The sequence below is a fragment of the Oncorhynchus kisutch genome, linkage group LG10, assembly GCF_002021735.2.
Source record: "Oncorhynchus kisutch isolate 150728-3 linkage group LG10, Okis_V2, whole genome shotgun sequence".
Lineage (NCBI taxonomy): Eukaryota > Metazoa > Chordata > Actinopteri > Salmoniformes > Salmonidae > Oncorhynchus > Oncorhynchus kisutch.
In genome coordinates, this window is record NC_034183.2 from 60708503 (window position 1) to 60832334 (window position 123832).

Below are 123832 nucleotides of genomic sequence, written 5' to 3' on the forward strand. Positions count from 1 at the left end.
AAGAAAGTTGAAAAGCATCTGGTCTATCTCCTTGCTTATTTTACAGTCAAGATATAAAGATAGAGCACCATATGTTAGTCTAGAGATACCTTCAGCCTTGGTTATTAGGACTCTACCTTTTAAAGATAAGTCCCTCTGTAGCCATTGATTTAGTTTCTTCTGGGTTTTTTTTAATAAGAGGGTTAAAATTTAGTAAGCCTCTAGACTTCTGATCCTTTGTAATGGTTATGCCTAAATATGTAAGTTCTTCTTTTACTGGAATACCATAATATGAAGGTGTCACACAATCTTTGACAGCTATGAGTTCACATTTCTTAATGTTAAGATATAGACCAGACACTTTGGAAAAGGATTGTATCACATTGATCGATATGGGAATTTGGTTAGCGTCTTTCAGAAAAAGTGTAGTATCGTCAGCCAGCTGGCTTATAATAATTTCTTTACCAGCTATGGAAATTCCTTGTACGGGACTATTATTTAAAGAATTTGCAAGAAGTTGGGTGATTAATAAAAACAGGTACGGAGAGATAGGACAACCTTGCCTAATTCCTCTCTTTAACTCAAATCTAGGTGAGGTGCCATATTTCAATTTGATAGAGCTGTTACCATTTGCATAGAGAGTCTTAATAGCCTTACAGAAAAAATCCCCAAAGCCAAGTCTCTCAAGGGAGTGGAAGAGAAACTGATGCTCTACTGTGTCAAATGCTTTATAAAAATCTAAAAATAATATGAAGCTATCCTCAGTTATTAGGTCTGAGTAGTCAAGTACGTCTAATACTAGTCTGACATTGTTAGAAATATGTCTGTTCCTCATGAAGCCAGACTGTGTTTCATCAATGATTGCATCCAGGACTTCTTTAATTATTTTTGCAAGTAGTGAGGCTAATATCTTATAGTCATTATTAAGAAGACAAATTGGACGCCAGTTATCGATGAGCAGCACTTCTTTTTTAGGTTTAGGTATCAGTGTTATTAACCCCTGACTCATTGTAGGAGGGAGAACATTGTTTTTAATACTCTCTAAAAAGACTTCAAATAGGAAGGGAGCTACTTGTTCAGAAAATAATTTGTAAAATTCTGATGTAATTCCATCAACACCTGGTGATTTTTTGTTCTTTAGATGTTTGATAGACTCTATAATCTCTTCAACTTTGATGGGTTCATCACACTGTTTAGAATCTATATCACTGATAGAGTGGACATTATTCAGTGAGTTAAAAAACATATCTGTGGATTCCTGACAGTATGTAGAGCTATACAATTTTCTGTAGAAATTGCTACAGTATTTAGCGATTAATGTTTGGTCATCTGTAATAACACCATCAATGTTTAACTTATGGATAGTGTTATTTTTAGAGTGAAATTTCTCAAGTCTAAAGAAATAGGACGAATTCATGTCATGGCGACCTTGCGAGCTAAACTCATGCATAGAAAACGTCATCGGCTCTAACGGTCGTCTCGCACCGAAATGCGCATGTGCAGGCCGTCAAAATCAAATGCACTCCTTAGTTTTTTGACGAAAATGAAAACGTGTCAGTTTGTCACTTTCACGAGGTTGGAGTAATAACATGTTCAACTACTTAACACATTGCCTCGAATCTACGTTGTGCCTTTATATTTCATTTATCTCATTAACTTTTTAAACCACAAACCCCGGCCTGGTCGGTTGACTGTTTCGCAAGCGTTCCCGGAAGTCTCGCAGTTGATGCGCCTCTGGGTTTAGTAACTCTGTTCTGTGGTGAATCTCCGTTTTGCATCCTTTCTGAAGACACTAAAGACAGAATTTCCAACAGCAGATAGACACCACACAGATTGAACTATTTTAGAGAGAACTTGGACTAGAAAAGATGTGTGCCTTTGATAACAAAACGTGAGTTAAACGTATTTTAAAAACATTGCCATTATACAATAGTTACAATGCAATAAATCAGTTAAACTTATTTTCAGAGCCTTGCAAGTTGCAACCTTTTTAGTCATTCTCCAGAGCATGTAGCATCTGTAGAAAATCAATTAATAAAATTATAAAAAGTGGCACATATATATTTCCTGACAGTGAATTGATATTGTTATTTTAATAAAAACCTTGATGATACTGTGCAGAGTGGACTGGACATAGGACGCAATGTATTGCTGCAATCTAAATGTAAGACTGCATCATTTTCAGGTGAACTATGTATACAATACAATAAAAGATTTCAATACAAATAGACATTTCCCATATCCAATAATCTCGTACAGGATTTAATTTAAACGGGCTCAGTGGTGGGGCGCCAAAGTTTCCTTAGATTTCTCTTCAGCCTTGGTGATTACAGAGATTCTTATGCATCCATCCCTGTAGTTGTCCTAAGGAGGGTCCAGAGATGCCATCCAGGCAGGTGTTTCTATGGCCCTCCCTCCTCCATTGGTTTTCAGTCACTCTTTGAGCCTATTATGCAGTACAAAGTCATGGAGACAACCATCGCCAATATCTAGGAAAACAGGAACAGTAAATAAATGCTAAACTTTTAAACAAAGCCCACCGTATGAAACTGAACACAACATCACATTATTTTTGTTGAATTTGCATCAAAGCATCTACATTTACATTTGTGGTATTTGAAAAAAAAGAGAATGTGACCTTGAAATAGACAGAGCGAGGGAAGGAGTCAACAGTACCTCAAGGGCAGCGATCCCCAATGCCACTGCCACAATGACAATAGTGTTTTTATCAATCAGTTGCATAAGCTTTGGGAAGCAGCCGATGATTGTCTGGGGGGACACACAAATGTAATACAGTTATTTAGACAGGTGAGGCCACTGGGTGTCCAACTGTAAAGTGTGTTACATTCTCAAACGGGCCTTCCGTTGATGAGTTTGAGTATGGATGGAGTGTGATTAACGTGTTGAGGTGATGAGTTTAGAGCTCATACCAAGTTTGGACTCGCACTGACTACAGTGTTAACTCAAAATGATACAACGACTAGGTTCCAGTTTAACAAGGTTTACTTCACCGTATATCGTCACCATTACACTCAGGCCAGTTCCATCAACAGTTATACTACTGTGCAGGCGTACTAAACAGTGATATCACCGTTAACAGAAATATAGGGATACTTAAAACATGAACTTAACATACAGCACTTGTATCATCACAAGAGCTGAAATCAGCACTGTGGCAGCACTGTTGAGGATAGAGATGGGTGTATTTTTCAAATGGAGAGTCAGTGAAGTCTGTATAGTTGTAGAATCCACAGCACTTTAGCTAGAGTGGACACAGAGACAGATCTCATTAGAACAGTTCTGTTGAACAACTAAATAAGATGTCTAATACACAAGCAAATATAAATTACGTAATGTTATTTGAGACATTATTTGCAGGCCTAACATCTTATTTCCAAGGTATGAAAACAGGCCGGCAGGATATTGTAAAGTACCGTATCCATAGTAGCATTCCAGAGAGCGGTGACGTCTGAATTTTCTCCATAGTCCTTCCTAATGTTCTGAACCACTTTGGTTCCCAGTTTCTCAATCAACTGACCTGCCTGAAAGACATAACACAAATCACACACTCTTAGAAAAAAGGGTTCCAAAAGATTCTACAACCCAAAAGGGTTCTATGTTGAACCCTCTGTGGAAAAGGTTTTCATGAAACCCAAGAGTTCTAACTCGAACCAAAAGGGGTTCTTCAAAGGGTTCTCCTACAGGGACAGCCAAAGAACCCTTTTAGATTCTAGATAGCACCTTCTTTTCTAAGAGTGTAGTCTTTTCATCAAATTCTCCACAGACAGTCTGTAACCCCCTTTAGCAATATGAGGAGAGCGAATGAACCCAATGTACGCTTACCAAGGGTTTAAACACCAGGATAACCACTGCTCCAGCCACCTCTGCAATGAACACCACCAACACAATCACAAAGAACTAGAAAAAGAGGAAAAGGAGACAATAAGAAAGAGAGATTGAGAAAGAGAGATTGAGTGGTTGAACTGAGAAAACGGATTACAGTGCATTTACACACATTTCATTTATACTGAACAAAAATATAAAACACAACATGTAAAGTTCTCGGGCCGACTCTTTTCTCTGTGTATATCAATGATGTTGCTCTTGCTGCGGGCGATTCCCTGATCCACCTCTACGCAGACGACACCATTCTATATACCTTCGGCCCGTCTTTGGACACTGTGCTATCTAACCTCCAAACAAGCTTCAATGCCATACAACACTCCTTCCGTGGCCTCCAACTGCTCTTAAACGCTAGTAAAACCAAATGCATGCTTTTCAACCGGTCGCTGCCTGCACCCGCATGCCCGACTAGCATCACCACCCTGGATGGTTCCGACCTAGAATATGTGGACGTCTATAAGTACCTAGGTGTCTGGCTAGACTGCAAACTCTCCTTCCAGACTCATATCAAACATCTCCAATCGAAAATCAAATCAAGAGTCGGCTTTCTATTCCGCAACAAAGCCTCCTTCACTCACGCCGCCAAGCTTACCCTAGTAAAACTGACTATCCTACCGATCCTCGACTTCGGCGATGTCATCTACAAAATGGCTTCCAACACTCTACTCAGCAAACTGGATGCAGTCTATCACAGTGCCATCCGTTTCATCACTAAAGCACCTTATACCACCCACCACTGCGACTTGTATGCTCTAGTCGGCTGGCCCTCGCTACATATTCGTCGCCAGACCCACTGGCTCCAGGTCATCTACAAGTCCATGCTAGGTAAAGCTCCGCCTTATCTCAGCTCACTGGTCACGATGGCAACACCCATCCGTAGCACGCGCTCCAGCAGGTGTATCTCACTGATCATCCCTAAAGCCAACACCTCATTTGGCCGCCTTTCGTTCCAGTACTCTGCTGCCTGTGACGGTAACGAATATGCAAAAATCGCTGAAGTTGGAGACTTTTATCTCCCTCACCAACTTCAAACATCAGCTATCTGAGCAGCTAACCGATCGCTGCAGCTGTACATAGTCTATTGGTAAATAGCCCACCCTTTTTCACCTACCTCATCCCCATACTGTTTTTATTTATTTACTTTTCTGCTCTTTTGCACACCAATATCTCTACCTGTACATGACCATCTGATCATTCATCACTCCAGTGTTAATCTGCAAAATTGTAATTATTTGCCTACCTCCTCATGCCTTTTGCACACATTGTATATAGACTCCCCCTTTGGTTTCTACTGTGTTATTGACTTGTTAATTGTTTACTCCATGTGTAACTCTTTGTTGTCTGCTCACACTGCTATGCTTTATCTTGGCCAGGTCGCAGTTGCAAATGAGAACTTGTTCTCAACTAGCCTACCTGGTTAAATAAAGGTGAAAAAAATAAATAAATAAATAAATAAATAAATATGAAAAAAAAAAGATCCCAGAAATGTTCCATATGTACAAAAGCTTATTTCTCTCAAATTTTGTGCAGAAATTTGTTTACATCCCTGTTAGTAAGCATTTCTCCTTTGCCAAGATAATCTATCCACCTGACAGGTGTGGCATATCAAGAATCTGATTAAACAGCATGGTCATTACACAGGTGCACCTTGTGCTGTGGACAATAAAAAGCCACTCTAAAATGTGCAGTTGTCACACAACACAATGCCACAGATGTCTCAAGTTGAGGGAACATGCAATTGGCATGTTGACTGCAGGAATGTCCACCAGAGCTGTTGCCAGAGAATGTAATGTTCATTTCTCTACCATAAGCCGCCTCCAACGTTGTTTTACAGGATTTGGGAGTAGGTCCAAATGGCCTCACAACCGCAGACCACGTGTAACCACACCAGCCCAGGACCTCCACATCTGGCTTCTTCACCTGCGGGATTGTCTAAGATCAGCCACCCAGACAGCTGATGAAACTGTGGGTTTGCACAACCGAATTTCTGCACAAACTGTCAGAAACTGTCTCAGGGAAGCTCGTCTGCATGCTCGTCGTCCTCACCAGGGTCTTGACCCAACTGCAGTTTGGCATCATAACCAACTTCAGTGGGCAAATGCTCCTCTTTAATGCCCACTGGCATGCTGGAGAAGTATGCTCTTCATGGTTGAATCCCGGTTTCAACTGTACCGGGCAGATTGCGTCATGTGGGCAAGCGGTTTGCTGATGTCAACGTTGTGAACAGAGTGCCCCATGGTGGCGGTGGGGTTATGGTATGGGCCGGCATAGCTACGCACAACAAACACAATTGCGTTTTATCGATGGAAATTTGAATGCACAGAGATACGAGATCCTGAGGCCCATTGTTGTGCTATTCATCTGCCGCCATCACCTAATGTTTTAGCATGATAATGCACAGCCCCATGTCGCAAGGATCTATACAAAATTCCTGGAAGCTGAAAATGTCCCAGTTCTTCCATGGTCTGCATACTCACCAGACATGTCAACCATTAAGCACGTTTGGGATGCTCTGGATAGGCATGTACGACAGCTTGATCCAGTTCTCACCACTATCCAGCAACTTTGCACAGCCATTTAAGAGGAGTGGGACATCATTCCACAGCCTGATCAACTCTATGCGAAGGAAGGGCCTCCCGAGTGGCGCAGCAGTCTAAGGCACTGCATCGCAGTGCTAGAGGCTTCACTACAGATCTGGGTTCGTGTCCCGGGCTGTGTTCATGGGAGACCCATGAAGCGGTGCATAATTGGCCCAGCATCGCCCGGGTTAGGGGAGGGTTTGGCCGGCTAGGATGTCCTTGTCCCATCGTGCTCTAGCAACTCCTTGTGGTGGCCGGGTGCATGCACACTGACTTCAGTCGCCAGCTGTACGGTGTTTCCTCTGACACATTGATGCGGCTGGCCTCAGGGTTAAGCGAGCCGGGTCGTGTTTTGGAGGACACGTGGCTCTCGACCTTTGTCTCTCCCGAAACCGTACACTAATTGCATATCACAGGAATTGGATTTGGATATCACAAAATTGGGGAGAAAAAAATTATATGCGAAGTAGTTGTCGCCCTGCATAAGGCAAATGGTGGACATACCAGATACTGCCTGGTTTTATGATCCACACCTTTTTTTTTAGGTATCCAACAGATGCATATCTGTATTCCCAGTCATGTGAAATCCATAGATTAGGGCCTAACGAATTGATTTCAATTGACTGATTGCCTTATATGAAATTGTTGCATTTACCAGTGTAGCTACCTACTCTACTGTAGAAAGTTCTGAAAGGAGAAATGAGTAGCTTGATAATCAAGCTTGTTGACTGAGTCATTGTCAATCACATTGGTGATAACATAGCACATATAACAAATAGCTCATGTTTTAGGTAACCTACCATGAGCAGCATACACCTGCTCTCCTTCATGGCGCCACAGCAGCCCAGGAAACCTACGATCAGCAGCACGGCCCCCACAGCAATCAACAGGTAGCCCACATTTAGGATCTGGTTAATCTCAGCCGGAGCGTCTTTTATACCCTTGAGGAACCCCAGGATCGAGCCGCTGTCCACCTTCACCCAGATCCCCACGCCCAGGATGGCAGCGCCCGCCAACTGGGGGAAGAGAGCATAGCATTGTTGGGTGGTTTCCATTAATTCAATGAACACCACATCAATTTCTGCCCTTTGTGTCTTACCTAACATGCACATATAGTGCCTTCTGAAAGTATTCATGCCCCTTGATTTATTCCACATTTGGTTTTGTTACAGCCGGAATTCTAAATGGATTAAATTGATTTTTTCCCCTCACCCATCTACATAGAGAAATCCCATTTACTGTACGTAAGTATTCACACACTTGAGTCAATGCTTTGGCTGGGCCACTTTAGGACTTTCATATATTCTATTCTTCAATATTCAACGCAGCGTTGCTTTGGGTGTATGCTTGGGGTCATGGTCCTGTTGGAACGTAAATCATCACCCCAGTCTAAGGTCGTTTGCACATCTGAAGCAGGTTCTCATTAAGGATTTGCCTGTATTAGGCTCCATTCATTGTTCCATCTATCCTTACCAGTCTCCCAGTCCCTGCCGCTGAAAATCATCCTCATAGCATAATGCTTCCACTACCATGCTTCACGGTAGAGATGGTGTTAGATGGGTGATGAGCTGTGCCTGGCTTTCTCCAGACATAGCGCTTTGCATTCAGGCCAAATAAATGCATTATTGTCTCATCAGACCACAGAATCTTTTAATGATCTCAGAGTTTTTCACTCCAGGTGTGCTGTCATGTGCCTTTTTCTCAGGAGTGGCTTTTGTACGGCCACTCTCCCATAAAGCCCAGATTGGTGAAGTGCTGTAGAGACTTATCCCTCTGGCAGGTTGTCAGCCAAGGAACACTGTAGTTCTGTCAGAGTGGTCATTGGGTTCTTGGTCACCTCCCTGACCAAGGTCCTTGCCCGGTTGTTCATTTTGGTTGGACGGCCAGCTCTAGGCAGAGTCTGAGTAGTCCCATACTGTGCACTTGGAAACTTTCACCAGTCTTGAAATTGTTTTATACCCTTCCCCAGATAGACTTGTGATGATGCATCTATCTCGGAGAGTTCCTTGGACTTCATTGTAAGGTTTATGCTCTGACATATACTGTTAACTGTGGGACCTTACATAGACAACTGTGTTTCTTCCTACAGTCATGGCCAAAAGTTTCGAGAATGACACAGATATTAAGTTTCACAAAGTTTGCTGCTTCAGTGTCTTAAGATATTTTTTGTCAGATGTTACTATGGAATACTGAAGTATAATTACAAGCATTTCATAAGTGTCAAAGTCTTTTATTGACAATTACATTAAGTTAATGCAAAGAGTCAGTATTTGCAGTGTTGACCCTTCTTTTTCAAGACCTCTGAAATCCGCCCTGGCATGCTGTCAATTAACTTCTGGGCCACATCCTGACTGATGGCAGCCCATTCTTGCATAATCAATGCTTGGAGTTTGTCAGAATTTGTGGGTTTTTGTTTGTCCACCCGCCTCTTGAGGATTGACCACAAGTTCTCAATGGGATTAAGGTCTGGGGAGTTTCCTGGCCATGGACCCAAAATATTGATGTTTTGTTCCCCGAGCCACTTAGTTATCACTTTTGCCTTATGTCAAGGTGCTCCATCATGCTGGAAAAGGCGTTGTTCGTCACCAAACTGTTCCCTGGATGGTTGGGAGAAGTTGCTCTCGGAGGATGTGTTGGTACCATTCTTTATTCATGGCTGTGTTCTTAGGCAAAATTGTAAGTGAGCCCACTCCCTTGGCTGAGAAGCAACCCCACACATGAATGGTCTCAGGATGCTTTACTGTTGGCATGACACAGGACTGATGGTAGCACTCACCTTGTCTTCTCCGGGCAAGCTTTTTTTCCCGATGCCCCAAACAATCGGAAAGGGGATTCATCAGAGAAAATGACTTTACTCCAGTTTCCAGCAGTCCAATCCCTGTACCTTTTGCAGAATATCAGTCTGTCCCTGATGTTTTTCCTGGAGAGAAGTGGCTTCTTTGCTGCCCTTCTTGACACCAGGCCATCCTCCAAAAGTCTTCGCCTCACTGTGCGTTCAAATGCACTCACACCTGCCTGCTGCCATTCCTGAGCAAGCTCTATACTGGTGGTGCCCCGATCCCGCAGCTGAATCAACTTTAGGAGATGGTCCTGGCGCTTGCTGGACTTTCTTGGGCGCCCTGAAGCCTTCTTCACAACAATTTAACCACTCTCCTTGAAGTTCTTGATGATCCGATAAATGGTTGATTTAGGTGCAATCTTACTGACAGCAATATCCTTGCCTGTGAAGCCCTTTTTGTGCAAAGCAATGATGACGGCACGTGTTTCCTTGCAGGTAACCATGATTGACAGAGGAAGAACAATGATTCCAAGCACCACCCTCCTTTTGAAGCTTGCAGTCTGTTATTCAAACTCAATCAGCATGCCAGAGTGATCTCCAGCCTTGTCCTCGTCAACACTCACACCTGTGTTAACGAGAGAATCACTGACATGATGTCACATTGTGTTAGCTAATCCAAGTTTATCATTTTAAAAGGCTAATTGATCATTAGAAAACCCTTTGGCAATTATGTTAGCACAGCTGAAAACTGTTGTTCTGATTAAAGGAGCAATACAACTGGCCTTCTTTAGACTATCCGGAGCATCAGCATTTGTGGGTTCAAAAAAATGGCCAGCAACAAAGCACTTTCTTCTGTAAAGGGAGTAGTACACATCTTTGTACAAGTTTCTTGGCAATATCTCGCACGGAATAGCCTTCATTTCTCAGAACAAGAATAAACTGACAACTTTCAGAAGAAAGTGCTTTGTTTCTGGCCATTTTGAGCCTGTAATCAAACCCACAAATGCTGAGGCTCCAGATACTCAACTAGTCTAAAGAAAGCCACTTGATTGCTTCTTTAAATCAGAACAGTTTTCAGCTGTGCAAAAGGGTTTTCTAATGATCAATTAGCCTTTTAAAATGATAAACTTGGATTAGCTAACACAACGTGCCATTGGAACACAGGAAGGATGGTTGCTGATAATGGGCCTCTGTACGCCTATGTAGATATTCCATTAAAAATCTGCCACTTCCAGCTACAATAGTCATTTACAACGTCTACACTGTATTTCTGATCAATTTGATGTTATTTTAATGGACAAAGGTGTTTTTTTGTCAATAACAAGGACATTTCTAAGTGATCCCAAACTTGTGAATGGTAGTGTACGTGAATTAGATATTTCTGTATTTAATTTTCACTAAATTGTCAAATTTCTAAAAGCATGTTTTCAGTTTGTTATTATGGGGTATTGTGTGTCGACGGGTGAGATTTTTTATTTGATTTAATCCATTTGGAATTCGGGCTGTAACAACAAAATGTGGAAAAAGTCAAGAGGTATGAATACGTTCTACATTTCTCTTTTCATCATTTTTTATGTCTACATAGGTATTTTCCAGTAAAATGAAATATTTTTTCATTTATTTAATAGCTCCGTCACATTCTCTGACATTCATGCTGCATTTACCTTGCAGCACATCACACTATTCTACTCTGTGCCTAATCTTATTTATCTGGTCCAAAATGACATGTCTATGTCGTAAAAAGTAGTAAAACCAAAACAAATGTCTGTCCTTTTGTTCCATGTTCTCATAACTTTTTCACATTGCAAATTAGATTACATTTTTCTGGGACACAGAATAAGGATAAGGAGTGGTAAGTGATAAGGATCGATAAGGAGTGTTCTGATTGCCTTCAGATTCATTATTGTGAAGCATAACTGAACTCTGTTGCTATTATCATCAATAATTTACTCAAAAAGATGAAAACATCTCCAACTTACAAAGATGATGCCATTAAAGACAAACATCATGACTTTCAGAAATCCGAAGCAACCCATTCTTGATGAATTATTCTGCCTGGAAGAAAAGAAGAGTAAAAGGGTGAGAAAGGGAACATTGTTATGAATAATCTTATCTATGGTAATGATTATAATGTTTAGTTATTCTATGAGACTTCTGAATCATTAAGATGAGATCAGAGGTCAAAAGTCTGAACTAAATCTACTGCCTATGTCTTTAGCCTACTGTCTAGAGGAGGAAGCATAATGACCAAAGGTTCTCTTTAATTCATTTGGGAAGTACTATCTTAACATAACAGCTAAATGATGGACTTCTTATGTTATTTATCAATGCCAATTTGGAAATTGTATGTTGAGGGTTTTGGTCAATCTTATTTTGCAAACTTGCACCAGGAACCTCCTGAAAAAACATTTGCGTCATATTGAATGATATTGGAAGGTGACAGTTATGGTTTTGTGGACACAATCAGTCACTAAGGAAGCAAATATATATTCTGTCAAACAACAGAGACAAAGCATTTCTCTACTACTTTAGCAGAGTTGTTCCGAGTCATTTGCAATGAGTTGTTATGTCTGGCTAATTAGGTGACAGATGATCAGTTCTACACAATCCCTGATGCTGTTTGCTGTCTCTTGACTTGTTAGCAGGAAACCAGCCCTTTGTCATCTACAGTAAGAGTGGGGGGAAACACCAGCCACTTAACTTATCCTCCCTTTCACCATTTCGTCCTTGAACAGTCAAGAGCGCCCTTGCTTTTTATTTTATTTTACTAATGTCATATGACATTTACTGTACAGTCCACTTTCCCAACACCAACAAGAGTTAAGTGAGCCTTTGCTTTAGAATTAAGGAAAGTCCAAAGGCAATGACTAGGCAGCATGTCCCACTGTATTTTCATTTAAATGGGCCCCTAAACAAATTAATTGGCCCCTAAACGGAATATTTTTTTTACAAGAGGCAGGCCAATCCCAAAGCCTAATTGTCAGAAAGAGTATACACAGTAATTCACTTGATGTCTGAAAACCCTCTTCCATCTGGGACCACTAAATGTTCAATGCAAAAGACATCTAATTACAAGAAAACTATCCAAATGTTCAACACGGTCTGCTATTCAGATGAGAACAGTGTCCATCACCTGTCCAGGCTGTACAAGGAAATTGTAAGGAACTTTATCTTCCTCGCCCTCAGTGTCAATCAGCGGCTTATTAAAACACAGGAGCCCATTACACACACACACACACACACACCTACACAGCAGGTTAATGTCCTGTCCCGTTTTGCTAGTTAAACCATCTGTGGATCATCTCATCCTGCTCTGTTTTATGACCCCATGTGGTGCCCTTTATCACTATGTGTGTTTAGGACTGTCTGTCCCTAGTGTGTCTGACTGCATATGACCCCATACGATGGGAACAGTGATTGAGTGACTAGACGACAGCTAGTTTGTACTGTACTCTTAATAACAGCAATAACAGAACAGTAGCACCAGTAGTGTGACAGTGAACTATGTCAAGGAGTTTCTGATTGACATGTATGTCATTTTCTTTCTGATTTTCTGATTAAAGTATCCATAATAGTGTGTTTATCTTATACGGTCCCAGATAGAGTACTTAGAAAGTGAAATGGCATCGGCATACAGTACAAGTACTGAGAGACGGATGCTAAACGTCAGGATGTTTATCACTGTGTCAATGTTTAGCCATGAGCATCGGGTTAGTCATATGAAGGGGCCATAGTAACATATCCTGAATTGGTTTTCCCTCTTTCATTCATGGCGTTTTCCTGCAAGTGGCCACTCATCTTCTGCCTTCACAAAGCCATAGGCAACAGCCATAGTTAGCCTAGTGATGTAAAACAACCAGTCACATGCAAATGACTAACAAAACATCCCAGCCAGGAGCCATCAACACACAGTACAAAGACACCACCAGAAATGTTGAGGACTGCCATTTTGAGCTAGACAGTGAATTACAACCACAGGGCACTGTATTGTAATGAGTCGACACATAATATTGGTCCTTTCATGTTTTGAAAAATAAATTGACACTGTTATTTACCCTTATTTAAAGGCAAATGCAACACGAATGTGAGTATAATATACAGTAGCTATGGACCTTAAGACTTTACATGCTTTGAAAATGAAAATGCAATAAACACAAAGCAGCTAAATAACCCACAATCCCAATGTAAAGAACATCATTTAGACAAGAGTAACCTAAAAACGAAATCAATAGATACAATGATCAGGTGAATTTCAGGAAAGTATTCTTTAATCTGCTGAATAATATGACACAGTGAGTGGCATAGCTTTGTTGATTTAATGTTCGGAGTAATGTGGTATTCAGTCATGAAGACTGGATAATGAATTCATCCACCAGGAAGTCAGTGACGTGGTGACAAACATTTCCCGGAATGATGATCAAGATAGCAAATCTCTGTTGACGAACATGCCAATTAACGACTAGAGGAATGAAAGGAAAGACATCATATTCATCAAAGCTTTATCTCAGTCAGCTGTCATCCCGTGTAACAGTTGACCTAATATGGTTCAATGACAATTCCTAACATGTAGTCTACTCCAAAATGGGAAAGTTTGAAATGTATGAAGGATTACATTGTTGAAGGTGGGTTTCCTCATGAGCCCTAGGGTAGTGCTTTGAGTTATGGGGTTTTGGATTAATGGTAATACATGAAAATATTCCATTCCACAAGGACAAATCTAAATAATTGTCAGAAAGAATATACACAGTAATTCACTCACAGAGACAACCCTTTGTCAGACTCTCTGTCTGAGCTGAGCGTGCTAAAACTCTAAACACTGGACAAATCTAAAAGGATGTCATGAGCTATATTCCCATCCAATTGGCGACAGATTTTCATTCAAATATTCTCAAATGTGTTTAAAAACTATGCACATTTTCCCAGCAGAGATGTGAATCCATCAAATTGGCTTGCTGCAGATAAAAGGCTATGGGTGCAACGTAGTGCACATACATATACGTTGCAGTTAAATCGGTTTCCATCCCATTTTCAACTCTACTGGTGGTTGTCTCACAAAAAAGTGCCTTGGGCTACATAAAGTACCACAGCATGAAACAAGTGTTTCTAAAAATCCCCTATGGGGAAAAATGAATGGTGGAAAAGTGATTGGAACCATTTTCCTGTTTGACCGCTAGCTTTTATGGGTATTATGACGCCTCCATTGTGGAGCTCTATAGTAAATGTGTCCACTCTGGTATTGGCACGTGCTAAAGCGTACGCATGAGATTATTATGGACAAAAGAGCGAGATTTAAAATGTAAAAAAATGTAACGATAGCAAAGCATCGATTATCATGTCACCATAATAAGACCCTCGATATTTGTTGGGAAGGCGCATCAAACTCAACACCTTTCACTATCACCACCCTGTTAAATTCATAATTTATTTAATCTGTAACCTAATACAGTTCATGCTTTCCCGACAAATCGTAGTGGGGGACTACAAATCATCGCGTGACTCCCAAATTTCCTTCGATATGATGGTTATTATATCAATATTTGTGCATAAAAGCATTTCCACCTACATTAATCGCATAATTTATTTTACCGACACAAAAAGGTCTCATCTTGTCTAGTGTATTTTGTTTTGTCGACATTTTGAATGTTTACCGAAAAATGTTATGTTTTTATCCGACATTTACTTTACTCTCCTAAAACGGTTGGATGGAAACCTGGTTATAGAGAGGAATAATTACAGTCTTGGTCTCCGGAGAGGAACAAATAATTAATTTTTGTCAGTGCACCTGACTACAGGAGAATATAAAACGCAACATCAAAGCATTTTCAACAACCAGATGAGTCAACCCTTGTTATTCTCATTTACAATAGTATACCCAACAGTGGAGTGGTACAACAGGTTTCGTTGAGACTGGGCCTTACCTTCACTGGGGTGATGGAGAGCGAATGTGGCAAATTTACCTGTGTCCTCGGAGAGTGACCTGTACTGCGTTTTTCTCTCTTCTACACACAAACTCTCTCGTTCTCTTCCCGTGCTTCTCGGTGGCTGCAGGTTGGTTATAAACAGTGAGTTGAGGGGGCGTGCTGAGGCAAACAGGTGGGAGTGAGGCAGGTTTCAGAGGCAAGGAGCTCACTTCCCTGTGGAGTAGAAGGCCCACCTGAGGGAGTGGATAAACGTATAATAACAAGATTAACTTTGATTTTTCAATTCACCGCCTTCGATGATAATCCTACCAGTTGAAACAATGCCTGTTGAATTAAATCGAACATTTATTAGCAAGTGCATCGGTGATGTCGTACCCACAGCGTCTATTAAAAATTTCCCAAACCAGAAATTGTGGATTGATGGCAGCATTCGCGCGAAACTGAAAGCGCGAACCACTGCTTTTAATCAGGGCAAGGTGACCGGAAACATGACCAAATACAAACAGTGTAGCTATTCCCTCCGCAAGGCAAACAAACAAGCTAAGCATCAGTATATAGACAAAGTAGAGTCGCAATTCAACGGCTCAGACGCAGGAGGTATGTGGCAGGGTGTAACGCACTTCTATGAGTAGTGGGTGCGGAGTCAGGCGCAGGGAACAGAGGGTAAAGGACAATTGTTTTTTATTCCAGTGCAGGAAAACGGTCACGCCAAAACACCAGGCGCATAACAAAGACCAGCCCAAAAACAGGACCAAACCAGTCTGGAGAAAAACAAGAAAATCGCACAACCACAAACACGAACAGAGGAAATAAGCCCGCACAAAAGCAGGCGGGCATCACCGGCTGCAGCACCTCTCCTCCGGACCGTACCCCTCCCAGTCCTGCAGGCCCTGGGAGGGCGGGTGGAGTCCTGCAGGACCTGGGAGGGCGGGTGGGGTAATGCAGGCCCCTCACCCGGCGTCTAGAGTCCAGAACAGCACGTACTGTGTACGCCGGGGACCCCTCGATGTCCAGAGGGGGCGGAGGGACCTCCGGCACCTCACCTTCCTGCAGGGGACCAGCTACCACCGGCCTGAGGAGAGACACATGAAACAAGGGGTTAATACGATAGTAAGAAGGGAGTTGTAATCTATAACACACCTCGTTTATCCTCCTCAGGACTTTAAATGGCCCCACACACTGCGGCCCCAGCTTCCGGCAGGGCAGGCAGAGGGGCAGGTTTTGGGTCGAGAGCCAGACCCCTTCCCCCGGTGCAAACAAGGGGGCCTCACTGCTGTGGCGGTCAGCTCGCCTCTTCTGCTGTCCACCAGCTTGCTTAAGGGATTCCTGGACGGCCCTCCAGGTCTCCTTAGAGCGCTGCACCCACTCCTCCACCGCAGGAGCCTCGATCTGAGTCTGATGCCACGGTGCCAGGACCGGCTGGTAGCCCAACATGCATTGAAACGGTGACATGTTCGTGGAGGAGTGGCTGAGCGAGTTCTGAGCCACCTCTGCCCATAGGACGTACCTCGCCCATTCTCCTGGACGGTCCTGGCAATACGACTGCAGAAACCTACCCACCTCCTGGTTCACTCTCTCCACCTGCCCATTACTCTCTGGGTGATAACCCGAGGTCAGGCTGATAGAGACCCCCAGACGCTCCATAAACGCCCTCCAAACTCGGGACGTGAACTGGGGACCCCGATCAGAAACGATGTCCTCATGCACCCCGTAGTGCCGGAAGACGTGGGTAAATAGGGCCTCCGCAGTCTGTAGGGCCGTAGGGAGACCGGGCAATGGGAGGAGACGGCAGGACTTAGAAAACCGATCCACAACGACCAGGATCGTGGTGTTCCCCTGAGCCGGGGGAAGATGGGTAAGAAAGTCCACCGACAGATGAGACCACGGCCGTTGTGGAACGGGGAGGGGCTGTAGCTTCCCTCTAGGCAGGTGCCTAGGAGCCTTACTCTGAGCGCACACCGAACAGGAAGAGACATAGAACCTCATGTCCTTAACTAAGGTGGGCCACCAGTACTTCCCCCTAAGACCCCGCACGGTCCTCGCCACACCAGGATGACCCGAAGAGGGTAGTATGTGAGCTCACCAAATCAATTGATCACGGACACCAAGCGGCACGTACTTAAGACCTGTAGGACATTGTGGAGGCGCAGGTTCCAACCGTAATGCCCGCTCGATGTCCGCGTCCACCTACCATACCACCGGTGCCACCAGCCTTGAAGCTGGAAGGATGGTAGTAGGATCGATGGGCCGATCCTCGGTGTCATAGAGACGGGACAGTGCGTCGGCCTTCGTGTTGAGGGAACCTGGTCTATACGAGATAGTGAACCTAAATCTGGTGAAAAACATGGCCCACCTTGCCTGACGAGGATTCAGTCTCCTCGCTGCCCGGATATACTCCAGATTACGGTGGTCAGTCCAGATGAGGAAAAGGTGCTTGGCCCCCTCAAGCCAGTGTCTCCACACCTTCAGGGCCTTTACCACAGCCAACAACTCCCGATCCCCCACAACATAGTTTCGCTCTGCCGGACCGAGCTTCTTCAAAAAGAAAGCGCAGGGGCGGAGCTTCGGTGGCGTGCCCCAGCGCTGTGATAGCACGGCTCCAACCCCAGCCTCGGACGCGTCCACCTCCACTATGAACGCCAAATAGGGGTTCGGATGTGCCAACATGGGAGCATAAGTAAACAGCGCCTTCAAATGACTGAACGCTCTGTCCGCCTCTGCCGACCACCGTAAACGCACCGCCCCCCTCTTCAGCAGTGAGGTAATGGGAGCCGCCACCTGGCCAAAACCCCGGATAAACCTCCGGTAGTAATTGGCAAACCCTAAAAACCACTGCACCTCATTTACTGTGGTCGGAGTCGGCCAATTACGCACGGCCTTAACGCTGTCACACTCCATCACTACCCCCGAGGTGGAAATGCGATAACCCAGGAAGGAAACGGCTCGTTTGGAGAACACACATTTCTCAGCCTTAACGTACAGGTCATGCTCCAGCAGTCGCCCAAGTACCTTGCGCACCAGAGACACATGCGTGGCGCGTGTGGCGGAATAGTTCAGGATATCATCAATATACACCACCACACCCTTCCCGTGCAGGTCCCTGAGAATCTTGTATACAAAGGATTGAAAGACGGCTGGAGCATTCTTTAACCCACACAGCATGACAAGGTACAGATGTGGTACTAAACACGGTTTTCCACTCGTCTCCCTCCCGAATACGCACCAGATTATACGCACTCTTGAGGTCCAGTTTCGTGAAAAAACGCGCTCTGTGAAATGATTCTACCGCCGTAGCGATGAGAGGTAGCGGGTAACTAAACCCCACTGTGATGGAATTGAGACCTCGATAATCAATGCACGGACGCAGACCTCCCTCCTTTTTTTCACAAAAAAGAAACTCGAGGAGACGGGTAACGTGGAGGGCCGAATGTACCCCTGTCCCAGAGATTCCATGACATATGTCTCCATAGCCAACGTCTCCTCCTGTGACAATAGGTACACGTGACTCCTGGGAAGTGCAGCATTTATCTGGAGGTTTATTGCGCAATCCTCCTGTCGATGAGGTGGTAATTTGGTCGCCGTCTTCTTACAGAAGGCGATAGCCAAATCGGCATACTCTCAGGGAATGCGCACGGTGGAAACCTGGTCTGGACTATCTACCTGAACACTCCTCTGACCACCCCTGGAGAGCCCCATGTTTCCATGAAATCCTGGGATTGTGACTAGCCAGCCAGGGAATCCCCAGCACCACTGGAAATGCAGGTGAATCGATAAGGAAGAGACTAATCCGCTCCCTATGATCCCCCTGCGTTAACATGTCCAGTGGAACCGTGGCCTCCCTGACCAGCCCTGACCCTAACGGTCGGCTATCTAAGGAGTGCACAGGGAAGGGTGGATCTATCGGCACCAGGGGATCCCCAGCTTACGGGCGAGTCCGCGATCCTTAAAGTTCCCAGCTGCGCCGGAATTGACTAGCGCCTTATGCTGGAGAGAGGGAGCAAACTCAGAAAAATAAATTAATACAAACATGTGACCAACAGGGAGCTCTGGGTGAGTTTGGTGTTGACTCACCTGGGGTGACCGACAAGTGTTCTGCCTGCCCTCTCGACTCCCAGACGAGCTCCTCCAGCACCGGTCGGAAGTGTGTCCTCTCTGACCACAGCTGGCGCAGGAGGAGCCTCCTCCGGTACCCCTCGATACGCCTCCCCCCTAACTCCATAGGTATGGGAGGAGGAGGTGGAACTGACATGAGTTCATCGAGGGAGAGAGTGGCGTCCCGACAAGCTAGCTCCCTGCGTACGTCCTCCCAGGGGCTGCACCGATAGTGGTCCATCAGGGCCCTGTTATTCCACCCAGCCCCAGCGGCCAAGGTCCGGAACTCCAGCGCGAAGTCCTGTGCGCTCCTCGTCTCCTGCCTAAGGTGGAACAGCCGTTAACCTGCCGCTCTGCCCTCCGGAGGGTGGTCGAACACGGCCCGGAAACGGCGGGTGAACTCTGGGTAGTGGTCCCTAGCCGAGTCTGGGCCATTCCAAACTGCGTTGGCCCACTCCAGGGTTCGGCCCGTCAGGCAGGAGACAAGGACGCTCACACTCTCTTCACCCGAGGGAGTCGGCCTCGCGGTAGCCAGGTACAGCTCGAGCTGGAGCACAAATCCCTGGCACCCAGCCGCCACTCCAACGTGCTCCCTCGGGGGTGCGAGAAGAAGTGCGCTGGGGCCGGACGCTGCCGGAGGAGTGGGTGGAGTCGTCGGAGGAGCTGGAGGCGAGGTAGGGAGACCACTCCTCTCCAATCGGTCCATTCTCTCCATCATTTAGTCCATCGCCGACCCAATCCGATGGAGGATGGCCGTATGATGGAGGATGCGCTCCTCCATAGGTGGAAGGAGGGTGGCCGCTGCTCCTGCTGACTCCATGGTGGTGCGGGCTTCTGTAAAGCACTTCTATGAGTAGTGGGTGTGGAGTCAGGCGCAGGGAACAGAGGGTAAAGGACAATTGCTTTTTATTCCGGCGCAGGAAAACGGCCACGCCAAAACACCAGGTGCATAACAAAGACCGGCCCAAAAACAGGACCCAACCAGTCTGGAGAAAAACAAGAAAATCGCACAACCACAAACACGAACAGAGGAAATAAGCCCGCACAAAAGCAGGCGGGCATCACCGGCTTAAATAGCCCAACTAAAACCTAAACAAGAAACAGGTGTAACCAATATGACAAAAATCAACAGAAAAGGGAAAAGGGATCAGCGACTGTCGAGCGCCGCCCGAACAGGAAGAGGAGCCACCTTCGGTGGGAGTCGTGACACAGGGTCTACTGTCCATCATGGATTACAAAAAGAAAACCAGCCCCGTCGCAGACCAGGATGTCTTGCTCCCAGACAGACTAAACAACTTCTTTGCTCGCTTTGAGGACAGTGCAGTGCCACTGACACGGCCCGCTACCAAAACCTGCGGACTCTCCTTCACTGCAGCCAACGTGAGTAAAACATTTAAACATGTTAACCCTCGCAAGGTGCAGGCCCAGACGGCACCACCAGCCGCGTCCCCAGAGCATGCGCAGTGTGTTTACAGACATATTCAATCAATCCTTATCCCAGTCTGCTGTTTCCACATGCTTCAAGATGGCCACCATTGTTCCTGTTCCCAAGAAAGCTAAGGTAACTGAGCTAAATGACTACCGCCCCGTATAGCACTCACTTCCATCATCATGAAGTGCTTTGAGAGACTAGTCAAGGACCATATCACCTCCACCCTACCTGACACCCTAGACCCACTCCAATTTGCTTACCGCCCCAATAGGTCCACAGACGACGCAATCGCAACCACACTGCACACTGCCCTAACCCATCTGGACAAGTGGAATACCTATGTGAGAATGCTGTTCATCGACTACAGCTCAGCATTTAACACCATAGTACCCTCCAAACTCGTCATCAAGCTCGAGACCCTGGGTCTCGACCCCGCCCTGTGTAACTGGGTACTGGACTTCCTGATGGGCCGCCCCAGGTGGTGAGGGTAGGTAACAACATCTCCACCCCGCTGATCCTCAACACTGGGGCCCCACAAGGGTGCATTCTGAGCCCTCTCCTGTACTCCCTGTTCACCCATGACTGCGTGGCCATGCACGCCTCCAACTCAATCATCAAGTTTGCAGACGAACTACAGTGGTAGGCTTGATTACCAACAACGATGAGACAGCCTACAGGGGGGAGGTGAGGGCCCTCAGAGTGTGGTGTCAGGAAAATAACCTCACACGTCAACAAAACAAAGGAGATGATCGTGGACTTCAGGAAACAGCAGAGGGAGCACCCCCCGCAACCCCTATCCACATCAATGGGACAGTAGTGGAGAGGGTAGTAAGTTTTCAGTTCCTCGGCGTACACATCACGGACAAACTGAATTGGTCCACCCACACAGACAGCGTGGTGAAGAAGGTGATCCCTTTTCCCTTACCCATCTCGTATGTATATACTGTACTCTATACCATCTACTGCATCTTGCCATCTTGATGTAATACATGTATCACTAGCCACTTTAAACAATGCCACTTTTATTTGTTTACATACCCTACATTACTCATCTCATATGTATATACTGTACTCAATACCATCTACTGCATCTTGCCTATGCCATTCTGTACCATCACTAATTCATATATTTTTATGTACATATTCTTCATTCCTTTACACTTGTGTGTATAAGGTAGTTGTTGTGAAATTGTTAGGTTAGATTACTCATTGGTTATTACTGCATTGTCGGAACTAGAAGCACAAGCATTTCGCTACACTCGCATTAACATCTGCTAACCATGTGTATGGTTCAAATAAAATTTGATTTGATCTAAGGATCCCTCCCTCTTGAAACAGAACCTTACGGAGTCGCAAGCTTCTGTGAATTGACCATTTCACGGCCTATCTACTTTTCAACATTAACCTTAAGTAACTGTCCATTGAAAATCTAACTTTTAGAAGTTAATATTCTGTTAACTCATACCCAAATAACATTGACTCATCCTATACTTAAATAAAACCTACCTCAAACGTTTCAAAATTGCTTGTATTTCCTCAGAGGATGTCATTCCAACACAGAAAAGCTGCTTTTGAAAATACTTAAAAGAAATTGGAAGTAAAACTATTTCACTTATATTGTAATTAATTACCCTATAGGACATATTTAATAGAAATATGGAAACACTGGACAGTTACTTTAATACAGTATTGTGGTGAGTATATGATTTTAGCTCAAGTCTAATGATCAGGTTAGAGCATTAGCATTCAAGTACCTTGACTTACTCAATGAAATGATTTAGAACATTTGTCATGCCAGCCATTGGTGACATACCTAATGTGTCTTATATTCATCCCACCATCCACTGAAAATATGTTTGCCAGTTCCTTGTGTGTCAGTGACACTCACATTATGCCTTTCCTTGCCACATCAGACAATCCCAAACTCCAATACAATACTTCTTTTTTTATTTTACATTTGTCTCAAACAAATGTCTCTTCCATAAATATGTAGTCTATTTGGGTCATATTCACATATTTTACATTGATCATTTCAGTAATACAGAAAACAGGAAAATAACAATAAATTAGCAATTCTGCTTTGGATCTTTAGAAAAAAAGGTTTTCAAAAACTACATTTGCCATTTTCGTACACAATACAACGCCACTCTGTTCATAGACACACAGTTCAGACAGACAGACCTGAAAGACTTTCACACAAAAAGACTACTCCTTGGTCAGGTCAATGACAAAAATGACCAATTCTCTATTTCAATGTAGGCAGCCCACTTGTGTGACAACACAACTCTTCTTTCTGAATCCATTGACATGTCCTTTACATCCATATGCACATTGTTACAATTACTACTCAAGATGTAATTATAATTTCGCCATGAATATGTAAGTTATGTTATTTTTGGCATTTTACCAGCAGGCATCAGTTCATGTACTAACGTGAGAACACAAGAATTAACAAAAAAAACATTTTTTTCCCAACAAGTACATTACAACTGTGGACGACAAGTGTATAAAAATGAATAAAAAAAGAGAGAATCTATGATATGTTAATAATATGGTATAGAGACAGTATGGTTTAGAGGCGTACAGCACATTATGTAAACAACTGTGCTGAAACGTACAATATCAACAGCTAGGCTGTCTCTGTGAGCTCTAAAAAGGCTGTGTCCAGCACAGCTTTGAGAGCAGGGTCTAAAGTCCATTATAGTGAGCGAGTCTAAGCAATGTTCATTCAAAAGAGCTGCTCTTTCCCCAAAAGGGCATACCCGTCTCTACGGGTACTCTTCTTCTTTGTGTCGACAGATTCAGTCCCTTTCTGGTCTGACCCTGACCAGTTGATATTTAGTGCACATTCCAGCAGCACTGCGCCTTATGTTGCCTGTTTGTCTGGGTGGCTCTTTAACTTGTGGAACTTAACACTGTCAAGCTTTTCAAACCTCTTGCCACAGTGTTCGCAGGTGAAGTTGTAGTGGGCCTCGGGGGTGTGTTTCTTCATGTGCCAATTGAGAGATGCTCGCTGGCGACACTGGTACCCACAGATCTCACACCTGCAGAAGAGGTAGAGGGGTGGAGGAGAGAGACGAGATAAAGGGGGAAAATGTAAGATGATTCTAATCTGCAGAAAGTGTTTTTAGGAGTTTTTATTTTTTTATTTCACCTTTATTTAACCAGGTAGGCTAGTTGAGAACAAGTTCTCATTTGCAACTGCGACCTGGCCAAGATAAAGCATAGCAGTGTGAGCATACAACAAAGAGTTACACATGGAGTAAACAATTAACAAGTCAATAACACAGTAGAAAACGAAGGGGGGGTCTATATACAATGTGTGCAAAAGGCATGAGGAGGTAGGCAAATAATTACAATTTTGCAGATTAACACTGGAGTGATAAAAGATCAGATGGTCATGTACAGGTAGAGATATTGGTGTGCAGAAGAGCAGAAAAGTAAATAAATAAAAACAGTACGGGGATGAGGTAGGTGAAAAGGGTGGGCTATTTACCAATAGACTATGTACAGCTGCAGCGATCGGTTAGCTGCTCAGATAGCTGATGTTTGAAGTTGGTGAGGGAGATAAGTCTCCAACTTCAGCGATTTTTGCAATTCGTTCCAGTCACAGGCAGCAGAGTACTGGAACGAAAGGCGGCCAAATGAGGTGTTGGCTTTAGGGATGATCAGTGAGATACACCTGCTGGAGCGCGTGCTACGGATGGGTGTTGCCATCGTGACCAGTGAGCTGAGATAAGGCGGAGCTTTACCTAGCATAGACTTGTAGATGACCTGGAGCCAGTGGGTCTGGCGACGAATATGTAGCGAGGGCCAGCCGACTAGAGCATACAAGTCGCAGTGGTGGGTAGTATAAGGTGCTTTAGTGACAAAACGGATGGCACTGTGATAGACTGCATCCAGTTTGCTGAGTAGAGTGTTGGAAGCCATTTTGTAGTCATGTAGTCATTTGTGTTTGTGAGACAAAATTGCATATATTGTACAAAACCAAAATATAAAATGTGTAGAGAAAATGAAATAAACCGTCTGGGAGTAAAAACTTGAGTGATCAAAGTGTTTCACTCACTGCAGGGGCGTCTCTCCTGTGTGCGTGCGCCGGTGAACCTCCAAGTGATTCTTCCTTTTGAACGATTTCCCACATGTTTCACAGATGAAGTCTCGGACTCCTACACAAAGTGTGACGAAAAACTAGAATCAAATCAAATTTTATTTGTCACATGCGCCGAATACAACAGGTGTAGTAGACCTTACCGTGAAATACTTACTTACAGGCCCTTAACCAACAATGCAGTTCAAGAAATTGAGTTAAGAAAATATTGACTAAATAAACAATAACGAGGCTATATAAAGGGGGTACCAGTACCGAGTCAATGTGTGGGGGTACGGCATCTGCGACAAACTTAGTTAAAAAAAATGAAGGGACAAGCCCAAGTTAGTTGGGCTTGGGCACGGCCTGGAGGTGCAGAATTCAGATACTTGTAATATTGAGTCCCCAGGACAGCTCACAAGTCATATAGCCTCTCTGCTGATTGGGGCTCTCATCAATTAGATTTTATTTGGAAGTGGTTCAGAATCCCCATTAGACATTATTGCTTAAATCAGTCAGTGTATTTAACAGCAATTGTATTTGGTAATTCTAAATGGCCATTCTACAGACCAGTGTAAAGTTGGGTGATTTTACAACCAGGTCAGCAATCATTTCACGGGCAGCACGGTTAGATAAGAAGCATCACCCAGTAAAGTTCCATACAGTCAAAACCATTAGCTTTAGAGATGGGTTGACATTCAAAGCTGCATTATATAGTACATATCATAGCAGGATAAATATGAATACATTATCACTAGCTCATGCGCCACTATACAGTATAGCCCAGATTTAGAGTTGTTTGTGCCCACCTGAGTGGATGATCATGTGGCGATGCAGGTGGTTGGACAGATAGAACTTCTTGCCACAGCCGGGGTGGGGGCACACCTTGGTCCTCCCCTTCCTGTGAACCAGATTCACATGGTTCTGCAGGGAACATAAAAAACATATTATGAATCACAGCATGAAATGGTAGTTACAGCAACATGTGTGCATTTTTATTATCTTTATTCGTGACTTGATGGCACGACAAGGTCAAGGTGTTCCAACTCAAGGCAAAAGCTGAAGTGTAGAGTGCCTAAAAGGGCCTATTTACCTGAAAGCTGCTGATGGCTACATAGACTTGACTACAGCCTTCATACGGACAGTGGAACATCTTGAGCATTCCGTCTGCCTCGATGACAGGACCTCGTCTGCTCCTTCTACATCTGAAATAGAAAAGGGAGTGATGCCCGTGGTTCGTCTACAGAAGTGCTCTGAGGAAGTCAAGATGGGAATGAAAATGGCATGTCCATCTAAGTTTGTCTCTACAGATATGATCCCCATAATTCTCCATGCTGGCCACTCACCTGCTTAGGCCCCTCTGTAGCTCCCTTTCACAGTTGGGCTCCAAGCCATGAGACTCAACACTGGGCTGGAGCAGCTCCTTGTCACTCAGGCCTGAGAGAAAAATATCTCAAACCATTGGAACAGCAAGCTATTCATCATTGATTTTTGTCAATTGTCAGTATCCATTAAATCAGCATATACAACAATTACAGCATATTCTAATGCATTGTCTGTTGGTGTAAGCAAAGGCTAAAATACTCTGTGCCAGCAGTACCTGTGATGGATTCTTCCTCTGTTGTCCTAAAGTCTGCCACTGACTGGCACATTTGGTTGTAAGCCACGCCCTCTATGACAGTGCAGGTGACCTCCTCCACGTCTCCACCCCCCATGTTGAGCTGGATGCCCTCGGATGCCAAAGCCTCGTAGCTGGGGCCAGTGATGATGATCAGCTACAAACGACAGGGACATAGGATAGGCTACATGTTAATATTACTATATAAAGGCAGTGCTTTCAGGGACGACAACTACTTGATTGTGATAAAATTCCAAGACAAATGACTAATGAGTATTTTTCTTAACCTGAGAACCATCCAGAGTTCCTCGATGGTCTGGTATCTCACAGGTGGTCCCCACAGTCTGTAGTGTCTGAGAATCAAATAGCTCCGCTTGCCCAGGCACCTGCATAGAGGCTGGGACTGGATGGAGGATGGTCTGAGTGTCTACACCAACTGTGTCACCCATTGTCTGTGTGGTGTCCTGCTCATTGGCTTTGTCCAGTCTGTCAGTTAAGGATGCGGTCACTACAACACACTCATAGCCATCTTGTGATGTACCCACTCCATCTCTTCTCAGGTCCTCCGCCTCCTCCTCTGGGTTGATGTCCTCCCCTACAGCATTGTAACCGGTCTCCTCCTCGTCAGACTCCTGGGCTTGCTGTCTGCCTGCCTCCATCACCACCTCCATCTCCCAGACAGACTGATTCTCAGAGAGATGCTCCAGTAGTGGAGTGTCTTTGGATGGGGCCTCCGTCCCTGGGAGCTGGCTGAGAGCTGTGGCCTGCTCCACCTGATCCATAGTCACCGGGGCTCCGGCCACTTCCAAATCGCCTCTTGCATCTAGGAAAGAGAAGGTTACAGAATACGGATGCATTTAAATACATGTTACCCTGTTTATGTCAAATCAGTGGTTCCCATAAAATTACATGTGACCCAGAGCAATTAAAAGCCAAATTAGTATCTGAATGTACTGTATCTCTTACCAGTGAGCTGTCTGTGGGCATCTGTCTCTCTCCTCCTCCTCCTGGTCATGATTCCTCTGGTATCCTCTGTCCTTGTGTCACTATCAACTTCCTCCTCCGTCTCAGGCTCACTGGCCCCTCTTGGTGGCGAGGAGAGGTGCTGCACAAATGAATGATCAGCATCACACTGCCAGATAGCAGAGGTGGAGAATCCAGGTTGGGGTTCCAGAGCTCTAAGCTGCGGTTCATGTGGGCAGGTCTGGGAGTGATCCTGGTACCAGGTCACCATGCTACAAAGGCTAGACACGCTCTCATTTTTCCCTGTAAGAAAATAAGTATCAACAGTGACATAAATGTAATCAATCAATCCCTCATGTAGGGATACTTTTCTTCATGGTTAAGTGGATACAATGCGTTGTTCTTTCTTACCTCTTTTCAGTTTTGTACATACTTCTGGGGCTGTCTTCCTAGTGGCCAGGAATATAAATATGAGTTTATTGCATGAGGATACTGCGTTAACGTTAAGCACTATTGAGTTGATAGCCCGAGCTAGCTAACCCAATTGATTGAAGGGGGTGGCCTGGGGAAGGGACTCACATTTAACAGGACGAGAGAGGGGATAAGCTAGCTAAACAATATTAGTTACTATCTAGTTTGCTATTCTGATTTTATGTATTATTAGTAAACATACCCTCCGTATTTTTGCTGGTATCTCTCCCCGTACGTGGAGTTGAGCAGGATTAGGTACTCGGCAAGTCCAGCGTCACTCAAACTCGTTCGCCGGCGAAGCTCACTCCAAACCTTGTGAGATTCTCCAAGATAAACTCGCCTAACATCATACTTCTTGCGGGACTCGAGGCGTCTTTGTGCTCGGTCAGAATCCGTGAGCCTGGGACGGCCTCTACAACGCCTCAAAATTGATTTTATTTGATCCCCAGCTTCTTCAGCGTCCAGGGGACCCTCTTCTCCTCCATAGCCATCCGCCATCTTGACAACAGCTGTCTGTTGTTGTCATTCCTAGCGGAAGTTGTTTTACAGGAAGTGACACCGCTTGGCGGGAAACGAAAATGTTCTTTGCAAATCACGCATTGAGCAGAACGTTTTATCAACGATAAACCAAGTTCATACATGTAGATAGATAGCCATAGAAAGATATGGCCGATATTTTGACGCATGTCTTTAGGACATTTATCCAACACAATGGAAAAACGAAGGATTTCAAAATCATCGCACCATCAAAATGCAGTACCTTGGTGGTCGGAGACTGTAGCGTCAACCGTTCGTTGCTGCTACTTGCGGCGGTGACGGCTGCCTCTGAATTGGGGCTCAAAGTCTCATTTTTCACTCAGGTTCAAATTCAGAGCCTTCCAGGATCATTGCACGAATCCATGTCCAACCTGAGCCCCGACAATTTGAAGGTAATTAGCTATGTACATACTACTAGGCCTTAATAACAACTACCCAACTAGCTTCCAGCATCTGTGTTATTTGGCACTACCTTGATAAACATCACATAACATAACACACAGCACCACACTCCCTATTGAAATCATTGGTCAGCCCACTGACCTAACAATGTCTTATGACATCAAGCACTTTTATTTTGTGTCATGTTCAATTGGAAGATGTAGCAAGTTAATTATACATTTGTATGTCCTTTATGTTTGTGAGGTAGGCCCAATGATGGAGGCTTATCTCTTCTCACTATTCTGCCTCCTAAGCAGATAAGAGAGCTTGCTCTAAGCACCCCAATCAGTCACAAGGATGTGCATCACTTATCAGCACAAAACATGTCTGATGGGCCCACTGCCAAGTCCTCCCTAAAAATCAGAGGGAGAAAATGTTTTCCTGAAAAGTCCTAAACAAATTGTTCTGATTATTGGCATGAATTTATTGCAGAAAATCACGTTTTCATACCCCAGGTCCTTGGAAGATTTGCTTCAGGATGTGGCCTCTTTGCATGAATCAGCCTCTGGATCTGCTGCCCCTACGTCGCTGATCATCGTGGACGGACTGGAGGGCTACCTGCGCGGGCCTGGAGTCAGTGGTGGCCTTCAGCAGGCGGAGCAGTCCTCTGCTGCACACATCTCTGCTCTGCTGTATGACACGGCTGCATTTCTCTCACAGACCTTGGAAGAGAGAGCCAATAGTCTGGCCCCCTGTCGGGTCATAGCCTCGTTCCAGTCCGAGTGGGAAGGGCATGCTGGTGGGGACTCCTCAGACCCTGTCCTCTCAGTGTTAGACCGCTACTTTCAGGTTAGGTGTACCTTGGACCAGGACTGGAACTCTGCCCTTGCTGTAGCAGGACCACAGGACACGTGGCATGTTTACCTCTCTGGTGCTGGGATCACAGAAGCCCCTATTGCTGAGGATGAGGAGGACTCAAGTCTGGCTCGAGAATGGCGACTGGTCATTTGCCCCAATCACTCAATGGAGTTTACAATGGTTTGAAATCTATTAAATGACTTACTAGTGGACAAGGAAGAAATAAAAGACATACAAAAAAACATATATACTTATATTAAACAATTGCATTCCCAAAGACAGATGCAAGGGGAACCGTTTTTTTCCCCAATGCACAAAATGGTTTTCACTAGTGTATACAAAATGTTTTCAACAAGGTTTTTGTGTGAATTAAACCACTCTGACCGAATTGTACTGTTCCTGACTGCTCTGGCACAATATAATTTGAGTCAGTTCTCCTCCCTTGCCCTGTTGTCTTCTCTCCTACACAATGTGACTTCACATTCAACCATTCAATTCTAATTTACATGACTTTTCTGTCTTAACTGTTTTGCTTGTGGCGCTTTCTAAAATCATTTGTAGAGGGAAGATTAGGCTGATGTTATAGACGGGACAGCAGAGAACATCACGAAAACGATGTGCACTCTTCAATGGGGCAGAAGGCTGTGTGTTGTTATTCTGGATGGCCAGATAGCTAACAACAATGACAAACTGCCAAGTGGCTCGTTTCAGCTAGTTTTATCTTGTTCTTGATACCATGTCTTGTTTTGACTGATGTCATGTCTACGCTAATATGGCAAACATTAGCTAGCTAACCACCAACTGTAACTGTGTATTTGAGACAACAAGTGCTCATTGTACAACCTTTATGATTTCAATTAACATTGGAGATTAAATATAGTGTACATGTTGCCAACCCCGTCGATTTTGCCACATAGTTGTGCACCCGTTGGTTTTATTGCTAAACAACCAACCCATCTATAGATATTAGCTATCAGGGGCAATTAGAATGTCTCCCCACGTTTTTCTCAACAAACGGACAACAAGAACATCAGTTTACAAGCATTTCGATCCACCCGCAATAACATCTGCTAAATATGTGTATGTGACCAATAACATTTGCTTTAATGCCATACATTTTAAATCATATTAGTACAACAAAAACATTGAAGATATCTAATATGGAAGCGCATCAGAATTGATTAACATTTGTTATATTTCAGGCATTATAATGACGTTTTTGTTGACCATAAAGAGATACTGAGTTACAGAAATGATTGTCAGAAGTTCCGTATAGGTAATCATCACAGTATTATCATAACATGTCATGAAAAAGTCAGGAAACATTCACCAGTTTGTTTAGAAATGAACACTGAAAATAACTGAACTAAAGGGTTTAAAGATAGAAAAATGAGGAACTAGTTAATATTCTAAATGTTAGTAAACAAAAAATAAACATGTTTGATTGGAGCCTTTTCTAAACAAATGTTCACTTTGGTTGTTTTTAAAAGATATGTTCTATACCTGTGTTCTGTGAGGGGATTGTGCTCCTTATCTTGTCTGGACAGATCAGAACCTCATCTCATTATGCTAAGATCTAGGTCACTCATATAAGGAAATTGTTGTTGTTCACTTGTTATGACGTCCAATACCCCTTTCCCCAATGCCCAGGCTACTCAACTACTGTCCACATTCTAAGGAACGTGGCAAAGAAACAAAACATGAAACAGATTTAACTTTAGGAAAACAGCCCTAATGTTGAAAGCAAATAATTTTGCTGTCATCCAGAGTCACATGTATTTATTTTCCAAGCTATTGAGCACAATATTTTACATACAGCAGGTTTTTAAAGGACCGAAGAGTTTCATCTGCTTTGTGTTTCCATTTTGCCATGAAAAAAATATTGCGATACTCTACCACCCTCAATCTCAATTCTGGACCTCAAAGCCAGTTCAACTGCATGTTTTCATTGTTCCCCTCTAGTCAGGGACCGATTTAGACCTGTGACTCCAGGTGTGTGTAATTAATTACCAGGTAGAACAGAAAACCAGCAGGCTCCGGACCTCGTAGGGTCAGAGTTGAGTATGCTTGCCCTACCACATTGAATTGTCATATTCACATGTGTCGATGTAAACAACTCTTTTTCACCAATGGAACAACTTAAAATGTGACAACGTTTTTTCAATCTACTCATACATTTAGCCAAATCACAATTTTTGTTTGTTGGGTGGGAGGAATTACCTACATTTTCAACAAACTGGTGTTTATTTAAACCCCCCCAAAAATTCATTTGAATTATTTACAGTTTCAACAATTATGGCTTCTCAAAATGTATGATAATATGTAAGATTCAATGAGGTGACAATTAGACAGATATACACACATTCATACACTGGAACCATCATGACTTTTACAACCTTTGTTGATCTATGCATTGCAAGCAAGAGGTGTACAATAGCATCATACTGAAATGTGACACATTGCCTAAACACATTCCTGCACATCCTACAGTACCTCTTCATTCTCGCAGGAGCTTCATGTTAAGACCATGGCTACATCTTAGTGATACTCTTGTACAATACACAATAGACAAACACAATATTTACAATGTAAGTGTCAACATTATCTAGTTATTCCAATAAAAATATAGAAAATAACCTTGTAAATTGACCTACAAGATCCAATGATCTTAGAACATACACATTACATGTGTTGTATAATATCAACTTTAGAGTGTTTTAGTTGGTCATGTATTTCTCAAACAGCTGCCTTCCGATTGAAGGGATATTGTGAGAATGAGTTTGTGACATCCAAAGGATTATGAAATCCTTATCAGGGATACCTTTGACTTTTCCTCACCAAAGCCTTTGAGCTTAAATGTTGCTTTGTCTGTTATCTCATAGTTATGAGAGTAGCCTACACCCTGGCTTTTTACATTCCACTGACAAGAAGATGGAGTCCATGTAGAAGACTTGGCCAAACATCCCAACTGTTTTTCAGCTTCAATGGACCTTTAAGCCTCAGTTCATAGCCTGTTACATAGCGTAGCCTTAATTCAGAATGCAAAGTGGATGGGCGTACCTATGGGTCTTCTGTGTGCAGGGATCTCGTTCTTGTACTCATTGGTATAGATAACTCCCTTCCCAATGTCATCGATCTTACTCGAGCTCATCGGACTGTAATCCATGGAGACGCCTGAGTCGGCCACTGCCATGTAGGTGTACCCGGGGCCCTTGGGTGGCCAGGTGTGGTTTGGGTACTCAAAACTGGACTGGGACGAGAGGCGGCCCAATCCCGAGCTCTGTTGGAAGGAGCCCAAGTCTGATCGAGATTCAGAGGATGTCCTTCCAGAGGCAAAGAGAACCTGCAGGGGCAAGGTTTCTTCCAATATGTCATCCAGAGGCTCCTCCCCACTGTGGTTCTGAGCATTGAGGGTGACATAGGCATCATGGGACTCCAGTAGAGAAGACTGGGTCCAGGGTGCAGGGTGCTGATGAATAGCCCGGAGCTGGTCCATCGGCCAGTGCTCCTGGGGGGTTTCTCTCCACCCCTCCATCAATGCAGAATCCACCCTCTTTAGCTTCTCGTCTTCATCCTCCTCACCAAGTGCCTCTGAGGCCTTGGGCGGCAAAGCGGAGCTGGGTAAGGCGGGACCAAGGCTAACCTCTGAGAGCACCTCTAGTGGCGCAGGGAATTCCTCGGAGTAGAAGTAGGCTGGCCTCAACCATAAGCCTCCAGTGCTGTGGCCCAACCACTCCTATTGACAAACCAAATGAGAGAGGTTCAGGAGTCTGCACTAATATTGAGTCAAGATGAACAGACTACGACACACACAAAAGATATAGATAAACACTGCACAAGGTACTTCATACCGAGTTTCATATTCCAAGGATGCGAAGACTAATACTGGATTTATTTGTCTCACCTGAAAGTCACCGCCATACACCTTAAAGAGGCCTTGGAACTTGCTTTCAGGGGTGGGAATGATTGGCCAGATCTTCTTCAACAGGAACCTGAGGACAATATTGTACAGTCTTATTCCAGAAATACACCACTGAGGATGTCTCTACAAAGGAGATCACTAAAGAGTGTAGTTACAGTGGTAGACTAAAAACGTTGGAAAGTTGTTGTTTATGGTAACTGACCTGCGATGAGACATGAGCACAAGGAGAGACAGCAGGGTGAGGACGAGAGAGATGATGAGACTCAGGGACACGATGAGAGGGTCCAAGTCTGCAAATAAGATAGCACAGCAACAAGGTTACACCAGGGATGAAATCCAAGGGAGGGATCCCTCACAAATAGAACAAAGATGTTGAGCTCACGAGACAAGCACATTAGTTATGTGAATGTTGCTGCAGGAGAAAGAAGCTTACCACCAGGCATTGTTTCCATCAGTACCGGGTCAGTCCAGGTGCTCCAGTAGCCGCTGTAGCTGATGCCGTCCAGTTTGACACGAATGCGCACCTTGTACTTAGTGCCTGACTGCAGACCACGCAAGATGAGCTCAGAGCTGGCTTGCACCTCCTCCACCTGAAGACGAGATGATAATGCATTGTCATTGACACATCTCTGCCGAAGGCCAAGAAAGGAACAGCACCATTATTCACAAGAACTTAAAACTTTTCTCTTGTCTGGTAAAAAACTTCTACCTCTGATATGAGTGTGTGTTGTTCATACCTTTCCAATGTGACTCCCTGCCATGGTGTAGCTGACCTCGTACATCATACTGTCACCCATGTACTTGAGAGAGGGAGGCAGCCAGCTGGCCTTCAGCTGCCCCTGCGTCCCTGTACTCGTCAATGTCAGATTGGCAGGCGGGTCTAACAGGACTGACACACAGACATGAGAAGAAAATGTCATTCCTAAATCCTGAGAAAAAACAAATGGAATAGTTCCCAAAAGTTACCCACAACCAAAACTCTATAACTCACAGACAAGTTCAATGAAGAGACTGCGGTTGTGGATCAGCAGCTCGTCCCGAAACACCCGGATGTCAAGGGGCACAAATAATTGAGTCTGGGACAACCTGCAAAAATACAGCCTCTTGCCGCCTGCTGCTGGTAGGGCAGTTACGGAACACTCACTGCTGTTCTCATTCCTGCAGAGGAGGAGAGACATTTGGATTGTTTACACTTTGTATAAAGTTTCTAGGCTAAATGGAACATTGAGGTGATCATTCTTCAAAACACATCTTCATAGCAGGTAGCAACCTTCTACCAAGACAAGGTGAGAGAATATGGTACACGTAGCAGCGATTATTATGGAGCGCTTTGCCTGATCATGACTTACTGGTATGTGTATATGAATGAGTATTGGTCAGCAGAGCCAGCCCTTTCCTCATCCTCCTCCCAGAAGCAGGTGAGGTCAGACATCCCTTCAGCAAAGCACTTTGGATTCTCTGGCTCAGCGTGGAGCAGCAGAGCCACTGTGTGGACAAGGGAGGGAAGTCTTAGTCCACAAGGAAAATGTGTGTTTGGGAATTATTGGTATTGACAATTTAGTAAACACAGGTGAAGACTTAAAGTCTCCAAACAGCTCCAGAGGAATGACTATTGCTGATTAGTGATTATTATAACTATTTTTAACAGCTATTAAATTCACCAAATTGTGCGAGGAAACCTGTCTCTATCTTAACCCAAATCTAAAACATCAAACATATTTTGTGGAAATACAAAATATAACATGATTGAAAATAAGCGTTGTAATTGTAAACACTTGTGTTAAAGAAGGTGACGAAAACAAGTAGGCTATTTGGGAAAATGTGTCCTACCTTTAGTTTCCAAAGCTTGTGCACCATGCACGATGGATGTTTTCTGAGCGCAAAATAATACACAAAATACCAACAGCTTATTCAGGTTATTGTTTGTCATCTTTTTGTCTCTGAGAACAAAGCGGCCTACGCGTTCTGTTGTACTGCATAACTGGTAGGCAACCAGCTCCAAACGTCTGTTTTCTCCATCTCGCTTCGTGACAGTCTGTCTCTGAGATACTATGGATAGTGCAACACAGTTGTGCATGCATCACAGGAGATAAGGTGTGAGCGGGTGTCCAAGCCAAGCTGTTTACTTTTTACTCAAACCCAACTGTAGAGGTGGAGCAGACAAAATATTTTCACTCATGTCTGTGGGCGGAACTAGAGTAAGGTTACAACATGCTTCCATTGGAACAATATGTCCCCCCAAACCACAGGGAGCCTTGGAGAAAGCTGGGGGCCACAACACAACTCTAAGTGACAACTGCATTTAGTTGTAGTGGGCTATTTTTTCGCCATGCAGAATTGAGGTTCCTTATTGTGAGGAACAAAGGAGGCACGTGGCAGACATACACAGGTAATAGGGTAGGCCTAATAACTGAAAACCCACATGGAGCCAGTGAACTCACAACTCAGCGTAAACGGTCTCTTATCTCTGACCTACACCCATGTTTTTGAGCTCGACCTGCGTTATCTGTATTGCAAGGGGTAGTGTCCCGTGATAAGCATGGGGGCGTTTAGGCTCGTCCCAACCCTACATCATTTGAATGTAATTTAGCCTGGCCTACATCACTTGACTTTAGTGGGCTCAGGCTGAGGATTTCTCATTTGGCACTAAGGAAGATCACTGATAGGCACCAGTATATGATGGAAGACTACAGTATGATGTAAAAATATAAAAAGGTTACAAAACATTGCAAGAAGATTAACTGCAAAGGACACAAAGGCTGTGGTTAACTGGTAGGTGACAGGAAAGGGCACCAGGAAACCTCTTATTGTTGAGGAGGACCACAGCAGTGTGGTTTTCTGTGTCGTTAGATTAAAAAAAACACCACAACCCCCCCCCCCCCCCCCCCCCCTTATCCAAATGGGAAGGGAGGTAGGACGTAAGGCCATAAATTATTAATGATATCACCATAAAAGACTAACCTAACCACATAGAGCATGGGTCTCAAGCCTTTTGTCGGCTTGACTGCATAGATGTTGTGCTTTCACAAGTTCTAATCATCTAAACGATTTAGCATCAGGATTGCACAATAAAACGGCAACTCAAGATTTTATATTTTGTAATGAAGTCTTTATTTTCATAAACGTATGCAATGTATATGCCTTTTCTAATAAGATTTTCCATCAAACAGAGAGCCTTAAATTGGAACAAAACAAATATACATTAAGACACAACAGTATAGTTCCCTCTTAATAGTATAACAAACCTCCTATATAACATATGGAATGCCATACTACACAAAAACTAACCAATTCCACAGAAAGAAATTAAAAGGATAAAATGATTCACTTACAACTTCAGATGAACATAATTATCAAAAGATATGTTATGGGTCCTTTTAATCAACTGACATTGAAGTATTTAGATAAACTGGGTATCAGTGCATCAGCATGTGATTTAGAGAAGTCCTCCTCAGGACTTTCAGTAAAACCTCACCACTTTCAATCCAGTTACCTTCAGCAGCAGAAAGAAAAACACTATTTAAATACACTGACAAACACCACCCAGAAAGCTTTACAACTTGGGCATAATGCAGATGTAATGTGGGTATAGTGTTTTTACACAGCTATAAAAAGGTTAACAGTTAAGTCTCCAGTAAAATGTTTTACACCACAACGAGACCACTTGCTCGTGGTAGGAGATGAACAGGGGAGACCACTTGCTTGTGGTAGGAGATGAACAGAGGAGATCACTTGATACAAATCAGCCAGCTAATATCAAACAGCGAGTCAGCATCAGCTGTGCATCCAGGTGGATAGGTGTGATAAGCAATGGGAGAGAGTAGACGCTCATGAATACTTTTGGCGGGCTTTGACCCAACCCCTCAGCTTTAGCAGTGCTTTGGCGTAAAAACATAAGGCTGCTATCACGCCGAGACCGTGCCTGTCCCTAACTGATGGCCAGTGAACAGTGTGGGGCTAGTGATAGGGAAATGGCAGTGTCTGTGAGTAACAGAGGACCAGTGAACAGTGTGGGGCTAGTGATGGGGAAATGTCAGTGTCTGTGAGTAACAGAGGACCAGTGAACAGTGTGGGGCTAGTGATAGGGAAATGTCCGTGTCTGTGAGTAACAGAGGACCAGTGAACAGTGTGGGGCTAGTGATGGGGAAATGTCAGTGTCTGTGAGTAACAGAGGACCAGTGAACAGTGTGGGGCTAGTGCTGGGGAAATGTCAGTGTCTGTGAGTAACAGAGTGAACAGTGTGGGGCTAGTGATAGGGAAATGGCAGTGTCTGTGAGTAACTGATGGCCGGAGAACAGTGTGGGGCTAGTGATAGGGAAATGGCAGTGTCTGTGAGTAACAGAGGGCCGGAGAACAGTGTGGGGCTAGTGATGGGGAAATGGCAGTGTCTGTGAGTAACAGAGGACCAGTGAACAGTGTGGGGCTAGTGATGGGGAAATGTCAGTGTCTGTGAGTAACAGAGGACCAGTGAACAGTGTGGGGCTAGTGATGGGGAAATGGCAGTGTCTGTGAGTAACAGAGTGAACAGTGTGGGGCTAGTGATAGGGAAATGGCAGTGTCTGTGAGTAACTGATGGCCGGAGAACAGTGTGGGGCTAGTGATAGGGAAATGGCAGTGTCTGAGTAACAGAGGACCAGTGAACAGTGTGGGGCTAGTGCTGGGGAAATGTCAGTGTCTGTGAGTAACAGAGTGAACAGTGTGGGGCTAGTGATAGGGAAATGGCAGTGTCTGTGAGTAACTGATGGCCGGAGAACAGTGTGGGGCTAGTGATAGGGAAATGGCAGTGTCTGTGAGTAACAGAGGGCCGGAGAACAGTGTGGGGCTAGTGATAGGGAAATGGCAGTGTCTGTGAGTAACAGAGGACCAGTGAACGGTGTGGGGCTAGTGATGGGGAAATGTCAGTGTCTGTGAGTAACAGAGGACCAGTGAACAGTGTGGGGCTAGTGATGGGGAAATGGCAGTGTCTGTGAGTAACAGAGTGAACAGTGTGGGGCTAGTGATAGGGAAATGGCAGTGTCTGTGAGTAACTGATGGCCGGAGAACAGTGTGGGGCTAGTGATAGGGAAATGGCAGTGTCTGTGAGTAACAGAGGACCAGTGAACAGTGTGGGGCTAGTGATGGGGAAATGTCAGTGTCTGTGAGTAACTGATGGCCGGAGAACAGTGTGGGGCTAGTGATAGGGACATGGCAGTGTCTGTGAGTAACAGAGGACCAGTGAACAGTGTGGGGCTAGTGATGGGGAAATGTCAGTGTCTGTGAGTAACAGAGGACCAGTGAACAGTGTGGGGCTAGTGATGGGGAAATGTCAGTGTCTGTGAGTAACTGATGGCCGGAGAACAGTGTGGGGCTAGTGATAGGGACATGGCAGTGTCTGTGAGTAACAGAGGACCAGTGAACAGTGTGGGGCTAGTGATGGGGAAATGTCAGTGTCTGTGAGTAACAGAGGACCAGTGAACAGTGTGGGGCTAGTGATAGGGAAATGGCAGTGTCTGTGAGTAACTGATGGCCGGAGAACAGTGTGGGGCTAGTGATAGGGAAATGGCAGTGTCTGTGAGTAACAGAGGGCCGGAGAACAGGGAGATGCATGTCTCTCCAGTCCAGTTGGAGAGATGCATAATTTTTCTACTGAAGCCATCCAAGCAGTACAATGGAATGTACTGTACATGCTTTAGGTGCACCATTTGTCTTTCTGTTTAAGCATATGATTTGGAAAATGAATTAACATGGGTGTCATGCTTGGCCAATCACCACGCTTTAATTAGGCTACTTCATAGACAGTAACTTAGATGTAAGAACAGTACAATAACATCATGCAAGTAATGCAGGCAGTTTACACTGGCACATCCAGATTACAGGACACTGTTGAAGCCTTGTACATTCAGGTTGGAAATTGTAAGAACAATGAGTAGGAAGGGGAGGCACAGAGGGGTGAGTGAGGACATGCCAGAGCAGATCACATGACGCGTGTCAGTGTCACTAGTGTTATACGACTTCCTCCCAGACAAATATCCTGGAGAACAACATTGCTCTAACATTGTTTGGAACAATCTCATACTTTTTCACCTTCTCTTTCCCATAAGCAGTAGTGGTTAAGAAAGTCTCAAGAATAGTAGTGCACAATTATTCTGAGGACATGGCAAAATAGCATCTTCAGTGTCACAGAGTAAAGCATGGAGGTCAGGGAAATAAGGAACCAAAAGGCCAAAGCAGCAGAATAACTCCATTTTGTGATTGTCTGGATGATGTCATCTTCATTAATAACAGTTACATTTAGATTTTGATCAAGGATATGACAGAAAAAGTTTGTTGTATTTTTTTTAATCAGGTTTTGGGGTGCTTTTTTCTGTCCGGTTTTGGATTCGGAGAAGTTCAGTCCAATGAATACATTCGAAGCAGAGCACCTAGCCAGGGGGCATCCAAAACAAAAGCACCTTCTGCTCTGTTTGAGTCTTGAACTATTATATTTTCATTCATTAAACTCTGAACACAACAATGACCTACAATAATTACTACTGGAATATTTCATTATGACAAATCTTCTTCAGATTGGCACTTCTTTAAGCTGATTTGAACTACCTTTGCTTTAAAAATAAAGCCATTAAAAAGGTTTCTCACAATAAATACAGTACTTAAATTTTTTTGTGCCAGAAGAGCAGAGGGGATGCCATGTGGTAGAGGCTGGGGCGGGGGGGCACAGTACACAAGAGAGATGGGGCCTTTTCAGGGAATACAGAAACTAGAACAGGGGATATGTGGGATAACACTGGATGGACCGAGGGGAGGGGACCGATAGTTATCTCAGCTGGCTGCTTTATGGTTTTCACTGTAATGGCTGTGTTAGGGGGTGTGAGATTGGGGTGTAGTTTGTGAGGTGTACTCTCTATACTTCAGGCACAGTGACGGGGTTTGGTGTGGGGCTGTGAGGAGAAATGAGGTGGGATTTAGCAGCCACAGCCCCCATGGTTCTCTGGAGGCGAGTCCTGTAGACTGGTGCTCCTGTGATTGGACAACATGTTGGCATCTCCGCCCATGCTCTCGTTCATCTTCTCACAGATGACGTCTACCAGCCGCTCAAACACCTGCTTCACGTTGATGTTGTCCTTGGCGCTGGCCTCGAAGAACTGGTACCCTGTCAGACAGAGACGGAGAAATTGAGTAGAGTAATTACTTACTGTGGAGAGATTTCAAGAAAAGCAGATGAGATATTTAGGCTTTAGGGTTCGGTGTCCCCTGCTATATCTGTGTGTAAGTGTGTTCTCATGAGGTCAGTATGCTGTGGTAGTGTGACCTCTTGGTGTATAGTCTTTGCGAAGACTGCATGCTGTTGTGGATGGTACTCACCAAGATCTTTAGCCAGTCTCTGGCTATCCTCTGTGGGGACTAGCCTGTCATCCTCCAGTTCACACTTGTTTCCCACCAGGATCACCTGTGCATTGTCCCAAGAGTATGTCTTAATCTGAGTTGCCCTGTATGACCGAGGTGAGAGTAGACGAATGCACAGTCTGAGAAGGCAGCAGGGTCAATATGGAAATGATGGAACCTTTCACCTTTCACTCACCAGTCCTGCACAGCGTTGAAGGAGTCCTGGTTGGTGATGTCATACATGAGCAGGAAGCCCATGGCTCCTCTGTAGTAGGCTGTGGTGATGGTACGGTAGCGCTCCTGTCCCGCTGTGTCCTGTGGGGAACATGATGTATGGTCAGGTTGGGTTTGGGAACATGTTAAATTGTGTGGTATTTTGTGAGACCAGAAGGGGGCAATATTGACTAAGACCAACAGACTTGAGATGCTAGAGGTGAATGTGTGTGTGTGTATTAGAGGTCGACCGACTATGACTTTTCAACGCCGATACCGATTATTGGAAGACCAAAAAAGCCGATAGCGATTAATCGGACAATTTTAATTTTCTTTTATTTGTAATAATGACAATTACAACAATACTGAATGAACACTTATTTTAACTTAATATAACACATCAATAAAATCAATTTAGCCTCAATTAAATAATGAAACATGTTCAATTTGGTTTAAATAATGTAAAAACAAAGTGTTGGAGAAGAAAGTAAAAGTGCAATATGTGCCATGTAAGAAAGCTAACGTTTAAGTTCCTTGCTCAGAACATGAGAACATATGAAAGCTGGTGGTTCCTTTTAACATGAGTCTTCAATATTCCCAGGTAAGAAGCTTTAGGTTGTAGTTGTTATAGGAATTATAGGACTATTTCTCTCTATACGATTTGTATTTCATATACCTTTGACTATTGGATGTTCTTATAGGCACTTTAGTAATGCCAGTGTAACAGTATAGCTTCCATCCCTCTCCTCGCCACTACCTGGGCTCGAACCAGGAACACATCGACAACAGCCACCCTCGAAGCAGCGTTACCGATCGCTCCACAAAAGCCGTGGCCTTTGCAGAGCAAGGGGAACAACCACTCCAAGTCTCAGAGCGAGTGATGTTTGAAACGTTATTAGCGCGCACCCTGCTAACGAGCTAGCCATTTCACATCGGTTACACCAGCCTAATCTCGGGAGTTGATAGGCTTGAAGTCATAAACAACGCAATGCTTGAAGCACAGCGAAGAGCTGCTGGCAAAACGCACGAAAGTGCTGTTTGAATGAATGCTTACGAGCCTGCTGGTGCCTACCATCGCTCAGTCAGACTGCTCTTTCAAATCATAGACTTAATTATAACATAATAAACACACAGAAATACGAGCCTTTGGTCATTAATATGGTCGAATCCGGAAACTATAATTTCAGTGAAATACGGAACCGTTCCATATTTTATCTAACGGATGGCATCCCTCAGTCTAAATATTGCTGTCACATTGCACAACCTTCAATGTTTTGTCATAATTACGTAAAATTCTGGCAAATTACTTCGCAATGAGCCAGGCGGCCCAAACTGTTGCATATACCCTGACTCTGCGTGCAATGAACGCAAGAGAAGTGACACAATTTCACCTGGTTAATATTGCCTGCTAACCTGAATTTATTTTAGCTAAATATGCAGGTTTAAAAATATATACTTCTGTGTATTGATTTTAAGAAAGGCATTGATGTTTATGGTTAGGTTCACGTTGGAGCAACGACAGTCCTTTTTCGCGAATGCGCACCGCATCGATTATATGCAACGCAGGACACGCTAGATAAACTAGTAATATCATCAACCATGTGTAGTTATAACTAGTGATTATGATTGATTGTTTTTTAAGATAAGTTTAATGCTAGCTAGCAACTTACCTTGGCTTCTTACTGCATTCGCGTAACAGGCAGTCTCCTTGTGAGGCAGGTGGTTAGAGCGTTGGACTAGTTAACTGTAAGGTTGCAAGATTGAATCCCTGAGCAGACAAGGTAAAAATCTGTCGTTCTGCCCCTGAACAAGGCAGTTAACCCACCGTTCCTAGACCGTCATTGAAAATAAGAATGTGTTCTTAACCGACCTGCCTAATTAAATAAAGGTGTAAAAAAAAACTTTGGGGGGCAAAATTTGCATCCAAAAATACCGATTTCCGATTGTTATGAAAACTTGAAATCGGCCCGAATTAATCGGCCATTCCGATTAATCGGTCGACCTCTAGTGTGTATACGCTTGTAAATATTCAGGTCTTTTGTTAACATACAAAATAGATATTTGACATAAATAAACATATTTCTGTGATAGTGCTTTGTCCTTTAAATTGTCCTGTCAGCCGAAACCTTCCCACCTAAAGCCACTGTTAACTTCAGACTATTAGAAATTAAAGTGTCAGATACATGATTAAACAGAGTAACACCTACATTTTCCATGTCCATCAACAGAACTTCTTGTCAAACAACAAACCCTGGCCCACTAACAAAAACCCAGTAAGAACAAAAAGAACACGGAGAGCGTCAGATGTCGATAACATCTCTCTGGTGCCGCAGAGCTGTAGAGACCTGTTTATCGGAAACATCTTTCAATTAAGTAGAGGTTGAGTGTGATGTCAGAGTGGCTTCCCTGGAAAAGGTTAACATGAAAAAAAATAGTCAAGCAGGTGAGGAGATTAAATTGGCACGGCAACTATCCTTGGCCGTCGCTTGGTAACCTGGCCTGGGTCCCTCATTTGCATTGGAGGACTTTACATCACTGAATAGTGGGGGGGGGGGGGGGGGGGGGGGGGTTATGAATGTTTCATTAGGGCTAATAGTGTGCAGGGTAGTCAGCCAGAACGAACTGCCACCGATTTGGAGATTGCAAAAAATAGAGCTATTCTTAACTTAGAGCAGGTGCCGGGCTAGAGACATAAGTGCTCTATAAGTGTGTGAGTCGGTGTATCCGCAGCGGTGTACTTCTGTTAAATGACCTTACCCAGAAGGAGAGTCTGCGTCATCTCAGGGTCATTTTTGTTTAATTTATGAATGAAGGATACCAGATGCATATCTTACCTGATATGAGCAGACATGATCAAATATTTGGCAGGGTAATGGATCTTACAGTAGCACTAACCAAATACACTGTCCCCATGGCTCACACTGTCTCCATAACTATCTATACAACAAGTAAAGAAAATACTGTCCAAAAGCATATGCATGATGACAATGAGTTTAAAATGGTTGGGGGTCAGAGCCATTGATGTCACTGGGACCCTTCTCAGCATGCGTCACCTGGTCCTGCCGCCCACACAAAGCAGGGACACTCTAAGCCCTGAGCTTTGTGGTTCCGACACCAGGTGTGTCATTGTGCAGTTAACATATTGCCATGTGGTGTATCCTCCTAGAATAAACAGTATGGTTCAGGTTGAGGAAGTAGAACCATAATGGTTCTATGGAAGGCTTCAAATTAAACTCATTTTTAAAACCATGATAAAAAAATCATTTCAAGCCCTTCTCATGCCACACACGCAGAGGAAAGCTTGCAGCAGTGTGGACAGGGCACCACCTGTATACTCTTTATCGAGAGGCGAGGCTCAGAGGGTTCGAGTGAAAACAGGACACTGCGGATTAAACGCCCCTGGCCATTCCACATAGGGTTGTTCATTAACTGTACACTTGCTCTCGAAGCCAGGGCTCATTTATTGGACATGGTTTCTACTTCCACACCTCCAATGTATGAGGCAAACTGAGGAGGGTTTTATTCTTCTCTGATTTGAAACTCATCAGATGGCATTCAGTGATCCCAGCCACCACTGACAACATTAAGCCAAATCACGTGTCCTATGTGGAAACAGGGTCAGTGCGTCAGTCAGCTTGGTTTTGGTGTGTACATTGGTGTGGACACGGTTGCTGCTGATTCATCTTGATTGAATACAATACCATATAGGGTGTTTGTCTTGTTTAAACAGCATTCACTGTACGTGGAAATAGTTTGCCTTGAAACACTTTCCGACGTCAAGGTACTAGGCTACATTGTAGCACTTCTGGTAGCCCTGTAATTCAAGTATTTCCACAGAACATGATATTTTTTTCCAATCAGTTCTTTTGACCAATCAGTTCAGCTCTGAAAAAGATCTGATGTGGTTGGTCAAAAGACCAATAAGTGGAAAATGGATCAGAATTGGTCTGCCTGTCCAAACACAGCCTTAGTCTCTAGAGCATGTGGTACAAGCAGCAACAACACACTGCAGTAGCTTGAGATGAGAAACCAAGTTTTCTGCAAAACATACAAGAGAGACGGAGGGTAAAATCATTGGTGGAAAAATGACTAAATTGTCATACTTGAGTAAAGGTAAAAAATGACATGCTATAAATCTAATTCCTTATATTAAGCAAACCCGATGGCGTGATTTACGGAAAGCCAGGGGCACACTCCAACACTCAGACATCTTTTACAAATGCAGTATTTGTGTTTAGTGAGTTCACCACAGGCATTATATTGATAGGTGTGTGAATTGGACCATATTGAGGTCCTTACTGAGCATTCGAAATGTAATGTATACTTTTGGGTGTCAAGGAAAGTGTATGGGAGTAAAAAAGTACATATTTTCTTTGGAATAAAATGGAGTAAAATTAGCAAAAAATGTATTGTAAAGTAAACTACCTCCAAACAATGACTTAAGTAGTACTTCAAAGTATTTTTACACCACTGTGTAAAATGCAGATGAAGGTTTGTGATTGACCCACTATATAATTATCAGCCACCTGTCAGAAAAACTCAATTCAATAGTGAAGGATTTGGTCTATGGATTTATATTCTGGTTTAATACAGAGGACAACTTTCCTCTTGATGGGATGTGTATGAGAGTCCACTATGATGGCAAAAATGTGGCACAAAGGTGGCAATCATGTTGTAGAGACCATAGCTGGCATGTGGGACAAAATGCATAAGGCTAACTCACCCATATCTGTAGCTTTATCCTTTTCTCATTGCGGAAGACGGTCTTAACCTTGAAGTCTATGCCCACGGTGGAGACAAAGGCTGGGGTGAAGGAGTCATCAGCATAGCGGAACAGGAAGCTGGTCTTCCCCACACTGCTGTTGCCAATGATCAGCAGCTTGAACATGTAGTCAAAGTTCTGGTCAGCCGCATCCTTCTGGGCAGGCTGCTGCTGAAGGCGAGAGTCATTCACTGACGCCATCTAGAAGGGAAGGCAGAGGTGTGAGAGGTGATACTACAGCTCAGGGTGAATTAAACAACAAATCATCAGGTTAGGGGCTCGTAAGTAAGCATCTCACTAAGGTCTACACCTGTTGTAGTCGGCGCATGTGACTAATAACATTTGATATGAGTCTTTGAATTTCATACCAATACAACTCAACAGTTGGTAGGTAAAATCAACAGGCCAGGCCCAGTCCCCTAAATTGTTATGATCCAGTATGTTGCGGGGAGTTTTCAAAACCTGCTCATCATAGCTATTATGACTCAGTCACTTGCAGGCTGCAGCATCTGCCACTGGGTATCAAATTGCACACTATAAAGACATTTTAGTGTCTGTCACTTGTTCCTAAAAGTGGGTGTAATGACTGCAAGGAATGGGTGTGAAAGGAGAGTCCATGGCCTCCCCCCTCATCCTCAGCTGCACACCACAGCTTCCTTCTGATGAGGACTGTCTCCTTGAAAACCGGTCAAGAACATATCCGCCAGGCCCATTAGTGGGTCAGGCCAGCTAGCTCAGCATGGCCATCTTAAGAAGTAGTGATATTTAACATCAAAGGGGAATGTAGAGGACGGTCCACAGTAGAGGTCGACCGATTATGATTTTTCAACGCCGATACAGATTATTGGAGGACCAAAAAAAGCAGATACTGATTATTGAAGGAACCAAAAAAGCCGCTACCGATTATTGAAGGACCAAATATATATATATATATGTAATAATGACAATTACAACAATATTGAATGAACAATGAACACTTTTTTTTAACTTAATACATCAATAAAATCTATTTAGTCTCAAATAAATAATGAAACATGTTCAATTTGGTTTAAATAATGCAAAAACAAAGTGTTGGAGAAGAAAGTAAAAGTGCAATATGTGCCATGTAAAAAAAGCTAGCGTGTAAGTTCCTTGCTCAGAACATGAGAACATGTTAAAAGGAACCAGCTTTTATTCCCAGGTAAGAAGTTTTAGGCTGTAGTTATAATAGGACTATTTCTCTCTATACTATTTGTATTTCATATACCTTTGACTATTGGATGTTCTAATAAGTACTTTAGTATTGCCAGCCTAATCTCGGGAGTTGATAGGCTTGAAGTCATAAACAGCGCAAAGCTTGAAGCACAGCGAAGAGCTGCTGGCCTGCTGCAGCCTACCACCGCTCAGTCAGACTGCTCTATCAAATCATAGACTTAATTATAATAACACACAGAAATACGAGCCTTAGGTCATTAATATGGTCAGATCCAGAAACTATAATTTCGAAAACAAAACGTTTATTCTTTCAGTCAATGTTATGTCATAATTACGTACAATTCTGGCAAATTAGTTTGCAACGAGCCAGGCGGCCCAAACTGTTGCATATACCCTGACTCTGCATGCAATGAACGCAAGAGAAGTGACACAATTTCTCTAGTTTAATATTGCCTGCTAACATTAATTTATTTTAACTAAACATGCAGGTTTAAAATAATATATATTTCTGTGTATTGATTTTAAGAAAGGCATTGATGTTTATGGTTAGGTACATTCGTGCAACGATTGTGCTTTTTTCGCAAATGCGCTTTTGTTATTAAATCTTCCCCCGTTTGGCGAAGTTGGCTGTATTTGTTAGGAAGAAATGGTCTTCACACAATTCGCAACGAGCCAGGCGGACCAAACTGCTGCATATACCCTGACTCTGTTGCACAGAACGCAAGAGAAGTGACACAATTTCCCTAGTTAAAAGAAATTCATGTTAGCAGGCAATATTAAATAAATATGCAGGTTTAAAAATATATACTTGTGTATTGATTTTAAGAAAGGTGTTTATGGTTAGGTACACATTGGTGCAATGACAGTGCTTTTTTTGCGAATGCGCTTGTTAAATCACCCGTTTGGCGAAGTAGGCTGTGATTCAATAATAAATTAACAGGCACCGCATTGATTTATATGCAACGCAAGACAAGCTAGATAAACTAGTAATATCATCAACCATGTGTAGTTAACTAGTGATTATGTTAAGATTTATTGGTTTTTATAAGATACGTTTAATGCTAGCTAGCACCTTATCTTGGCTCCTTGCTGCACTCGCATAACAGGTAGTCAGCCTGCCACGCAGTCTCCTCGTGGAGTGCAATGTAATCGGCCATGATCGGTGTCCAAAAATGGCGATAACCGTTTTGTTATGAAAACTTGAAATCGGCCCTAATTAAATTGGTCATTCCTATTAATCGGTCGACTTCTAATCCACAGACACTATTGTGGGGCAAACAAAATCTCTTGTTGAAGCTGTATCTCTATGATTCCATGTTTGTGCCCACTGAGATTATAGGGGTGTGAGAGAGAGTCCACTGCCCTCGGTGCCCACCGAGATTACAGGGGTGTGAGAGTGAGTCCACTGCCCTCGGTGCCCACCGAGATTATAGGGGTGTGAGAGTGAGTCCACTGCCCTCTGTGCCCACCGAGATTATAGGGGTGTGAGAGTGAGTCCACTGCCCTCTGTGCCCACCGAGATTATAGGGGTGTGAGAGTGAGTCCACTGCCCTCGGTGCCCACTGAGATTATAGGGGTGTGAGAGAGAGTCCACTGCCCTCGGTGCCCACCGAGATTATAGGGGTGTGAGAGTGAGTCCACTGACCCTTACTTGTAACATGGGGGATGATCTGTGCGGTAAATGTTAAATAAGGCAAATGTATGATGTAAAGGCCAAAATGATTCTGTGCAAAAGGCAGGTGGGTACTATAATCCCCTATCACATGGCACCAATCAAACTTTCATCTGACCATTGCTTTGTGGGTCTAAAGTCATTGGATCATAGGTCCCACACTGTGTGTACAAAGAATATGCGGGAAACCCATTGGATCAAATGTTGTTTTCCTCTCAGAACGTAAGCCTGCTAAATCCTGGTCACATCATGCACATTTACACTGTGGCTCAATGAAGTCTTGGGGCAAAATAATATTTTGGGAAACTGTTTTTCTACCCTAAATCTGTGACAACTGTTGTGCTGCTGAGGCAATGAGTAGCCTACAATATCACTCAATTCAATATCCCATTGTACAATAATAATATTATATAAGACATCCCAATGCTGCAGTCATACTGTCCAAATTATACTAAGATATTAGAGACCAAAGTTACTGGATGATGAAGTGTTGAGAAACACATGGCCAAAACTCTCTGTGGACAAGTAGCATTAGATCACTTTGACCAGGGGGTGATGAATTTAATACTGGCATGCCACCATCTGCCACAATAATCGGGTACATCTCTGACGGGACAGATTTTACATCACTGTCATCACAGAACAGGCCTGCACTTAGTAGAGTTGAAATGGGAGTCATTTTTTATGCACTGGAGAAGCATTCGTTCTGTAAAACAAATAAAAGAGGCCATTATGGTGAATAAGCCTATTGTGGTCTCTCAGCTGGCACTGTTTGCAGAGTAAGGTCCCTGGCTGTTATAGGAAATTGGCTCTTGATTGGTTGGCAGCTGTCTGTTCCCTATTAAAGAATGGTCGTAAACACAGGTGAAGGAAGTAGGTTAGTAAAATTTAGTGGTTTCAGTATACCTGGACAAGCTCAAATTAATAGCACAATAAGTAGGCCTATACTTGTCAACTCTACCCATCATATTGAAAGTTGTCAAGTGTCCATTCTACATCTCTATAAGCCCTTGATCATGACTCTCAGTTTCATTACATTACACATAAATCATTGGACAAAGGCATCTTCTGTATGGGGGAGTTTTGTTAAGAGCCCCGATGCTCAATCTGAACATTAACAAGCGTCTGTTTTGGAAGCATACAGGAACTTATCTTTCATATCAGTGAGAAATCATTTAAAAAGGTTGAATTGATACACCTTGATAGGGTTGGTGTCAGTGGAGGACGACTCCTAATAATGGCTGGAAAGGAGTGAATGGCATAAAACACATGGAACCTATGTGTTTGATGCATTTGAACTATTCCACTCCAGCCATTAGCACGAGCCTGTCCTCCCCAATTAAGGTGCCACCAACCTCCTGTGGTTAGTGTTCCCACAAGGCCATATCTCCATGTTACAGAGCTTGTTTCCTGAAGATAAGAGGCGACCACCTGTGCTAATTAGCCATGGAGCGTGTTCTGAACACCTGTATGTAAGCGTAACTCGGGAGGTGTAGTTTTGTCATATGGAGGCACCCATAGCTGTATAGATCCGTGCATTTTTTTAATTTGACGGATTCTTTCTCGCTAATGCAAAGGCCACAGCAAGCGACGATTTGACGTTTCAAAACGTTGAAACAGCGTCGGGATTTAAGTTCACATGAGAGTCGTGAATGGCTGAAAACTGTAGGGATAAGGCAAATGCCGCCTAGAGTTTGACAGCTATATCTCTATATGATATAGAACTGCCAAAGTACACCCTATACAGAGAATGGGGGTGAAGAAAATCCATAGCTGACAATTTGTCCTTTCGGTTCTTCAAATAGCACCAGGTGCTCGAGCCTCGAGGATTAATAGGCAATGTCTCGAAAACCTGTTGTCGCATTATAGAAACATGTAAAACTAAGTCCAGTGTACATTAAATTGAGTTAAGTAAACGAGAATATAATGCCCAGCAAATTATTTTCGTTTGGACATGAAGTAAGCTGGACAAAGGTGCAGAAAATATTGACCAAACTTTTTCCAACCACTTACCTACTAATCTATGGAAACGGAATTTCTTTGACTTTATTCTTCAATGTTATTTCCTTTCAAGTGAAGAGTGAAAATTCCCTAGGGTCTTCAACAACCTGAATTCTCTTTCCGCCCACCGCTTTCTGCCTCACCGTTTTCCTCTGAGCGTTTGTGGAATAGAACAGGCAGCTCCCGGATCTCGTTTGTGTACAAAGGAGCACCCTTCGAGAGCACAGCAGTCAGTGTTGTGATCACCTCACACGACAGTATTCACACAGCTATAATCTCTCTCACACACTTCCAGAGAGCAAATTTACTGTACTTTATGATCCCTCACTCAGCTCTAGCCTGTTTCGAAATAAGAGCTTTCACAAATCAAGGCAGCATTTACAGTATGTTTGTGTTTGATTGATGTTTATGTGTATTAAATTGTTGAATAATATAGAGAATATTCTGAGCTGGGTCAGTCTTCTGATCTGAACTTCAGAGATGCTCTGCAGTCTGCCAACCTCATTTATTAAGTATAACTCAACATTTGATAATGCAGATCATTAGAAATACACTAATGAGATCACTGGGCTTAGATCCTAAAATGTTGTGTAAGTTAATATTTTCATGCAGATATGGTAGGCCAACTTTGGAAAAGCATCCACCAGTTAATAAATCAGAATTATTTCCATGAGTGAATATGTGCACATCCTTGACACTTCCTGGTGGGGCCCCCTTTAGGTGCACTTTTTGTTTTTTGCCCAAGCATCCTGTGGTTAGTGATAGGGAAAAACAAAACATGCACCCAGGACCGAGTTTTGGAAATCCTGTTTTAGACACTTGCTCATAGTCACTACTTAGGAATTCCAGAAATCAGCAGTGTGTGAGATGTTTTTTCTACTACTGCACATGAAGGGTACTTTGTTTTCTAGTTCACATGGCTTACTTCCAGCAACACCATACCGCCAGTTTGTGGCTCATTGACCTGCTGTGGTATCTGGGTAATGTAACATGGGGAGTGAATGAGTTTGGTTGTAGTGTACCTGTATATCTGTAAATAATTGGTTCTCTTTTCCTTTTTTTGAAAAGTAAACAGTGTTAGTTCACTCCAAGAGAAACTCCAGAATTGGTGGCCTGGTTTACCTCTAATTACATAGGGAGAGATTTCTCTTGAAATCTCACCTAATCAGAGAGTAGGTGAACTTGTGCTGCTGGAGTTAAAAGAATGCAATTTCCTGTTGCCACTTAAGCCTGTCTGACAAGGCTCATCTCAAGATGAAGTCTTTCCTTCTGAGCCAAGAGGAGTGGCCGAGACTGCTGAGACATACAGTATAGGCATGATAAGAATCTAAACAACATTTCCTATGACACTGTCACTCTCCCTGTACTTTCCATACCAAACGGTTTCATCTTGATGATCTACCACTGTAAACTAACTATTCTGAGTCAACATCTCAACATTGTAGTTTGACATTAACACTAATAAAGATACTTACATGCATACAGCTAAAACAACCAGACTAATACATCACAACATGTAGGTTGTAGAAGCCTTTTCACTCACTCTGAAACACCATTACAGTTTTGGGTTCTGTCCAGTTATCCATTAGTGATATTTTAACTTTATTAAGACATCATCCCTCTCCTCCCAAGACTTGCCAGAAAAGCAGTGGTCGGTCTATTTATTCAAAGCTGTTTAAATGTTGTTTATTTTTACATGATGTCCGTCACAATAATGAAGTTAGAACCAGTCTGTTCAAGAGGTGGGCACCAACTGTGTGGTCTGGTCGTAATATGTTGCATGTTATTGACCCTGTATTGCACCTGATTTTCAAAAGAAAATGCTCAAACTGTAGGAGTGTATTTCCTGCTTCCATCAAGGGTAACAACTAAAACTGATTTTTTTTTCTTGTTTCAACATCAAAGATGACTTAACAATATTATTGGTGCTATTGAATTCATTATTTGTAGGAATTTCCATAATTGTAATTTATTCACAGTACATAATTATGTGCAACAACCCTGCGCTAAATGTTATGTTGTTAAAAAATATCCACCTAATGATTGTACAAAGTTTTTTTTGCAGACATTACCCTCTAGTGGAAGTCACAAGCAATACAATTTCCCATTTAATAACAGTCCAGAATCTTGTGCTTTTCAACAACAAAAATGTATCTACAAATTCTGTGTAAGTGTTAAACCTCAGTTTTGAAACATTATCAGGATCACTGCACATTATACTTCAGCTCTAACCCTTCAAGTACATCAATGTAAAATTAACAATAATTGTAGGGAAATCAAAAAGAGGATCACTAACATTAATTATTTTTCTAAATCATGTACATCTGAAAAATATAAATCAATGTTTATTACATTCATCCTTTCCCGGTTTTGACAAAGGAAAGACCAAAAATACTTTGAAATCTTTTGACATTGTGTGCTGTTTTCTATTGACAGGTGAAACAATTAGATTAAAAAGGCATATTTAAAAAAATATGGTTAAGCGTTATGTTCAGGGGCCGTATGCATCAAGCGTCTCACTAGGAGTGATGAAATAAGATCAGGCCCATATGTAATATGCCTAAAGCTGTTTACACAAGCAGCCAATTCTGATATTTTTTTCCCACTAATTGGTCTTGACCAATCACATCAGATCTTTTCAGAATTTTTTTTCCCAGATCTGATTGTTCAGATGAGATACCTATGGAATCTTATTTATTGTGATTTAAAAGGCAAAAATCCTACATCAGCATTCCTACTCTGAGACACTTGATACATACATCCCCTCATTGAAAGTCAATATGAAAACCTGTCACCAAACACAATCTCTAAATGGTGTGTAAATTGAGAGCTGTGTACACTATGTTGGTGGTTGTGCAGATAAACCCAATCAGGTTGCACAGGATGGACAGGCCATGATAGTGGCCAAAGGTGCTCTTGTAGGCCTTATACTTGGGGTCCTGCTCCCTGAGTTTGGCGTAGGCTTCCCTCTGGCTCCCTATCCCTATTTGGTTCCCCAGGCCATGCTCCTGCTCCACCTCCCGTAGCTTGAACATGACCTCTGTGGCAGACGGGCCAAACCACTGTGCGTTTAGACCTGCCATGATGACTGCCACAAAGTACAGAGCCATCTATAGGGGAAGAACAATTTTTATTCAGAATTTCAGCATTGCTTGCTGTTTGGGGTTTTAGGCTGGGTTTCTGTACAGCACTTTGAGATATCAGGGCTATATAAATAAATTTGGACATAGGTGACGTCTATAATGTAGATACAACCATTATCTAAATCGGAAATAATCTTTACATGTCGATTGTGCAAGCTGTAATGCTTCACCGGTACAGATTGAATCCTGCCCTAAATTACAAAATAGAATGTGATATGACCTGCAGGCTTTCGTGCCAATCCAGCAGCTCTCTGGGGTGGTAGACTGCATACACAGCAAGGCTGACAAAGTTGCTGCCCAGTAGGCAATAGAAATAAACAGGGAACAGCTTGCTTTGCACCAGCCCAAAGGTGTGCAGTGTTACCTGCTTCACCAGTGTAACACCTGTGGGTGGGAAAAGAGATAATGTAAGTGAGAGAAATGGGGAGACAAATACTGTGCCTCAAATTCTTAATATTGGCTTCTTTTGATATGCCACTTTGAGTGTTAGCAAAACCCTACAATCTAACAGATTTCCTCTGCTCATCCCCTATCGATCCCAATATCATCACCTGCTATAAAGGAGACCCACAACTGCATTCCCCATGCGAAGGACAGCACCAGCAGGTGCAGCACTTTCACCAAATCTGTAGGCTCCCCTTCTGTGACCATGGTATTAATCTGGGGGACAAAAAGAGAAAAAGTCCCAGATAAATGTTAGCAAGCAAACCAGATAAATTAAGTTCAATTACAGCATTGGGGGCATAAAACCAAAAAAAACACATCCCCACTCAAAAACACTCTAATTCAACAAAGACCTTTGGAAGCCCCTTCAAACAGCATAATTTGAGGACTGGAAAGTGGTCCGTCTACACGTGCAAACTTGATTAGCATGCAAGTGATGGTGGTTTCGAGAGATAAGAGTTCTGACCTGTTTACTAAGACTAATACTCCAAAGTTGGATAGCTAGCTATCTAGCAAACAAAAATTTAAAAAAATTATATACTGTTAATTGAGGATTAAATACTTAATTCAATATCATATTTTGGGAATTGGAAACCATAAGTGGAATGGCATTTGTCAGAAACTAAAAATCTCGCTAGCACAACTCATCTAACGTTAGCCAGCTAACATAGTAATTCGTAGCTAGGTGAGTTACACAACTGCGCGCGTGTTGTGTTGCAGTGCATTCCAAAGAGAGGAAAGTGGCTTTTCACTTGTTTGTCATATTTTTTCCTTAAAAACTAAACAGAAAAATAACTACCTGGATGTGGTATGTTGACTGAAGGGAAACCGTCTTTGCAACTCCCGTTGATCGAACACCAGAGCAACACTTCCTCTCTCAGACGTCAATGTCCATTAACCACGCCCTCAAGCAATATCTACAAATCACATGATTACCAAATGAATATTACGTTAAATTATAACCCACAAACCAATCATCAATGAGATAGAACGTATCCCCGCCTTGTCATTGTGACACCGTTTTTATCCACCCACTTACAATTTACTTAGCTCAGGTCAGTTGACATGGACGACAAGAGGGCCTTGGTGAGTAGAAAACACATGTGGCACTCAATGTCATACAGTACCAAAATAGTTTGTTAGAATGATTTTTAATACAATGCCGATGGTTGTTTCAGTGTGAACCACCGCCCCTTCCTGCTGAAGGTGTGTAAGTGTTATTGTGTCAGTGTGATCATCAGAAACTAACATAACTTGACAAAACCTGGTGTAATACTGCATGGTCATTGTTCACTTACTTTCTTGAGTTGTCTTCTAGTAGCAGTAGGTGAATCTCAGGAGTCTCTCCGAGATGTTGTGGAAAGAATTAGGTCAGAGGTTGAAACACAAGCCAAGGTGACTAACTGCTTCCTGTAAAATGTAGTATTTTTCCCATATTCACGATTGTCTACTGTTTTCTTTGGTGGCTTGTTTTGGTTACTGTTTTATTCAGGGGATATTGTTTCAATTAATATTTGCTGTTTTGTAGACTATTGATTCCCTGTGCAAAACTTTATTCATGCACGAGGCAGAGAGAACCCAGAATCTCAATACCATGGCAGTCCTTCAATGTAAGTGAGGACACAACACAATCACGCCCGAACCACACCTGACCCTTGATTCCATGATTATTATTATTACTGTTTACTTGAGTTGAACACTCTGTCATAAGGGCTAAATAGCACTGTCATAACAATGACTTAAAGATGACATAAACTGTCCTCCTGTCCTTGTTCCTCCAGCCGAGGTGCACCATTTGGCTGCACATGTTGCCGCTCAGCACCTTGAGGAGCGTTTTGAGGGCCTACGCTGTGAGGTCTCCACTGAGCTCCACTACTTGCGCAGCCTCCTGTCCCACTCTCTCTGCTCCTGTCCTACTCTCCAAGCCTCCTGCTCCAGCACTCACCCCTCAGACATCCAGAGGCAGGCTGCCATCAACCACATCTCTCAGGAACTCTACCACAGGTAGATCTGGATTAGGCAGTCTGAAGTGTGGTGGAGATACTTTGATGAACTACACTTGCATGATGATAAGTAGACTTTAGCTCAGTGGGCTAATGCAGTAATAACATGTAATTCTCTCTCCATTTTTTTAAATGTGTATGTTGTCTGTTTCTTCAGTCGAAGAGTCCTGTGGGAGCAGATTGCTGAGCTAAGGGAGGAAATCCACAACATTCATGGCCTGCTTAGCAAGTTTGATTTGATGTTTTTCAGAACAAGATCTTCTTCCATAATGTTGTTCTAATGGAGGGTTTTTTAAAACCTTACTCAAGTTTTCCTTTCCTTTTTAGAAAAACTAAGAGATGAAACTATGCGCAGATTGACAGAGAAATACTGCAAAGATATGGTATTTCAGAGCTCACATTTCTCTCCCACAAATCACTTTGACCTGAATGATTTCACTTCATCAAACAAATTATACAAACGTTACAATTGAAACAATCTTCTGAACTGTACTTGGGCTATAATGATTTGGACTGCTGAAGCTTATCTAATGTTATGTGACATGTTCTGGAATATGTGTCTATCTGTCTCCATTTTCAGTGCTTGGAGAGGATGATTGACAGCTATCAGATGAAGGACGACGCTCTCAAACTGCAGAGGCCTCAGGACATGCTCAGGTCAAATGCAAGGTGAAAGTTCCGGGGTGAGGTTAGAGTAGATGGCAAGCAATCTGACAGACTGCTATTACTAAAGGAATTATGATGATGCATCCCTATAACAAGTGTTCTCCCCTAGGTCAGATGTTTCTGAGTTACAGAATAAGCTTCAGACTATAACAATATCGAAAGGCAAGGCTCCCAATAAAACAGGTAAGATGTCTGGTAATTAACTTGCTGTTGATCTACAAAAGATGCAGCATTTGCATTGAAATACAAAGTGTATTTTTCTGTTTGCTGAGATCAGTTTTTATTGATAGATCAGTTTTTTTGCTATGTGCATGGTCTCTTGCATCGCATACTAGGCCGAACTGAACGAATAGGACAGAGGGTTATGCCAGCCAATTCAGATTCAGATGAAGGGCAAAGTGGAATATGTGCTAAAGGAATGACACCAAAGATCAAAGAGGAAATCGATGTGTCTGCCAGGTAAATGAAAGCACACTAATATCCTGCTTTGCTGTTTCTCATCTATTACTGACAACAGTAATTCATGTAATCATATAATTAATAAGCACACTTAATTTTATGTATATGTTATAAGGGTAACCACATTAGAAGTGAATTCTTCATTTTGTCTCTGTTGCAGAAGGAAATAAAGTTCATAGCTGGAATCCTCGTATCTACCTTTTGCCCTACCTTGTCTCACACTGTCTTCTTTATGACAGCCAAATAAAATCAAATGTGGTCTACACTGACAATTATTTTCTGTTTGAGCTTTGTGCATTCAACACATTTCTTTATCAATAATTCACATAAAAGGCTTTTTTTTATCAATAATTATCTACTGTACACTATTAAACACAGGATGTTTTTGGCACCTTCAATGGGGAGGACGGGCTCATGGTAATGGCTGGAACAGAATAAATGAAATGGTAATCAAACTCATCAATACATTATTTCCATGTGTTTGATACCATTCCATTCCAGACATTATTATGAGTCGTCCTCCCCTCAGCAGCCTCCTGTGGTAGACTACATAATCAATGTAAATATATTTTGGGATTGTATCAAATAGGTTTATAAATTCTGAGAGGCGGGTTGATAATTTGTTTGACCAATGACAACCCTAAAAAACGCCTTAATCTTCCAATCAGATGAAAGAGTTCAGAATAATTTCCGGATACAATTTCTATTTGTTAGCGTCATTACTTGGGTCATTTATCTGGTAAGAAAATGCTTAATCCAGCGTGCTTTATTATATGGCTAACATGCAAACAACTAAATTATACATCCAGCACGATTTTAAATGACATGTGTGATTCTCCTATTTTGTTTCAATTGTGCATAGCTAGCATATTACAAAGCCAGCGTTAGTTAGCTAGCTAACACAAGCTAACTTTTGTTTTCCTCGCGCTCTAACGTTACTAGCTAATACTATCTAGCTGCCTCTTCAGAAATCATCCCAAAATAAACGGTTCATGCAATTAACAATATTGTTGGAAATGGACTTGTAGAATTTGCAGGACGTTTTGTGTAAAATGAAGTATTGTTGAGCTCCTATATTATAGCTGCCAGCTAAAAAAAAAAAAGGTCCATGCGCGATGGCGGAGAACTAGCTACTACTACACGTTTGTGTAGTGTGAACATGTCTCCAACGAGAGAATAGCATTAATCATCGACATCGGACTTTTTTAAATGAGCGAAAATAAAATATAATTAGAATTTATGTGGAAAATACGGTCCAAAAAATGTGTTTGTTTACACGAGTCAAGTTTTAGCTCGCACATGCGTACTAGCAGATGGTCTATAGCCGCAGAATATTTATGCATTTATAACATCTCGTAAATTTGCAAATATGGGCATAGGACTGGGGAAAATACATTAACGCACCTCCAACTCGTAATTACTAATGGGAACTCTGTCTCTGACATCAACTACTAAGGCCTCGATAACAGAAATTTCAGCAGTTAAATTCAACAACAAAACATGATTTATAAAAGTCTTATTTGAACAGTAATATGTCTATGAGTATGAAAGCTGTACCTTTTCGTTCATGGTTGACACAGTTTGTTTGCCATTAACCAGCAATCGGCATTCTCAACGAGCTAACACGATTTACCTAATTATTTATTGAATTTGACCGCCAACAGAACTTGTTTAGTAAACTCAGAAAAATGTAGCTATTGTATTTTACAGATTTATACATCGAGAATGGGACGCAGAAAATCAAAGAGGAAGCCACCTCCCAAAAAGAAACTGACGGGTAACTTGGACACCCAATTCACCTGTCCCTTTTGTAACCACGAGAAGTCCTGTGATGTCAAAATGTAAGTTCACTTGGTTGTGTTGGAACAGTATATGGTCTGGCTGTAAAATATGATCACTGATTACATGTTGATACATATCCTAACACCCTATTCAAATGCACATTTTCTTTTCTCTTTTCAGGGAACGCACTCGAAACACAGGGATAATATCGTGCACCGTCTGCTTGGAAGAATTCCAGACTCCCATTACTTGTATCCTTTTGATTATTTGATTGGATCACTATATTCACTTATCTATACACCATATTGCTCACAGAATGGCTTGTGCATTTGTTTAAAAAACTGCACCTCCCAAATGACCTTCTCCTTGACATTTGTCTCCAGATCTTTCAGAACCAGTGGATGTTTATAGTGATTGGATAGATGCTTGTGAAGCAGCCAATCAGTAGCAGTGGTACCCCTGACTCTATTCCTGTCTGACCTCACCCCTCATTCCCTATGATGGGTCACATATCTCTGGCTGGGCCAGGGCTTTGTCAAGTAGTGAATGTGGAGAACAAACGAAGACAGATAACACATCTGTGAAAACTTCAGTGTCTACACACTAATGGATTTGATATGAAGAAAGATCCACTTCCTGTCCTCCCTCTCTGTGGCAGGGTGGGATAGGGGTAGGGCAATGAAATGTCCCAATGGTCCTGATCTTTGAGAATCCCACTAAGTTTCAAACCACCTAATCATTTGTTATGTTTTACAGGTAAGCCTGTTGATGGATATGTCTTTAGACTTTCCCAAGCTGACATGTCCCCCTTTACTGGAGCAAGTAGATTTCATTTGTAAAAAGAAAAAAAAGAGGTGATCCTGTAGTTTTTATTTTATGTCATGATTTTTATTTCAATTCGGTTTTTTTTGTACGGGAATGACTCGATCAATAAACACATCAATGTAATTCACACCTAACTGCATCTGTCACATACCGCTGAAATGGTTCAAATATCTAGAACAAATATGAACGAAAATTCATCTGATATGGCCTGGTGGCAAGTTTTTCACTCACACCCCAAATTAAATAATTGTAATTTTGAAGTGTTTTATTGTATTGCAGCTAATTTCATTATAAGTGAAAGCCAAATAAATACAATATTTTAAGAATACTGAACAATTAATTGTCTGAACAACATTGACACATGTTTTAGACCAGAGGGTAATATTTCCAATTGTATTTTGGCTAGGCACTGTTGGCTCTCATTCTAAACTAAAAACATTTTCTCAATACACAACTGACTTCTTATATAGCTATTAGACATGTAACTATACAGAATAGGTTAGGTGCTTTAATAAAGACACCTCTTGTGGTACATATGACTTTTACCTTAAGTCTGTGGAATGTAGTCTTTTTTTTCTCCAAATGTTAAAGGGATTTCAAAACACTAGATGGCACACTAATGTAGGGGGGAAAATGCAACATGGCCTTCCGATTATTACGGGCTCAGCATCAAACGATGTTCCTTTAATTAAAGTATTAAGTCTTCAAAAGTTTGACAAATCATCACTATAAATTCCAGAGGTCAGAACCTCAGGAGGGACTCAATATTTTATGTAGCTTTATCTCCAATACCTCCTATTTAAAAAAAACATTACAATACTGCCCATTAACCGATATCAAGACCTTTCAAATTTAACTTCAATGGATCGTTCACCCAACTTTAAAAATTACATTGTTTTCCTTACTGTAAGCAGTCTGTGGACAAGGCATAACCAGTCCATGCTTTGTACATGAGCATGCAAGGCATAGAGATGTGTTCTGTGGAACGTTCCAGGTGCAAGACATGATCTTGAACAAACCTCTTAGCAAGCAAACAAGCCTGCTTTTCAAAGGTTTGGTCAAGCATGCACAGTTTAATGTTTAAACCATTAGCAGCTGTGTTAGGCTACAATATCCCAAGCATAAATATGTTGCAAACTTACGTTATTCATTTGCGACTGCTGGTACAAGGTGATTAATGAATCCACAGAATGACTGTCACATCTGGCAGTGCTCAAAATCACATTACATTCAAGATCTGCGGTGGGTACCCCATATCATGTAGTAGTTAGTGATACAGGGTCTGCTGTATTGAGCTATGACTAAGTGGATGTTAATTAGACCATTATCTCGTGTATAACAGCGTGCAGATGTTATGGATCTCTCAACGACCTGGCTTGTCTGCCTTCTATTCATAAGCAATTCTATCCATGTACATATTCAACAAGGTGATGCAAAGTGCAAATAGCGCAGCAATATATTAAAGCTGTGTGCCATGGAAACTATAGAGGGATTATAACTTGTCTCATGCAAACTGGCCTATATGACATCCACATTAACATAGCTGGCACAATGGCTAAAATGTCTTCTGCATTGTTTATCACTAATTAAGTGTGCGAGACGTGTTGAATACGGCTTATAATACTAAAAATATGAAAATATATTGGCTTTTCACGATGCCTTTAGGGGCTTACATTAATTTAAGTATCAGGTTTGAGAACCCTATTACTGATCTTCTAATGATTTAAAGAATACTAGAAGAAAAAAAATCCATCTGTGGTATAAAATGGCTGGTTGGCAGTCCTGTGAGCTAGAGCAGGGATGTCAGCGCAGTGCAGACGTGCATACACAGGCAAAGTCACAAGGAATACATCTGAACAAAGTTTTTAGTCCATGTCCCTGTGTCCTGGAAGACTCCGTCTGATTCTGTGGGCCCCGAGTCAACCAGAGGGATTGAATCCCAGAGCGGACTCCTGTTCCTCAGGGGTTAAAGGTTAACAGCAACATGTCGGTCACTTCTTTCCATTCAAGGGACTTTTTCCTTTATTCTCAATGTTTAAGCTGGATGGGGGATCTACAACTAAAAATATAAATTTTTATAAACTATAAAAGATCTATAAATAAAAAAAATGACATAATAAGATTGATTAAGGAATGGGTCTCTTGACATTATTAGTATCTCTTAGTATTTATTTTCACCGTATTTGAATAGAAAAATCTCCATTGCAAAGGGAGAGAGGGGTGTGGGCCACTACATTAAAGTGATTTAAAATAACAAGGTCAAAGTGATTGAACCAGGCATGAATCCCCTCAAAGGACAAAAATGATTTGAATGGTTGATCACAAAAAAAAACAGCAAGGGACAGGAATAATGGAAACAGTTAATAACAGTTTGAGTGGTCTTGCTGGTGGAGAGGGGTTCTTGAGAGGAGGGGACTGGGGTTATTCTGTTCTCTTTAGTCATAGTACATAGTACCGTCAAACTCAGCCCTCTCTCCATTGTTGACGAATTCATCAGGGTTGGAGCAGTACTTGTTGTCATAGACCTGCCGAGGGAGGCCGTATGTGGTCATGCCCTGCTGGGACGCCATCTTGTTGGTGCCCATCTGCAGTGAAACGGTGGAGGTGTCGCATTCCTCCAAGCCCAGACTCTTGTCATAGATGTGTCTCCTGGTGCCAGGGGCCGTCATGCCAGACTGAGAGAGGGAGAGAGTAAGAAAAGCAGGGGAGGATTAGATATAGGCTACAAAGTGTAATATTTTATATCATATTAATTGCTTTCATGATAGACAGAGAGGGAAAACTCCCAAGATGTGCAGAATGTTAGTCAATTCTATCTCTACCAGAAAATATCTATTTGTGAAATCAAATGGCGCCCCACCTGGTTGGCACCCTTATTGGTGCCCATCTGGAGGCTGATGGTGGACTGGTCCAGAGGGTTCTCCATTCCCCCCCTCGGGTCATACAGGTGACGCCGCGTGCCATAAGATGTCATGCCCTTCTGGCTGGCAAGTTTGTTGGTACCCATCTGGACAGACAGGCAAAGGTAGCGCACTGGTTATGCCTGAACTATAATACCATTAAACCAATCCTATCGGCCAAACTAAAAACAAATGAAGGTATGTTATAACATGCTGCTACTACTACTTATATTACACCTGTAATAACAGTGATATCTTAGTGTATAAGGTGTATATGATACAAAGACTGTTCTGACCTGCAGGCCAATGACATTGCGCCCTTCCTTCAGCATGTCTGGGGCAAAACGGCGCTGGTGTGCTGTTGCATACTTCACTCCCATGTCATGCTTGGAGTGGAAACCTTTGGACTGGGCCTGGTGAAAGAGGGGAAGGTTAGAAAAACAGATTATGGATCCTCACGTGAAGTAGAAGTAGGTTTCTTACAAGCTACTGACAATACTTTCTACATACAGTACTGTACAATGTGCTGAGATTCCTCTATGGGTTTCCACTCACAATTCCAGCCAGGGTGATGAGCGTGCTCTGGACCTGGGTGTAGTTGGTATTCTCAAACAGGTCATTGGCCTCAAACAAATCGTATGGCTTCATACCATAAACTGTGATGGCTCGGACAAAATTGCCAATGTTTTCCAGCTGGGCAATGAAAAGGAAAAATAATTAGCCAAGAACAAATGGTCCACTGAGGTAAAAGCAAGAGTACAAACAAAGAGGACACCAGTTACTGAGTTATTTGTTATTTTGATATTGTCATGTTTCTTTAAATAGTCATTCTATTTGAGACTCAGGACTTCAGAATGGTCAGCTGTGTGGGGTTTTCTTCAAAGCCCTACTCACCAGTTGGATAATATTTTTCTCTTTTATTCTTGACAAATGGACCACCACATGTGAGTGCATTGATTCTTAGTAACATTGTATGTCATGGATGATTCTTGAAAGTGCCTCAACAAACACTTAAAAGTGCTGTTTTCTTTTTGAGTCTCATATAAAGAGATCTGAAGACGCACGCGGAGATGTGCCCCATTAAACAACGTAGCTGCAGCTTGGAATGTAAATAAATAAACACTATGCCAAGCAAAAGACTATCTATCTGGTTACATATTTCAGCGAGTTCAGTGGATGGAAGGTATGGAGTGGAAAAAACTACTGACTCTTGGCATGCTTATTGCTGCTCAATACTAAGCAAAGTATCTATAATAACTATAGCCTACTGCACGTCATGATGGGCATGATGTTATATAATAATACAAAAACATTTATTCTGTCTCAGAACAAGCTTACCTGATGCCAGTTTTGAGGGGAAGTGTTAATCTTTCTCACAGATCCTGGCTGAAGTGTGTTGATAAGTCTACACACAAGGAAAGAGAAAGCACAGAACAGTCAAAATACTGTTCTGACTTTGAGTGGCCCAGTCATCATTAACAGTGGGGAAATGTATGAGACAATGATATTGGAAGCCACAGAAAGTAATATGGTGATATGACACACAATATGCTCTGCCATTCTGCACGGCCACAGTACTGAGGAGAGTATCGTTCACTCACTCGCACAAGATGACCCCATCCTTTAGGTTCTCCATGAAAGGATCAGCGATCTTCTTGCCTGTTACATCCTGGATCCACAGCCTCAGCTCTTCCTCCTTCTGGGGGTCATACTTCTGGGCCAACTGAAGAGGCAGAGGTCAAATGTTATACAGTGCATTCGGAAAGTATTCAGACCCCTTCACTTTTTCCACATTTTGTTACATTTCAGCCTTATTCTAAAATGAACTAAGTTATTATTTTTCCGCCACACACAATACCCCATAATGACACAGCGAAAACAACGCAGTGAAGGGGTCTGATTACTTTCCAGATGCACTGTAAATGTGTTGCTTTTGACTGCATCCTAACATCTGCAGACACTCAGGTCTTGTAACTGTCAGTTCTGCATGATGAATGATCTTGTGACAGGTGCTTGGCTACCTGAAAAATAAAAATGATCTTACAACAAACTAACTATAGTAAACGAGTCATAGAACTATGATATTTATCAGAGCTATTATCCCCCCTTCTCCCTTTTCTTTTCTCATCTTGTAACAGAGGGATAACATTCCTCTCCACTTTCCTTTGAAAGCCTACCCGTTGTAATAAAACCTAACGATGAAGATTAGAGTTAAAAAACAACAGGAAGAAATGTTAAAATGGCCATGGGACATTCCTGCAATGGAGAAACACTGATTCTCCGCTTCCATGTATTTCCCTATTGGCACAAACGCATCCCCCTAATACCAGAAATTCTATGGTGGGTCTGTAGCCCCCTTCTCACTCTGCACTTTCTCCTTTTCTGAATGTTCTGCTCACTCACAGTCTGGGAGAGGGCTTGTGAGACCAGGAGCCAACACAAACAGGTATTTCAAAGCAGCAGGGTTTGCGTAGCTTCCAGTCCATCACACCAAACTTGGGAGAAACAGCTCTCCCTATTGCTCCTCCCTGTGCTCCCTCTCTCCCTCTGGGTTTTCCGGAATCTGTCCTTTTACAGTGAGGCGATCTACTCAGGCAAACCCCATCTGATAATGAGATGCCAAGACCTGCAGACAGCACTTGCATCCAGCCAAGGTATTTTGGTCAGAGTTTCATTTAACTGTGTCAGGAGGTCAGGAATGTAATCTGAACTGGTTCATTTATTTAAAAATGTATAAGTCTTTGATGCCAAAATTGGCACCTATCCATTGATTCTATCAGTGTTTTTCATGTATTTACTCAGCGGAGAGAATATAAATTAAATCAGTGTAGGCCATGGCATAAGGAATAAAATGGTTTAAGTTGATATAAACAGGGGTGAAAGTAAGACAGAACGGTCCGGTATGGAGTACCGGCAAAATAAAGAGTGGGTGTACATCATGCCGGTAAAACATGAACCTATCACAATTATTAAAACAGATTTCAAGAAAACTGTAGGCTATCACACTATTTTTCATACCGCATGTCATTCCCATGAAAAATGAGCGAATAGACTTGAAAACTTGTGGAATACGCTCCAAAATGCAGTGGTTCAACAATAACACTGACATTTTGATAAGGCAGAGATGAGCGGCCGAGACCGAGATGCGCGCGGACAGCAGTGTACGCATCAATTCAGTTTACAATACTTGTGTAGGCCCAATGAAGGACAATCACCGAATGTCATTCAGAACACTTTGGTGTTTTGTAAGTGATGTCTCTTTGCATTTATCAAAAGGCACTGCTGTATGGATGTTGGAATTATTTTAGCGTGGATTGGCCTAATAGTTGGAATAGTAACTGAGGTCTGGACACTGACTGTGTCACGCCCTGGTCTAAGTATTTTGTGTTTATCTTCATGTATTGGGTCAGGCCAGGGTGTGGCATGGGGTTTTTGTATTGTGGTGTGTTTTGTCTTGGGGTTTTGGTGTGTATGTATTGGGATTGTAGCTGGTGGGGTTATCTAGCAAAGTCTATGGCTGACTGGAGTGGTTCTCAATCAGAGGCAGGTGTTTATCGTTGTCTCTGATTGGGAACCATATTTAGGCAGCCATATTCTTTGAGTTTGTTGTGGGTGATTGTCCTTAGTGTCGTTGTTCGGGCTAGATTGAGCATCGAGCCAAATGCCATGAAGCCGGCATCTGGTTCCCAGTGCGTCTCCTTGGGCCGGCTTACATGGCACCAGCCTTGCGCTCGGTGTCTCCGGTTCGCCTGCATAGCCCAGTGGGGGCTATTCCACCTCGCCGCACTGGCAGGGAGACCGAGAGCATTCAACCAGGTAAGGTTGGACGGGCTCGGTGCTCAAGAGCTCGAGTGCGCCTGCACGGCCCGGTCTAGCCTTCACCACCTCCACGCACCAGCCCTCCGGTGGCAGCCCCCCGCACCAGGCTGTCTCTCCGGCCCATCCTTACGGGGGCTCCCTCCTCTCCAGCGCTGCCAGAGCCTTTCTCCTCTACAGCGCTGCTGGAGTCTCCCGCCTGTTCAGCGCAGCCAGAGCCTTTCTCCTCTCCTGCGCTGCCGGAGTCTCCCGCCTGTTCAGCGCAGCCAGAGCTGCCAGCCTGCATGGAGAAGCCAGAGCTGCCAGTCTGCAAGGAGCTGCCAGTCTGCAAGGAGCTGTCAGTCTGTAAGAAGCCGCGAGAGCTGTCAGCCTACATGGAGCAGCCAGAGCCGCCAGTCAGCATGGAGCAGCCAGAGCCGCCAGTCAACCAGACTCTTCCAGATCTGCCAGTCAACCAGACTCTTCCAGATCTGCCAGTCAACCAGACTCTTCCAGATCTGCCAGTCAACCAGACTCTTCCAGATCCGCCAGTCAGCCGGGATCTGCCAGTCGGCCAGGATCCGCCAGTCGGCCAGGATCCGCCAGTCGGCCAGGATCCGCCAGTCGGCCAGGATCCGCCAGTCGGCCAGGATCCGCCAGATCCGCCAGTCAGCCAGGATCTGCCAGTCAGCCAGGATCTGCTGAAACCACCAGCCAGCCAGGATCTGGTAGATCTACCTACCTGCCTGAGCTTCCTCTCACTCCTGAGCTTCCTCTCACTCCTGAGCTTCCTCTCACTCCAGAGCTTCCTCTCACTCCAGAGCTTCCTCTCACTCCCGAGCTTCCTCTCACTCCCGAGCTTCCTCTCACTCCCGATCTGCTCCTCAGTCCAGTGGGGTTCTGGGTGAGGACTACTAGGCCATGGTCGGCGGCGAGGGTGGACTATCCAGGGACGCGAGGGGACTAAGACATTGACTGAGTGGGTTCCACGTCCCGCGCCGGAGCCGCCACCATGGACAGACGCCCACCCGGACCCTCCCTATTGTTTTGAGGTGCGTTCGGGAGTCCGCACCTTAGGGGGGGGGGTTCTGTCACGCCCTGGTGTAAGTATTTTGTGTTTATCTTCATGTATTGGGTCAGGCCAGGGTGTGGCATGGGGTTTTTGTATTGTGGTGTGTTTTGTCTTGGGGTTTTGGTGTGTATGTATTGGGATTGTAGCTGGTGGGGTTATCTAGCAAAGTCTATGGCTGACTGGAGTGGTTCTCAATCAGAGGCAGGTGTTTATCGTTGTCTCTGATTGGGAACCATATTTAGGCAGCCATATTCTTTGAGTTTGTGGTGGGTGATTGTCCTTAGTGTCGTTGTTCCTATCTCTTTGTTTATTTACACAAGTATAGGCTGTTTCGGTTTTCGTTACGTTCTTTGTTTTGTGTTTATTCGTGTTTCACGTTGTTCATTAAACATGGATCGCAATCTACACGCTGCATTTTGGTCCGACTATCCTTCACACCTAGAAAACCGTAACAGACTGTAGGTCTCACATGTCGCCTATTATAATGTTAACTCCTGCAGAATATAGTGTTCCTCACAGTAAAATTATTATTCAAATGTTAATTTTGTCTCGGGATCAGGAGTGGAGAAATACGATTGATTTATTTCAGCATCTTGAGAGAATGAGATTGAGCGCTTTTAGGGACCTGTTGTGTAGCCTTAAAGTGCAATTTCATCAGCTACATAAAAGCTGACAGTATTTAATTTTCAGCCACATTAAATATGCATCCACGACGAAATGAAATACTATCAGAAACATGTTGGATCGTTTTCACAGCTTTTCATTTCCTTTAAACCGGTCAAACAGATGTCATTTGGAAATCTCCCTGGTCCCTAAACGTCCTCGGTCCGGGAGAGAAGCAGAAATGAAAGAGAAACTTTAACTATGTCACCTATACTGAACAAAGATTTAAACTCAACATGCAACAGTATAAAATATTTTACTGGGTTACAGTTCATAGAAAGAAATCAGTCAATTGAAATAAATTAATTCACATGACTAGGTAGGGGCCTGGGATGGCATAGGTCCACCAACCCGGGAGCCAGGTCCACCCACTGGTGAGTCAAGCCCAGCCAATCAGAATTAGTTTTTCCCCACAAAAGGGCTTTATTACAGACAGAAATACTCCTCAGCACCCCCACTCCCCCTCCTCAGACGATCATGCAGGTGAAGAAGGCGGATGTGGAGGTCCTGGCTGGCATGGTTACAAGTGGTCTGCGGTTGTGAGGCCAGTTGGACTTACTGCCAAATTCTCTAAAACAACGTTGTAGGCCAGTGTAATGATCATGTGGTTTAATCAGCTTCTTGATCTGCCACACCTGGCAAAGGGGAAATGCTCACTAACAGGGATGTAAACTAAATAAGCTTTTAGTGCATATGGAACTGTCAAGGATCTTTTATTTCAGCTCATGGAAAATGGGACCAACACTTTACATGTTGCTTTTATATTTTTGTTCTGTATAGATTGTAGATGATGCATTGATCATTCTATTGATTTATGCCATCATTAGCAAGGCTTTATCTAGTATTCTAGATGAGTATCAAGAAATGAAAGAAGAGGAGCTGTAAGGATCTAATTATAGATCTAATTATAGACTAACAAATGTTACGTAATAAAAAGCAGAAATATATCTAAATATAGCTTTAAAACTATTCCCGCACCTTCTGTTGTTCAGAAGTACCTGAGTAACTTGCACAGGTAGCCTACATTAGCCTTTGAAGTAATTGATTGACAATCAGATGAAAACACATGACAGGTCATGTTTATGCCACATTAAAAGGAAGGCTAATACATTTTAAAAGTTAAAGGACAAATCTTTACTATTAGGTCTGTAGAGATCCTATTAAATTACTAGGGATTCTAAATGTAATTCTATGATTAGGCCCGTATAGATTTTCTTTAAGTGTGTACACACATTGGAGGTCCCTGTACCGGGAATACATTACATTTCCTTTCACCCCTGGATATAAACATGTTGAAGGTTGGCATTCCAGTGAATCCACAGGGCTTTGTTCTGTCTGTCTCAGTGTTTTGTCATTCCCCACTGGAGTGTAAATTGTTTACAGAGAGACACTTGCTCAGGTTGTAAGACAGAGCTCAGGGACACCTTAAAAGGAGATTTAGGTTGCTGACGTACCTGCCTGTCAGTCTCTGGAGCATATCCGCCGTCATCGGATGCCATGCCACTGGCATATGCATATATATATATATACAGTGGCGAGAACAAGTATTTGATACACTGCCGATTTTGCAGGTTTTCCTACTTATAAAGCATGTAGAGGTCTGTCATTTTTATCATAGGTACACTTCAACTGTGAGAGATGGAATCTAAAACAAAAATATAGAAAATCACATTGTATGATTTTTAAGTCATTAATTTGCATTTTATTGCTTGACAAAAGTATTTGATCACCTACCAACCAATAAGAATTCCGGCTCTCACAGACTTGCAAGTTTTTCTTTAAGAAGCCTCCCTGTTCTCCACTCATTACCTGTATTAACTGCACCTGTTTGAACTCATTACCTGTATAAAAGACACCTGTCCACACACTCAATCAAACAGACTCCAACCCCTGCACAATGGCCAAGACCAGAGAGCTGTGTAAGGACATCAGGGATAAAATTGTAGACCTGCACAAGGCTGGGATGGGCTACAGGACAATAGGCAAGCAGCTTGGTGAGAAGGCAACAACTGTTGGCGCAATTATTAGAAAATGGAAGAAGTTCAAGATGACTGTCAATCACCCTCGGTCTGGGGCTCCATGGAAGATCTCACCTCGTGGGGCATCAATGATCATGAGGAAGGTGAGGGATCAGCCCAGAACTACACGGCAGGACCTGGTCAATGACCTGAAGAGAGCTGGGACCACAGTCTCAAAGAAAACAATTAGTAACACACTACGCCGTCATGGATTAAATTCCTGCAGCGCACGCAAGGTCCCCCTGCTCAAGCCAGCGCATGTCCAGGCCCGTCTGAAGTTTGCCAATGACCATCTGGATGATCCAAAGGAGGAATAGGAGAAGGTCATGTGGTCTGATGAGAAAAAAATAGAGCTTTTTGGTCTAAACTCCACTCGCCGTGTTTGGAGGAAGAAGGATGTGTACAACCCCAAGAACACCATCCCAACCGTGAAGCATGGAGGTGGAAACATCATTCTTTGGGGATGCTTTTCTGCAAAGGGGATAGGACGACTGCACCATATTGAGGGGAGGATGGATGGGGCCATGTATCGCAAGATCTTGACCAACAACCTCCTTTCCTCAGTAAGAGCATTGAAGATGGGTCGTGGCTGGGTCTTCCAGCATGACAACGACCCGAAACACACAGCCAGAGTGGCTCCGTAAGAAGCATCTCAAGGTCCTGGAGTGGCCTAGCCAGTCTCCAGACCTGAACCCAATAGAAAATCTTTGGAGGGAGCTGAAAATCCGTGTGGCCCAGCGACTGCCCCGAAACCTGAAGGATCTGGAGAAGGTCTGTATGGAGGAGTGGGCCAAAATCCCTGCTGCAGTGTGTGCAAACCTGGTCAAGAACTACACGAAATGTATGATCTCTGTAATTGCAATTGTGTACCAAATATTAAGTTCTGCTTTTCTGATGTATCAAATACTTATGTCATGCAAGAAAATGCAAAAGAATTACTTAAAAATCATACAATGTGATTTTCTGGATTTTTTTTTTAGATTCCGTCTCTCACAGTTGAAGTGTACCTATGATAAAAAAACATTACAGACCTCTACAAGCTATGTAAGTAGGAAAACCTGCAAAATCGGCAGTGTATCAAATACTTGTTCTCCCCACTGTATGTGTGTGTGTGTGTATATATATATATATATATATATATATATATATATATATATATATACATACATACATACATACATACATACATACATACATACATACATACATACATACTGTGGGGCAAAAAAAGTATTTAGTCAGCCACCAATTGTGCAAGTTCTCCCACTTAAAAAGATGAGAGAGGCCTGTAATTTTCATCATAGGTACACTTCAACTATGACAGACAAAATTAGAAAAGAATCCAGAAAATCACATTGTAGGATTTTTTTATGAATTTATTTGCAAATTATGGTGGAAAATAAGTATTTGGTCAATAACAAAAGTTTATCTCAATACTTTGTCATTGCCAACAAAAGGTATATAACAGAGGTCAAACGTTTTCTGTAAGTCTTCACAAGGTTTTCACACACTGTTGCTGGTATTTTTGCCCATTCCTCCATGCAGATCTCCTCTAGAGCAGTGATGTTTTGGGGCTGTTGCTGGGCAACACAAACTTTCAACTCCCTCCAAAGATTTTCTATGGGGTTGAGATCTGGAGACTGGCTAGGCCACTCCAGGACCTTGAAATGCTTCTTACGAAGCCACTCCTTCGTTGCCCAGGCGGTGTGTTTGGGATCATTGTTATGCTGAAAGATCCAGCCACGTGTCATCTTCAATGCCCTTGCTGATGGAAGGAGGTTTTCACTCAAAATCTCACGATACATGGCCCCATTAATTCTTTCCTTTACACGGATCAGTCGTCCTGGTCCCTTTGCAGAAAAACAGCCCCAAAGCATGATGTTTCCACCCCCATGCTTCACAGTAGGTATGGTGTTCTTTGGATGCAACTCAGCATTCTTTGTCCTCCAAACATGACGAGTTGAGTTCTTACCAAAAATATATATTTTGGTTTCATCTGACCATATGACATTCTCCCAATCTTCTTCTGGATCATCCAAATGCTCTCTAGCCACCTTCAGACAGGCCTGTACATGTACTGGCTTAAGCAGGTGGACACGTCTGGCACTGCAGGATTTGAGTCCCTGGCGGCGTAGTGTGTTACTGATGGTAGGCTTTGTTACTTTGGTCCCAGCTCTCTGCAGGTCATTCACTAGGTCCCCCTGTGTGGTTCTGGGATTTTTGCTCACCGTTCTTGTGATCATTTTGACCCCACGGGGTGAGATCTTGCGTGGAGCCCCAGATCGAGGAAGATTATCAGTGGTCCTGTATGTCTTCCATTTCCTAATAATTGCTCCCACAGTTGATTTCTTCAAACCAAGCTGCTTACCTATTGCAGATTCAGTCTTCCCAGTCTGGTGCAGGTCTACAATTTTGTTTCTGGTGTCCTTTGACAGCTCTTTGGTCTTGGCCATAGTGGAGTTTGGAGTGTGACTGTTTGAGGTTGTGGACAGGTGTTTTTTATACTGATAACAAGTTCAAACAGGTGCCATTAATACAGGTCACGAGTGGAGGACAGAGGAGCCTCTTAAAGAAGTTACAGGTTTGTGAGAGCCAGAAATCTTGCTTGTTTGTAGGTGACCAAATACTTATTTTCCACCATAATTTGCAAATAAATGCATTAAAAATCCTACAATGTGTATTTCTTGATTTTTTTTTCTCTAATTTTGTCTGTCATAGTTGAAGTGTACCTATGATGAAAAATACAGGCCTCTCTCATCTTTTTAAGTGGGAGAACTTGCACAATTGGTGGCTGACTAAATACTTTTTTGCCCCACTGTACATATATATACTGACTGATACACTATTGAATATGACCTATTTCTATACTACAGCACTGATGATGTCACTAACCATGGTGGCCAACTATAAGGAAATGTTCGTTTGAAGAGTGCCCCTGTGAAAGTATGGATAGGAAACCACTATGTATGCAGGAACCACGGCTCTTCCAACACGATAAGGTTGATGATAGGGATAGCAAATTCAGTTGTCATTGACAGACATGGAGTTGGGAGTTCTGGAATATCCTGGGATAGTTATTTGATCCCATTGGCAGAGTCATGCTATGTCCAAACTGAACATGGGTTGTCAGCAGTTATGATACACACACACACACATTTTGTGCATCACTGTCATTGCACTGTCACTGAAAATACAATCTCTCCCAAACATCGGTGGATGTTGACAGCACAGTCGCCTACAGTAGCTGGTCCATTGACTCTTGGTTGGTGTTGATTACTCATTTAGTTCTCGCCTAGACTTTAAAGCTGCAATCTGCAGTTCAAACAATAACATACCATGACTCATTTGGTAAAATAGCTTAGGGATGGGTCTGTAGAAATGTAACCACTGATGGGTTCTGATGATGGGGTAAGAACAATGAACTAAGCTCATGAAGGATTTATAAGTCATATTCTTCAATAATCAATGGACATCATGAATTTAAAAGTCCAAAATGAATGTAGCGATCACAGATTGCCTCTTTAAAAAATATGTACATACTGGTAGCCTTCTAGAGACACCTTGAAATCAGGCCTTGTGGGCTCATCTGGGAGTAATTCTGTCATTGTGCTCTGTGGCAGACAGGTGAGGTGATATCACTTGTAATCTAAACGACCCAGTTCAAAGTTATGAATCAGATACAATTGGTTTGGATACCCTCACATATTAAACGATAAAGTAAACTGTCAGAATGGTAGGCTGCCATTTATCAGTATAGGCCTAATGAGTAATCCATGATCACATTTGACAGTCCAAAAAGCCTATTCGACAAAATGTCCTAACAGAAAGCAAAAATATATTATTGGCCCTCGATATACCATTGGTTCCCCTACAACTAATACATCTGAGAAGATGCGCGTACCAACAACAAGATATGCGAGCGTCAAGTGCGCACCTTCCTGAGCGCGAGCATTCTCTTGTCCCACTGATGTAAATTACGCAAAGACCCCATTATTTTCATTTCAATTAAAAGGAAAGCTACATGACGTGCGATATACATACCTTACTTTTGACCTCGGCAGAAAGTCCGAAGGATGGTCCACCTTTGAAATTTTTTGACATAGTTATCTTTGATTATTCACAGAGGAGATTTAAAAATGGTGAAATACACCCCTCTATCCTGGCACGAGAAAACCCACAGCAAAGTCTTCTTTCTCCCTGGACTCCAATTGATATGACAGACCCGCGGATGTTGCAGGAGTATTCAGATTCTGTAACGTTCTTGCACGCTCTGGTGAGGCAGTGGACCACTCTGCAACACTTTTCTCAATCTTTTTTAAACTCTTCCCATCTGTGGATTTCTGGAGTGCGGCGCGATTGGCTAGGGCCACCATCCAATCCCGACGTTGCCTCTTCCTCTGGGTGATGTCACCAGTATGGCATTAGACTCGCTCAGTGTCACTTTTTCCACCTTAAGGGGAATTGGATGTTGGATGGATGATCCTTTTCAATTGCCTAATTTTACTGCATCCAATTTCACTTTCATTACCAAATGAAATAAATATCAAGCACATCACAAATTCATAGACCTATAGCTATTATTAAATAGTTGAGGGTCTACCTCACAATCACAGGTCAAGGCAGACCTTTAGAGTTTTGAATTACACATTTAACTTTATATTTATACAAAGTATTATAAAGTAATATTTATACATGCGGCAAGGTGTTTCATTACTGTATGTGTAGATCCTATATGACAGAATTATTTGTCAGGCCTGAAAGTATTGACCCATCCATCATAAACCTGAAGAAGCTTGGTTTATATTGCTGGGCAAAGAGGTTCAAGACCAGTGTAACCCTAATTATGGTCATGGTCAAGGATGGCTAAGAAAGCAGATATTGAAAAGGCTAAATGGACACTTTCTCACTTGAGCATATTTAATTGATCACTTTCTTATGCAAAATGATTTCAGTATGAATAGCAATATGATTCATCCTGATAATAATACATTAAATGTATCCCAAATGTATTTATGTAGTGATTCACATTTTATATGTATTCTTCCTATACCATTTTCAACCCTGATGCTTTACAATTCCTGTCTTGGATTTTCCATAACAAACTTGGAACTAAATACTACAATCTACTTAAAAAAGAAAAGTTTATATCTTTTTGAAAAGAAGCCAAGAAAAAGTGCTAAACACCCTTGTTGGCAAGTGTTTTTCTACCATCTTGTCAATACCTATACAACACCCCCATACACCCCCTATACCCACACATATGGTATAGTGTGTTCCATAGAGTTTCATTTGAGGTCGTTGGTCTGACCTATATGGCTTGGGGGCCTGACGTCACCTGGAACAATGAGCTGGTTTTCCTCTTATACCCCAGTGTTTCACTCCACTGCTCTGCTCGTCCACAGGCAGATGACAAGGGAATGGAATGCAAAGCCAGCGGGCTGTGGAGTGTCAAAGGGGAACAGGCAGCACTGCTCCCCAGAGAGCAGCATGATGATTCACCCTACTGCTGTTTGTCCTGTCCCACTTTCACTCTCACATACACATGGTGGTAATGCGTTACCAGACAGGGCATGAGGAGAAGGTTCTGGAAAAAGCACTATGAGGGGAATGGAGGATGGGGAAAGGGGTTATGGTGGAGGGCTGTGGGAGTGCTGGAATAGTGGAGTTCAAACACCCTGACCCAGTAACAATACAGGCAGGATTACTGTAAATTAATCAAGTTGATGATAACGTGCCAAGAGTAGTATGGTACAGCAGCAGTGAAACAGTCTGCAAAGCTCACATGAATACCAAGTGTTTTTTAATATGGAGGTTCCTAGACAATGATGGACAATTAATGACTAATTCCAGTTACAATGTAATTACACGTTGGAGCATATCGTTGGGACACCAATGTGTTTTTTTGCAGGGCTTCTCAAATGAAGAAGAGTGGAAGTCAGGTGGACTTTCTCTGCCTGCGACAAAGACAAATGAACTATTTCCACCAGTACACCAGTGGAGAAATACCTGTTTTATAATGGTTTCTAGAAGATCACAGACCTGCTAACATTATAAAAGTAAATGATTTGGGTTGAGAAGAGTAACAATGCCTCAGCTCAGACGATTGCAAATACACTGCATTTGTGTGGAAAAGGTCACACATTATTTGACGATAAATGAGTTTCAGCCTGACTAGCTGTAGTGGTAGTAGACGTTTGAGTTTGGCAGACATCTTTACACACAGTAGTCTATAGTGTATAAACCAAGAGGTTATGAAGCGTAGACTCTTACTGGGCTACTGATCTAACTACTGAGCACCATTAACAATGTTAACAACTACGTTATAACCCAATAGTTAACATTTAATAACAGCACGTAGTCATGAAAAGTTTGAGGAAGACTGTGAATCTGAGAGTGCACACTTTAACAAACAATGACCAGAAAAAGGTACACTAAGCAAAGCTTAGATAGAGCTGGTTTGTGAAGATAGGACTCATACACCATACACCATAAAGGGTCAATCAGCAGTTGAAACAATAACCACTGTTTAGGTAAAAAGCTGAGGGATGGGGCTGGAGAAATGTAATCACTCTCAAATTCATAGGCAGACCTATGGATGCAAGGACTGACCATCCACGGTATCAACATTATAGTTTTAACCATGTTGAGGCTATACAGTGTTTGTTTACATTGAATTTGTTTATAAACATTGGAGTATAAAAGGCTTATATTTTGGGTTCTGATGGGGTAGTACATTACAACTAAGCTCATGAGGCATTTATAAGTTACATTCTTCAAGAATCAAAGGAAACATTACTTTATGCTGATTGCCCCTTTAAAGCTCACCTTAAAGTCTTACTTTAGGTATGAGGCTGCGATGACAAACTCAAATTATAGTGGAGCCTTATGTAACGTGGCCATAAACAGACTGTCAGTGAAATACAGAAGCGCACAAGCACAGAGAGAGAGAGTAGCTGAGTGTGGGACCAAGCAAGGGTCTTATAAACATCTCAAGGAGAGAAGAGGCACACGGGAGGAATTTGGACACTTTATTTGGGCATGATACGAGAAGGAAGGGCCATAACTGGCTGGAGCAGCCCAGATGTAATGTGATGTGAAAGTGGAATCCCTCAAACTGATAATGAACTACTGTTACATATTTGCTGTGCTGTGGGTCTTTTGTGGGTCATTTACAGTGAGAGGAAGCATATGGAACATACCACACCTCCGGATTGGAAACCTCTTATGATGGTCTGTTTATTTGAACACTAACATAGTGGAAATACTGTGTTGCATGGAGTCTTGAGGAGATGACAAGGTTTGGATAACATTACAACTTTAAATTCAAACTGAATTAGAAACACAAGAAAAGAGGCATTAGAGAGGGTACACCTTGGTAGGAAGGACACTTAAGGCTACAAACAGAGCTCAGGCAAAGGGGGATGAGAAGACTGAGGCTTCGGGAGAGCTACGAGATTCAAGAGGCAGACAAATTGTGCAAGTCATAATATTTGACAAAGCAAAGAAATGTGCACGTGTGTAGCTGGAACTGTTGAGAAACATGGAGAAGCAGCGAGAGACAGAAAACTGCTGTTCTGGATGGTAGAGGGGCATTTCCAAAGTTCCAGCTCCCCCCTCTCCACACCCTCTCCACACCCTCATCAACTCTGTCTGGCTATTTAGGGTAGAAGGCCTCCTCAACCTAGGCTGAGAAGAATTCAGAAGGCTGGGTTCTTAGCATCATAATTTGGGCTGTCTATGTACAGTAGGACTGAAATCTGGGCTTGACTAATACATTTTTTTGTGAATTAATACCCAAGTGTCTGGGTGCTTTTAGAAAGTGTTTGTGTATAGTATAGTATAGCAAAGTGCTATTTGATAAACTGGTTAAAAGTCATGTTAAATCCCCACTGAATTGTCAAGGGTTTCAAGTACCTTATAAAAAAATCAGTTATTTTTAATAGCCTCTCAGAAGTCTGGAATGTTGATTTCAGAGTAGTTTTTTAAGGCTGGGAAAGATTTCTGCACAAATACCTCCTCAAACATCCTAATACTGCCTTTGTTAGTTGCTATGTTGCTCAATAGTGCTGGCCAAAGACATGGGGAGCTTGAATGCAACTGCTGAAAGCTGTGAAGATGCTATGTAAAAATGGAAAATGAGATTTCACTAATACTTATAGACCTAAACGATCAGATCTGTGTTTAAATACACTATCCACTTACAGTAAACAGACAGATTTGTGAACCAAGGAGCAACAACAGATTTGCAGATTCAGTCAGACTACAAAAACATTACAAGCACTGACGTCTGTGCATTTATGTTGTGTACTAGTGTAGGTGACATAGTGTGTGTAGCAGAAGAGACTTTCATTGAGTCTCATGTGACCATGTTTGGTAACGCTCTCCAGGCCCAGTCTGTGACCCAGCCCCTTGACCGGCGCACACAGTAGAGCTGGATTCAATCAGAGCCAAACAGTGGTTCAGATGCTTCTTTCTCTCTAACTCATCTAGAATGGGCAGAAGAGGAGCGGTAGCTGGCACCCTCTCACACAGGTAACTATTACTTATCCTGTTGCCTAGTCACTATCCCTTTTCCATTTTTTTAATGTAACCTTTATTTAACTATTCAAGTCAGTTAAGAACAAATTCTTATTTACAATGATGGCCAAACCCGTAAGACGCTGGGCCAATTGTGCACCGCCCTATGGGACTCCCAATCACGGACGGTTGTGATAGAGCCTGGATTCGAACCAGGGTGTCTGTAGTGACGCCTCTAGTACTGAGATGCAGTGCCTTAGACCACTGCGCCACTCAGTAGCCCTACCTATATGTACATATCTAAGCATGTCACTGTTAGTCTACATCGGTTGTTTACAAAGCATGTAACAATTAAAATGTTATGGACTAGCTAGACTGGACTGATCCAGACATACCTTAGAAGGCTTAGAACCTTCCAACACTGCTGTATTCTGACTACGATGCATCCAACATGCAGTATTTTCATGAAATTATCTCAGTTTGTGTGCACCAGTGTAAACAAAATACCTGAAAGTCAATGGTGTTTGAATTGTTCATCTGAAGCCAAAAAGCAACGATTGAGACAAATCTTTTTTCTGTCTTCAAATTTATTGAAGAGCAAAACTTTCAAGTAATTCTGAACTTTCAGTGCTACAACGACATCATTAGTAGTGGTCATTGTAGACAGGCAATCTAAATCACATGGTGTTGAGACAGGGACCCTAAGGCCTGTGTATTGTTCTTTTCACATTAAAATATTCAGAAAATAATGTAACAATAAATGTCATTGCATTAAAATAATAAAAAAACAACCAAAAACCCACTGGCAACATTTGATCTATGATTTTTTCCTCATTAGTTCATGTTCACTCGTTTCATCACTATCAGTTATATTAGTTATTTTCTTGACTTAATTTGTTCCATCTCCGCACATCCTTGTGACTTAAAGGATGCGACTGATGCGGTCTACAGATCTGCTCCACAGGTGAAGCAGGACTATCCGAGAGAGTCCACAAAAAGCTGGGGCAAGAATTAATGGATTCAGTCAAAGGTTATTTACTGGCTAATCCATTGCATTTAGTATCAAATGGCTAAAAGTCTTGAGACGCTGCTAAGTTCAACCTTACACAAGAGATGAAATGCAGCTGAAATAAATGCAACGGTTCTACCAGTTCTTCCAGGAGCTACAACATGTCCTCATTTCTCACCAGGGCCTGAGACCCTCTTAATACACAATGCTAGCCTTCCAAAAGGGATAGAAGGCCACATGGTTATTTCTTGCGGATACAAGTGCACTCGGGCATGATGTTACAGAAACCGCCGTGTCACTTCATCATTTCCAAAAACCAAAACTTTGACTATTTTAAATCACCCAGAGGTCTACATTGCAATTCAACACACCACAGACACACTGAAGCCAGTGAAACACTAAACATCCAATTAATAGTTTGTACAAACTTTGGACATTGTGCAGAAGTACAGCCTCTCTCACAGGCATCCGAAGCAGACTTAAATGCACACCACAGCCTACTGGCGCACCAGGAATCTCATCATCAGGCTACACATGTACTCAGTTGAAAATATTGTTTTCTTGACTGATGAATGATAAACATGTTGCTCTATTCACAGCTTGAAGTATTGGAGGACTGGGTGAGAAGAGTGAGCTGAATCTCACTAGCTTCTCAACCGAGCTGAAGTAGCTGAATAACTACATGACAATAATTACATTTCCAATCTCATCTTCATTCTGGTCATAACCAGCAGCCTCTAGGCCACTCCTCCTAATGTCACTAGAACCACCACAACATTCATATCGAGGCCTGCTCCCGTATTCAGAAGAAAAACAAGCAGGCCCTACAGAGGGGTCAACTTTGGAGAATACTTGTCTGGATTCATTATTGTGCAGGGTACAAAAATATATACATAACAGTATCCATAGAGAGAAGAGATTACAATAGCGAGAAAAAAGGAAAAACAGCAGTTTTACATTAAAATGTCATGCTAATCTCTACCGGACTGCAATAGATTTCCTGTTTGCGTAAAGGCACGACAATACAACCCTCCTCGGTGGTACATGGAGGGGCTCAAAAGGTTATTGCTCCACCATGGGGAGTGTGCTTTCATTCCACAGTGAAAAGTCAAACATTTCAGACCCCCGTCCCAAACGACGTCAACGCTTTAGGGACAGGAGGAGGACAGAAAACAAAACACTTAACATGCACTCAATACAGCTGGGTGAAAAACATTAAATACACTGATTAAAATGAAGTGCAGAGGAACCCATAGATTAATGCAATTCATATTTATCTTGTTTAGTGATCCAAACTAGAGTATAAATCATCATAACCCAACGTTTCCTTAACAAGCTCTCAGTGATTTGAATCAATCAAATCAACTTGATTTGAAAGGACGATTTCCAACTGAGTAATACAGTAGGACTTTACATGGCTACACATATAGTAGAACATTGACAGCGTATGGCTGTTCTTGTCAGATAGATAATTCATAATTGATCTTACATGAATATCTATAGAAACGATTGGGAACCTCACATTTCCAGCATTCCTATGGCTGCCACTCTGTAGGCAGAACAGCACCTAAAACAGGAGAATGTTTCCCCCCTAAAGGGACCTGCTCTTGTTCCAAATTCAGTTCTCAATAGAACACAGAGAATAGAGGAGAACAATGGAAGTTAAAATCCCCAGAGGTACCTTAGATAGACACTAGAACAAGGGTTGTGTTTAACAGTAGTGTTACACTGCAGTGGCTGGGAAAATCCCCAGAGGTACCTTAGATAGACACTAGAACAAGGGTTGTGTTTAACAGTAGTGTTACACTGCAGTGGCTGGGAAAATCTCCAGAGAAACAGAGAAAACGTCCTTTCCAGTCCACTGAACTAGAGATAATGGATGAGATCTTTCCAAAGGCTAAAACATCATTACAGAAGGAGAAAAAACCTGATTGTGATTATTCTCATATGGAGGGACTGACACGTCTTTATAAGGCAGGGGAGAGGTAGAACAGAAGCATCAAACTGGATGGATTTAACCTCTCCGCTGTGACAGAGGGTTATGATAGTGTAGTGAAGTTAAGACGCGTTGTCAATTCCTGGTTTTGAGGTTGAGTAACAGGAGGAACAAATGGGATAACTGAGATCCCAGAGACCCAAACAGAGCACAGCCAGACCCTGGACGAGATGAGGCAAAAGCGTCCAATGAAAAACATGATTCCGGAGAGTTGGCGGCAGCGGTAGGATCCAACCCCCACATCCCTGTCTCCATTTCCCCTGGATGTGCATCTGAACTGTTGCTGTGAGAGGGGGACCGGTCTGCTGGCGATGTAGGTGGTGTTCATAAAAAGGAGGCCACAGCAAATGCAGTAAGAGGCATTGCGGTGTCTCGGTCTGTCAAACTAGCACACTAACAGGTACTTATTCTGTGGGCAAAGCAGGAGGCTCTCCTCTGGGTGGACGGGTCAGGGAACTGAAAAGGGTAAAGGATGATGGCTGAGGGAGTCTGACAGAGCCAGAGTACGGTTTCTTCTTTTATTGCTTTCTACCTGTCCATCACAGGCACTTCAGATGACTGAGTTTGGGTTGAAGTTGAAGGTGAACAATAATGAGTTTACTTAACAGCTACTCTGTCATCTCGAACCAAACCCAGCCAGGGTACCACCATACCATTGATGAAACACTGAGGTACAGAAGCTAGTGTGGGACCAGTCTCATTCTGTGAGGCTGAATCTGATGAGGACCTGAATCCATTCGGCTGCATGATTTCTGGGTATGGAGATAATAGCAAGGCTGGAGCTAGCAGGGGCTATAAGAGCCCTTGAAGTCCTTCCTGTCTCCCTTCCACAGAGTCTGTCTATCTCCCCCCTTTGGCCAGTATCTCTTAGTCTGTGTGGTTATTCACATGGTTCTGCTTGAGCGGGGAGACCTCTTTGGCCTTCCTGCCGCTGGCGCCCATCATGACCTTGTAGCAGCCGCGGGCGATCTTGTACATCCAGATGGTGTTGAGGATGTCCAGGGCGATACAGGATGTGATCCAGGCCACCTGAGCACCGATGCCCAAGCGCTCAAAGGCCTCCGTTCCGAAGGTGGCAAACACCCGGGCCCAGTAGGGAGGCATGACGAAGATGCGCACCATGAAGAAGACCACTGCCATGGCCATGCCGTTGGCCACAACCAAGCGGTCCGAGCGAGGGTACTTCAGCACCTCGTAGAACCACCTATACATGGATGAGAACGGAATAATGTCAACACTGACAGAGGTAGGGGCTGATAAACAGGAGTATTCATTCATATATATAGTAAAAGTGGAGCTAGCTTACCTTTGGTTCACAAAAGGTGTGGATAACTCTGAAATGAGACGGAAGTTGGCGAAATAGGGAAGCACGCCACGAGACTGCAGAGGGCGTAAAGACGTATTACCACAAACAGACATGGGCAGAAATAAACTAAAAACAGACTAAATGTGCAACACATCTTTAGAAAGAAGACGTGAGTATTTCAATACCAAAACCCAAAAGACACCAAAAAGCCATTTAATATTAGCCATTGTGCTCATGGTTTTCCCCCAGACTCACCAAGACATATCCATATGCATAGAGCGCCGCCAAGTGGTGGCAGACAAAAAAGCTGTCCCCCATTGTGCTCCAGTTAGTGGCCAGAAGCACAAGGTCTACACAGAACAACAAGTGGGTAGTTAGCACACAGTTGATTATTTATCATCTACTGTCTACAGGGAAATGTGGATGGCTTATTGTTATACAAGAGGATAAACATGAGACTCACCATAGAGCAAATAACCACATGTTATGGCCACATTAAGTTTCACTAGTCCAGGCTCCCCCCTGTACAGCAAAAACAAAACAAAGTGTTCTTTCAGAATAACAGTTGCCACATTACAGATTAATGCAGTAAAACTACAGTAAAACAGAAACAAAAGCTACTTACGATTTCACAGAAATCTAGTGAAGTCCACAAAACATTCTACATACTGTATTAGTGAAGTCCACTGCAGTGGTCTCCAATGAGAGTTCATTTAAATTTAAATTTAACTTCTAACTACAATCTTTTTTCTAGCATTCAAATAGGCACATTTTTTTCATGGCCATGTCAAGAGTCAGTCTTGCTACTGCTGACATACCGTAGTCCAGGGAAGGTCCAGTTTAAACAGCACTGTGTTGACAAATGCATTGTGCTCACACACAGAGGGTGTGTTTCTGTTTGCCTGCTGTACCCTTGTGATTGTGTGCTCATGGACAAATACGTGTCAGGATGTGTGTAAATGTGAGCAGTAGCCTGCATATAGTACATACTGTAAGAATGAGAACCACTTCTCTTGACTGTAGGAGTGGATTGTACGACTCAGTTGCTTGGACAAGGTTTGGGCAACGCCATGGTTATCAGTTCACCGTATCACATGGGCCACATTTACTGCCTAGGCCTGGGTGTCGACTAGAGTTCAAGAGGCACTTGACAAGAGCATCTGCTAAGTGACTGTGGTCAAAATAATGTGTGTGTCTCAGTAAAGTGACACGAACTGATTTTGTCCTCTCTCCATCACAGGTATCCTGTTGCTGAGGGCGGGGTCATGGCTCTGTGACAGCACACCACGACGTGCTCTCTGGATCAGAGGGGGGCTCCACGTGACACCGCCCTCCTTCACCTCTACCTCAACGTACCCTGAACGGGTATGTCTGAGTGCAACGTCCTCTCTGAACCCCACTCATGTAGCCACGATCAATGTCATATGCAGCCAATCTTTTCTCCACTTCCTCATGTTTACTGCACATCCTGGAGCCCACCCATAAGCCTAATAATCTATTCAACCATATAGAGAATCAAAGCCATTCGTAGATAAACTTGTGAAACTGTTAAAGCTAAGATAAACTTCAGACAGATCAACAGGAGGGGTCAGGGTGAGATCGGTCCAAAGATTCTCAGATTACATCACTGATCCAGGTATGGCAGGGCAGCAGGTAGCCTAGTGGTTAGAGGCGAGCCAGCAACCGGACGGTTGCCAGTTTGAATCCCGGGTCTGCCGGGAAAAATCTGTTGGGTAGTGAGCTGGCAACCGGAGGGTTGCTGGTATCAAATCCTAGATTCCATTGTCTGCCGTTGTGTCCGTGAGCGAGGCACTTAACCCCCCCAGCAACAGCTCCCCGGGCGCCCAGTGTGGTAGTCCCCTGCACCTCTCCAAAACCTCTATATTTATGTGTATGTATGAGTCTTTTGGAGGTGTTGGGTTAAAAAGTGGAAGTCACAGTTCAGTTGGACCTTGTGTGTATTTGACCAATAAAGGGATCTTAATGTTACAGTAAATCACACCTGGGGTTACATCACTGAACTCTATTGTTTTAAACCAATTGAGTCTGTATTCTGCGCTCACTGGTTACATCGTACTTTTTTTTATTTTTACCCCCAATTTCGTGGTATCCAATTGTTAGTAGCTACTATCATCGCTACAACTCCCGTACGGGCTCGGGAGAGACGAAGGTCGAAAGTCATGTGTCCTCCAATACACAACCCAACCAAGCCGCACTGCTTCTTAAAACACAGCGCGCATCCAACCCGGAAGCCAGCCGCACCAATGTGTCAGAGGAAACACTGTGCACCTGGCAACCTTGGTTAGCCAGCACTGCGCCTGGCCCGCCACAGGAGTCGCTGGTGCGCGATGAGACAAGGATATCCCTACCGACAAAACCCTCCCTAACCCGGACGACGCTAGGCCAATTGTGCGTCGCCCCACGGACCTCCCGGTCACGGCCGGTTACGACAGAGCCTGGGCACAAACCCAGAGTCTCTGGTGGCACAGCTGGCGCTGCAGTACAGCGCCCTTAACCACTGCGCCACCCGGGAGGCCTACATCGTACCTTTAAAGCTCAGATAAACCAATCAAGCGATGTGAAGGAGGTGGATTTGGAAAACGCTTTGAATTGATTGGATTATGACGACAAAACCCAGGCAGAACTGTCAGAGTGACGTTGGAAGAAGCTGAATCTGTCACAATGCAGATTTTGTGGGCGGTTAGTTCTGTGAAGCCCAGCACAATGCCAGTCTGTGGCATGTCTAAATGATGCTGTAATGCAAATCAGATTGTCTGAGGATTTAATGCTTACGCCATTCAGTGTTGCAATAAGAGGAACTAGCTACTGCGCTAGCAAAATAACATGGCTACCAGTCTAAATAGAGGAAAAGTAAGAGACTAAAAGAGATGGGCAGGAAAGCAAATACATAAGAGACAAAAGGACAGTACCAATACTACACAGACAAAGACCAAAACAAAGGAAAAAAACAAGACAACATGGCTTGGGCTGGGAGGGTACAACAATTACACCCCTATTAAACAAACCCTATGAGGGTAAAGGAACAACAAAGAAAGAAGGAAAAAGAGAGTAGTCTAAATGCGAGACATGTGGACACAGAGCAGATGAAGGGGGGTGGCAGGACTCCTCCCCATTGGCCCTTCACTTCCCCTTTTCTCCGCTACATCAGCGACAGACAGACAATGAGAGCGAGGGAAGTGCTGTATTGATCAGACAGCCAGAGACGCAGGGTGCTGCTGGGGGTCAAGGGGACTCAGGGGAGACAGTTACCAGAAGGGGGGGGGGGGGGGGGGGTTAAGACTGGGCTGATGTTGTTTGCTATGAAAAGGAGCCTTGTTGGCAGAGGAAGAGAAACAGAAGGAGAGAAACACGAGTAGAAGACAGAAAGAGGAGAGCGAAGAGAGTAGAAGACAGACACAGAAGGGAGAGGGAGGGAGAGGGGGAAATTACCATTCCTCTCTTTCAGGATACAATGATGTAATCACAGTCAGCAGTAGGAGAGAGAACATAGAAAAGACAATGAAAAGGACAAATCCACTGAATCTACACCTCTGGAGACTCCCCCAAGATTTCTCTCTGACAGTGGGGAATGGCAGCATCATCCTTCCCACCCTCTTGGGGTAGGCTAGTAGCCATGGCTGCTAGAGTGACAGAAAGCAGACAGTAATGAAGTTCATCTTACCAGACGGGGTCTGCGTTGACAGCATCATCAAACCACAGGATGTAGAGACAGAAGAGGCCCACGATCAGGGCATGGACAGTGGACACCAATCTGGGCAAGCACACAGAAACAGGGACAGTCAGCGCCATGGCAGAGAATGATGCAAGACTAGCACCACGGCAGCAGTAATACTAATAAACAGATCAAGTAACATAACAATAACATCCTTTATAGCACTGAGAACACAATGAAGAAACCTCATTTGGGCCGTGTGGAACCTTGGCAATCAAACTAATTTGAAGGAGAATCGTGTGTGTGTGTAAAACTACTCAGGTCTCGTTGATCTCTGGGACTCTTTATCTGGGGTAGTGAAGAGAACTCCAGTGCTACCACGCCTCTTATCGCCCCTCACCAGCACAAACAGTCCCCAGACCCTGAGCACACCAGCTGTCCCAAAGGCCTAGCAATGCTGGCTCCACAAACCAGCCACTGTACAATGAACATTGTTATTTTTAGTGTCACCATTATAACATGACTATCAGAGCATAACTGCCATGACCAAGGAGGAGAGTGGAATTTGAGACAGTCTCTTATGAAGCAGAAGGGACAAGAGCATTTGCTCTCCCTCCATCTAGCCTCTCCCTCCATCTAGCTAGTTCCTTAGCCTACGCCTCAGGGTTACATCTCTGCTGTGCATCTTTCTGTAGATATTCTCTGTGTACCTTTACAAGCAAAGCTTGAATAAATAACACACTGGGAGCCGTTATGCAATGAAGGGTAACTTTGTATCAAACTTCAACCACTATCAGTGCGTCACCTTTGGCTTGTTATGCCATGGTACACACATCCTGTAGCAGTGTTTAGTGTGCATGACCCCTGTATGAACTGAGGCTCAGGACTCCCCCCAACAGGTGAATTGCGATCAACTGGTGGATCTCCAAGGCATTCCTAGTCGATCGACAAACCTTTCTGTAAAAAAAAAAAACACGATAAAGCCTTGTGTTCCTATTTTACTTGTCTCGGGCTGTTGGTGGTAGGTGCAACCGATTCAGCTGCCCTGTGTGCCAAGTATCTGAACCATTTCATGTGTCTGAAGGTACAAACTCTGCCTTCCCGGCGGGGCTGGAGAGCAAATCAAGTGCACTATAGGCCTACCGCTGGCCAATCGGGTGGCTCAGATTACTGTATTGGCAGTAACGTAGCAGGCATAAAAGAAAGCTACATCAAAATTGATACTGTGCGATTTCCAATGACTAGAGAGACTGTCAACAAATATGTCAAAGAACTGCTGTTTTATGAGTGAGATCACATTAAAGTTCTCCCTCAGCACTGTCAACACTTTTATAAGCCATAAAACACATGTTCTTCCCATTTCCACTCAGCGCTACAACAAGCACTGCAGCAGTAATGAATGAGTAGGAAAGTGTATCTATAGGCTTGCATTGCTGTTATTATTAGCGTCTTTTAATAGTTCACTTTCTCTGTTCATAGGAGTAACAACATGAATATGTGCATGAGGCAGAAATAACGGTGCAACTCGAGTTGCCATCAGCTGGAAGACGGTGTCTCTTTTTGGTCAGTGTCAGTGGAGGAAAGGGAGAGCGGAGGGATTTTGACAGGCGGAACCTCAGTCTGCTATTCTCTCCCTCCGCTGAGACTGACCATTAGATGCAGGCACCATCTGCCCAGTAAAATAAAATACAAATTATTTAAATGTATTCTCAATCAGCTGTGCCTCAGAAGTAATGCAACAATGGATCTATTACCGGTGTTCTTATAGCCTTCCTCAAATTTGTAAGTATAATTTTTAAAAATGGCCCAACAACAACGCATTGGGCAATTCAAGCAAAACCAATATGAGGTGATAGTGTATAAATAATGACATAAAGAGCCATTGTGTTGAACACTGAACACTGTGTGATGTTAACAGTGAAAATCGCAGAATGGTGAACTTACTAAATGACTGAGAGGTTGACTGTGTGATATTAGGTTGCTTCTTGTGTAAATATTTTCTGTCTAGATTTTAAGATTTGTATAGCTTACTGCACAAACCTCATTGCTACAGTACTGTTTTTAATTGGTCAATGTTGCATTGGTGTACATTTTTTTGTCATGTAAAAAAAAAAAAAACAGAACGGTAATTCTCGGCTTGCATTTAGACTCAGAAGGTGATCTCTATATATAATAATAACAATTACAACAATACTGCATGAACACTTATTTGAACTTAATACATCAATAAATCAATTTTGTCTCAAATAAATAATGAAACCTATTCAATTTGGTTTAAATAATGCATTTGGTTTAAATAATGCAAAAACAATGTGTTGAAAGTAGAAAGTAAAAGTGCAATATGTGCCATGTAAAAAAAGCTCATGTTTAAATTCCTTGCTCAGAACATATGAAAGCTGGTGGTTCCTTTTAACATGCGTCTTCAATATTCCCAGGTAAGAAGTTTTAGGTTGTAGTTATTATAGGACTATTTCTCTCTATACCATTTGTATTTCATATACCTTCGTCTATTGGATGTTCTCATAGGTACTTTAGTATTGCCAGCCTAATCTCGGGAGTTGATAGGCTTGAAGTCATAAACAGCGCAATGCTTGAAGCACAGGGAAGAGCTGCTGGCAAATGCAGGACAGTGCTGTTTGAATGAATGCTTACGAGCTTGCTGCTGCCTACCCCTGCTCAGTCAGACTGCTCTATCAAATCATAGACTTAATTATAATATAATAACACACAGAAATACAAGTCATAGGTCATTAATATGGTCAAATTCAGAAACTATCATTTCGAAAAACAAAACGTTTATTCTTTCAGTGAAATACGGAACCATTCTGTATTTTATCTAACGGGTTGTATCCCTAAGTCTAAATATTGCTGTTTCATTGCACAACCTTCAATGTTATGTCATAATTAAGTACAATTCTGGCAAATGAATTACAATCTTTGTTAGGAAGAAATGGTCTTCACACAGCTCGCAACGAGCCAGGCAGCCCAAACTGCTGCATATACCCCGACTCTGCTTGCACAGCACGCAAGAGAAGTGACACAATTTCCCTAGTTAAAATAAATTCATCTTAGCAGGCAATATTAACTAAATATGCAGGTTTAAAAATATATACTTGTGTATTGATTTTAAGAAAGGTGTTGATGTTTATGGTTAGGTACACATTGGTGTAATGACAGTGCTTTTTTCGCAAATGCGCTTGTTAAATCACCCGTTTGGCGAAGTAGGCTGTGATTCAATAATAAATTAACAGGCACCACATCGATTATATGCAACGCAGGACAAGCTAGATAAACTAGTAATATCATCAACCATGTGTAGTTCACTAGTGATTATGTTAAGATGGATTGTTTTTTATAAGATAAGTGTAATGCTAGCTAACACCTTATCTTGGCTCCTTACTGCACTCGCATAACAGGTAGTCATCCTGCCACGCAGTCTTCTCGTGGAGTGCAATGTAATCGGCCATAACCGGTGTCCAAAAATGCAGATGACCAATTGTTATGAAAACTTGAAATAAGCCCTAATTAAAATCGGCCATTCCGATAAATCGGTCAACCTCTATTTCTGACCTAAGATCAGTGTGCCTGGGTTAATGTCTGATAGAAGTGTGTTACAGCAGAAACGGTACAATACTAGTCTAAAATGTGAAACCTGTTAAGAGGCCTGTTGGAAGGGTATTGTACCTGGAGTTCCACTCAGTGAGCTTGGTGGAGGGCAGGCGGCCGTAGCCAGGGGTGAAGGTTGAGGAGAACAGTGGGCTGGCCACGGAGAAGAGCAGCTGAAACCCCACGAAGCTGCCAGCCACCACAGTCAACTCTCTTGTCTCCATCACTCACCTACAGTGTGCCACACCAGGAGAGAGAAGGGTGAGAGGCATGTACTGTTACTGTACAGAAGACACGATACCCCTAGACTGGCAGGGGGAACGTAGAGGGGGGGGGGGGGGGGGGTGGTGGAAGGAATAGGAGAAGAAGTGGAGGATGGAAGGAAGCAAAACAGGGTGGCAAAGGAGGGACAGGAGGGCAAGGGAGAGAGCCATTGAAAAGGAGATGGTTGTAAAAGAGCAGAAACGAGAGAAAATAAATAATTCATTATTGGACAAATATTTTGCACAGGGATTAAATGTGCAATTGTGGCTAAGAATTGAAAGGAAAGATGATTGTAAAGAGCTAGAGGTTCCTGTTGGTGAATGCATGCTATCAAGAGTCAGGGAATAATTGAGACCTGTGACACCAGGTGTGTACAATTAATTATCAGGTAGAACAGAAAACCAGCAGGCTCAGAACCTCATAGGGTAAGTCAATACCCCTGGTCTAAATGTACAGAAAATAGGACTGGACCCACAGAGCGACAGCCGGACAATGGGGAACACCCCATGTTCACTCAGTGTCTAGTGTCAAAATCAACACACATTTCCAGTACAAAGGAGCATTGGTACAGTACAGCCTAATGCCACTTTAGTCCGATACAAACACATTCACTGTTTAACATAGGCTACTACAAACCACAGTTCCATGTGCTCTGAGCATGGATGTGAGGACAGGCAATTGTGTCAAGCTGATCAACACTATCACAGGACACCGGTAGCTTAGCTACTGCAGTGGCCCATGCAATAACGCCAGCTCTCCTTGGAATAGGCCTAACTCTGTAAGCAATCAGGAATTTGTAGTATTATCCAGATAACATTTTGACCAATAAAATAGCAGTGTTTGAGAGAAGCCTTATTGTTCCAGAGCATGCTGATCATATGCTGCATGTGCTTCAATTATTCATTAGCATTCTTCACCTGGCAAGCTGGTTCTGACTGCCTAGGAGGGGAAAGGCCTGCATACAGACAACCACCATCCACTTTGACCTTGTTCTCCTGCACTATATGCTGTTGTCAGACCTTTTGGTATATCGACCAACACAAAGAGGTTCAATTTCCCATGTTCCAGTGGAAATATAAAACGTCCCCTCTCTCCTGCAATGCATATGCCATTCACGTTTTTAGAAGACAGATTGTGCAAAAATACAATGAATGTAATATTTGTTTAGTCTAAATGCAGCTCATATGACAGTACAATTACGACTGGCATTCTAGGCCAACTGACAAGTGATGAGATTTCCTTTCAATTTAATAACGTAAATCTTGGGACGCAGACAAAAATCCCCTCACCAACGCTTGGGTTAATGGGTATAATTACTTCCCCTGGCCTAGACTTTAAAATAATGAGGATATTAAAACATAACTGGTAAATGGACAGCTTCTCCCGTCTGGTGTAGTGCTCTTTTTTTGCGGTTGCAGGGAGCTACATCATCATGCGTAACTTGTCAGCACAGTCCCTTGTTCTCTGCGGCGCGTGACACAGCAAACGTGTGCACGACAAGAAACATGTACAATCCTTCGATTTTCGGAAACATTGTCGCCAGTAGTACACTTTCCAGTTGAGCCACAAGTTGACTAACCAAGCTAGCTACACGAATTGTGAGAGCACAGCTATTGACTAGAAAACAGTGCTATACTGCCACAACCAGGGTCGTATTCATTGGTCGTATTGCGGTCACTAGCTAGATGTTTATTACATACAAATTGCAGTGCATTAGCTCAATGTATCGCTGTGTTGTGAACAAAATAACAAGTGAAAGGCTAGCTAGATCAATAACTACCTGATATCAGTCGCATAGGTCTGAGTAAATTGGTATGGCTGCCGTCTTCTTTCACTTTCTTAGGTAGCCAATTTAGCAAGTCAGCTAGCTAGCAGTAGCCCACTAGCTAGCTCTCTAGTGTACGTCCTCGTGAAAATGGCTATACGACGAAAGCAGCGACATTCATGCATAACTATTACAGTAACTAGATAATTGCGGATTCCAGGCTAATTTCCCTGCCACAATGAGTTCCAAGTTTAGCCTAAAATATAAAGTTGGAGTTAGACGTTTTGTTTTCCAATTGACAGCTAGCATTAACCTGTGACGCGAACACGCAGATACCACCCGCCCTCTACCTCACACCCCTCGGTTTGGCCACACCCACAATAAACAAAGGCCACATTCATTACAGCATTATATTATATATTATATTCAGCTGATACCACTACCAATAGCATGCAAAGGCTTAGTTAGCATCGTTGCTATGATGAACCCTGCATTTGTATGATGTCCACAACTAAAACACGAAGGACTGCCGGCGGCTTGACAAGCTATTGAATAACACACCACAAATAGTTAGGTCATATTTTTACACATGCCATAGGCCAATTAAATCAAGGCTACATTTTTTACATGAGCACATTTCCATGTGTGTATTCCATATGTGTATTTGACTTATTATAATTGGAAACTGAAAGGGTTTTACAGACAGAGCTATTATGAATCCAATTTATTTTGAAAGGAGTGGTTATTTCTGTAATTGTATGGCTATCTGCTGTCACCTACTGAGTCATCCTCCTGAGTCAAGGTTGTCTGTCTGGTTTCTCCAGCACAGGGGGCTGCTAAGGGGAGGATGGCTCATAATAATGCCAGGAATGGCGCAAATAATGCCAGGAATGGCGCAAATGGAATGGCATCAAACACCTGGAAACCATGTGATTTATGTATTTGATATCATTCCAATCATTCCGCTCCAGCCATTACCATGAGCTCATCCTCCCCAATTAAGGTGCCATAACATCCTGTGTTCCCTGCACTTCCCATGTTAACACTTAGGTATTTGGCATTGATTATAAACTAGATTAGAGCCTTCTTGTAAATAAATCAAATCAAATCAAATTTATTTATATAGCCCTTCGTACATCAGCTGATATCTCAAAGTGCTGTACAGAAACTCAGCCTAAAACCCCAAACAGCAAGCAATATGCAGGTGTAGAAGCACGGTGGCTAGGAAAAACTCCCTAGAAAGGCCAAAACCTAGGAAGAAACCTAGAGAGGAACCAGGCTATGTGGGGTGGCCAGTCCTCTTCTGGCTGTGCCGGGTGGAGATTATAACAGAACATGGCCAAGATGTTCAAATGTTCATAAATGACCAGCATGGTCGAATAATAATAAGGCAGAACAGTTGAAACTGGAGCAGCAGCACGGCCAGGTGGACTGGGGACAGCAAGGAGTCATCATGTCAGGTAGTCCTGGGGCATGGTCCTAGGGCTCAGGTCCTCCGAGAGAAAGAAAGAGAGAAGTAGAGAATTAGAGAACGCACACTTAGATTCACACAGGACACCGAATAGGACAGGAGAAGTACTCCAGATATAACAAACTGACCCTAGCCCCCCGACACATAAACTACTGCAGCATAAATACTGGAGGCTGAGACAGGAGGGGTCAGGAGACACTGTGGCCCCATCCGAGGACACCCCCGGACAGGGCCAAACAGGAAGGATATAACCCCACCCACTTTGCCAAAGCACAGCCCCCACACCACTAGAGGGATATCTTCAACCACCAACTTACCATCCTGAGACAAGGCTGAGTATAGCCCACAAAGATCTCCGCCACAGCACAACCCAAGGGGGGGCGCCAACCCAGACAGGATGACCACATCAGTGAATCAACCCACTCAGGTGACGCACCCCTTCCAGGGACGGCATGAGAGAGCCCCAGTAAGCCAGTGACTCAGCCCCTGTAATAGGGTTAGAGGCAGAGAATCCCAGTAGAAAGAGGGGAACTGGCCAGGCAGAGACAGCAAGGGCGGTTCGTTGCTCCAGAGCCTTTCCGTTCACCTTCCCACTCCTGGGCCAGACTACACTCAATCATATGACCCACTGAAGAGATAAGTCTTCAGTAAAGACTTAAAGGTTGAGACCGAGTTTGAGTCTCTGACATGGGTAGGCAGACCGTTCCATAAAAATGGAGCTCTATAGGAGAAAGCCCTGCCTCCAGCTGTTTGCTTAGAAATTCTAGGGACAATTAGGAGGCCTGCGTCTTGTGACCGTAGCGTACATGTAGGTATGTACGGCAGGACCAAATCAGAGAGATAGGTAGGAGCAAGCCCATGTAATGCTTTGTAGGTTAGCAGTAAAACCTTGAAATCAGCCCTTGCTTTGACAGGAAGCCAGTGTAGAGAGACTAGCACTGGAGTAATATGATCAAATTTTTTGGTTCTAGTCAGGATTCTAGCAGCCAAAATAGAAGGCCCTGGGCCAGAAACCCAGTGACAAAGAGTGAAGTGCTGAAAGAGTGGATGGAGACAGATGACACAGGTGAAAGTAATCCTATCGCTAACAATCAAGGGCTTCAAAGATTAACCAAACATGAACTGCTAATCAGAACAGATTAAACACCACTCGGTCTTCCAAAAAATCACTTCCTTGGGAGACATAATGCAATCACATGCAATGGAAATATGAAATGAAAACTACTTCAGGATTGTAAGAACAGTTATAGAATTTTTACAAATGCTATTTTTGTTATCTAACACTTTATTGATCGTGAACTATTGCACAGAGTAGCATGTGTTTTGATTGACGTTCAGTTTCAAATTGAAGGGAAATACTGTTTCCCTTCCTGAGGTTTCATGGTCATGAGTGCAGGCAACATTCAAAACTTGCCCTACATAAACTGTGTGAGGGCAGTGCTTCGCCATGCCCACTGTTATCGGTATGAGAAAGATCAAGGAAATCCTAATGGCAGGCCTCTAACATGTAGCCACTTATTCCATAAAGGCTGCTTTTAGCTAAATGAGGAAAACAGTATGCTATACATTCCATTATGGTACAGTGGTAAAGTACATGGCTTATTCCATAACATCTGCTTTCTGCTAAACTATGTGAATTCCTCAGATTGCTGCATTGACCTTTGGTCATACCACAGATGTTTCTACTGTGGATGTGTTTTTATAATTATATTTATATATAACATGCAGAATGCCTGCTCTGTGAACATAACCTGTAGAATAACTGGCAGATAATTGACACCAAAGTGCTGCCTGGTTGTCTTACCATGTTTCTATCAGCACTAAGCAGTGGTATTAACAGGTCAATTCTTATCAGTTGTGACTAGATAGGCTACAGGTATGGACGGAAGTGACTTTTTGTAACAGGTTAGGAGAGCATTTTAGCTAACCCTAACCCTTTTCATAACCTCCATCTAATTATCCTAACCTTCTAAGCTCATTCTCTTAACCTGCAGCTTAAATTCTACTAACCTGCTACAAAAAAGTCACTTTCATCCATAGCTGAATATCATCTAGTCAAAACCATTCTAATCATTTTCTCCTGGTGCATGATGGGAGGTTGCTGTGTCTACCACAATCAAGGCTGTCAAACAGATTTAATTTCTGACCAAATCAAACTCAAATTGCCAGTAACACATTCTTTAAACACATTGTCACTCTTATTTTCGCAACATACATTTCTTTAACATAATTAAATCCATTAGATCATGATAATGATATATGTATGAGAGTAGCTATTTTAAAGAAGCTATTCTAGGCTCATGCTAGCAAAATTATCCAGTGAATGTGTCACCTTACTGCTGTGCCAATTGTGGGTGTCCTCAGTAATGATAAGCAATGAATCTTAAGCACTACTAGCTGGAGGGCAGAGCAGATTTCAAGATACTATTTGAATCTTTGGGTGTGTGTCAACAGGAACAGTGAACCACTGTCAAGTTCAGGGGAAGCATAGGGAATAGAGAGTGGATTGTGTGATGTCACTGGCAAAGAGGATGAAGGTCCTGGATAGTTGTCATCCAGCCCAGGACAAGGTCGTCGATTGGCAGGCTGAGGAGAACATGTCTCTGAGGAAAAAGAAGAAAGGAGATGAGAGTCAAATCTATGACAGAAACACATACATACATAGCCTTGGCCGTGGCCTGAGGAAACAGCTGTTTGAGACTTGATTGGATTTCAGTAAGATCTAGAGGTGGAGGTCAGCAGCTGAGAAAGAAAAGGCCCCTCCCAGCTAAAGTACTTTATGTCATTCAATTATAGTGCAACGTGCATCGCATGTACTGTAGAGACTAAGAGACAGGTTATTTTGCCCAGTAGGAACAGAATTGAGGATCCATGAGATCCCACTGCAATAGACACAATCTTGCGAGAAGACGGTACTCAATTATGTGAGAGAAAGTTTGTGGGTATTCAATGTGGCTGAATGAAAGGAGATGGGATGAAAGGAGTAAAATAAGTCGGTATAGTGGCTGATGGAAAATAACCACATAATGTCAGTGGCCACTTAATGGGCATAATTAGGTAACATGAGGGAATTTTGAAAAGCTTTGTTAGTGCATAATGATCTGTGGGAAGGCAACTGTGTCAATTGTGTCTGGATGTGTGACAAGAAATGCAGGTTATGCAGGTGTGAAGGAAGCGGGAGAGTTCAAACACACGCATGCACACATTATTACATGCCCATTGCCAAGTAGCTCAGATAACAATACATATGAATAATAATAGCTCTAAAATAACTGTCTCGATATATCACAAACGAGAAAAAACGGACTTACAAAACAACCAAGCCAAAATAAGAGAATGATGGGTAACACTGCTTTCTCTTATGGCCATTTTTGTCAAGAAGCTGATTTGTGTGTGGTTCAGAAAAGACAATGGAAGGGTCACTTGTGAGCAATGCAACACCAAACTCCATGTTCAATTGTGTTAGCCTACTGTCTGAATATAAAAGGTTCTGTTCGTAGCTTATGTATGTTTAATTAGCTCATTCTTGTGCAAATCAGTAGCCTTAGTTTATTGCAAGTACCAATTAACCTGTAAAAGAAAAATGGAAACAATTATAGAATTTTAATGAGGACAAACTAACCTGGAACATGCTGACTTCATCCATAATGACATTAGATTAGCAGTTTTAGTAAAGTGGCCCAGTTGTTTGGACCTGGGGCTTAGTGCTGACAAGCCCAAGATTGTGAGTAAAATGTCCACAAAACCTGTATATAAGGAACATGTATGCTAATTGTATGCTAAATTACCGTATTATTATTGTAATTTATATTAAAAAAGAATGGTCAAAGGCCAAAACGAGACAAAGCTTTCAAAATATGTGAAGGCCTTGTCGTACCGGAGAGGAACACAAGATGGCATCATTGCTATCATACAGTAACAGGCAGCAGCTCTGAAGGGAGTCGAGGTGTTTATTGTCGTCAGTGACTCCTGTGGTTGTGAAACTCGGCATTATGAGCGCCAATGTTTCATGATGTAAGAAGTGAATATGGCAAAGAAACAAATTATAAACCATATTTACCAAACTCCTTTGCTCTCTTTACCCCATCCCAAAGGAATACATTCTGTGTGTATATTCAGTTTATTCCACATGATGTAATATTCTGCTATTAATGTAAAACAGTTGGAATGAGATGTGTAGCAGTACAGATTTTGCCAGGTCTCTATGTGTGGGGGCGTGTGTGGAGGCATCTGAAAGGGAGGGTGGTAGAAGGTGCCATAAATTGTACTGTGCCATGCACAATCTATTCCATGCAACACCTACACACACACACAACTAACAGAAACATGCACATACACACAACCAAGCAGAGCACACATTCATATAAAGCATGAAGCACAAATATTGCACACAGGTCACATAGACACAGACACACACACAATGACCACAAACAACATATCAGCCCATACATTTGCCCTGATGAATGTCAAGCAGAACTTAACCCTGTTTACTGTCTAACACAAGGCCTGCCTTGCACAGTTTAAGGGCAGCCATTAGACGAGGCGCAATGTGTTCTCTAAGCAGCTGGGCTCTGGTCTGTTATGACTCTCACCGACACATCTGTGGAGCAGCACTTCTGGCCTGAGATGGCTGCTCTCCATCCTGAAGACACCCACACACCTGTCACCTGGCTTACCTGGAGCCCAACTCCCAGAGGCTACTTTACATCCCTGGGGCTCTAGCTACATCTACTAGTCTAAACACTGGTACAAAATACCTGCAGATACTCCAGTCCAGACACTGTGGTGCATGTGGGTCAGGAGTAGAGTTCAAAAGCACTGCCAGTGTTTGGTTTACAGTCTAAATGGGAATCGTGAACAGACATTGTGTACTGTTTATGCACTTTAATTCATTTTATCTGTATCTGGTGAATGTGCAGGTCTGACCTGACTGACACACTGCTGTGCTATATTCTGCCCATCTTGGTTGAATAACCAGTGAACAAAGAGGAAACTCCATTCAGGAATAAAGAACATATTCATGAGGGTTCCTGACCAACAAGCAAATACTGTATACCTGTATACATTATCAAATTACTCACTCATCTGTCCCATGGTCTGTCTCCCCCTGGTCTCTCTCTCTCCTCTCCCTCGCTGAGTCTGTATTTCTGTGTGTCTGTCTGTGGGTACAACTGTCAGTAACTCTAGATCTGTCTCTCACTGCACTCAGCCACTGAAAAATCTCAACGCTAATTAACGGAGATTACACAGCAATTAGCAGACCATTAATCACTCACTTATTAGTTTAGCCATGCCGACAGAGGAAAGAGGGGAGAGATAAAGAGAAAGAGAGATATAGAGTGAAGAACAAGGATAGAGATAGAGAGATGGAGAGGGAAGAGAGAGGCCCTCCTCTTGGCAGAGCAGCTCACATAATGATTTCACACTGCCTTCTGTTTCACATAGCTTCAGGAGCAAAACAATGCCTTGCTGATGAATACAGGTCTGCTGAGTATGCATGTGTGAGAGATTGTGTTGAGTAGATACTGTACGTGTTTGTGTGTCTGTAGGTGGGGGTGTGATAGAGTGAGTGAGAGAGTGTGAGTTTGGGCTTGTGTGAATGTGTGTGTGTGCAGGCGAGCAGCATGAGTGTGTGTTAGTATCTGTGATAGTGTAGTGTGCTGGTGCTAGAGGGGAGAGGTTGAGAAGGAGGAGTGTGAAAGAAGAGGTTTCAGAGGATGAATATCTATATTATTTGGCCTACTCTTTTCCATCCCCCCTCTCTCTCTCAGCTCCCCTCTGCCCCCCACCTCTCCTCGTCAGCAGGAGGGGTCAAATGTTATTCCCTCCTCGTTGGCATGGTTGCCAATCACCTCACATTCGGTAGAAACTGTTGCCATGACAACCAAGAGATCTGGTTGCCAGGCACCAAGAGCAATGCATGTGATTGCATCTTATTTATTTAATTCTATCTTTATCTATTTCTTCATTCTAAATGCATCCAATCACTATCGCACACATGTATGCACACACATAAAAGGATGCAAACTCTTTTTTTCTCTTCCTCTCACTTTCTCTCATGCACACACACAAACATACACACTCACAGCCCACACACACATGGTTAGTTTACATTTACATTTACCACAGGTGCAAACGTGCGCGTCGTTGGATGACAATTAGTGATGATCATTGCAATGACGGTAATAATCTCCATGGCTCTCTCCTGGCCTTCTGTTGCCCTCCTCTAATCTGCCACATCTCATAAGAGCTCCTCCATGATAAAGACAGGGTCCTAAAGAGAGGGCTCTTATTGCATAGTGATTTCCTCCCTGCGGCCGGCTGCTCCCGCACACAGCCTTTTGTTTGTCTAGATAAATATTACAGGGTAATGGAGTGACCCATCCAGGGGAAATTACAGCTATCCCCACCCAGCAAATCCAAGACCTCCTTATTTATTCCCAGTCTGAAGTCTCTGTTCTGTTTGCTCACTGGGATGGTTATTAGGAGAAGTGTACAGAGAGACAGGCTGCAGTCAGACTTGTCCGGTGTTGATGTAGTTGCTCATTGTGAACAATATACAGTAGCATACCAGCTTCATCACAGATGTAGATCTCATTAGTGATATGCTAGTGTCAAGCGCATGCAAGATGCACAGAAAATAAACATGGTCAGTTGATATAGCCAAAATAGAAAAATTGTAAATATGACATTACTGTAACATTGCTGAGTGCAAGACCATGGGAGTGGAGGGAATAACAGTGTGAGCAATTCTTTAGCATTTATTGATAACCTGAATACATACAGTACTGTACGCAATTAAGTAAACAAACCCAAATCTTGGGCATCTTACCCGCCAAGTCCGTAGTTTACTTTCTAGCTTTCCATTACATGGGGTCAACATGGAATTTGGTTTATTAGGGACAAATTAAGTTATTAAAATGGTTAATGAGCGGGGGCTTTGTGATCAAGTTCTATCATTAATTAAAGGATGGAGGAAGAGACTGGAATAAAGAGTCTGGAGGCTTGTGCTAACCTTAGGCCAACTGTCTATCACACGTGCACGTGAACACACACGCACACACACACACGCACGCGCACACACGCGCACGTGAACACACACACACGCACGCACACACACGCACACACACACACATGCACGCACGCACATGCACACACACACACACACACACACACACACACACACACACACACACACACACACACACACACACACACACACACACACACACACACACACACACACACACACACACACACACACACACCACCCTGAGAGAGAGGAGCTCATGTCAGTGCTGTCTCAAGGGGCTGCTGTGGAGAATCCTCTTGGCTGAGTGTCTCCAGTGTTTAGTACAGAGACGCTGTCAAAGACCCTTTACATGGATGAGACCCAGACTCCCCCCACTGTGAAATGAAGGGATTTACATAATCTTATTACACCCTATTAAAAAAACACTCAAATGAAAACCACCACGGTGGGAAGTTATTCATTTGACCACCCGACACAACCCCACTAGTTCTCTTCTGCTTGTCCACGTACAGGTGCAGTTAAACAAGTGGAAGTATTAATAACAAAATGGAACAGAAAATGAATGTACATGTACAGTGTCTGGCAAAAGTTTTCAGACGATTTCGATTTCTTCATACAGTATTTTATTGTGCCACAAAGTGGGATTAAAATGGATTTAATAGTCATTTTTTTGTCAACAATCTACATAAACTATAATGTCAAAGTGAAAGATTGAAAAAATTTATAAAAAATGTAAGATATAACAAATGTTATAAATGAAATATAGTCCTTACATAAGTATTCAGCTCCCTGAGTCCATACATGTTACAAACACCTTTGGCAGAAATAACAACTGTGAGTATTTCTGGGTAAGTCTAAGAGTTTTGTACACCTGGATTGTACAATATTTGCCTATTATTCTATTTAAAATACTTCAAACTCTGTCGAGATGTTGGGGCTTGACAACAATTTTCAAGTCTTGCAATAGTATTTCAAGCAGATTTAAGTCAAAACTGTAACTTGGCCTTCTAAGTGGCAAGCAACTCCAGTGTAGATTTGGCCTTATGTTGTAGGTTATTGCCCGCTGAAAAGTGATTTCCTGAAGCGGGTTTTGCTCTAGGATTTTGCCTGTGTTTAGCCCTATCCCACTTATTTTTATCCTTAAAAACTCCTCAGTACCATACTTGAAAATAAGGAGGCAATTACTTAGTGATGTGTTGTGTTGGATTTGCCCCAAACATAGGGCTTTGCATTAAGGCCAAAAGTGTATTTCTTTGCTATGTTTTTTGTTGCAGTATTACTTTTGTGCCTTGTTTCATACAAGATGCACATTTTGGAATATATTGTATATTTGTATTTTTCTTTTTATTCTGTCATTTAGGCCATTATTGTGGAGTCACTACCATGTTGTTGATCCATCCTCAGTTCTCTCCCATTACAGCCATTGAACTCTGTTTTAAAATAGCTGTTTTAAAATCACCAATGACCTCATGGTAACATCCCTGAGCAACATCCTGCAGCTCAGTTCAGAAGGATGACTGGTTCTTTGAGGTGTCTGGGTGGTTTAATACATCATCCAGAGCATAATTATTAACTTGACCATGCTTAAAGAGACATTCAATGTCTCATTTGTTTTTTTATAAAAATGTGAAAAGCTCCCTGGTCTTTGGAGTTGAATCTGTGCTTGAAATTCAATACTTGACTGAGGGACCTTACAGATGTATGTACAGTATGGGGGACAGAGGAAGGGTTAGTCATTTAAAAATCATGTCAACCCCTATTATTTCACACAGAGTGAGTCCATGTAACTTTTTTATGTGATTTAACTAAGGCTTTCCTAAACAAATGGGCTGAAAACTTACGCAACAACTATACTTTAGTTATAATGTTTTGTATAAAAAAATTTATGTTCTTCCACTTTGACATTACAGAATATTTTGTGTAGTTTGTTGACAAAAAAATTACAATTTAATCAATTTTAATCACTTTGCAACACAACAAAATGTGAAAAAATCTAAGACCTTTGCAAGGCAATGATACAGTTTTGTCAAATGTCTACTTTTGGATGTGCGTTACAAAGAGGTAGTTTAACCAAGATCACTGTATCACAAATACACCAGTTCACACACACATCTTTGGTTGGAATGCTTGTTAAATCTCCCACACCATTCAGCCTAGACTGTCCTTCCCTGTTGCCCTGCCTCAACCTGCCCGTCTGACTGTCCCTGTACCACCTCCAGCCAGCCTGGAAAACAGCATCCAGGCTGAGATTTATCTTTGTGCTCTAATGCATTCAGTCCATGCTCCTACCTGCCAGTCTGGATATTGGATTTGCTCTTTGGCTGTGACCTTATTCGCAACGAGCCACAGGAGCTGCTGCTGGACCTCTGATGTGTGGTGTGGTGTCGCCCAGGCCCACTTCCTCACAAACTCTTATTGGATTCCCCATTTACCACGCACTGCCTCTGATAAGGGCATCTGTCAAGCGGAGGAATAATCAGAGCAAAAAAGGGATGTGATATATGGCTGGGAGGCGCTTACCTTCTGAAGAGGATGTCTGGTTGGGGCTCAAGGTACCGGTCACAAGACAGCTCAGAGAGAGAGTGTTGGGCAGCGTTGAGGCTGCTTGGATCAACACTGAGGGTCCATATGATGTAGAACATTTAAAACAACTGATAGTACAAAAGTGAAGATTGATCTTTGGCGGAGGATGTTGCTCCTGTATGTCTATATGACTCCAGAAGGAAAGGTTGGTTGAGGAAAATGGCTTCCACTCAGCTACGCGTATTCTCAAGCAATAACATCGACATCTGTATTATCAACCCAAGAATACCCGTGGCCGAGACGGGAGCAAACGTTCCGGCCACCTCCTCCCCTCCATCTTCTCTCCTCTCCCCATCCCCCTATCCATGCTTCATTACAGTGGAAGAGAGATGGAGGGGTGGGCGGGGGTTCATTTACCGCTAACATTGTCCAGGTCCTAGAGAAAAAAAGAAAAACAACTTGCAAAGGAAGAATCGTCTTTCAGTTTGGAGTAGTAATATGAAATTAACAGTCAATGAATGAATAAGTCTCCCCTATCTATGTCTTCTATATGTCTATATGTCCTGTATCTATGTCTTCTATATGTCTATATTACCTGTATCTATGCCTGTAATAGTATAAAAATACAGTAATTCTCCCATATCTAGTCCATATCTGACATGTTGTCCATATCTGACATCTAGTCCATATCCCACAGTGTGGGGTGAGTGAAAGGCCAGCTGAACGTGATGTAACTGCAAGCTCACGTGTGCGGTCACCTTGTCACACCACACCAGTGTAAAATAAAGTTGGACGTTTTTGAATTCCCAGCCCCTGACTGAGTGTAAGCTGTGAGGCTTGCCATCCCTGTCCCTGTGTCTATCAGTGAGAGCCACAGTCACACACACATCTGAAGGAGTGTTCTGCCCCTGCAGCACCGGGAGACCAGGCCCCCACGCTGAACACATGAGAAATGGAGAGAGAGAAAAAGAGAGAGCGCGTAAAGGAGGGAGCAGGGACTGAGTGAGAGATATGTTTATTGGGACAGGCAGACTGTAAACTTAAAGGGCCTGCTATCGCCTGGCTTTGGACTGGCGTTATGAGCGGTGATTGGCTGTCAGTGGAGATTAGGAGACTTCACATCCTCATGCCCTTGCTTCCTCAAGGGGTGGGAATCAAACCCAGAAAACACTGCTCTGCACGTCTCTGCTAAAAGGCGAGCACATGAAAGGAATGAATCCAGCTCTATTATTCTAAACACCTCTGCATGTGACATACCACACGTTTGGAGGAGGAGTGAAAGAAGGAAGACAGAAAGCCCTGAAAGGGTTTAAATGGGAGGATTTTGGTAGGAGTCTGATAGCATCCTTGTGGTTCCAAGGCCTGAAATTCAAAGCTGTCTTTTTAGCTCCACTCCCTCTTTAAAACTGCCTTAGACTCTCACACAGGAGAGTGAATTACAGGGAAGGATGGAGAGGGGCAGTCTCCCATATCCCAAACCCCAGTGGGATGTAGCTAGTACTGTAGCCCTGAACCAAAGATGTCATCTATAACATGTACATGATCATGGAACATACTGTATGAGGTGTACAGATGGGCCTTTATGACATATACTCTAGGCTACTGTTTATATGATTTCTATTGATGCCTATATGTCTATACTGTTGTTGTGTCTTTGGCTTTGCCAGATTCAGTAATATGACATGCTATTCTATAAAATAATTTATCCGTAATTAATATTACCTGATTGAGCTAATCATGTAAATGTAATTAACGTCGGGCACCACAAAATAATATTTATAGAGCTGTTATCTTCCGAATAAACTCTTAAAGACCTAGTAATATTTTACATCAATAGCAGTCAATATTAATCGTCATCTTAATTCAGTCTCATCTGAAAGTTGTAAATTCTTAGTTATCTGCATGAACCCTGGCTGACAAGTTGAATCAGCAATGCAAAATTGGGTTTAATTATTTATTTACTAAATACCTAACTAATCACACAGAATTACACATACACATAATTAAATCATAACTTGATTACAAATTACGTCATAAAGGAAAACGTCCCTAGCGGGCGGAACAGATATGACAGCTTGTTACACAAAAGAAAAGGGGCTGGGTTTGAGTGAAAGAGCGGGAAGACTGAGGAACAAAGGGCGAAGCTGTGCTATCGTAAATACAGTATCTTATGCATTCTAAATCACCGCCCATTTGGAAAAGGAAAATGCAATAAATATTTACTCTGAGCTGCGCTTCGGTAGGTTGGTGGTAGATGGAAGGCCGTGTTGCCCAACCGAGTCCTTGGAAGAATGTCTCTGGTTGTCAATTGGATACGTTGTAGGAATGTCGTTGTGTGATAGACGGGATACTCTGTCTGTTCCTTTCTAACCCTCGTTTGCAGCGGCTGTTGCTAACTCAACGGCTAGGAGGTATCATTTCTGTAGTGAATAAGAGTTCAAAGTTCATACCATTCGCAACCAAAGCTCACGCTGATCTGAACCATTCTGACATCGGACCGTCGTCCTCACGTCCTCGGAACAGGAGGTTATTTTGTCGTCAAGGGCTTATATAGGAAGGGAGAGGAGGGCGTGTTTGAAAAGTTTTATAGCCCATGTCCCTTCACAGGGGCGGGCCACTGATTGAGCAGAGCCCTATCTTATGAAAACCCAAATCTCATATTTTAGAAGCTAAAATCACATTTAATTTCATCCCATCAAGAAATAATTTAATATTCAAACATTTAAATTGAACAACAATTCCATGTGAATCCGATAACTCTGATGTGTAGACTTTACACTGTAGAGTTTGTCATCTTATCATTGATGAGAATGTTTCAGATGACAACCGAACTGACATCATATTCATTGAGTACCACCGCATAAATGTTCAATTGGTCAGATTACCAGAATATAGTTCATTTCCCCCCACCTTCTGATGTTCCCAGAATCTCTATGTTAACCAAGGGTTTTGCAAATGTAACATCAGTAGGGTAGAGAGAGGAAAAAGGGGGAAAGAGGTATTTATGACTGTCATAAACCTATCCCCAGGCTAACATCATGACACTGCATAGAGGTATATACAATATAATGTCTACACTGTGAACATGACAAGGCTGTCGAACAGGACTACATCCTGGGTATGGACACCTAAAGTAGAAGAGGAGATACAGCTATACATACACCTATCTACCACTGACATTCTGTGGGATTCCAGGAGCATCAGTGCCACTCCAAACCAGCTCCCCAGTACACATCACATCAATTATTCACCATATTTATCTATGCAATTTAACGGACGCTCCCCTCTAAAGCTCCTAACAAATTGCGGAAGCTGCTAATATGGCTTCTGTCTCAAATCACCACACAACATACAGAATGCTCTGGCTATGGTGGAAATGCTGTAACAAGTTAGCTTGGCAGTATGATAGTATTCAATACCCGCTGGGCACAGATGTCAATTTAACATCTATTCCAAGTTTAGTTCAACATAATTTAATTGAAATGACGTGGAAACAACATTGATTCAGTGTGTGCCCAGTGGGTAGTCTCTTTTATGACACCAACAGTGATTTTTCTTTGTAAAGATGTAGAATAACTATTGACCAATGCGACCAATAAATAGTATAGTGCTGTTTGTATGAAACCTGTGGAGCCTTTACCAACACAAAAATAATTTGTCAACCTAGCGCCCCTTCCCCCATCAGATTAAACTCACAATAACACACCTTTGTTTTCCTCTCCACCAAACCGGCATTTAGCATGACCCAAGCCGAGGAGCCAGGGAAGCCAATTATCAAACAGATGTCAATGTATGTTTTACAATACTAAGTGGAGCCCAAATACCACACAGATGTTTTATTTTCACATGAGAAGATGGTGTCGACAGATATGGTAGCCCTGTTTCTAGCTCCGAGACAACTTTGCAATATTTCTTTATTACATTATTTGCTCAGAACGTTGATTTTATTATTACCTACAGCCGGAAATAACTTTGGGATATTAGATCGGTAGTCACTCACCAGAAATTTGAGCAGAAACCTGGATCCTTTGTATGAACTTCCCGAGAAAGGAGCTATTCATCCTGGGGGCTGCACCAAAATGTTGACGCCAAAGAAGAATGGGGCCCGAGTCAGGAGTGGGGCCCGAGTCGGACTCAGATGGCGTGCATACCATCCACTGCTTCCGAGTATATTACTTGTTGGACAATAAACTGGACAATAAAAGGTAGACAAGCTCAGGGCGAGGATCTCCTTCCAGGGATTCGTTCTCCTGATCTGGAATACCTAACCATCAAATGCTGACCGCATTTACCTCCCAAAATAATTTGGTCATTGTCACTGCCTTGTATACTTACCCCCCCCCCCCCCCCCCGCATTTAGATTAGCTGGGGACTTTAATAAAGGAAATCCTGTGCTACACGTTCAACACAGACCCTGGATCATTGTTACTATCCCTATGAGGACGGCGGCAAGGCCCTTCGACCCGCACTCGCTTCGGCAAATCAGATCACGCCTCCATTCTTCTCCTCCTCACCTATAGACAGAAACTTAAACAGGACGCTCCTGTGGTAAGCACTGTTCAACATTGGCCAGACCAATCAGATTCTATGCTGTTTTTATCACGCAGACTGGGAAATGTTCCGGGTCGCCTCTGAGAATAGTATCGACGTGTACACTGACTCGCTAACGGGGTTCTTCAGGAAGTGCATAGAGGATGTTATTCCCACTGACGATTAGAACTTATCCAGGCCAAAAACCCTGGATAGATGTCAGCATTCCCGCAAAGCTGAAAACGCCAACCACTGCATTTAACCATGGCAAGGTGACTGGGAACACAGATGTGTACCAACAGACCAGCTACAACCTCCGTAAGGTAATCAAAGGGGCAAAATTACAGTACAGGGACAATGTGGAGTCGCAATTCAATGGCTCGTGACACGAGACATATGTGGCAGGGACTCCAGACAATCCCAGATTATAAAGGGAAAGCCAGCCAGATCGCAGACACCTTCTTTGCCGGCTTCAAGGCAAACAAAATAGAGTCGCTGACACGGGCCCCTGGCGCTTGCGAGGACTGTGTGCTCTCGTTCTCAGTGGACAACATAAGTAATTTAAGCATTTTAACTATCGCAAGGCTGCCAGCCCAGATGACATCCCAAGCCGCATCCTCAGAGCATGTGCAGACCAGCTGGCTGAAGTGTTTACTGACATTCAATCTCTCCATATCCCAGTCTGTTGTCCTCGCTTTCTTCAAGATGTCCACCATTGTTTCTGTACCCTTGAAAGTGAAGATAACTGACTGCATGGCCAAAAACGATGAGACAGCCTACAGGAAGGAGGTGAGAGCCCTGGCGGAGTGGTGTCAGGAAAATAATCTCTCCCTCAACTTCAACAAAACGGAGAGCTGATCATGGACTACAGGAGACAGCACAGAGAGCACGCCCCCATCCACATCGAATGGGCCACAGTGGAGAGGGTTAAAAGCTTAAAGTTCATCTACGTGTACATCACCGACAACCTGAAATGTTCCCTTCACACAGACAGTGTGGTGAAGAAAGTGCAACGGCGCCTCTTGAACCTCAGGAGGCTGAAGAAATTCTTCCCCCTAAGCCACCCGAGCCAAGGCTTGTTTACCCCACTACTATCTAGAAGACTGAGACAATACAGGTTCATCCAAGCTGGGACCAAGACAGCCTCCCAAGTGGAGCAGCAGTCTAAGGCACTGCATCGCAGTGCTAAAGGCATCAATACAGATCCGGGTTCGATCCCGGGCTGTGTCCCAGCTGGCTGCAACCGTGAGACCCATGAGGTGGCGCACGATTGGCCCAGCGTCGTCCTGGTTAGGAGAGGGTTTGGCCGGCCAGGATGTCCTTGTCCCATCGCACTCTAGCGACTCCTGAGGCGGGCCGGGTGCATGCACGCTGAAACGGTCGCCAGCTGGACGGTGTTTCCTCTGAAACGTTGGTGCGGCTGGCCTCCGGGTTAAGCGAGTAATGTGTCAAGAAGCAGTACGGCTTGGCAGGGTCGTGTTTCGGAGGATGCATGGCTCTCGACCTTCGCCTCTGCAGTGTCCGTACGGGAGTTGCAGCGATGGGACAAAACTGCAACTACCAATTGGGGAGAAAAAGGGGTAAAAAGTACCAAAGAAAAATACTAAATTAAGCTGTGACCGAGAGACAGAAAAACAGTTTCTATCTCCAGGCCATCATACTGTTAAATAATCACCACTAGCCTTAGTCACTGTTCTACCTTGCACCTTAGAGACCGATGCCCTATGTACATAGTCATTGAACACTGGTCACTTTAATAATGTTTACTGCAGGAAGGTCAAGCAGAGCTGTTGCCAGAGAATGTAATGTTATTTTCTCTACCCTAAACCGCTTCCAACGTCCTTTTTGAGAATTTGGCAGTACGTCCATCCGGCCTGAAAACCGCAGACCATGTGTAACCACGGCAGCCCAGTACCTCCACATCCGGCTTCTTCCCCTGTGGGATCATCTGAGACCTGCCACCCGGACAGCTGATGAAACTGAGGAGTATTTCTATATGTAATAAAGCCCTTTTGTGGAGAAAACCCCATTCTGATTGGCTGGGCCTGACTCCCCTGTGGGTGGGCCTATCTCCCAAGTGGGTGAGACTATGCCCTCCCAGGCCCACCCATGGCTACACCCCTGCCCAGTCATGTGAAATCCATAGATTAGGGCCTTATGAATTTATTTCAATTGACTGATTTCCTTATATGAACTGTAAAACCTTTGAAATTGTTTTATGTTGCGTTTATATTTTTGTTCAGTAATATATATATAATACATACATACATACATACACACTCACACACACATACACACACACACACACACACACACACACACACACACACACACACACACACACACACACACACACACACACACACACATACACACACACACACACACACACACACACACACACACTCACTCACTCACTATATGTATATATTCCTGTCTTTGACATTGCACGTTCTGATATTTCTTAATCATTTTTCTGGATGATTGTTTTTATTTATTTATTGCTAGGTATTACTGCATTGTTGGAGCTAGAAACTAAAGCATTTCGCTGCACCTGCAATAACATCTGCAAATCTGTGTATACAACCAATAAAATTAGATTTGATCCCTTTCTCGCCTTTTCCCAACATAGTATGTTCAGGGCCCTCTGAGGATATTCCTACCCCCCCCCCCCCTCCCCCACACACACACACACAGACACACACACTGCTTGCCAAATGGAAAGGCTAAGATTGTCAATTAGCAGGGTGGGAGAGGGTGGGGTGGGGGGGGGGGGGGGATGTTGGGAGGAGATCGGGGGGTGGAAGGGATGGAGGAGGGTTGGAGCACAGATCAGAACCAAGGACAGCTCCCAGTGGAGAGGTCTGTGCTGGTTTACTAAATGGATGTCCCGCTTGTTTGGCTTTTAGAGAAACACACACACACACACACACGCCCATTTCCCTCTCCTTTTCTATTTTCCCTTGGTTTCTTTTATTCCTCTCTATTCTCCTTCCTTAGAGGAGATACACTCACAGCTTCAAGCCCAGTCCAAAAACAGATGTGACGGAACTCTATGTCTCTCTCTGCTCCTTGATCAATATGAATTTAATGGACAAAGATTGAGTTCAGGGAGTTCATGCTGGCCGGTGTGCCTATGGGCAAACTGACTGCACACTGAGACTGACACACACACTCACACACTCCACACGCACACTCACAATGTTCCCTGCAAATGCTACTAATTCAATCCAATTCAGTCTATAGGCAGTATGTGTCCCAAGCTCATATGACTGACATTCGAGTAATAATTCACACATTATTGAATTATGTATCTCACTAGCGGGTAAACCTATAGGATAAACCTTGGACGTTGTATTGATGGGCTAAAATTGATTGATTGACTGAAACAAAATACCTTGCCTGCCTCAAAGAAGTTCATTAAAATATACAACATAGAGACTGAAATGCAAGATACTTATAAATAGTGATCAAGAGATATAAACAATTCACAACCCAAAAAATGTATGCAGGACAAATGCAAATAGTTACAGTGTTTTATAAAGATTATCATTCAATTCTAAATAAGATTGTGAAAGAATATGACTGACACATCAATCACCTTCTTTTTAAAGAAATGACGTTAACCGTGTAGCGACAAAAATTACATTTCTTTCTTTAAATATGTGAATACCTATCTTTAAAAGCTTGAATACCTAATTGAAACAAAAACAAAGCAGTCACCCCACCTCAGTTTTGGTAAAAAGTTGAGGGATGGGCCTGGGGAAATGTTACCACTCTCAAATTCATAGTCAGAGCTATGGATGCAAGGGCTGACCATCCAGGATATCAAAATGATAGTTTTTGTTGCTATACGGTATACGGTGTTTGTTTACATGGAGTAAAACAAGCTTATATTTTGGTTTCTGATGGGGTAGGCCCTAATATAGTTGAAGCTCATGAGGCATACATTCTTCGAGAATCAATGGGTCACAGGAGGCTGGTGGCACCTTAATTGGGGAGGACAGACTTTTGGTCATGGCTGAAGCGGAATGAGTGTTTTCCATGTGTCTGATGCCATTCCATTCGCTCTGTTCCGGCCATTATTATGAGCCATCCTCCCCTCAGCAGCCTCCTGTGCAATGGGTATATATCATTAATTTAACATTTAAAAAAAATGATGTAGCAATTAAGGATTCTAGCTTTAAGCCTAAATATACTGTTACGTTTTAGGTGAATGAATATCATTCATCTGTGTGTTGCATTGTGCATTGGGTTGCCATCTGCTACACATTTTCAATATGGATAGTCCTGTTTCATATGTGGCATTATTTTAAACCAAATGACAAACCTTTAAAAAACAAAGGGGCCCAATAGAGAAAAATCACAAACAAGCAACACTTTAAGCTGTAGGCTTATTGATCAAAATAATTTCATATCTAATTTTAGTTGGCTACCTTTTTTCCCAAAGGTTTAGGTTATTGCGTGTTGTATCTATATCAACTTCTATTTACAAACAATAACTTGAATTTACTGTAAAAAACAAACAGACATGGTAAAAGTAAATCATTGGCAATACACTGGGCCTCACTCTCAACATGCATTCATAAAGTCGCTCGTGACATCTCGAGCTGTCTATTGAGGAATACGAATTTAGAACAAGGTAGTCTACCAAGTCACGTAGGTCTATCTCTGAATGCATAGACTAGCCTTTACAAAAACAGTCGGTCCTGTTAAGGGCATTTGAGATCAAACAATTACATTTCAGATAAGTAAAATTGAATAACATAGCTTGAGAAGTCATTGGCTTTGTGATGCGCTTCAAACACTCAGCGCTTTTCCCACTTGATGATGGAGGGCTATCTTTTACCATGGCCAAACAAGTATTTACCTGCACGTGTAGCCTACATAGCAACCAGTTAAGAGTACTGTTCCTTATTGTATCAATGAAGTTCAATTGATCACGAATGTTTGGTTAAAAATATGATAATTTCAACCAATCTATAAATCCTCGTGGGTTGCGTGATTGTAAGCCACTGGGGTATTTTGTCAGCAAGAGGAGAAATATAAAGCATTACCAAATATTACATTCAGATGTCATATACTCACCAATTGTTTTTAGTCCTGTCAGTTTCCCCTACTCAAGTAGACGACACGATGTTGACAATGTATTGGAAATATCTGATAATCATAGCCAGGAGAAACGCCCCCTCCAACTCTCTCTCTCTCCCGCTCTCTAGATACTCCATCCCAATGCCTCTCCCTTTTTCAAAAAAAAAAAGAAAAGAAGAAGATCCGGGAGGCAGAAGCCACACGCTTACACCATTTTTCCTTCGTTATCTCTTGCATTTCTCTCTCTCTCGCTCACTCTGTCTCTCTTTCTCTATGCCTCTCTCACTCTCTCTCTCTCTCTCTCTCTGATTCTATCTCGCTTCGAACCTCCCATTGTTGAGATTCAAACGTGGTCAAAGGGGCGCGGCGGAGGCGACTCGAGATTGGGAGAAAAATACATTCACTCTCACACATCATCACGATGCATAGCCTACGGATCGAGATAATGAGGGTTATAAGTGCCAAAAAGAGCGGGTGATGATTTCTGTGATTGTGTCATAATAGCCTAATAATAATAATCCAGTGAAGTCTAATGCCTAGCATTTTATTGTAATTAGCCAACTGCCTTCATTGTATTAATAACCACATTAAACAATGGTGCTAAAAATGCAGGACAATTATTCTAATGTAACCTTCAAAAAAGTTGTCGAATTATGAAACTGCACACCAGGGACACTAATTACACCAGTGCCATGCTGCTAAGAGACCTCCCTCTTTGAGCCGTTTTGCCCTAAACATGACCGTGGAATGCGTTAATTACCTGTAACTTAAAATTACAGATGGTCCTGAATTTAGATTCAGGGCAGACTGATCGACATTTCTGTTATAAATTCATGCCCCACCTCGCCCTTGCGCTACAACATGGTTATAAAACAGGGATCATCATTTTTTCCTTGAGCGTATGGTCGGTCGGGGCGCCTGAACATAGTTATACATAATTTATACACTGGAAATTGACCGCAAGAATCAAAAACAGATAAAACAGTATTTGACAAAATATATATATATATATTTCAAAACGTGATTACCTTGGGTGGGATACAATCACAAATGCCTTTCAATTTATGCGTTGGAATACTTGGGAAAATACTTCCTAATTTAAAATCACTTTGAGCTGATTTCCTGGTGATTTTACAATCTATGTAAGAAATAAAAATAAAAATAGTGTTTGCTCAGAAAACATGGGGGCCAAATCAAATGAAGGCTGCCAGAACATTGTTACCTAGATGCTGGGTACACTATACTTTAAAATATATACATCAAATTATAGGACTAATAAAGAATATTTAAATATATCTTAATAAAGACCAAATGTTACATTTTTTTATTCAACTTTTATTTAACTAGGCAAGCCAGTTAGGAACAAATTCTTATTTACAATGACGGCCTATCCCGGCCAAACCCAGAAGACGCTGGGCCAATTGTGCACTGCCTTATGGGACTCCCAATCATTTCTTAATAGCGGATAACATACAAAACATATGAGGCTATGATGGGTATATCATTGCAATGAGTGCATATGTCGTGCTAGTGCATGCAGAGTCCCATGCATTGGCCACTCCATGTTGCCTGAGGAACACAGTAGGCTATGTGGTGAGTGACAGTGCCATCTCAGAGATGGGTTGTATCCACTCTAATCCAATCTCACGGGATTTCCAGGTGTGGCATTTACACACAGACAGCTTCAATTCTATGATCTCTGCTTACCAAATCTCCCCAAACCATCCTCATCCTCTGGGGGATAACACAGGCCTGCACCATGGATAGCCTGCTCTCTATGCATCTGGCTATTTCACAGCTCCCCATTGGCCTGTAGATCTGCCATTAAAAAATAGAGCAATGGATTTAGTCTGTCAATCAATTGATATTGTGTATTTTGTCACAATTGATTAGAAAATACAAATGAGTATTTCTGAAGTGAAACTGTCAGAGGCTCAAATAAATCTGCCTATACAATGGAAGGCAAAAAGTAAACGTTTTATTTCAAATCTACGCCTATTTTTTTTTTCCTTTTTTGTGAAGAGAATTTCCACTTCTCTTATCTGCTACCCAAGAGACTAAATATGCATAGGCAATGGCATTGTGGTGTGTGCAGTTCCAAATGGCCTGGCGAGCACAGCGGAGTACTGAACAGGAGTCCTGTATGCCTCTAACTGCCCGCCCGTCCTGTTGTGTTCTGTCTGACTCTCCCCCTCTCCCCTCTCTTTCCTCCTTTGCAGTCTCCTCAGATCCCTGTTGGAATGAGCACATTTCTCATTCCTTCTATCCTTCTCTCCCGCTCCCTCGCTCCCTCCAGATTGCTGCTTTATTAAACAGACTCTCCCTATCTTTCATTTGTCAATCTGCTTCCCATTCCCTCCTCTCTCCTTCACTCGATTTTTCTCTTTCACTCACGCACGCGCACGTCCCTGCACACACACAGAGCTGGATACATCAGTACAGCACATCAGTCATTTCTCCATGTAGTTTCTGCTCTTGCTCTTTCCTCCATATTCTAGTTCAGGGAGAGAAGAGAGAGAAAGAGAGAAAGAGAAAGAGAGCAACGAGCAGCAGCCCCACAGAGAGCTCCACGCTGCTCTCTGTCTCCTCCTCTCCACTCCTCTCCTCCTCTCTTCCCTGTGCTCCGTCTCTCCCAGAACCGGCCAGGGCAGCTATATTTAGAGCCAGGTTAACTGCTCCTGTCAAAGGTCTGATTTGTATTCCTTGCATGTCTGTCTGACTCAGGACTGGGAGCAACACAAACAAAAGAGCTAGTTTGAATATGCACTGAGCTACTGGCTTAGAAATCAAAGCCCCTTTTGCCTCATTGCCAGTGGCGCCACCTGCTCTGGGGGGAACTCAAAGTCAAGCCCATTCACTCTGAACACAATCAGCAGAGAGGACTGAACTCAAAGCAACACTTCAGTTTTCTCTATCACATAGTCAAATGTAGGATGGTTAGATTGAAGAGGGATAAGGCAGCCTATTGGCCATCTACCATTCCCCTGAAATGTCTTCAGAGGGCCCCTACAGGAACATCTTACTTGGAGTATTTCCTGACATTTACCCTCAGCTGAAATGACAGAGGAAATTGTATTGAAAGACATACACACACACACACAGGTGCAAAGATGTGTAATGTTCAGTTGAGAATTAGGTGTGATGCCTGCTGCTGCTCACCTCCTCCTCTCTTCCTCTCATTGGCTCTGACTACAACTGTGGAGCAGGCTCCCCACAGGAGCCTCCCCACTACTCCCAGCCAGACTTGAGCTCCAGCCCCTGGGGAGACAGACTCACTCCGCGCCCACTGCAGGCCAGGCTTCCAGCACCACTACTTGGTTCCAGATGCCCAGACTCTAGATGGGAAGTGGATCCCGTAGAGACCCTGACAGTCTGTCTGGTCCGTGATCGGCTAGAGGTACTGCATGAGGTATTGACTCACATTGCTGTCTCTTGACATGGAAATATCAACCAATCCATGTTTACACTGGTCCAACTGCATTGGATCAGAGATGACTTCAAGGAAGAGAGAAAGGGAGGGAAGGAACTCAGGCCTCTGTCCTGAGTTCACTTCCTGACTGGCTGGTAGCCTGACAAGGGACGTTCCTATGAAGAGCCCCAGCTGGGTCTGTGGTTGGTTGGTTGATGCTTCCGATGCTTCCTCCTGCATTCAGAGTTCAGACAACAGACACTGTTTGTCGTCAGTAAAGCAGAGTCACAAGGGCACCTTTGTTCCCACCTGTCATCCCATCAAACACTTTTGCTTTTCACCAAATACATAAGACTGTATCCTTTTCTCTTTCCTGTTCTGTAAGAGTATTGCATTGATAGTACCAATGTGGTGGGCTTTCACCTTAACAATCTCTAGTCCTTAGTGGATGCATGTTCAGTTTTAGGACATAACTAATCACACCCAGAAGATTCCTCTGACAGCATGTGCTCATGGGCCATTACCTTACCTTCCCTCTCCCCCTCTCTCTGTGTGTGTGTGTGTGTGTGTGTGTAAGTGATGAGGTCCTGATCCTGCCATCAGTCAGATTAACAGCAGGCAGAGAGAGGCAACTCATTCCCTTAGGTCACCGTCTCTTCCACAGGCTCTGATGGTGGCTCACGCTGATGATGTCATGGTATAGATCAGCAGGGCGTCTGCTGTGGGGTTGGGTGTCAGCGCTGGCTGGGATAGAGGAGGGAGAGATGGAGGAGTGGGGGGGTAGGGACAGCAGAGTGCCTCACTGGCTGAGAGTGACTCAAGCCTTTTAGCCAACTTCCAGAGACACTGGGGAAATGTGAGGAGGATGAATACACACATTACTTCCAGCTACTGCTCATTCTCATCCATGGGTGGGTCAATATGTGAATTGTAAAACTGTTGTGTTTCCATCACACAGACAGTGAGTGGGGTGAAGTGAGTGCAGCATCATGCCCTCCAGGGTGGTGTGGGACAGAACAGGGACACTGTCTCCAAGGGCTGCTGGGCTCTTGACTGTAGCTCCGCCTGCTACAGAAAACTATCCTTCCTTCCTCCTCCTCTTCCTCGCTTCGCAGTTTCAATCCCACTCTCTGTTCCCACTTCTTGGAACCAGCCCATGCAATTGGATTTGGTCTCTGTCGGTCGGTGTGTCTGGCTTGTCTCAACATCCTCTTCACTCACTATGGCTCTCCATTCTCCCCTGCCCTGCCTTTTATCGCTCTCGTAACTGGCCACATGACTGTGCAACAACAACAGCAGAGATCCGTATGTACTTGTGCTGATGCTGTGTACTGAGACGCGGTACGCCTGCTGCTGCCTCTAGGAGCCTTTGTGTGATGTTTTATGCGTGCTCTGGTGTTACACTGGCTGTTTGTGTTTAGATATCTAGGAATCGTTTGGGGTGGGGTGGAGAGATAGACAGTTCATTGTTTACATTCATCGATTGCCAGGGAGCCTCTCTGTCTCGCTCTCTCTACCCGTCTTTTCCACCAAAGCCACTTTATCAGTACACCCAGTACCCTGCTCCCTAAGCAGCTGCAGGCCAGGGGTTTGGTTAGATCAGGGTAATGGGTGTAGAAACAGGCTAATAACATTACTGACACTGTAAGGACGAGAGGGGGGGGGGGGGGGGTCAGAGTGGGCTGATGGGAGGAAGGGGTAGGGAGGGAAGCTCGGAAGGGGGGGGTCAGAGGGGCTGATGGGAGGAAGGGGTAGGGAGGGAAGCTCGGAAGGGGGAGGGGGGGGGTCAGAGGGGCTGATGGGAGGAAGGGGTAGGGAGGGAAGCTCGGAAGGGGGAGGGGGGGTCAGAGGGGCTGATGGGAGGAAGGGGTAGGGAGGGAAGCTCGGAAGGGGGAGGGGGGGGTCAGAGGGGCTGATGGGAGAAACGGGTGGAGAGGGATGCTGGGAAGGAGGAGGGGCAGGTGCATCACTAATAGCTTTATAAAAAGGTTACAGCATGTCGCTCCCTCTTTATAATGGGCCCTAGCTGTGCTGGAAATGCAATTTCCGGGAAAGATAATGCGCGAGTGAGAGGGGGGAAGTGTGTACCTTGTGCTTGTGCTTGAGAAGGGGAGGGAGAGAGAGGGGATGGTGAGAGAGAAAGACATATAGAAAACAATAGAGGGAGAGAGAGAGAAAGGCAGGTGGTGAGTAGAGGTGTACTCTGTGAGTGTACTCCGTTTATCACTGCAGTGTAAAGGGTGGCGGTGTAAATGTAGAAATACTTAATATGAGCATTATCCGTGGACACTACACTGTCATGTATCTGAACAAACATGATTCCTGAGCTTCCTGCATGTCTGATTCAGCCATGTACACGAATTAACCTCGTGCCTCCACTGGATAGGAGTTTAAACATAGCCTGATTACGTGCGCATGCTTTACCAAGGGTAAATGTAATTGCTAGTCATGTTCCGGAGACAAATTCATTGCACACTGCCTATAAGGATACTCTTCCAATTTCTTTCTCACTCACTGCATTTTACATGTAGGTACAGAATTGATTACATTTATCATTTCTATTTCATTGTATCGAGAATGGGGAGTGTAAGGCTGTTGATATGTCAAACTGAACAATTATAATCAATATTGACCTTCAGTTGGCGTGTGTGTGTGTGTGTGTGTGTGTAGAGAGAGAGAGTGAGAGAGCCCTGAAGAACAAGTCACAGAACATTGCCTGGGTTTCTCTCATCAATCAGCTTCCCTCCATCTCTATACCCCTATCACCTAATCTATCAACCACGGAACATCCGGGACGGTCTGTCACTCTCTCCCCTTCCTCTCTGTAGTGTTATACACCATCTCTCTCTCTCTCTTTCCCCATCATGACTCATCCTGCCTGCCTCACCTCCTTCAGTTAATGATGATGGTGACATGTGTGACTTCCTCAATGGAGCGACTCATCTGATCGCACATAACTTCCTCTTTGACAAGGGAATCTGCTGCTGCCTCAAGTCACTGCACCTGGTTGAGCAGTATGGTTCTGGGGTTGTATTCGGAATGTGTAACATTAAACATTAAATTAAAATATTAATCTGACCTGTTTTACAACTTCTATGTATGCTAAGGGTCAGGAATTTAGCATTGTTTAGAAATAAGAAAAATCAATAACAGAATATACACATGGAATTACATTCTCAACTGATATTCAGAACATTGTTCACACTTTAGAGCGCTCAGTCCAGGTTTAAATCATCCTGAATAAACCCCAGAGGAAGTGCAGATGGAGTCCGGCTGTGAGGGGAACATTTCTCCCCATAGGGTCTTTCAACCTCTCTACATGAAGTCTTTGGTTCTTTATATTAATTCACCCAGGTTTAGAAATTGCAGGTGCAATTCTAAAAGGTCTTGAAGCTTCTGGAATCACTGTGAGTCAAAGGTTTATTTTCTAAGATATCTATATAAATCTAAGTTTGTAGTAAATGAGGTGAGCCTAAGAGAGCCAATGCTACTGTGTCATTGGAATACCTTAGAATATTGGAACATCACCTACAAGAAACAGGAATGACAACCTCGTAATCAGTGATGCACTCTGATAAGTGCTTACCTTGCATTATTAACACAGGTACGTTGCCTCTCTGAATAATACAGTGATAGCACCGGTGGAAATATCTGATATAGGTCGCCATCTTGTGGCCTTCTACTGTCACTGCATAGTCAACGGACGTAATCAATAAAGCCTAGTCATTGCTATTACAATTTGTAGGGTCTTTGCGATTACTGTCAAATGCTAGCTTGCACATAATTCATATATTCTACATTTTCTCCCAACATATATTTACCATTTGTGGAATCGTTAGGCTAAGAACATAAAATACAGTGTTTCCTTGTTCAGTAACTTGCATGTCTGCTAGTTTTTAGACATTACTGGGAGTAATTAACAACACTGTACTGAGGTAATAAGGATATTTTAAAACGTCTTAGGGCTAGGCCCCTTTTTTCTCAATTTCCGCCTGAATGATGTGCCCAAAGTAAACTGCCTGTAGCTCAGACCCTGAAGCCAGGATATGCATAGAATTTATACAATTGGAAACACTTTGAAGTTTGTAGAAATGCTCAAATAATGTAAGACAATGTAATGCGTATCCCTCACCAGCAGGTGGCAGTAACCCTACGATTATGTTCTTCTCAAACCTTTAGAGATTGTTGCTGAGGCAGAAGTGCATATTATGTCCAATAGAGAAAATAAAACAAGAACAGTGATTAAAAAGTATAAGACATTCCTGTTGGCTATGATCCACACCCTGGGCCACGTTTGAGCAACAATCAGCATTGTGATTGGTCAAAGGATAAAAATCAATGACAGTAAAACAGAATGTGTCCTGCCCTCATAAAAGGCAAGAGCAAACACTCAACATCCTTTTTATTGCAATATCCATTTATTGTTCTCATCAGACAAATCTTTACAAAACAGAGGGTACGTTGTAACAAGATGAAATGAAGTGTTAAAACTCAGAACACTTTTCTTTTGTTACTGCATTATTTATCGTCGTATTATTTTAAAATAGAACTAAATCAAACTGCAGATGTATTGTATGTGCACCAAGGAACACACATTCTGGCCCAAACATAGTCAAGCCATCTGTGTAGTATTTTGTAGCTGCTGTCAGTTTTGGCCTAGCAGTTAAGAGCCCTGGGCCAGTAACTGAAAGGTCACTGGTTCGAATCCCCGAGATGACAAGGTGCCCTTGAGCAAGGCACTTAACCACAATTGCTTCTGTAAGTCGCTCTGGATAAAAGCGTCTGCTAAATGACTTAAATGTAAAAGCAACAGACCCCTCAAGATTGTGATAGTAGTATACAGTGCACTTTGTCCTAATTCACTGACTTTGGTGTATAGGGAAAGGAGGACACCTAGTCAGCTGTACTGCTGAATGTATTCACAGGGGGACACCTAGTCAGCTGTACTGCTGAATGCATTCACAGGGGGACACCTAGTCAGCTGTACTGCTGAATGCATTCACAGGGGGACACCTAGTCAGCTGTACTGCTGAATGCATTCACAGGGGGACACCTAGTCAGCTGTACTGCTGAATGCATTCACAGGGGGACACCTAGTCAGCTGTACTGCTGAATGTATTCACAGGGGGACACCTAGTCAGCTGTACTGCTGAATGTATTCACAGGGGACAGCTAGTCAGCTGTACTGCTGAATGCATTCACAGGGGGACACCTAGTCAGCTGTACTGCTAAATGTATTCACAGGGGGACACCTAGTCAGCTGTACTGCTGAATGCATTCACAGGGGGACACCTAGTCAGCTGTACTGCTGAATGTATTCACAGGGGGACACCTAGTCAGCTGTACTGCTGAATGCATTCACAGGGGACACCTAGTCAGCTGTACTGTTGAATGTATTCACAGGGGGACACCTAGTCAGCTGTACTGCTGAATGCATTCACAGGGGGACACCTAGTCAGCTGTACTGCTGAATGTATTCACAGGGGGACCCCTAGTCAGCTGTACTGCTGAATGCATTCACAGGGGGACACCTAGTCAGCTGTACTGCTGAATGTATTCACAGGGGGACACCTAGTCAGCTATACTGCTGAATGCATTCACAGGGGGACACCTAGTCAGCTGTACTGCTGGATGTATTCACAGGGGGACACCTAGTCAGCTGTACTGCTGAATGCATTCACAGGGGGACCCCTAGTCAGCTGTACTGCTGAATGCATTCACAGGGGGACACCTAGTCAGCTGTACTGCTGAATGTATTCACAGGGGGACACCTAGTCAGCTGTACTGCTGAATGTATTCACAGGGGGACACCTAGTCAGCTGTACTGCTGAATGTATTCACAGGGGGACACTTAGTCAGCTGTACTGCTGAATGTATTCACAGGGGGACACCTAGTCAGCTGTACTGCTGAATGCATTCACAGGGGGATACCTAGTCAGCTGTACTGCTGAATTTATTCACAGGGGGACAACTAGTCAGCTGTACTGCTGAATGCATTCACAGGGGGACACCTAGTCAGCTGTACTGCTGAATGCATTCACAGGGGGACACCTAGTCAGCTGTACTGCTGAATGCATTCACAGGGGGACACCTAGTCAGCTGTACTGCTGAATGTATTCACAGGGGGACACCTAGTCAGCTGTACTGCTGAATGCATTCACAGGGGGACACCTAGTCAGCTGTACTGCTGGATGTATTCACAGGGGGACACCTAGTCAGCTGTACTGCTGAATGCATTCACAGGGGGACCCCTAGTCAGCTGTACTGCTGAATGCATTCACAGGGGGACACCTAGTCAGCTGTACTGCTGAATGTATTCACAGGGGGACACCTAGTCAGCTGTACTGCTGAATGTATTCACAGGGGGACACCTAGTCAGCTGTACTGCTGAATGTATTCACAGGGGGACACCTAGTCAGCTGTACTGCTGAATGCATTCACAGGGGGACACCTAGTCAGCTGTACTGCTGAATGCATTCACAGGGGGACACCTAGTCAGCTGTACTGCTGAATGCATTCACAGGGGGACACCTAGTCAGCTGTACTGATGAATGCATTCACAGGGGGACACCTAGTCAGCTGTACTGCTGAATGCATTCACAGGGGGACACCTAGTCAGCTGTACTGCTGAATGCATTCACAGGGGAACACCTAGTCAGCTGTACTGCTGAATGCATTCACAGGGGGATACCTAGTCAGCTGTACTGCTGAATGCATTCAACCCAACCCCTCTGAATCAGAGAGGTACGGGGGGGGGGGGGCTGCCTTAATCGATGTCATCGTTGCCCGGGTAAGAGTGGGTTAACTGCCTTGCTCAGGGGCAGAACCACAGATTTTTACTTTGTCAGCTCGGGGATTCGATCCAGCAACATTTTGGTTACTGGCCCAATATGGGCTGGCAGGTGAACTATTACAAGAGAAACTAAACCATGAGGGGATTCTATTGTTAGCATAAAACCACGAGTCATCTTTGGTTGACTCCAACCTTGGTCCGGGAGGGCACCTGGTTTGATGCAGAATGGCTGCCAGTTTGGGACGAGGAGAGGTCCAATCCAGGCCTGATTTAGAGTGGACCAGGACCTTTACATACACTCTTGTCTTCAGTAATAAAGTGATACAATTAATGTTCCCATTTCTCCATAA

At 43.3% G+C, this 123832-nt stretch overlaps 10 protein-coding genes across 16 annotated transcripts; 3 read left to right on the forward strand and 7 right to left on the reverse strand.

Annotated features, from left to right (window-relative positions):
* Positions 1 to 1871: 1871 nt before the first annotated feature.
* LOC109897624 (tetraspanin-1-like) lies at positions 1872 to 15379 on the reverse strand. Of its 2 annotated transcripts, none has more exons than XM_020492140.2 (8): positions 15198 to 15379; positions 11220 to 11295; positions 7262 to 7477; positions 3823 to 3897; positions 3414 to 3521; positions 3116 to 3241; positions 2656 to 2748; positions 1872 to 2468 (listed from the first exon to the last, which is right to left on the reverse strand). In XM_020492140.2, exons 2-8 carry the CDS (start codon positions 11274 to 11276, stop codon positions 2409 to 2411), a joined length of 735 nt encoding a protein of 244 aa, XP_020347729.1. In that variant the 5' UTR covers positions 11277 to 11295; positions 15198 to 15379; the 3' UTR covers positions 1872 to 2408. The 2 variants fall into 2 exon arrangements, with proteins under 2 accessions (XP_020347729.1, XP_020347728.1); XM_020492139.2 differs by having other exon boundaries at positions 15159 to 15379.
* Positions 15380 to 22610: 7231 nt separating this feature from the next.
* LOC109898637 (zinc finger protein 653) lies at positions 22611 to 28377 on the reverse strand. Its single transcript, XM_020493676.2, has 10 exons — positions 28027 to 28377; positions 27765 to 27802; positions 27357 to 27656; positions 26678 to 27213; positions 26373 to 26547; positions 26119 to 26209; positions 25866 to 25977; positions 25582 to 25696; positions 24752 to 24851; positions 22611 to 23729 (listed from the first exon to the last, which is right to left on the reverse strand). Exons 1-10 carry the CDS (start codon positions 28320 to 28322, stop codon positions 23552 to 23554), a joined length of 1941 nt encoding a protein of 646 aa, XP_020349265.2. The 5' UTR covers positions 28323 to 28377; the 3' UTR covers positions 22611 to 23551.
* Position 28378: 1 nt separating this feature from the next.
* On the forward strand, positions 28379 to 30471 carry swsap1 (SWIM-type zinc finger 7 associated protein 1). The gene is made up of 2 exons (XM_020493678.2): positions 28379 to 28753; positions 29235 to 30471. Exons 1-2 carry the CDS (start codon positions 28490 to 28492, stop codon positions 29784 to 29786), a joined length of 816 nt encoding a protein of 271 aa, XP_020349267.1. The 5' UTR covers positions 28379 to 28489; the 3' UTR covers positions 29787 to 30471.
* Positions 30472 to 30679: 208 nt separating this feature from the next.
* On the reverse strand, positions 30680 to 35641 carry epor (erythropoietin receptor). The gene is made up of 8 exons (XM_031834467.1): positions 35353 to 35641; positions 34872 to 35007; positions 34514 to 34680; positions 34260 to 34411; positions 33956 to 34112; positions 33725 to 33812; positions 33505 to 33592; positions 30680 to 33336 (listed from the first exon to the last, which is right to left on the reverse strand). Exons 1-8 carry the CDS (start codon positions 35597 to 35599, stop codon positions 32635 to 32637), a joined length of 1737 nt encoding a protein of 578 aa, XP_031690327.1. The 5' UTR covers positions 35600 to 35641; the 3' UTR covers positions 30680 to 32634.
* A 1256-nt stretch (positions 35642 to 36897) lies between these two features.
* On the reverse strand, positions 36898 to 50963 carry rab3db (RAB3D, member RAS oncogene family, b). Its single transcript, XM_020493680.2, has 5 exons — positions 50739 to 50963; positions 45821 to 46060; positions 41081 to 41199; positions 40864 to 40988; positions 36898 to 40651 (listed from the first exon to the last, which is right to left on the reverse strand). The coding sequence occupies exons 2-5, from the start codon at positions 46058 to 46060 to the stop codon at positions 40464 to 40466; spliced, it is 672 nt and encodes a 223-aa protein (XP_020349269.2). The 5' UTR covers positions 50739 to 50963; the 3' UTR covers positions 36898 to 40463.
* A 1435-nt stretch (positions 50964 to 52398) lies between these two features.
* LOC109898643 (transmembrane protein 205-like) lies at positions 52399 to 55234 on the reverse strand. Its single transcript, XM_020493685.2, has 4 exons — positions 55113 to 55234; positions 54421 to 54529; positions 54090 to 54253; positions 52399 to 53836 (listed from the first exon to the last, which is right to left on the reverse strand). Exons 2-4 carry the CDS (start codon positions 54518 to 54520, stop codon positions 53534 to 53536), a joined length of 567 nt encoding a protein of 188 aa, XP_020349274.1. The 5' UTR covers positions 54521 to 54529; positions 55113 to 55234; the 3' UTR covers positions 52399 to 53533.
* A 47-nt stretch (positions 55235 to 55281) lies between these two features.
* LOC109898642 (uncharacterized) lies at positions 55282 to 57716 on the forward strand. Of its 3 annotated transcripts, none has more exons than XM_020493684.2 (11): positions 55282 to 55399; positions 55492 to 55519; positions 55632 to 55708; positions 55842 to 55923; positions 56095 to 56317; positions 56474 to 56541; positions 56644 to 56699; positions 56897 to 56985; positions 57092 to 57165; positions 57318 to 57441; positions 57605 to 57716. In XM_020493684.2, the coding sequence occupies exons 1-11, from the start codon at positions 55379 to 55381 to the stop codon at positions 57609 to 57611; spliced, it is 849 nt and encodes a 282-aa protein (XP_020349273.1). In that variant the 5' UTR covers positions 55282 to 55378; the 3' UTR covers positions 57612 to 57716. The 3 variants fall into 3 exon arrangements, with proteins under 3 accessions (XP_020349273.1, XP_020349272.1, XP_031690330.1); XM_020493683.2 differs by having other exon boundaries at positions 55315 to 55399; positions 57602 to 57716; XM_031834470.1 differs by having other exon boundaries at positions 55319 to 55399; positions 55635 to 55708; positions 57602 to 57716.
* A 381-nt stretch (positions 57717 to 58097) lies between these two features.
* elof1 (elongation factor 1) lies at positions 58098 to 60587 on the forward strand. Its single transcript, XM_020493686.2, has 4 exons — positions 58098 to 58180; positions 59152 to 59282; positions 59404 to 59474; positions 59607 to 60587. The coding sequence occupies exons 2-4, from the start codon at positions 59167 to 59169 to the stop codon at positions 59669 to 59671; spliced, it is 252 nt and encodes an 83-aa protein (XP_020349275.1). The 5' UTR covers positions 58098 to 58180; positions 59152 to 59166; the 3' UTR covers positions 59672 to 60587.
* Positions 60087 to 74796, reverse strand: LOC109897368 (calponin-1). The gene is made up of 7 exons (XM_031834469.1): positions 74538 to 74796; positions 64550 to 64671; positions 64287 to 64353; positions 63504 to 63641; positions 63245 to 63361; positions 62909 to 63055; positions 60087 to 62723 (listed from the first exon to the last, which is right to left on the reverse strand). The coding sequence occupies exons 1-7, from the start codon at positions 74595 to 74597 to the stop codon at positions 62484 to 62486; spliced, it is 891 nt and encodes a 296-aa protein (XP_031690329.1). The 5' UTR covers positions 74598 to 74796; the 3' UTR covers positions 60087 to 62483.
* A 2916-nt stretch (positions 74797 to 77712) lies between these two features.
* LOC109891958 (TLC domain-containing protein 4-B) lies at positions 77713 to 93013 on the reverse strand. 4 transcript variants are annotated; one of them, XM_031834473.1, is made up of 7 exons: positions 92231 to 93013; positions 90682 to 90834; positions 87007 to 87096; positions 83788 to 83846; positions 83580 to 83674; positions 83325 to 83398; positions 77713 to 83222 (listed from the first exon to the last, which is right to left on the reverse strand). In XM_031834473.1, the coding sequence occupies exons 2-7, from the start codon at positions 90825 to 90827 to the stop codon at positions 82886 to 82888; spliced, it is 801 nt and encodes a 266-aa protein (XP_031690333.1). In that variant the 5' UTR covers positions 90828 to 90834; positions 92231 to 93013; the 3' UTR covers positions 77713 to 82885. The 4 variants fall into 4 exon arrangements, with proteins under 4 accessions (XP_031690333.1, XP_031690332.1, XP_031690334.1 ...); XM_031834472.1 differs by having other exon boundaries at positions 92648 to 93003; XM_031834474.1 differs by lacking the exon at positions 92231 to 93013 and adding an exon at positions 91785 to 92134.
* Positions 93014 to 123832: the final 30819 nt, after the last annotated feature.

Excerpts from the sequence above, each read along its gene's own strand:
- LOC109891958 (XM_031834473.1), bottom strand. The coding sequence starts at position 90,827 with ATGGAGACAAGAGAGTTGACTGTGGTGGCTGGCAGCTTCGTGGGGTTT. Across the intron at positions 83,675-83,787 it reads ATGTGGTTATTTGCTCTATG|ACCTTGTGCTTCTGGCCACT; the intron begins GTGAGTCTCATG and ends TGTTCTGTGTAG. Across the intron at positions 83,399-83,579 it reads ATGCATATGGATATGTCTTG|TCTCGTGGCGTGCTTCCCTA; the intron begins GTGAGTCTGGGG and ends CGCCCTCTGCAG.
- LOC109898642 (XM_020493683.2), top strand. The coding sequence starts at position 55,379 with ATGGACGACAAGAGGGCCTTG. Across the intron at positions 55,520-55,631 it reads ACCGCCCCTTCCTGCTGAAG|TAGCAGTAGGTGAATCTCAG; the intron begins GTGTGTAAGTGT and ends GTTGTCTTCTAG. Across the intron at positions 56,986-57,091 it reads ATGCTCAGGTCAAATGCAAG|GTCAGATGTTTCTGAGTTAC; the intron begins GTGAAAGTTCCG and ends GTTCTCCCCTAG.
- epor (XM_031834467.1), bottom strand. The coding sequence starts at position 35,599 with ATGCACAACTGTGTTGCACTATCCATAGTATCTCAGAGACAGACTGTC. Across the intron at positions 34,681-34,871 it reads TCATTCATATACACATACCA|GAATGAGAACAGCAGTGAGT; the intron begins GTAAGTCATGAT and ends CCTCCTCTGCAG. Across the intron at positions 33,813-33,955 it reads GATGGAAACAATGCCTGGTG|ACTTGGACCCTCTCATCGTG; the intron begins GTAAGCTTCTTT and ends TCTTATTTGCAG.
- elof1 (XM_020493686.2), top strand. The coding sequence starts at position 59,167 with ATGGGACGCAGAAAATCAAAGAGGAAGCCACCTCCCAAAAAGAAACTG. Across the intron at positions 59,283-59,403 it reads AAGTCCTGTGATGTCAAAAT|GGAACGCACTCGAAACACAG; the intron begins GTAAGTTCACTT and ends TTCTCTTTTCAG. Across the intron at positions 59,475-59,606 it reads ATTCCAGACTCCCATTACTT|ATCTTTCAGAACCAGTGGAT; the intron begins GTATCCTTTTGA and ends ATTTGTCTCCAG.
- swsap1 (XM_020493678.2), top strand. The coding sequence starts at position 28,490 with ATGGCCGATATTTTGACGCATGTCTTTAGGACATTTATCCAACACAAT. Across the intron at positions 28,754-29,234 it reads TGAGCCCCGACAATTTGAAG|AAAATCACGTTTTCATACCC; the intron begins GTAATTAGCTAT and ends AATTTATTGCAG.
- LOC109897368 (XM_031834469.1), bottom strand. The coding sequence starts at position 74,597 with ATGTCAAAAAATTTCAAAGGTGGACCATCCTTCGGACTTTCTGCCGAG. Across the intron at positions 63,362-63,503 it reads TCATCACCCTGGCTGGAATT|GCCCAGTCCAAAGGTTTCCA; the intron begins GTGAGTGGAAAC and ends CTCTTTCACCAG. Across the intron at positions 63,056-63,244 it reads GCAATGTCATTGGCCTGCAG|ATGGGTACCAACAAACTTGC; the intron begins GTCAGAACAGTC and ends CTGTCTGTCCAG.
- rab3db (XM_020493680.2), bottom strand. The coding sequence starts at position 46,060 with ATGGCGTCAGTGAATGACTCTCGCCTTCAGCAGCAGCCTGCCCAGAAG. Across the intron at positions 41,200-45,820 it reads GGATAAAGCTACAGATATGG|GACACAGCGGGACAGGAGCG; the intron begins GTGAGTTAGCCT and ends TGTTCCCCACAG. Across the intron at positions 40,989-41,080 it reads TTCAACGCTGTGCAGGACTG|GGCAACTCAGATTAAGACAT; the intron begins GTGAGTGAAAGG and ends TCGGTCATACAG.
- LOC109897624 (XM_020492140.2), bottom strand. The coding sequence starts at position 11,276 with ATGGGTTGCTTCGGATTTCTGAAAGTCATGATGTTTGTCTTTAATGGC. Across the intron at positions 7,478-11,219 it reads TCTTTAATGGCATCATCTTT|TTGGCGGGCGCTGCCATCCT; the intron begins GTAAGTTGGAGA and ends CTCTTCCCCCAG. Across the intron at positions 3,898-7,261 it reads GCAGGTGTATGCTGCTCATG|TTCTTTGTGATTGTGTTGGT; the intron begins GTAGGTTACCTA and ends CTCTTTTTCTAG.
- LOC109898643 (XM_020493685.2), bottom strand. The coding sequence starts at position 54,520 with ATGGTCACAGAAGGGGAGCCTACAGATTTGGTGAAAGTGCTGCACCTG. Across the intron at positions 54,254-54,420 it reads GTGGGTCTCCTTTATAGCAG|GTGTTACACTGGTGAAGCAG; the intron begins GTGATGATATTG and ends TCCCACCCACAG. Across the intron at positions 53,837-54,089 it reads ATTGGCACGAAAGCCTGCAG|ATGGCTCTGTACTTTGTGGC; the intron begins GTCATATCACAT and ends CTTCCCCTATAG.
- LOC109898637 (XM_020493676.2), bottom strand. The coding sequence starts at position 28,322 with ATGGCGGATGGCTATGGAGGAGAAGAGGGTCCCCTGGACGCTGAAGAA. Across the intron at positions 26,548-26,677 it reads GAACTCTGGATGGTTCTCAG|CTGATCATCATCACTGGCCC; the intron begins GTTAAGAAAAAT and ends TGTCGTTTGTAG. Across the intron at positions 25,978-26,118 it reads CTACAGAGGGGCCTAAGCAG|ATGTAGAAGGAGCAGACGAG; the intron begins GTGAGTGGCCAG and ends TTTCTATTTCAG.